The sequence below is a fragment of the Petromyzon marinus genome, unplaced genomic scaffold (genome assembly GCF_048934315.1).
Source record: "Petromyzon marinus isolate PM22_M1 ecotype Great Lakes invasive population unplaced genomic scaffold, UKy_Petmar_22M1.pri1.0 PM_G_Scaffold_14, whole genome shotgun sequence".
Lineage (NCBI taxonomy): Eukaryota > Metazoa > Chordata > Hyperoartia > Petromyzontiformes > Petromyzontidae > Petromyzon > Petromyzon marinus.
This window is the reverse complement of record NW_027422695.1, coordinates 4,444,457-4,586,258: the sequence shown is the minus strand read 5'-3', so window position 1 is coordinate 4,586,258 and position 141,802 is coordinate 4,444,457. Positions and strand designations below refer to the sequence as shown.

At 49.6% G+C, this 141,802-nt stretch overlaps 2 protein-coding genes and 2 long non-coding RNA genes across 6 annotated transcripts; all 4 read right to left on the bottom strand.

Annotated features, from left to right (window-relative positions):
- Positions 1-1,157: 1,157 nt before the first annotated feature.
- On the bottom strand, positions 1,158-13,917 carry LOC142910268 (uncharacterized). The gene is made up of 3 exons (XM_076059969.1): positions 13,838-13,917; positions 12,225-13,456; positions 1,158-1,240 (listed from the first exon to the last, which is right to left on the bottom strand). The coding sequence occupies exons 2-3, from the start codon at positions 13,444-13,446 to the stop codon at positions 1,158-1,160; spliced, it is 1,305 nt and encodes a 434-aa protein (XP_075916084.1). The 5' UTR covers positions 13,447-13,456; positions 13,838-13,917.
- Positions 13,918-37,372: 23,455 nt separating this feature from the next.
- LOC142910282 (uncharacterized) lies at positions 37,373-42,435 on the bottom strand. Its single transcript, XR_012932816.1, has 3 exons — positions 42,365-42,435; positions 41,546-41,631; positions 37,373-37,574 (listed from the first exon to the last, which is right to left on the bottom strand). It is a non-coding gene; the product is annotated as an uncharacterized LOC142910282 (long non-coding RNA).
- Positions 42,436-47,932: 5,497 nt separating this feature from the next.
- On the bottom strand, positions 47,933-111,424 carry LOC142910231 (uncharacterized). Of its 3 annotated transcripts, XM_076059935.1 has the most exons (9): positions 111,250-111,423; positions 110,024-110,222; positions 108,929-109,107; positions 60,010-60,494; positions 59,636-59,801; positions 58,323-58,682; positions 50,204-50,815; positions 49,046-49,380; positions 47,933-48,880 (listed from the first exon to the last, which is right to left on the bottom strand). In XM_076059935.1, exons 1-9 carry the CDS (start codon positions 111,344-111,346, stop codon positions 48,833-48,835), a joined length of 2,481 nt encoding a protein of 826 aa, XP_075916050.1. In that variant the 5' UTR covers positions 111,347-111,423; the 3' UTR covers positions 47,933-48,832. The 3 variants fall into 3 exon arrangements, with proteins under 3 accessions (XP_075916050.1, XP_075916051.1, XP_075916052.1); XM_076059936.1 differs by lacking the exon at positions 60,010-60,494 and having other exon boundaries at positions 109,005-109,107; positions 111,250-111,424; XM_076059937.1 differs by lacking the exon at positions 50,204-50,815 and having other exon boundaries at positions 111,250-111,421.
- Positions 111,425-124,219: 12,795 nt separating this feature from the next.
- On the bottom strand, positions 124,220-125,886 carry LOC142910230 (uncharacterized). The gene is made up of 2 exons (XR_012932807.1): positions 125,302-125,886; positions 124,220-125,122 (listed from the first exon to the last, which is right to left on the bottom strand). It is a non-coding gene; the product is annotated as an uncharacterized LOC142910230 (long non-coding RNA).
- Positions 125,887-141,802: the final 15,916 nt, after the last annotated feature.

Below are 141,802 nucleotides of genomic sequence, written 5' to 3'. Positions count from 1 at the left end.
GTTTAATTTGTCTTCATCCGGCTCGCCACTTTGTAACTTTGTTTTATTGTAAATATTCACGCATCTCTCAGAGACATGATCTAACCCACGACCTCCTGTACACCAGGCGAGGTAGTTAACATCTCTCAGGGACATGATCGAACCCACCACCTCCTGTACACCAGGCGAGGTAGTTAACATCTCCCAGCCACCACTGCGCCCACTACTGACGGTGCTCGTGTGAGTCTCAATGCGTGACGCGTGATTTACCGACGGCGATGTAAAGTGGGGGGTGGGTGGAGGCCTCCGTCCGTTGCTGCATTGAGAATGACCGCAGTGGATATCCAAACCCTTTGTTCTGACTGCTGCAACGTCCCTGCTGCGTTGTGGGAGCGGCGGTGGCGGTGCAGCGATTTGGTGGCGTGGAGCTGCAGCCTCCAGAGGGGTCCTGCTCCCCAAGGGTGAGGGCACGAGCTGGATTGGCTCTTGACCATCACCCCGCTCGTGACCTTGACCCTGATGCTCCTGACTTTGACCTTTACCCCGTGCCTGACCTTGACCCTGTCCCCCCCCCCCCCCCCCCCCCGAGGGCGGTGCCGCCGTAGGTGCTGCTGCTCGCTACTAGCACCACTTGCCCCTACAACCTGTTACAGTCTACATGGGGATGGGGGGAGATAGTTGTCTTGGCATTGACATTTTGAGTTTAAGTTTCGAGATACAAAAAAAATAATGAAAGTGAACACAGACATTGGGATGATATTTTATTTTTCTTTGCAACTAATTTTTCTTCGTGAGAATTGTAAAATGCAAAGGGGGGGTGGGGGGTGGTGGGGGGTGCAGTAACGAACAGTCACGTGACAACTCAGTGGCGGTCGATGTTGTCGGAGAGCCGCTGACGTGAAATGAACCAAACGGAAGTCAAAATCGAAATTCATTTATTTTGGGCGACTCCGTCCCCACCGCGCACGTAAACGCCGTGACCCACCTGGCGCTGAGATCATTCTGTCCTTGTCGTGCGTCGTCCAAGCACAGCAGCGAGGACGAATGCGCAGACTGAACAAAACTTTGATTAGCGCATCGTGTAAAGCTCGTCGAGAGGTATAGTTCGCCTTCAACAGATATACAATGGCGTCGCAACGCAGTTCATGCGAGAGCCGGGGGCTTACGGGACCCCGACGTCACACCATGAGGTTCGAATGTGTGAAGGTCTTACCAGATTCAGAGGGCAAGGGGTCCACCCAGTTGAAATGGACGGTGGAGTCTTCCGGACGAGAGAACGAGGCAGGGTGCCCAATGAGACGAAAGAGAGACAACCACGCTGAGAGGTGTCACAGCAACAACAACAACAGCAGAAGCAGCAACAACAATGGCAAGAACAGCGTTAGAGGCACGGTTCCACGTCCACACGGACATCGGTGCCTCGCCGACCACGAGTTTGGGCCTAGTGGGTCGCCCACGTGGAAGAGCCTGGTTCTTGCCTAGTAATGCACGGTGTTGTGTCTGCTGCTATATTAACCAACTGTTCGACCAAAACCATGAAAACACACAAACTGCAGTTATAGTGCGCATTGAATAATCCTTGGCTGAAAGTTACGTAAAGTAGCTTACCTGATAATAGCGAGTGGAGTTTGTATTATATCCTTCTGTTTTGCAAAGTGAGCGAGGGTAGAGTTTGTATGATCTCCCCCTGTTCTAGAGAGTGGAGTTTGTATGATCTCCCCCTGTTCTACAGAGTGAGTGCAGTTTGTATGATATCCCCGTTCTAGAGAGTGGAGTTTGTGTGATCTCCCCCTGTTCTACAGAGTGAGTGGAGTTTGTATGATCTCCCCCTGTTCTACAGAGTGGAGTTTGTATGATCTCCCCCTGTTCTACAGAGTGAGTGGAGTTTGTGTGATCTCCCCCTGTTCTACAGAGTGGAGTTTGTATGATCTCCCCCTCTTCTACAGAGTGAGTGGAGTTTATATGATCTCCCCCTGTTCTACAGAGTGAGTGGAGTTTGTATGATCTCCCCCTGTTGTAAGAGTGTGGAGTTTGTATGATCTCCCCCTGTTCTACAGAGTGAGTGGAGTTTGTGTGATCTCCCCCTGTTCTACAGTGAGTGGAGTTTGTGTGATCTCCCCCTGTTCTACAGAGTGAGTGGAGTTTGTGTGATCTTCCCCTGTTCTACAGAGTGAGTGGAGTTTGTATGATCTCCCCCTGTACTACAGAGTGAGTGGAGTTTGTGTGATCTCCCCCTGTTCTAGAGAGTGAGTGGAGTTTGTATGACCTCCCCCTGTTCTACAGAGTGAGAGAGTGGAATTTGTATGATCTCCCCCTGTTCTAGAGAGTGGAATTTGTATGATCTCCCCCTGTTCTACAAAGTTAAAGAGTGGAATTTGTATAATCTCTCCCTGTTCTACAGAGTGAGTGGAGTTTGTATGATCTCCCCCTGTTCTAGAGAGTGCAGTTTGTATGTTATCCCCCTCTTCTACAGTTGAGTGGAGTTTGTATGATCTCCCCCTGTTCTTCAGAGTGGAGTTTGTATGATATCCCCCTCTTCTACAGAGTGAGTGGAGTTTGTATGATCTCCCCCTGTTCTACAAAGTTAAAGAGTGGAATTTGTATAATCTCTCCCTGTTCTACAGAGTGAGTGGAGTTTGTATGATCTCCCCCTGTACTACAGAGTGAGTGAGTGGAGTTTGTATGATCTCCTGCTGTGCTACTGAGGGAGTGATTGGAGTTTGTATGATCTCCCCCTGTTCTAGAGAGTGATTAGAATTTGTATTATTTCTGCCTGTTCGAGAGAGTGAGTGAGTAGAATTTGTATGATCTCTCCCTGTTCTACAGAGTGAGCGGAGTTTGTATAATCTCACCCTGTTCTACAGAGTGAGTGAGTGGAGTTTGTATGATCTTCCCCTGTTCTACAGAGTGAGTGAGTGGAGTTTGTATGGTCTCCCCCTGTTATACAGAGTGAGTGGAGTTTGTTGAACAGGGGGAGATCATACAAACTCCACTCACTCTGTAGAACAGGGGGAGATCATGCAGAGTGAGAGTGAATGAGTGGAGTGTGTCCTGGAGTTTGCCATCAGACTCGGTTTCAGGTTATTTGCAGTTAAAACACAGGCGTGTGTATTGTTGGTAATGATGATCGCCAAGGTGTTGGAGGTGGTGACTGTGTTGAGGGTGATGGCGGTGAGAGTGGCGATGGCGGCATCGGTAATGGTGACCGTGACGAAGGTGGTGATGGTTGTGACGAAGTTGACGGTTGTGATGATGACGATGCTAATGGTTGCGACGGAGGTGATGGTTGTGATGATGACGATGGTTGTGATGATGACGATGCTGATGGTTGCGATGGAGGTGATGGTTGTAATGACGATGGTGACGGCGGTGGTGACGGTGGCGATGGTTGTGACGGTACAGGGAGGCCCAGCGGTGTCCGGAGGAGCAGCGCAACTGGAGGGCTGCGATGGAGAGCGGCGGCAGAAGGGACGGGAGAGGAGAGGAATTCGTGCAGTCGCGGAGAGACTGAGGCAGTTCATCGTCAGGGACAGACGGGATACAGCTCGACCAGCGGAAGTCCCAGAGGGAGACGAACGGGGCAGACCGGGGGGGGGGGGGTGGGTGGGGGGGCAGAGAGTCGTGGGGGGAGAGGGAGGCCGGGAGGCAGTGAGATTTTGACGCAAGGCAGAGGCGGTCGGAGGATTAGACACTTGTGGGAACTGGAGGTGGCCGCATCGATGGCACGGGGAGTGCGGTTGAACGGAGAATCCCTCGATAGGGGACGAGAGATCGCGGAGAGGATGATGGGAAAGAGAGGGGCGCGGGGGGAGGGGTGGCGGCAGGGGTGGGCAGGCAGAGAGAGAGGAGGTGGTGGGGGGGGTCAGAGCGGTGGGGTGGTGGAGAGGATAAAGAATTAAAGCTTTCGTGACTGTATAAAATTACTCATTGGTTTTTTCGGTAAAGTCACGTATGTAGAAATACAATAAAATTATATTAAAACAAAAAACAATCACGACGTTTCGATCACAATGCAAGCGATCTTCATCAGGTGTCAAGAACAAATCACGGAGGTAAATACAACAAAAAGATGAGAGACTAGAATTCAACAAACCTGAAAAAACAATATGTGAAGCACATCCAGTCAGGCCAACAACACAGTTAGACAGTTCCTGGCGGACCACGAATTTCAGAAGAGTGTTAAATTTCGTGTTCAACCTTTGGATTGCAGATACCAGCATAGATAGAATGAAAAATACGAGGTACACGGTCAGTAGAAATACATATACAAGTCCACCAAGAGGTAAGGAGGGAGGAAAGACGGACAGGGAGGCAGAGAGAGAGGGGGGGGAGGGATGAACAGAAGCTTAAATAGGAAATACGGTTGGAAGGGGGGAGGGGCCAGAGCGAGAGCGGCAGCTCAAACACGCAACATCTTACACATACAAAACTGCAGCTCAAAAAAGGACCACCTCTTGTAAATACAAAACGGCAGCTCAAAAAAGGGTACATCTTACACATAATTACAACGGTAACTTGTAATTATGTGCTGTCCTCCAGACAGTCTCGTCCCTTCACCTGATGAAGGCCGCTTGTGTTGTGGCCGAAACGTCGTGATTTTTGTTATTTTATTTTTTACCTACGTGACTTTACCCAATAGAACCAAAGAGTATGGATCCTAGCAGTCACGAAAGCTTTAAAATCTAGAATAGAAATGTAATGCAATACAACACAGAGAGTCGGCCAACATAAGAGTCAACACCCCACCTGGTTGATAACGTTCTTTCAAAGATTGCTCAATTTGAAAGAGAGACAAAACACAGACACGGAGACACATAGACAGAGAGAGATAACACAGAGACACACAGAGAAAGATACATACAGTGAGGGAAAAAAAAGTATTTGATCCCCTGCTGATTTTGTACGTTTGCCCACTGACAAAGAAATGATCAGTCTATAATTTTAATGGAAGGTTTATTTGAACAGTGAGAGACAGAATAACAACAAAAAAATCCAGATAAACGCATGTCAAAAATGTTATAAATTTACTTGCATTTTAATGAGAGAAAAAAGTATTTGACCCCTCTGCAAAACATGACTTAGTACTTGGTGGCTAAACCCTTGTTGGCAATCACAGAGGTCAGACGTTTCTTGTAGTTGGCCACCAAGTTTGCACACATCTCAGGAGGGATTTTGTCCCACTCCTCTTTGCAGATCTTCTCCAAGTCATTAAGGTTTCGAGGCTGACGTTTGGCAACTCGAACCTTCAACTTCCTCCAGATTTCCTATGGGATTAAGGTCAGGAGACTGGCTAGGCCACCCCAGGACCTAAATGTGCTTCTTCTTGAGCCACTCCTTTGTTGCCTTGGCCGTGTGTTTTGGGTCATTGTCATGCTGGAATACCCATCCACCATCCATTTTCAATGCCCTGGCTGAGGGAAGGAGGTTCTCACCCAAGATTTGACGGTACATGGCCCCGTCCATCGTCCCTTTGATGCGGTGAAGTTGTCCTGTCCCCTTAGCAGAAAAACACCCCAAAGCATGTTTCCACCTCCATGTTTGACGGTGGGGATGGTGTTCTTGGGGTCATAGGCAGCATTCCTCCTCCTCCAAACACGGCGAGTTGAGTTGATGCCAAAGAGCTCCATTTTGGTCTAATCCGACCAAAACACTTTCACCCAGTTGTCCTCTGAATCATTCAGATGTTCATTGGCAAACTTCAGACGGGCATGTATACGTGCTTTCTTGAGCAGGGAAACCTTGCAGGTGCTGCAGGATTTCAGTCCTTCACGGTGAAGTGTGTTATCAATTGTTTTCTTGGTGACTATGGTCCCAGCTGCCTTGAGATCATTGACAAGATCCTCCCGTGTAGTTCTGGGCTGATTCCTCACCATTCTCATGATCATTGCAACTCCACGAGGTGAGATTATCAAATCTTTCCAATGATAAATCATTTCAGTTCTTGATTGATTGTTCACGCTTACAGTGGCTTTCAGACAGCATACATTATAAAAAATTTCGTCTCCCCCCTCCTCTTTTCAAAAAAATAGATGGAATAGTCCTGGGCAAACTGCCAATCGCTGCGCGTGACGCCAACGTTTTTTAATAAATAAATAAATGCGCCGTTTTAAAAATACATTTATGCAAACCGACACACCTGATGATGACCGTTTGAGTTATGGTCGAAACGTCGTGAGAATTTTTTATTGTTTTATATATATTTTGTTATTTTGTTGTTTCTCTTCAACGTGACTTTACCGAAAAAACTAAGAATATGAATTACTGCAGTCACGAAAGCTTTAAATCAAAATTTAATCGCCTCTACGGGGAGGGTTTTCACATAACTTTAAGATCCTTCAACAAACTCCGGGATAAGAAAGCTCAGCTGATCGAGTCTCTCACCTTCCTGAAGAGATGCCGCGACTCTGGGGTAATACCAATCGCATTTACACTGACCTCTGCTGCTGTAACTTCTTCTAATGCGAAACGAATTCTTTTCAAAACTAGCTTAGCTCTTATCTCAGAAAAAATCAGACTTATACGCACAGAACTAGATCAGTTAGACAAGACACTCTACAAATCACACTTATCATTGACGGCAATAATGTCCACATCGGATTGGGAACATGTAGACAATATGACTGCCTCTTCAGCTGCTACTATGTCGACCAAATGTAAGGAAAACCTGATTTCCAAATTTAACCTCCTCTTCAACAAAAGACCGGACCCACACACCAAAAAGTTAGACGTTAATAAAGTCGTAATTAATCGCAGTAACAATTCTATTTCCGATGGTCTGAAATCCGTTTTAGCTAAAGGTCTAAACTTTGCAGTCACACCTAAACACATACCAGTTAATGATATAATTGCCCAAGTAGACGTTGCTCTCAGGGGCCTGGGTCACATCGCTGCAGACGTAGCAAGATCTGAAATCGCTGCAACCCTCAAAAACGCTAAGATGCCAGCTAGCAACCTCAGCAAAGATGAGCGTTTTGAATTATATAAATTTAAAAAGAGGAATGATATTGTAGTTCTCTCAGCTGACAAAGGCAATGCTACTGTCATCATGGATAAAATAGAATACAACAACAAAATTAAAGAATTACTCGACGATGGTAGTTATACAAAAATAAAAAGAGATCCCACCAACAGCCTCGTCACACAAACCAACAAAATAATTTCTGATTCAACCGCATTAATTGATCAATCTAAACAGTTTTCTTTGAAACCTTCTGCTGCCAGGCCACCAAGATTATACGGCTTACCAAAAATACATAAAGTTGATACACCTCTTCGTCCCATAGTCTCTACTATCAGCTCCCCCACCTACAAACTAGCTCGTTTTTTGTCTGAAATCCTGCGTCCTTTCACTGGAAAGACCACCTCTGCGGTACAAAATTCTACTCACCTGGTATCAACAATCAAGGGTATTTCCCTGTCCCCAGACGACCTGCTTGTCAGTTTTTATGTAGTTTCCTTATTCACCAAGGTTCCTGTAACTGACACCATTGCAATCATTGAAGACTTGGTTCATCAAGGACTAAACACTGAGGTACCCCCCCTGGTGAGACACTGTTTAACCAATACATACTTCACTTGGAATGGAACTTTCTTCAAACAAACTGAGGGCACCCCAATGGGCTCCCCCCTTTCTCCAGTTATAGCTAACATTTTCATGGAGAAATTTGAGACTGACGCCATCCAGACTGCCACTCTGCGCCCAACCTTATGGAAGAGGTACGTTGATGACACTTTTGTCATCTGGCCACATGGCCGGCCTGCTCTAGACCAATTCTTCGACCACATCAATTCCATACACCCAGCCATCAGATTTACCATGGAAGTCGAAATAGATGGCAAGATACCTTTTTTGGATGTCCTAATTAAAAAGAGACCTGATGGTTCAATGAGCCACTCTGTCTACAGGAAAGCTACCCATACGGATGCTTATCTGAAACCGGATTCCCACCACCATCCATCACAGAAGAATTCTCTCATCAAGACTCTGTATCATAGAGCCCAATGCATATCCGACCAGGAACACATAAGCAGTGAACTCAAGCACGTACACCAAGCTCTTAGGGCTAATGGTTACTCCGACTATACAATCCGCAAAGCTATCACTCAAACCATGAAGAAGAACCCTCTTGAGGAGCCTTTCAAAACCATCACTTTACCCTACATTGCTGGGATCACAAAAAAGATCTCCAAAATCTTGAATAAACACAAGATCCAGGTCCGTTTCAACACATTACATAAAATCCGTGATCTGGTTCCGTCTGTAAAAGATGTGATTCCGGACATACAATACCCTGGTGTCTACAAACTAAGTTGCCTCTGTGGTAGTAGTTACATTGGAGAAACCAAACGCCATGTCTGGGACCGCATTCGTGAACATAAAGCAGACCTTAAACACGGTAGGACCAACACCTCGGCCGTAGCAGATCATTGTTCTAATTCAGTAGGCTCACATGCCATTGACTTTTCCAAGACGGAGGTTCTTTGTAAGCCATCTGGCTTCCATGAGAGATTCGTTCATGAGGCTATCCACATATACAAGCACAGAGACAATTTCAACCGAGAAGATGGATTCTATCTTAGCAATCATTGGAAAGATTTGATAAATCATTTCAGTTCTTGATTGATTGTTCACGCTTACAGTGGCTTTCAGACAGCATACATTATAAAAAATGTCGTCTCCCCCCTCCTCTTTTCAAAAAAATAGATGGACTAGTCCTGGGCAAACTGCCAATCGCTGCGCGTGACGGCAACGTTTTTTTAAATAAATAAATGTGCCGTTTTAAAAATAAATTTATGCAAACCGACACACCTGATGATGACCGTTTGAGTTATGGTCGAAACGTCGTGAGAATTTTTTTATTGTTTTATATATATTTTGTTATTTTGTTGTTTCTCTTCAACGTGACTTTACCGAAAAAACTAAGAATATGAATAAATTATGTTAATGAGCCCGGCCCATATGTCGAGGGATGGGGCGTGGCTGCTGAACCCGACGGCAATAACGGACACATTATGTTAATGAACCGCAGTCACTGGGCGTAGCTTTGCCCAAATAAGGATTGGCACTGGATTGATATCGGCAGTGACCCAAGCGGAGGTGACGTCACGCTCAAGAGCGCTGTGGACGGGTTGGGGGGAGTGTGAATAGCTTGGTGACATGATGTCACTAGCGAAGTACACCTCCCGCTGGCACTTCATGCCGATGAGGTCATGCTGAGTGGTGACGTCACAGAGCGGGGATGCAATTTAAGTTGATTTAGATTCATTTTCCATTGCCCCCTCCCTTGGGTGTGTGAACTCAGCAACAACGTGGACATTGTTGTGTATACACTGTGTGTGTGTAGTTGGCCAGTCATCTCAGTCAGTCGACCCGTGGCATCATATCAATTAATATTTAAAAATGTATTATTTTTATTTATTTGTATTTTTTAAAATCTTTTTTTATCTTTTATTTCGTTTATTTTTTGTTTTCTATCTACGTGACTTTACCGAAAGAACCAGAATTATGGTAGCGCATTCTCTATTTGTTGCAGAGGTTCAAAGTTCAAATCCGACAGGCACACTTGGCTACCCCAGTAACATTCACCACATTATGCGCTGTTCTGCTTCACGGCGGATGTAAAACAGAGAATTGTGTCACTCACAACGCACAGGTCATTGCATGCTGGTGTCACGGTCAAAATTGTGGTAATTCCAAACATTATCCAGAAACTCTACAACGGAAACGTTTGGCTACGTACGGTTTGAAAGAAGTGTTAGTCAAACAGAATGTGTATTTGCGTGCGCGTGTTTAAGCGTATCTTTGTACGAGCGGTAGGGCAGCGGTTAGCGCTACGCTGTGCTATGAACCCGGAGACCCGGGATCGTTTCCCGCTCACGGCCAACACCGCCAGTGACGATTATCTGAACCGGTCCTGGGCCTTCCCTAGGTCGACTCAGCCTAAAAATGAGTACCCAGTGTGATGTGAGCATCGCCACTCGGGAAACAAAGGCGGCCGGGCGCGGTGCTGGCTACCCACCCCCCTCGTGTGCCGTGCCAGCCTTCATAGGTGCTCGCTAACAGCACTTGCCCCTAGAGTCTGTTAATGCTCTACCGGGGATCTTTGTTCTTGTTGTTGTGTACGAGTGGGGAGCGGTAATTTAGTGGCTATCGCACAGCACTCCGTAACCCGGTGACCCAAATTGGATTCCTGCTCATGACACACAACACTGGCAGATATTTAAACCAGTCTTGGGTTTTCCCTACATCGATGTAGCCTTGAATGACTTCCTAGTGTGGTGTGTAAATATCAGGGGAGACAAAGGCGGCCAGGTGCGGTGTTGGCCACCCTCCCCCTCGAGTGCCGTGCGTGCCGGCGTTTATAGGAGCTCACCAACAGCACTTGCCCCAGAAGTCTGTTGCAGGCTGTATGGGGGACATTTGTGTGTGTGTGTGCAATAAGATCAGGCAACATGACTGGCAGAGAAAATTGCTTGAGATTATATTAAAAGCATGGGTTTAGAAAAGTGAACAAAGCATGTCTCTATTATGTGCATTACCATTGAAGGGTGCATTGGGTTCAAAGCCATCCGCATAGCCTCAAATCTGCATTAATGCCAATTTGTCTCCGTATCTGGTAAGATCATAGTATTACAGGAGGTCCTCTCACGCGCTAACCCAGACTGATGTGAGTGCACGATCTCTGTATTAGTTTTTTTTATTGTCCTTAACTCAAATCAAGCAATATGCAGTTCAGGTCAAATAAGACATTCCTTTTTAACGCTTTCCAACCAAGGTTGAGATATTAATGTATTAGCTCTGTTCGTTCATATCTGCCCATCTGTCTGTACCATGGCATTTCGATAACACTCTTAAAAATGTATGGACTGATGCTGTACAGAAGGATGTGGAGTTGAGTGGACTTGCCGATGACCGGTACCAGCGGTGTCAAGATCGGCCTCTGTGGAGGAGGCTCGTGAAGCACGCTGCTGGGCAGTTGGAGGCAGTCGCCCTCCAGTAACAACGGAGGGCGGATGAGCGACGCTCACGACAACGAGCGGAGCGTCTACCACACCAAGTCGGTGCAGTGGTGCCTCTGTCAGTCATCTTATTGAGCACACGGCACTTGGGTCTGTCCTGTGAGCTGGCAGAGAGCCTTCGACACATCACGTGGCCTCAACACGTAAGACAAAACTATAATTCGTGTTGTAGAGAATGTACCTCCTCCTATACGTGTAGCTTTTAAGTGGTATGCCTTGTAACTGATGAATGATCCGAGTGTGCCACCTATTTCAAAGACAATGAGTTGCTCCAGATGCTTCGTGGAACACAAAAATACCGTTTGACCTGTATCACAAGAACAACGGGTCTCACCTGAGTTCTCCGTACAGGTTACTTTCAAACACACACACTTTGTCCTAACATCACTTATTCAATGTTTGACCCTTACAGATCAAATGTTACAAGTATGCACAAAACCAGACAAGTATTCATTCTAAATTATTGACAGGCATATTAACAAAATTGGATTACTGCAGTGAAATATACTGCATCACATTACATCGTATTAACAAGAAGCTTTAAAAAAAGAGTTGCACAGTCTGCTTCAGTGTATGTAAAACATACCATTGTGTCATTCAAAACGAGTAGGCCATTGCATGCTGGCGTCTGAGTGAAAATGTAGCAAATTCTAAACATTACCTACAAACTACACAACTGAGATGACACATCAATCATCGCCCCCTACAGACAGGCTCTTGTCCACATGCAGGCCGGTGCAGGGCCACCACCTTGTGCGACACAAAACTCCGAGTTGCTGAGGCGATTAAGCCAGCACCATGTAAAAGCAATTATTATAACAGTGAATGCTTAGGAGCTTATTGGCTCTTGCTCCTGGTTAGAGATCTACCCAACCCACAGGCCCACAAAGTGTTCAACTTCACATTCTTGTCATGAAAGGCCTGTGACAAAGATGCATCTATTGTAGCGACATCGTCTCTGGCTTACACATCTACCGGGTCTCCACTTGACTTTGTATTGTCTAGGAGTAAGTCCACCCACACCTCCACTTCCACAAACTGCTGGGAGTTGCCTCACTCTGCCTCACAGTCAGAATTCTCCTCCTGCTTCACGTTGTAAAGGTCCCATTTTGGAGTTGAATCTTCATCTTCACATTTTACCTTCACTTCTTCGCTCATCACTTCTTCACATTTCACCATCACCTCTTCATATTTCACCTTCACCTCTTCATATTTCACCTTTATACCTTTAAAAGTGTCCAAGCTGGGATTTTCGTCCGGTTCTTGTTTCATGAGGGATGGGCTCATTGCGGCACTTTGACTTTCACAAGCTGACTTCAGACTCCGCTCCTTGTGATGCTTTTGTGTTCTCTGGTGTACTTGAAGATTTGATGAATCTGCAAACGGCTTCCCGCACAGAGTACACTTGAAGGGTTTCTCTCCTGTGTGTGTTCTCTGGTGTTTTACAAGATCAGATGAATGTGCAAATGCCTTCACGCACACACTGCACTTGAAGGGTTTCTCTGTGTGTGTTCTCTGGTGTTTTACAAGATCAGATGAATGTGCAAACGCCTTCCCACACACACTGCACTTGAAGGGTTTCTCTCCCGTGTGTGTTCTCTGGTGTACTTTAAGATGTGGTGACTGTGCAAACGCGATCCCGCACAGAGTGCACCTGAAGGGTTTCTCTCCCGTGTGTGTTCTTTGGTGTACATTAAGATTTGATGAATGTGCAAACGCCTTCCCGCACAGAGTGCACCTGAAGGGTTTCTCTCCCGTGTGTGTTCTCTGGTGTGTTACAAGATGACATGAATCTGAAAACGCCTTCCCGCACAGAGTACACTTGAAGGGTTTCTCTCCTGTGTGTGTATTCTGGTGTTGTTTAAGAGTAGATGACCGTGAAAATGCCTTCCAACAAACACTGCACTTGAAGGGTTTCTCTCCCGTGTGTGATCTCTGGTGTGTTAAGAGATTATATGACTGTGTAAATGCCATCCCGCACATTGTGCACGTGAAGGGTTTCTCTCCCGTGTGTGTTCTTTGGTGTATTACAAGTTGACATGAATCTGAAAACGCCTTTCCGCACAGAGTACACTTGAAGGGTTTCTCTCCCGTGTGTGTTCTCTGGTGTTTTTTAAGAACAAATGAGCGTGAAAATGCCTTCCCACAAACACTGCACTTGAAGGGTTTCTCTCCCGTGTGTGTTCTCTGGTGTATTACAAGATAACATGAATCTGAAAACGCCTTGCCGCACAGAGTACACTTGAAGGGTTTCTCTCCCGTGTGTGTTCTCTGGTGGGTCTCAAGAACTGATGGCCATGCAAATGCCTTGTCACACACACTGCATTTGAAGGGTTTCTCTCCTGTGTGAGTTCTCTGGTGCTGTGTCAAGTTTCCAGTCCGGTCCGTGCTGTATGCACGCTGGTCGCATTGTTGACTTGTCGTACAGAGCTGCTGCCTTTGCTCCATGAAACCAATTCTGCAGAGGAAGCGTCAGAGGAAGCGTCAGCTGCAGACAAAATAAGAATATCCACGCCATTTACAAGTCAGTTTAGAGGCACAGAGGAATGCATATATACACAGTAACACGTGACTTACACGTCTATACTTATTACTATATTCATGATGTAGTGAAAACGTTTCCCAAATTCATCACAATGAGAGGGCAAATGTCTTAAATATGCCTGGAAGCCCTCATATCTTCAAAATGAATGTTAACCCAAAACTCCGAGCACACAATTTCGGCTGTCTGACTACAAAAAGAATATTTAGGAAAGCTAAATTCGACTGACATAGCAAAGGGTGTTGAAAATACTATTTCTGTTATGCAGAAATGCATTAACGTTCAATCGCAACTCACGTGTGAATCCAGGCTCATATGTCCTTGAATGCTGGGATGAACAGTTCCGACTTCAGCTGCATGTATGTGCTGTGTTCACCTCCTGTTTCCATTCTTACAAAGAGTTCCAGAGGAAAACAAAAATAAACTATTGTTTTGATATAACCTCCGTGTTCAACAGAATTAATAGACTTTACTTCAAACACAAACTTGACACTGTCACACACTGCCATCGGTAAACAGGTGGTGCTGTGACCAGAACCATGCCTGGCCACCTTCATCTGCTCAGCATTAATTCTTCCTCACTCCACCAAGTAATGAATCGAGGATCAATCAACATAGCCGAGGCTATCCGTGTCTCTGTCTCTCTCCCCGTGGTGAAGGTGTTCCCCTCCACACATTCAGAGTCAACAGCGGCACACGCTTAGCATCTTTGACCGATAGATACATTGACACACGTATTGTTGGTTCTTTCAGTAAAGTCACGTAGATAGAAAATAAAAATAACAGATTCAATTCAATAAGATAAAGACCACTTGTGTTGCGATCGAAACGTCGTGGGTTTTTTGCTTTATTTTCAGTTTTTTATTTTATTGTTATTTTATTTTATTTTCTATCTTCGTGACTTTACCGAAAGAACCAAGAATATTAATTCCTGCAGTCACCAAAGTTTTAAGTCAAAACATTCACACACGTTGACAAAGCCTCACCTTGTGTTGTTGTGGGCAGGTCGCTTCTGATAACAAGAGCGGTATAGCAGCTCAAGCGGGCTTGGCCTGCTAACAAAAGAAAATAAAAACTGCGTGAATATTTACAATAAAACAAAGTTACAAAGTGGAGAGCCGGGTGAAGACAAATTAAACTTAAGCGAGATAATTAAAGTGAATGCAATCAGGCGAGGGCAGGAGGCAAGGCCACGCGTGGCTAGGCCCCGCGTTGTAAAGTTCCAACCTGGACGTTGATTCCCATGCTCGCTGCTACTCAACTGACATCCCTACGAGAGAGAGAGGCTCTACCTTGGTAAACAACAACCACCACGACCACCATGAGAATTTCTCATCTCGGATTTCAGTGCAAGCGTGGATCAGTAGCCTCCTGTTACCTAGCCACGTCACAATGAGCGGCTCTGTAACTGAATAAATTATGTTAATGAGCCCAGCCCATATGTCGAGGGAAGGGGCGTGGCTGCTGAACCCGTCGCAATAAACTCTCGACAGCTTCAACGAATACATTATGTTAATGAACCGCCGGAGGTGACGTCACGCTCAAGAGCGCTGTGGACGGAGTTGGGGGAGTGTGAATACCTTGGCGACATGACGTCACTAGCGAGATACACCTCCCGCTGCCACTTCATGCCTATGAGGTCATGGGGATGGAGTTTAAGTTGATTTAGATTCATTTTCCATTGCCCCCTCCCTTGAGTGCGTGAACTCAGCAACAACAACGTGGACATTATTGTGTATACGTACACAATGTGTACACTTTGAGGCCACATGAAGCGTCAAAGGCTCGCTGGAAGGAGGAAGTCGCGTGACAGACTCAGCAGTTGCGATGGGTTAACTGACGGAAGGCTATCGATTAGAAATCACATATCCCTGAGTCTCACCGGTGAGTGGCACCGCCTCACGCTGTTGTGGATCCCCACGTGGCTCGGAGCCTCAAAAGCTCCGTGACTCCTGGGTGGTGATACAAAGACAAAGATCCCCCGTGTAGCCTTAACAGACTGTTGGGGCAAGTGCGGTTAACAAGTAGCAGCACCACCTATGAAGGCCGGCGCGGCACGCGAAGGGAGTTGGTAGGCCAGCACCGCGCCCGACCGCCTTTGTCTCCCCAGTAATGATGTTTGCACACCACACCGGGTACTCACTTGAGGCTGAGTGGACCTAGGGGAGGCCCAGAACCGGTTCAAATAATCGTCACTGGGTGTTGGCTGTGAGCGGGAATCAAACTCGGGTCGTTATGTTCGTAGAGCAGCGTACTAACCGCTGGACTACCGCCGAACACGTTACACACACACACGTTACACACACACACAGTACACACACACACAATACACACACACAGTACACACACAGTACACACACACATAGTACAGACACAGTACACACACACGGTGCACACACACACGCACAGTACACACACACACAGCACAAACACAGTACACACACACACGCACAGTACACACGCACGGTACGCACACACACACGCACAGTACACACACACGCACAGTACACACACACACGCACGACACACACACACACGGTACACACACACGCACAGTACACACACACACACAGTGTACACACACATTGTGTACACACACACATTGTGTACACACACAGTGTACACACAGTGTACACACACACAGTGTACACACACACATTGTACACACACAGTGTACACACAGTGTACACACACAGTGTACACACACACAGTGTACACACACACAGAGTACACACACAGTACACACAGTGTACACAGACAGTGTACACACACACAGTGTACGCACACACAGTGTACGCACACACAGTGTACGTACGCACAGTGTACACACACACACTGTACACACACACAGAGTACACACAGACAGTGTACACACAGTGTACACACACACACACAGTGTAAACACACACACAGTGTACACACAGTGTACACACGCATTGTACACACACAGTGTACACACACACAGTGTACACACACACACAGTGTACACACACACATTGTGTACACACACACAGTGTACACACACACAGTGTACACACAGTGTACACACACACAGTGTACACACACAGTGTACACACACACATTGTGTACATACACACAGTGTACATACACACACAGTGTATACACACAGTGTACACACACAGTATATACACAGAGTGTACACACACACAGTGTACACACACAGTGTACACACACCCACAGTGTACACACACACAGTGTACACACACACACAGTGTACACACACAGTGTATACACAGTGTACACACACACACAGTGTACACACACACAGTGTACACACACTGTCCACACACACAGTGTATGCACACAGAGTACACACACACAGTGCACACACACAGTGTACACACACACAGTGTATACACACAGTGCACACACACACAGTGTACACACACAGTACACACACACACAGTATATACACACAGTGTACACACACAGTGTACACACACACAGTGTACACACACACACAGTGTATACACAATAATGTCCACGTTGTTGTTGTAGCTGAGCCCACGCACCCAAGGGAGGGAGCAATGGAAATTAATCTAAATCAACTAAAACTCCAATCCCGCTCTGTGACGTCACCTCTCAACATTACTTCATCGGCGTGAAACGCCAGGGGGAGGTGTGACTCGCTAGTGACGTCATGTAACCAAAGTATTCCACCGCGCTCTTGAGCGCGACGTCACCTCCGCTTGGGTCACTGCTGATTGCGTTCCAGTGCCAATCCTTATTTGGGCAAAGCTACGTCCAGTGACTGGTGGCTCATTAACATAATGTATTCGTTAAAGCCGTCGCGAGTTTATTGCGACCAGTTCATTGCCCACGACACATGGGACGGGTCACATTAACATAATATATTAATTCTCTAATTTATTTAGTTACGGAGCAGCTCATTGTGGGAGGAGCGTGTCTTGTACTCCGGAAGTGACGTCACGTCACCTGCTGCCGCGTGACGTCACGAGGTAACAGGAAGCTATCGCTTCCTGCACTGAAATCCGAGGTGAGAAATTCTCATTGCGATTGTGATTGTTGTGGTGGTTGTTGTTGTTTACCAATGTAGAGCCTCTCTCTCGTAGGGATGTCAGTTGAGTAGCAGCGAGCATTGGAATCGATGTCCAGGTTGGAACTTTACAACGCGGGGCCTAGCCACGCGGGGCCTTGCCTCCTGCCCTCGCCTGATTGCGTTTACTTTAATTATCTCGCTTAAGTTTAATTTGTCTTCACCCGGCTCGCCACTTTGTAACTTTGTTTTATTGTAAATATTCACGCAGTTTTTATTTTCGTTGTTTTGTTAGCAGGCCAAGCCCGCTTGAGCTGCTATACCGCTCTTGTTATCAGAAGCGACCTGCCCACAACAACACAAGGTGAGGCTTTGTCAACGTGTGTGAATGTTTTGACTTAAAACTTTGGTGACTGCAGGAATTAATATTCTTGGTTCTTTCGGTAAAGTCACGTAGATAGAAAATAAAATAACAGATAATAATTTTTCTTTTTTACAATGAAGCAAAAAACCCCACAACGTTTCTATGGCAACATTAATGTTGAAGATGCGAGGGCTTACAGGAATATTTATGACATTTGCCCTCTCATTGCGTGCCATGACAGTGCTGTTTGCACAATCACACATAGTCACTGTAAGATGTTTTTCTTGGTCCTGTTTTTGTTTTGTTGCTTGTTGTGGTTGCACCCGATTCAAGAGCCGAATGGCTCACGGGACTATAACCAAAATAAATCAAACTGAAAATCAAAAAACTGAAACCGCGTGATGAATTTTGGGAAAGTTTTTCACTGCATCTCCAAATATATATAAAAGGCAAAGTTGTGATTGTGTGTGTTGTCTGTTCAAAATGTTTAGCGTACTTCCCGACATGCAACAAACTGGAAATTTGCCATGTGGGTACTTTCCAGACTGTACACCGTGCATACATTATACAAATACACTTTTGTTTCTAGGGGTGGGGGGGGGAGCTCAATAATGTATAGATTTTTTGCACGGCAAGTGAGCTGTAACGTCAAATTTGTCACGTGACCCTCGCATGTGGAAGCGTCACGCATTGTAGTGTAGCAGTTAGCGTTGTCTGTGTGTCTGTGTGTGTCTGTGTGTGTGTGTGTCTGTGTGTGTGTGTCTGTGTGTGTGTGTGTCTGTGTGTGTGTCTGTGTGTGTGTGTAAGCGTAACGCATTGCAGTGTAGCGGTTAGCGCTACACCGCACTACGAACCCGGCGACCCGAGTTCGATTTCCGCTCACGGCCACCACCGGCGACGATTATTTGAACCGCTTCTGGGCCTCCCCTAGGTCGACTCAGCCTCAAACGAGTAACTGTTGTGGTGTGAACATCGCCACTGGGGAGACAAAGGCGGCCGGACGTGGTGGATCCAAGTCCCGGGCGAAGCCGGGTAGTACAGCTAGTCATGAATACATGAATGAATATAGACGTGTAAGTCACGTGTGACTGTATATATTCATTCCTCCATGGCTCGATACTGACGTGTCGATGGTGTGGATATTCTTATTTTTTGTCTGCAGCTGACCCTGGTCTGATGGAGCAAATGCACTCAGCACAGCAGCTCGGTACGACAAGTCAACAATGCGACCAGCGTGCATACGGCACGGATCGGACTGGAAATTTGACACAGCACCAGAGAACTCGCACAGGAGAGAAACCCTTCAAGTGCACTGTGTGTGACAAGGCATTTTCAGATTCATCGGCTCTTAAAAAACACCAGAGAACACACACGGGAGAGAAACCCTTCAAGTGCACTGTGTGTGGGAAGGCATTTTCAGATTCATTGACTCTTAAAAAACACCAGAGAATACACACGGGAGAGAAACCCTTCAAGTGCACTGTGTGTGGGAAGGCATTTTCACAGTCATCTGCTCTTAAAATTCACCAGAGAACACACACGGGAGAGAAACCCTTCAAGTGCAGTGTGTGTGGGAAGGCATTTTCAGATTCATCTACTCTTAAAAAACACCAGAGAACACACACGGGAGAGAAACCCTTCAAGTGCAGTGTATGTGGGAAGGCATTTTCAGATTCATTTGCTCTTAAAACGCACCAGAGAACACACACGGGAGAGAAACCCTTCAAGTGCAGTGTGTGTGGGAAGGCATTTTCAGATTCATCTCATCTTCAAAGACACCAGAGAACACACACGGGAGAGAAACCCTTCAAGTGCAGTGTATGTGGGAAGGCATTTTCAGATTCATTTGCTCTTAAAACGCACCAGAGAACACACACGGGAGAGAAACCCTTCAAGTGCAGTGTGTGTGGGAAGGCATTTTCAGATTCATCTCATCTTCAAAGACACCAGAGAACACACACGGGAGAGAAACCCTTCAAGTGCAGTGTGTGTGGGAAGACATTTTCAGATTCATTTGCTCTTAAAACACACCAGAGAACACACATGGGAGAGAAATCCTTCAAGTGCAGTGTGTGTGGAAAGGCATTTTCAGATTCATCTCATCTTCAAAGACACCAGAGAACAAACACGGGAGAGAAACCCTTCAAGTGCAGTGTGTGTGGGACGGCATTTTCAGATTCATCTACTCTTAAAAAACACCAGAGAACACACACGGGAGAGAAACCCTTCAAGTGCAGTGTGTGTGGGAAGGCATTTTCACATTCATTTGCTCTTAAAACACACCAGAGAACACACACGGGAGAGAAACCCTTCAAGTGCAGTGTGTGTGGGAAGGCATTTTCAGATTCATCTCATCTTCAAAGACACCAGAGAACACACACGGGAGAGAAACCCTTCAAGTGTAGTGTGTGTGGGAAGACATTTCCAGATTCATTTGCTCTTAAAACACACCAGAGAACACACACGGGAGAGAGACCCTTCATGTGCAGTGTGTGTGGGAAGACATTTTCAGATTCATCTACTCTTAAAACACACCAGAGAACACACATGGGAGAGAAACCCTTCAAGTGCAGTTTGTGTGGAAAGGCATTTTCAGATTCATCTCATCTTCAAAGACACCAGAGAACACACACGGGAGAGAAACCTTTCAAGTGCAGTGTGTGTGGGAAGACATTTTCAGATTCATCTACTCTTAAAACACACCAGAGAACACACATGGGAGAGAAACCCTTCAAGTGCAGTGTATGTGGGAGGACATTTTCAGATTCATCTACTCTTAAAAATCACCAGAGAACACACACGGGAGAGAAACCCTTCAGGTGCAGTGTGTGTGGGAAGACATTTTCATGGTCATCTGCTCTTAAAACACACCAGAGAACACACACGGGAGAGAAATCCTTCAAGTGCAGTTTGTGTGTGAAGACATTTTCAGATTCATTTGCTCTTAAAACACACCAGAGAACACACACGGGAGAGAAACCCTTCAAGTGCAGTGTGTGTGTGAAGGCATTTTCACGGTCATCTGCTCTTAAAACACACCAGAGAACACACACGGGAGAGAAACCCTTCTTGTGCAGTGTGTGTGGGAAGACATTTTCTGATTCATCTGCTCTTAAAAAACACCAGAGAACACACACGGGAGAGAAACCCTTCTTGTGCAGTGTGTGTGGGAAGACATTTTCTGATTCATCTGCTCTTAAAAAACACCAGAGAACACACACGGGAGAGAAAACCTTCAGGTGCAGTGTGTGTGGGAAGGCATTTTCAGATTCATCTACTCTTAAAAAACACCAGAGAACACACACGGGGGAGAAACCCTTCTTGTGCAGTGTGTGTGGGAAGACATTTTCTGATTCATCTGCTCTTAAAAAACACCAGAGAACACACACGGGAGAGAAACCCTTCAGGTGCAGTGTGTGTGGGAAGACATTTTCAGATTCATCTACTCTTAAAAAACACCAGAGAACACACAGGAGAGAAACCCTTCAAGTGCAGTGTTTGTGGGAAGACATTTTCACGGTCATCTGCTCTTAAAAAACACCAGAGAACACACGGGAGAGAAACCCTTCAAGTGCAGTGTGTGCGGGAAAGCATTTGCACATTAATCAAATCTTCAAGTACACCAGAGAACACAGACAGGAGAGAAACCGTTGAGGTACACTCTGTGTGGGATAATGTTTGCACAGTCATCACATCTTAAAGTACACCAGAGAACACACGGGAGAGAAACCCTTCAGGTGCACTCTGCGGGAAGGCGTTTGCACATTCATAAAATATTCAAGTACACCAGAGAACACGGAAGCATCAGAAGATCTGCAAGGAGTGGAATCTGAAATCAGCTTGTCAAAGTCAAAGTGCCACAATAAGCCCATCCCTCATGAAACAAGAACCGGACGAAAATACCAGCTTGGACACTTTTAAAGGTTTCGAGGTGAAATATGAAGAGGTGATGGTGAAGAGGGAAGAAGTGATGGTGAAAAGCGAAGAAGTGAAGGTGAAATGTGAAGATGAAGATTCAACTCCAAAATGGGACCTTCACATCGATGGAGGCAACGTAAAGCAGGAGGAGAATTCTGAGTCAGAGTGAGGCAACTCCCAGCAGTTTGTGGAAGTGGAGGTGTGGGTGGACTTCCTCCGAGACAATCCAAAGTCAAGTGGAGACCCGGTAGATGTGTAAGCCAGAGACGATGTCGCTCCAATAGATGCACCTTTGTCAGAGGCCTTTAATGACAAGAATGTGAAGTTGAACACTCAGCTCCTAGGTTCAACTTGCAGAGTAAGAGCGGCCAGTCTTTGTGGACCTGTGGGTTGGGTCGATCTCTCACCAGGAGCGAGAACCAATAAGCTCCCAAGCATTCACGATGTTCTAATGATAATTGCTTTTACATGGTGCTTACTTAATCGCCTCGGCAACTCGGAGTTTTGTATCTCGTCTGAAACTCTCGAAGAGCATCCCCAAGTAGCAGCTGTCCCTGTGTGGCACAGGGTGGTGGCCCTGCACCGGCCTGCATGTGGACAAGAGCCTGTCAGTAGGGGGGGATGATTGATGCGTCATCTCAGTTGTGTAGTTTGTTGACAATCTTGATTCGAAGCTTTTGTGACTGCAGGAATCCACACTCTCTAGTTATTTCGGTAAAGTCACCACGTGGGTAGAAACATAACAGACCACGGCGTTTAGATCACAACACGCACAATCGTCATCAGGTGGGACAACCACAGCAAGAGAAACTGCTGAAGTAGTAGGCGCCTACTCCAGCAGTTTCCTCTTATTGCTGCTGTGCTTGTCCCACCTGATGACGATTGCTTGTGTTGCCATCGAAGCGCCGTCATCTATTATTTGTAGCGTAATGTTTTAAATTTGCTACATTTTGACCCAGACGCCAGCATGCAACGGCCTACTCGTTTTGAATGACGCAACAATAGTACGGTGTACATACACGGTTAAGTAGATGGTGCGTATTTGTAAAATAACTTCTTGTTAATACGATTTAACGTGATGCAGTCAATTTCGCTGCAGTAATTCAATGTTAATATGCCCGTCAATTATTTAGAATGAATACTTGTCTGATTGTGCGCGTAAATGTAACATTTTGTCTGAGGGTCAAACATTGAATAAGTGAAGTTAGGACAAAGTGTGTGTGTGTGTTTTGGAAGTAACCTGTACAGAGAACTCGGGTGAGACCCGTTGTTCTTGTGATACAGGTCAAAGGGTACTTTTGTGTTTCACGAAGCGTCTGCCTCTGGAGCAACTCATTGGCTTTGAAATAGGGAGCACGCTCGGATCATTCATCAGTTGCAAGGCATACCACTTGAAAGTTACACGTATAGGAGGAGGTACATTCTCTACAACACGAATTGTAGTTTTGTCTTACGTGTTGACGTAGAGTTTGTCTAACTGGGACTAGAAATGCTCCTTGCTGATTGACGGCTGGATGTTTGTACCTATCGGTTGAAGCAAACCCCACTGCTGTTGGGGTCCAACACATTGACGGCCTTCAGGCCAGGAAAGTCACAACATTTGCACACGAAGGACGCATTCACGCAAGCACCCCATGCTCCATTTTGAAGTTTTAAAATGAAGCATCTTTGAATTGTGTTGTGTTTTGAATTAGATGAGTTTATTTCTTCATTAAAAGCTTGTATCAATTTACATCTGGAAGACTTCATTGAAAAGGACATTTCGTGTGAATTTTCTCTCGTCATTAAGTAGATGGCCTTGCCGGGGGTTTGGTTCAATGCGGACACAGTGTACACACACAGAGTACACACACACACAGTGTACACACACAGTGTACACACACACAGTATACACAGTGTACACACAGTGTACACACACACAGTGTACACACAGTATACACAGTGTACGTGTGTGCGTGTGTGTGTACTTGTGTCCGTGTGTGTACGTGAGGAGCCTTTCAAAACCATCACTTTACCCTACATTGCTGGGATCACAAAAAAGATCTCCAAAATCTTGAATAAACACAAGATCCAGGTCCGTTTCAACACATTACATAAAATCCGTGATCTGGTTCCGTCTGTAAAAGATGTGATTCCGGACATACAATACCCTGGTGTCTACAAACGAAGTTGCCTCTGTGGTAGTAGTTACATTGGAGAAACCAAACGCCATATCTCGGACCGCATTCGTGAACATAAAGCAGACCTTAAACACAGTAGGACCAACACCTCGGCCGTAGCAGATCATTGTTCTAATTCAGTAGGCTCACATGCCATTGACTTTTCCAAGACGGAGGTTCTTTGTAAGCCATCTGGCTTCCATGAGAGATTCGTTCATGAGGCTATCCACATATACAAGCACAGAGACAATTTCAACCGAGAAGATGGATTCTATCTTAGCAATCATTGGAAAGATTTGATAAATCATTTCAGTTCTTGATTGATTGTTCACGCTTACAGTGGCTTTCAGACAGCATACATTATTAAAAAAAAAAAATTCGTCTCCCCCCTCCTCTTTTCAAAAAATAGATGGACTAGTCCTGGGCAAACTGCCAATCGCTGCGCGTGACGCAAGCGGTTTTTTTTAAATAAATAAATAGATATGCCGTTTAAAAAATAAATTTATGCAAACCGACACACCTGATGATGACCGTTTGAGTTATGGTCGAAACGTCGTGAGAATTTTTTATTGTTTTATATATATTTTGTTATTTTGTTGTTTCTCTTCAACGTGACTTTACCGAAAAAACTAAGAATATCTTCGCCGGTGTGAAACATTTAGGCTGGCCTGCCTACGATCCATCCTGGGTTTAACCAGGCTGGATTGTGTGAGGAGCTCACAAATCCTTGAAAGATCTGGGCAAGGCACCATCGGAGAGCTCCTCCGGCGGGCAAGGCTGCAATGGCTGGGTCATGTAGCCCGCATGCCCAGCCAACGCATGCCGAAACAGCTTTTGTTCGGCCGGATTGAGGGGGCTAAACGAGCGCGGCACGGGCTAGAGAAGAGATGGAGTGATGTGGTACAGGAGGACGTGGAGCTGAGTGGACTTGCCGATGACTGGTACCAGCGGTGTCAAGATCGGCCTCTGTGGAGGAGGCTCGTGAAGGATGCTACTGGGCAGTTGGAGGTAGTCGCCCTCCAACAACAACGGAGGGCGGAGGAGCGACGCTCAGAACAACGAGCGGAGCGCCGGGTGGCTAAAGCACAGCAGGTTGGCACAGTAGGGGGCACAGGTGGTGCATCAGCCAGTCATCTCAGTCGACCCGTGGCACCTGGGTCTGCCCCGTGACCTCCTGCCAGCGGGCGTTCGACACTTCACGTGGCCTCAGGGTGCACATAGCCTGGCACAAGCGTCGTGGTGACATCACCGCCACTTAGTGGCGAATGGCGGTTGTTGTTGTGTAGGTGTGTGTGTAGGTGTGTGTGTAGCTGTGTGTGTGTGTAGGTGTGTGTGTGTGTGTAGGTGTGTGTGTGTAGGTGTGTGTGTAGGTGTGTGTGTGTGTAGGTGTGTGTAGGTGTGTGTGTGTTTAGGTGTGTGTGTAGGTGTGTGTAGGTGTGTATAGGTGTGTGTGTAGGTGTGTGTGTAGGTGTGTGTGTGTGTGTACCGAGGGAGCGTGACACGGCCAGGAAGGGGATGTCCTCCGTGGCTGAGCTTTGCTGCCCAGGGCCGCAGTGAGCCACAAGGGGCCTCCTCCAGGCCACACGGCAAGGCCCCCCTGGCTTCCTCATCACCCTGGTGGGCAGACACACAAAGACAAAGATCCCCCGTGTAGCCTTAACAGACTGTACGGGCAAGTGCTGTTAGCGAGCACACACAAAGACAAAGATCCCCCGTGTAGCCTGTAACAGACTGTAGGGGCAAGTGCTGTTAGCGAGCACACACAAAGACAAAGATCCCCCGTGTAGCCTGTAACAGACTGTAGGGACAAGTGCTGTTAGCGAGCAGCACCTACGGTACACGAGGGGGTGGGTGCCCAGCACCACGCCCGGCCGCCTTTGTCTCCCTAGTGGCGATGTTTACACACCGTACCAGGTATTCATTTGAGGCTTAGTCGACCTAGGGGAGGCCCTGGACCGGTTCAGATAATCGTGACTGGTGTTGGCTGTGAGCGGGAATCGAACCCGGGTCATCAGGTTCGTAGCACAGCGCGCTAACCACTACACTACTCCTCCCCATACACCCATACACACACACATACACATACACCCACATATATACACACACACAACAACAACCGCCATTCGCCACTAAGTGGCGGTGACGTCACCACGACGCTTGTGCCAGGCTATGTGCACCCTGAGGCCACGTGAAGTGTCGAACGCCCGCGGGCAGGAGGTCACTGGGCAGACCCAGGTGCCACGGGTCGACTGATTGAGACGACTGGCTGATGCACCACCTGTGCCCCCTACTGTAGCAACCTGCTGTGCTTTAGCCACCCGGCGTTCCGCTCGTTGTTGTGAGCGTCGCTCCTCCGCCTCCGTTGTTGTTGGAGGGCGACTGCCTCCAACTGCCCAGAAGCGTCCTTCACAAGCCTCCTCCACAGAGGCCGATCTTGACACCGCTGGCACCAGTCATCGGCAAGTCCACTCAGCTCCACGTCCTCCTGTACCACATCACTCCATCTCTTCTCTAGCCCGTGCCGCGCTCGTTTAGCCCCCTCAATCCGGCCGAACAAAAGCTGTTTCGGCATGCGGTGGCTGGGCATGCGGGCTACATGACCCAGCCATCGCAGCCTTGCCTGCCGGAGGAGCTCACCGATGGTGCCTTGCCCAGATCTTTCAAGGATTTGTGAGCTCCTCACACAATCCAGCCTGGTTAAACCCAGGATGGATCGTAGGCAGGCCAGCCTAAATGTTTCACACCGGCGAAGATGTTCCATTAGGGGGGTCCACTTTTTGCAAGCGTAGAGAAGGGAGGGAATGACCGTGGCCGAGAAGACCTGAAGCTTACTGTGGAGCGACAGACCAGGTAGCTTCCACACAGCGTTACACAACCGATGAAAAGATATTGCCGCTCGACTGATTCCGAGTGAGACCTCTGCTGTTAAACTGGAGCCGGTCATAAGCACGCTGCCCAGGTATGGGAACCTCTCCACTCTCTCCACAATTGCCCCATCACCGATTGGGAGTTGTGGGGGTGGAGTGTCCGATGGTACAAAAAACCCAGGCAGGTGCTTAGTTTTGGTGGGGCTGATGGTAAGGCCCCACCTCTTAGTGGCACGCTCCAGTCTCAGCAGCAGCGTCTCCAACTCCTCCTCTGAATGAGCAGCTATTACCAAATCAGCAGACAAAACGTGGTTGAGCAATAGGGAGCCATCCCTTGACCGCACCCGGGCATCGATCAGCCTCCCATTATATCTGTACCATATGGAGATTCCCCCGGTACAGCTATTGAAGGCTTCACGAACTACGTGGTCAAAATAGATGTTAAATAATGTGGGAGCCAGAGGACATCCCTGTCGCACCCCAAGGTGTACAGGGAATGGCTCTGACTCCCGGCCACATAGTTTTACCCGGGCCCGCTCACCATCATGAAGGTCCTTAATGATCTTGAGCAGAGGGTCAGGTACTCCAAAAGCACGAAGAACAACCCAGAGCCCAGGCCTACTGATGGTATCATAGGCCTTGACCAGGTCAAGAAAGCAGAAAAGTAGGTCTTTTTGGAATTCCCTACACCTCTGCTGTAGCAGACGGACAGAAAATATGGCATCTGTGCAGGACTGCCCTTTCCTGAAACCGCATTGGGGCTCCGCAAGCCACTCCTCAGCGTGCCTGGCAAGGCGATGTTGAATAATCCTTGCCAGGACCTTTCCCGGAACACTGAGGAGTGAGATGCCCCTGTAGTTGTTACAGTCTGTGCTGTCCCTCTTCTTAAAAAGGGGGACCACCAGGGCATCCTTCCAATCCTGCGGAACCCGTCCAGTGGTCCAGACTGTTGTTATGATGTCATATAGGGCAGTCTGTGCGCAAACGCCACCCTCCCTCAGCATTTCGCTTGGGAGATCATCTCTGCCCGCTGCCTTTCCTGGTCTCAGACTCCGGATCGCCTTCAGTACTTCCTCAACAGATGGCACCTCAGCCAGCCACTCACAGGGGGTGACTTCTTCCAATATTTGAGGCACCGCAGCCTCAGCAGGGTCATCCTCCCTTTGTGCCACGATGTTTTCCTGGCTGAGGGATTTTCCCTCCCCCAAGACCTCACAGAAATGCTCAGCAAATCTGTAAACCTGTTCCTGGGGGTCGGAGATTGGATCACCGTTTTTTCCCCTAATGATGGTAATAGGTGTGGCGCTGCAGGTTACTTTTTTGATGGAGTTAAATAGAGATTTGTGATCACGGGCCACTGAGGCAGACTCCATCTCCTCAGCAACCCGCGACCACCACCCATCCTTGCAGCGCCTCACGGCTCTCCGAACTTCTGAGCGAAGGCTGCGGTAAGCCTCCTCATTCTCTGACGTGGGATTCTGTAGCCGATGACAGTGGGCCTGTCGCTTTTTCTCAACCATCCTGAACACCTCCTCTGTCAGCCAGGGTCTCTGGGGAGGTCTGGACCGCGTACCCAAAGCAGCCATTGCAGCTACATGAGCCACAGCCCTAAACCTCGCCCATTTACCCTCGACATCAGGAGGAGTCGGGGATGATGCCAATCCCAGCCGCAAGCGATGATGAAATTCTCGCTTGCAACTTTCATCAGATAATTGAGACCAGGCCACTTTAGGTTGGAATGGGGTCCTGGGTGTACACCCACCACCGGAGTGGAAGAATGGCAGGCGCATCTTACAGATGACTAGTCGATGGTCAGAGGGCAGATTAGCTCCATGGTAGGTCCTGGTGTCAAGGACATGGGCTCGCATCTGCTGGTCCGTCACTAGGTAGTCCAGCAGATGTTCTTGCTTGGACCCGGCATGCATCCATGATGCTGTGTGGATGCACCGATGCCGGAACAGCGTGTTGGAAATTACAAGCCCATGGGCTGCACAAAAATCTAGTAGCCTCCTACCGTTGTTATTGAGCTGATCTGGCCCATGCTCTCCAATCACTCCAGACCAGGTGCCAGTATCATGACCAACTCGGGCATTGAAGTCACCCAACATCATGACTCTATCCCGAGGGCCCACTTTAGCCAGCACCTGTGACAGGTCCTAGAAGGCATCTGACTCATCGGCTTTGCCTGCATCCCTCCACGGATGTTCATCTTCGGTGGGGGCATAAGTAACCACGACCACCATTCCTCGCCTCCGGTTGATGGGAAGGCGAGCCCAAAGTAGCCTGGGGCTTACAGCTTCTCACACCTCACCGCCACGCTCCCACGCCCCCTTCATTATTTTGTTCAAAAGAAGAGCCACACCCTGTTGTTTGGCAGTCTGCTGCCCCGAGTATAGGACTGTCCACCCCTCATGGTGGCAGGAGCCAGAGCCGGTCCACCGGATCTCCTGAATGCCACATAGATCCAGGCAGTACCGGTCCAGCTCCCGACAGAGGAGTGGCAGCCTCTCCTCCGCAGTGAGCGTTCGAACATTCCACGTGGCCACCCGTAGTGGTTTTTCGTTGTTTCTGGAGGAGCCCCGAGGGTAGATATTCAATCTCCTGGCTCCACATACACACAACAACCGCCATTCGCCACTAAGTGGCAGTGACGTCATCACGACGCTTGTGCCAGGCTATGTGCACCCTGAGGCCACGTGAAGTGTCGAACGCCCGCTGGCAGGAGGTCACGGGGCAGACCCAGGTGCCACGGGTCGACTGACTGAGATGACTGGCTGATGCACCACCTGTGCCCCCTACTGTGCCAACCTGCTGTGCTTTAGCCACCCGGCGCTCCGCTCGTTGTTCTGAGCGTCGCTCCTCCGCCCTCCGTTGTTGTTGGAGGGCGACTGCCTCCAACTGCCCAGTAGCATCCTTCACGAGCCTCCTCCACAGAGGCCGATCTTGACACCGCTGGTACCAGTCATCGGCAAGTCCACTCAGCTCCACGTCCTCCTGTACCACATCACTCCATCTCTTCTCTAGCCCGTGCCGCGCCCGCTTAGCCCCCTCAATCCGGCCGAACAAAAGCTGTTTCGGCATGCGTTGGCTGGGCATGCGGGCTACATGACCCAGCCATCGCAGCCTTGCCCGCCGGAGGAGCTCACCGATGGGACCTTGCCCAGATCTTTCAAGGATTTGTGAGCTCCTCACACAATCCAGTCTGGTTAAACCCAGGATGGATCGTAGGCAGGCCAGCCTAAATGTTTCTAACCGGCGAATATGTTTCATTAGGGGGGTCCATGTTTCGCAAGCGTAGAGAAGGGAGGGAATGACCGTGGCCGAGAAGACCTGAAGCTTAGTGTGGAGCGACAGACCAGGTAGCTTCCACACAACGTTACGCAACCGATGAAAAGATATTGCCGCTCGACTGATTCGGAGTGAGACCTCTGCTGTTAAACTGGAGCCAGTCATAAGCACACTGCACAGGTATGGGAAACTCTCCACTCTCTCCACAACTGCCCCATCACCGATTGGGAGTTGTGGGGGTGGAGTGTCTGATGGTACAAAATACCCAGACAGGTGCTTAGTTTTGGTGGGGCTGATGGTAAGGCCCCACCTCTTAGTGGCACGCTCCAGTCTCAGCAGCAGCGTCTCCAATTCCTCCTCTGAATGAGCAGCTATTACCAAATCATCAGCATACATAACGTGGTTGAGCAATAGGGAGCCATCCCTTGACCGCACCCGGGCATCGATCAGCCTCCCATTATATCTGTACCATATGGAGATTCCCCCGGTACAGCTATTGAAGGCTTCACGAACTACGCGGTCAAAATAGATGTTAAATAATGTGGGAGCCAGAGGACATCCCTGTCGCACCCCAAGGTGTACAGGGAATGGCTCTGACTCCCGGCCACGTAGTTTTACCCGGGCCCGCTCACCATCATGAAGGTCCTTAATGATCGTGAGCAGAGGGTCAGGTACTCCAAAAGCACAAAGAACGACCCAGAGCCCAGGCCTACTGATGGTATCATCAACAACAACCGCCATTCGCCACTAAGTGGCGGTGACGTCACCACGACGCTTGTGCCAGGCTATGTGCACCCTGAGGCCACGTGAAGTGTCGAACGCCCGCTGGCAGGAGGTCACGGGGCAGACCCAGGTGCCACGGGTCGACTGAGATGACTGGCTGATGGAAAAACAACCCCCTACCTCCTCGCGGTGCCGGACGGGCAACTCTGTCGTGGACAGCGCTGTGGGGGGAGATCCAATTTTGATTGGCTCCTCCCCTCATGGCATATGTGTCCACCACAGGGGCTAAACGGGGGCTCTGGACGGGTGCGAGGGGCTGGTAACCCCTCCACCTTCAATTAATTACCACGAAACCACGAATTAAACTGATGGTATCATAGGCACACACACACATACACACGAATGTCTTACCGCCCGCCCAGCCTCTCGATGCGTTCCATCTCCACTGGATCCTCCGGCTTGTGGTCGCGCGTCGACGCCACGGCAAGTAGCGGCACCACCTCGTCCACCACCTCGTCCACCACCTCCTCCTCCACCTCGTCCACCTCCTCATCCACCACCTCGTCCACCTCCTCCACCACCTCGTTCACCTCCACCACCTTGTCCACCTCCTTGTCCACCACCACCTCCTTGTCCACCTCCTCCTCTTCCATCTCGTCCACCTCCTCCTCCACCTCGTCCACCACCTCCTCCTTGTCCACCTCCTGCCGGGGCGGTGGTGGTTGTGACAGTGGTGGCCATGGTGGTGGCGGTGGTTGTGACAGTGGTGGCCGTGGTGGTGGCGGTGGTTGTAGTGGTGGTGGTGGTGGTTGTGACAGTGGTGGTGGTGGCGGTGGTGATGGTGGTTGTGACAGTGGTGGTGGTTGTGACAGTGGTGGTGGTGGTGGTTGTGACAGAGGTGGTGGCCGTGGTGGTGGTGGTGGTTGTGACAGTGGTGGTGGCCGTGGTGGTGATTGTGACAGTGGTGGTGGTGGTGGTTGTGACAGTGGTGGTGGTGGTGGTTGTGACAGTGGTGGCCGTGGTGGTGGTTGTGACAGTGGTGGTGGTTGTGACAGTGGTGGTGGTGGTTGTGACAGTGGTGGTTGTGACAGTGGTGGTGGCCGTGGTGGTGGTGGTTGTGACAGTGGTGGTGGTTGTGACAGTGGTGGTGGCCGTGGTGGTGGTGGTTGTGACAGTGGTGGTGGTGGTTGTGACAGTGGTGGCCGTGGTGGTGGTGGTGGTTGTGACAGTGGTGGTGGTTGTGACAGTGGTGGTTGTGACAGTGGTGGTGGTGGTTGTGACAGTGGTGGTGGTGGTTGTGGTGGTTGTGACAGTGGTGGTTGTGGTTGCAGTTGTGGTGGTTGTGACAGTGGCGGTGGTTGCGATGTTGCCACGGCTTGGCCGATGGCCGCTATGAAGTCCGCCACGACTTGGCCATGCGTAGGTGGGGTTCCGTCCCAGGCTAGGTGGGCCTTCACAGAAGGGGGGCCCATGTCCGAAGGGGGGTCCGCTGAATAAATGGGGCGCAAGGAAGAAGGGGGGCCCACTGAATAAATGGGTCGCAGTGAGGAAGGGGGGGCCAATGAATAGACGGGGTGCGTTGAAGGGGGGGGAGGTCCGTCTGCGGGGGTGCCCCCTCCCCGGGGGTGCCGCTGGGCGATGACGGCTCGCGAGTCTCCCACGTGGGCGACGTAGAGCTCGTCACCGCCCCTGATGAGGCAGCAGCAAGCCGTGGTGCCTGCCGTGCTGGGATGGCCCTGCGGTGTGCGTGGCCAGTTAACTGTGGGGGGGGGGGGGTTAGACAGAGGTGTGGGTGAGTGACTGAGTGGGTGGGTAGGTGGGTGATTGAGTGACTGTGTGAGTGGGTGGGTGAGTAATTGAGTGGGTGGGTGAGTGACTGAGTGGGTGAGTGACTGTGTGGGTGGGTGAGTGATTTAGTGGGTGAGTGACTGTGTGAGTGGGTGGGTGGGTGAGTGACTGAGTAGGTGAGTGAGTGACTGAGTGGGTTAGTGACTGAGTGGGTGGGTGGGTGAGTGATTGAGTGGGTGGGTGGGTGGGTGAGTGACTGTGTGAGTGGGTGGGCGGGTGAGTGATTGAGTGGGTGGGTGAGTGACTGAGTGGGTTAGTGACTGTGTGGGTGGGTGAGTGATTGAGTGGGTGGGTGGATGAGTGAGTGAGTGACTGTGTGAGTGAATGGGTGGGTGAGTGACTGAGTGGGTGAGTGACTGTGTAATTGGGTGGGTGGGTGAGTGACTGTGTGGGTGGGTGAGTGATTGAGTGGGTGAGTGACTGTGTGAGTGAGTGGGTGGGTGAGTGATTGAGTGGGTGGGTGAATTAGTGGGTGAGTGACTGTGTGAGTGGGTGGGTGGATGGGTGAGTGACTGAGTGGGTGGGTGAGTGACTGAGTGGGTTAGTGACTGTGTGGGTGGGTGGGTGAGTGATTGAGTGGGTGGGTGGGTGGGTGAGTGACTGAGTGGGTGAGTGACTGTGTGAGTGAGTGGGTGGGTGAGTGACTGAGTGGGTGAGTGACTGTGTAATTGGGTGGGTGGGTGAGTGACTGTGTGGGTGGGTGGGTGAGTGACTGAGTGGGTGAGTGACTGTGTGGGTGGGTGGGTGAGTGACTGAGTGGGTGAGTGACTGTGTGGGTGGGTGAGTGACTGAGTGGGTGAGTGACTGTGTGAGTGGGTGGGTGGGTGGGTGAGTGATTGAGTGGGTGGGTGAGTGACTGTGTGGGTGGATTAGTGACTGAGTGGGTGAGTGACTGTGTGGGTGGGTGAGTGACTGAGTGGGTGAGTGACTGTGTGAGTGGGTGGGTGAGTGACTGTGTGGGTGGGTTAGTGACTGAGTGGGTGAGTGACTGTGTGAGTGACTGAGTGGGTGAGTGACTGTGTGAGTGGGTGGGTGGGTCAGTGATTGAGTGGGTGGGTGGTGTGCCAAAAAAACCTCTGGAAGGTAAGATGGACAATTGTTGCTCGGAATTTTATGTTATTAAATTTGTTATAACAAAAATTAAATTGTAAAAGTTTTTTTTTGTATTTTGAAACGTTTTACAATTTTCAATGTTATTGAACAAAAATATATCAAATATGAAAAATGTTGCGAGAATCTCTTACACATTAGCCATGGGTGAAATAAATGTATTGTGCAACATTCACTGCCATTAATGCAGTGCTACAGTTAAATGCAGCGAAGTGTTTGATGACATTATTTCTGTCAATATTCCCTGCCATTACATTGAGACAAAATAAAATTAGACTCTGATCAATTTATTGGTAACTCTACCACTTCTCTTTGCTCTTCGTTATTTCCTTCAGACAGCATCAGCCACACTCACGTTTCTTCACTCTCCGCTATCAAGCAGCATCCATCGGAGAAGATCAAATTCATTATGAGACCTCATTTGCCAGTAACAAGATATAGTAATAGGTTTTACCCTTTTAACTGGCAGAAAAACTGACACCTTTATTCAAGGCATCATGTTTGCAATAACCACAACACAAGCAGTCAAAATGCAAACAAAAGAGACAACTCTGATAATAATATTGGCACTGTCCTTGAATTTTATTGGTCCACACCCGAGACGGCTTTTCTTAGAGCCTTCCCTGATCAACAAATTAAACCAATTTCAATGTTTATTTTGCCTCTATCAGCTACATTTGGCCCCAATCACGCGACAAAATGTTGCGCCTTTTGGCGTCATCATCACCTGGTCTAACACCGCAAGTGTGAGACGTCATCATCATCTGGTCTAACACCGCAAGTGTGAGACGTCATCATCACCTGGTCTAACACCGCAAGTGTGAGACGTCATCATCATATGGTCTAACACCGTGTGTGTGACGTCATCATCACCTGGTCTAACACCGCAAGTGTGAGACGTCATCATCACCTGGTCTAACACCGCAAGTGTGAGACGTCATCATCATCATCTGGTCTAATACCGCAAGCGTGAGACGTCATCATCACCTGGTCTAACACCGCCGGTGTGAGACGTCATCATCACCTGGTCTAACACTGCGTGTGTGAGACGTCATCATCACCTGGTATAACACCGCAAGTGTGAGACATCATCATCATCTGGTCTAACACTGCGTGTGTGAGACGTCATCATTACCTGGTCTAACACCGCAAGTGTGAGACGTCATCATCACCTGGTCTAACACCGCAAGTGTGAGACGTCATCATCATCACCTGGTCTAACACCGCAAGTGTGAGACGTCATCATCATCACCTGGTCTAACGCTGCAAGTGTGAGACGTCATCATCATCTGGTCTAACATCGGAAGTGTGAGACGTCATCATCATCATCTGGTCTAACACCGCAAGTGTGAGACGTCATCATCATCGCCTGGTCTAACACCGCAAGTGTGAGACGTCATCATCATCTGGTCTAACACCGCAAGTGTGAGACGTCATCATCATCACCTGGTCTAACACCACAAGTGTGAGACGTCATCATCACCTGGTCTAACGCCGCGTGTGTGACGTCATCATCGTCTGGTCTAACACCGCAAGTGTGAGACGTCATCATCACCTGCTCTAACACCGCAAGTCTGAGACGTCATCATCACCTGGTCTAACACCGCAAGTGTGAGACGTCATCATCATCTAGTCTAACACCGCAAGTGTGAGACGTCATCATCACCTGGTCTAACACCGCAAGTGTGAGACGTCATCATCACCTGGTCTAACACCGCAAGTGTGAGACATCATCATCATCTGGTCTAACACTGCATGTGTGAGACGTCATCATTACCTGGTCTAACACCGCAAGTGTGAGACGTCATCATCACCTGGTCTAACACCGCAAGTGTGAGACGTCATCATCATCACCTGGTCTAACGCTGCAAGTGTGAGACGTCATCATCATCTGGTCTAACATCGGAAGTGTGAGACGTCATCATCATCATCTGGTCTAACACCGCAAGTGTGAGACGTCATCATCATCGCCTGGTCTAACACCGCAAGTGTGAGACGTCATCATCATCTGGTCTAACACCGCAAGTGTGAGACGTCATCATCATCACCTGGTCTAACACCACAAGTGTGAGACGTCATCATCACCTGGTCTAACGCCGCGTGTGTGACGTCATCATCGTCTGGTCTAACACCGCAAGTGTGAGACGTCATCATCATCGCCTGGTCTAACACCGCAAGTCTGAGACGTCATCATCACCTGGTCTAACACCGCAAGTGTGAGACGTCATCATCATCTAGTCTAACACCGCAAGTGTGAGACGTCATCATCACCTGGTCTAACACCGCGTGTGAGACGAGGCTCTAAGGGAAGCTGTCTCGGGTGTGGACTTATCAATTCCACCGCCAATACATTATCAGAGCTGCCTGTTTTTTGTTTGCATTCCGACCGCAGCTATTGTGCTCAATGCACAAACAATGACTCCTTGTACACGAAAAACATTGGTGTCAGTTTTGTTGCCAGATGAAAGGGTTAAAATTTTTTTTATCATATTGTGCTACAGGCAAACGAGGTTCAAATGGTGGAACAAAACGTTAATTTAGTGTAGTGTATAGTGTAATGTAGTGTGTAGTGTAGTGTATAGTAGTGTATAGTGTAGTGTATAGTGTAGTGTATAGTAGTGTAGTGTATAGTAGTGTATAGTAGTGTAGCGTATAGTAGCGTATAGTAGTGTATAGTGTAGTGTATAGTAGTGTAGTGTATAGTAGTGTATAGTGTAGTGTATAGTAGTGTATAGTAGTGTAGTGTATAGTAATGTATAGTAGTGTAGTGTATAGTGTAGTATATAGTGTAGTGTATAGTAGTGTAGTGTATAGTGTAGTGTATAGTGTAGTGTATAGTAGTGTAGTGTATCGTAGTGTAGTGTATAGTGTAGTGTATAGTGTAGTGTATATTGTAGTGTATAGTAGTGCATAGTGTAGTGTATAGTAATGTATAGTAGTGTAGTGTATAGTGTAGTATATAGTGTAGTGCATAGTAGTGTAGTGTATAGTGTAGTGTATAGTGTAGTGTATAGTAGTGTATAGTAGTGTAGTGTATCGTAGTGTAGTGTATAGTGTAGTGTATAGTGTAGTGTATAGTAGTGTGTAGTATATAGTGTAGTGTAGTGTATAGTAGTGTATAGTGTAGTGTATAGTGTAGTGTATAGTAGTGTATAGTAGTGTATAGTGTAGTGTATAGTGTAGCGTATAGTGTAGTGTATAGTAGTGTAGTGTATAGTAGTGTAGTGTATAGTAGTGTATAGTAGTGTAGCGTATAGTAGTGTATAGTAGTGTATAGTGTGGTGTATAGTAGTGTAGTGTATAGTAGTGTATAGTGTAGTGTATAGTAGTGTATAGTAGTGTAGTGTATAGTAATGTATAGTAGTGTATAGTGTAGTGTATAGTGTAGTGTATATAGTAGTGTATAGTAGTGTAGTGTATAGTATAGTAGTGTATAGTGTAGTGTATATAGTAGTGTATAGTAGTGTATAGTGTAGTATATAGTAAAGTAGTGTATAGTGTAGTGTATAGCGCAGCGCGCGTGAGACCCACCCAGCTCCTCCCACATGGCGCGCTGGCACGCCAGGAAGCCGTCACGGATGGCGTGGCAAACTCCCGCGGGGTCGGCGGCGCCCCACAGCCCGGGCTGGGCGCGGATCGAGGGCTAGAGGCAGCGGCGGGCGAATCGAGCGGCCTGGGGGCCGCCGTGGCCGTCGAACACGGCCAGGAAGATGGCATCCCCGTCGCCCTCGGTGGAGACCTGTGGGCACGGGGCGGCGAGGGGAACGTCACGTGACGCGAGCGGTGCATTGTGGGTCGGTCCTAGGCCTCGACCGGCGACCCGGCGGACAAAGAGGAAAAAGATCCCCCGTGCAGCCTTAGCGGACCGTGGAGGCAAGTGCCGTTAGCGAGCGGCGCCCGCAATGGCCGCGAGGGCACACGAGGGGGTGGGTGGCCGGCACCACGCCCGGCCGCCTTTGTCTCCCCAGTGGCGATGTTCACGCACCGCACCAGGTACTTGTTTGAGGCCGAATCGACCTAGGGGGAGGCCCAGGACCGGTTGAGATAATCGTCACTGGGCGTTGGCCGTGAGCGGGAATCGAACCCGGGTCGCCAGGTTCATAGTGCAGCGCGCTAACCGCTACACTATCGCTCCCCACACACACAGAGACACACACAGAGACACAGAGACACACACACACAGACACACACAGAGACACACAGAGACACACACACAGAGACACAGAGACACACACAGACACAGACACACACAGAGACACACACAGACACAGACACACAAAGACACACACACAGAGACACACAGACACACACACACAGACACACACAGAGACACACAGAGACACACACACAGAGACACACAGACACACACAGACACACACAGAGACACACAGAGACACACACAGACACACACACATACACACAGACACACACAGAGACACACACACAGAAACACACACAGAGACACACACACAGACACACACACACACAGACACACACAGAGACACACACACAGACACACACACAGACACACACACAGAGACACACACAGAGACACACACACACACAGACACACACACAGACACACACACAGAGACAAACACAGAGACACACAGAGACACGCACAGACACACACACAGAGACACACACACACAGAGACAACAACAACAACCGCCATTCGCCACTACGTGGCGGTGACGTCACCACGATGCTTGTGCCAGGCTATGTGCACCGTGAGGCCACGTGAAGTGTCGAACGCCCGCTGGCAGGAGGTCACGGGGCAGACCCAGGTGCCACGGGTCGACTGACTGAGATGACTGGCTGATGCACCACCTGTGCCCCCTACTGTGCCAACCTGCTGTGCTTTAGCCACCCGGAGCTCCGCTCGTTGTTCTGAGCGTCGCTCCTCCGCCCTCCGTTGTTGTTGGAGGGCGACTGCCTCCAACTGCCCAGTAGCATCCTTCACGAGCCTCCTCCACAGAGGCCGATCTTGACACCGCTGGTACCAGTCATCGGCAAGTCCACTCAGCTCCACGTCCTCCTGTACCACATCACTCCATCTCTTCTCTAGCCCGTGGCGCGCCCGCTTAGACCCCTCAATCCGGCCGAACAAAAGCTGTTTCGGCATGCGGTGGCTGGGCATGCGGGCTACATGACCCAGCCATCGCAGCCTTGCCTGCCGGAGGAGCTCACCGATGGGATCCTGAACAGATCTTTCAAGGATTTGTGAGCTCCTCACACAATCCAGTCTGGTTAAACCCAGGATGGATCGTAGGCAGGCCAGCCTAAATGTTTCTAACCGGCGAAGATGTTCCATTAGGGGGGTCCACGTTTCGCAAGCGTAGAGAAGGGAGGGAATGACCGTGGACGAGAAGACCTGAAGCTTAGTGCGGAGCGACAGACCAGGTAGCTTCCACACAGCGTTACGCAAACGATGAAAAGATATTGCCGCTCGACTGATTCGGAGTGAGACCTCTGCTGTTAAACTGCAGCCAGTCACAAGCACACTGCCCAGGTATGGGAAACTCTCCACTCTCTCCACAACTGCCCCATCACCGATTGGGAGTTGTGGGGGTGGAGTGTCCGATGGTACGCAATACCCAGGCAGGTGCTTAGTTTTGGTGGGGCTGATGGTAAGGCCCCACCTCTTAGTGGCACGCTCCAGTCTCAGCAGCAGCAGCGTCTCCAACTCCTCTTCTGACTGAGCAGCTATTACCAAATCATCAGCATACATAACGTGGTTGAGCAATAGGGAGCCATCCCTTGACCGCACCCGGGCATCGATTAGCCTCCCATTATATCTGTACCATATGGAGATTCCCCCCGTACAGCTATTGAAGGCTTCACGAACTACGTGGTCAAAATAGATGTTAAATAATGTGGGAGCCAGAGGTCATCCCTGTCACACCCCAAGGTGTACAGGGAATGGCTCTGACTCCCGGGCACGTAGTTTTACCCGGGCCCGCTCACCATCATGAAGGTCCTTAATGATCGTGAGCAGAGGGTCAGGTACTCCAAAAGCACGAAGAACGACCCAGAGCCCAGGCCTACTGATGGTATCATAGGCCTTGACCAGGTCAATAAAGCAGAGATGTAGGTCTTGTTGGAATTCCCTACACCTCTGCTGTAGCAGACGGACAGAAAATATGGCATCTGTGCAGGACCGCCCTTTCCTGAAACCGCATTGGGGCTCCGCAAGCCTCTCCTCAGCGTGCCTGGCAAGGCGATGCTGAATAATCCTTGCTAGGACCTTTCCAGGCACACTGAGGAGTGAGATGCCCCTGTAGTTGTTACAGTCTGTGCGGTCCCCCTTCTCAAAAAGGGGGACCACCAGGGCATCCTTCCAATCCTGCGGAACCCGTCCAGTGGTCCAGACTGTTGTTATGATGTCATATAGGGCAGTCTGTGCACAAACGCCACCCTCCCTCAGCATTTCGCTTGGGAGATCATCTCTGCCCGCTGCCTTTCCTGGTCTCAGACTCCGGATCGCCTTCAATACTTCCTCAGCAGATGGCACCTCAGCCAGCCACTCACAGGGGGTGACTTCTTCCAATATTTGAGGCACCGCAGCCTCAGCAGGGTCATCCTCACTTTGTGCCACGATGTTTTCCCGGCTGAGGGATTTTCCCTCCCCCAGGACCTCACAGAAATGCTCAGCAAATCTGCAAACCTGTTCCTGGGGGTCGGAGATTGGATCACCGTTTTTTCCCCTAATGATGGTAATAGGTGTGGCGCTGCAGGTTACTTTTTTGGTATTGGTGTTGGTAATTACAAGCCCATGGGCTTTACAAAAATCTAGCAGCCTCCTACCGTTGTTATTGAGCTGATCTGGCCAATGCCCTCCAATCACTCCAGACCAGGTGCCAGTATCATGACCAACTCGGGCATTGAAGTCACCCAACATGATGACTCTATCCCGAGGGGCCACTTTAGCCAGCACCTGTGACAGGAGGTCATAGAAGGCATCTGACTCATCGGCTTTGCCTGCATCACTCCATGGATGTTCATCTTCGGTGCGGGCATAAGTAACCACAACCACCATTCCTCGCCTCCGGTTGATGGGAAGGCGAGCCCAAAGTAGCCTGGGGCTTACAGCTTCCCAGACCTCACCGCTACACTCCCACGCCCCCTTCATTCTTTTGTTCAAAAGAAGACCCACACCCTGTTGTTTGGCAGTCTGCTGCCCCGAGTAGAGGACTGTCCACCCCTCATGGTGGCAGGAGCCAGAGCCGGTCCACCGAACCTCCTGAATGCCATATAGATCCAGGCGGTACCGGTCCAGCTCCCGACAGAGGAGTGGCAGCCTCTCCTCTGCAGTGAGCGTTCGAACATTCCACGTGGCCACCCGTAGTGGCTTTTAGTTGTTTCTGGAGTAGCCCCGAGGGTAGGTATTCAATCTCCTGGCTCTGCCAATTGGGGTTTGGCCAGGAGACGTCATAGACGCCTGGCCCCCCGGGGCCTCCGGCACAAGCTTATTAGTTACATATTTCAGTTTAATTCGTGGTTTCGTGGTAATTAATTGAAGGTGGAGGGGTTACCAGCCCCTCGCACCCGTCCAGAGCCCCCGTTTAGCCCCTGTGGTGGACACATATGCCATGAGGGGAGGAGCCAATCAAAATTGGATCTCCCCCCACAGCACTGTCCACGACAGAGTTGCCTGTCCGGCACACAGAGACACACACACAGACACACACACACAGAGACTCCGCCCACCTCTGTGATGTCCTCCATGTAGCGCTGCCCCCCACGGTTGGAATCGGCGCTCACGATCAGCTTCAATGGGCTCGACATGGTGCAACCTTAACACACACACAGAGACAGACACATACAGACACACAGAGACACACACACATACACACACACAGACACACACACACAGAGACACACACACACAGACACACACACACACAGACACACACACAGACACACACACACAGACACACAGATACACAAACACAGATACACACAGACACACACACACAACAACCTGTGTCTCTATGTGTGTGTGTGTCTGTGTGTCTTTGGTGCAACCTTACCCCACACATACACACACAATAACCTGTGTGTGTGTCTGTGTGTCTCTGTGTGTCTGTGTGTGTCTGTGTGTGTGTCTCTGTGTGTGTGTCTGTGTGTGTGTCTCTGGTGCAACCTCACCCCACACACACACACAACAACCTCTATGTGTCTGTCTCTCTGTGTGTCTGTGTGTGTGGATCTGTGTGTGTGTCTGTGTGTGTGTGTCTCTGGTGCAACCTCACCCCACACACACAACCACCTCTATGTGTCTGTGTCTCTTGTGCAACCTCACCCCACACACACAACCTGTGTGTCTGTGTGTGTCTCTGTGTGTCTGTGTGTGTCTCTTGTGCAACCTCACCCCACACACACACACACAACCTGTGTGTGTGTCTCTGTGTGTGTCTGTGTGTGTGTCTCTTGTGCAACCTCACCCCACACACACACAGACACACAACCTGCGTGTCTGTGTATGTCTGTGTGTGTGTAGTCGTGCTCTCAGTGCGGGCTACTCACAACACTGATGACAAATGTCGCCGTGACTACCACGTTTTTGCCGTCGTAAAATGACAGATTAATAATAAACAGAAAAGCCTTAAAGCCCTAAGCATGTTGTGGTGGCAGCAGCAGCAGCAGTGACGAGGCACACCACGTGACGTTGCCAGGGCAAGCCAGGGCAACACACGCCTCACACCACACACACAGCCTCACACTACACACACAGCCTCACAGTACACACACAGCCTCACACTACACACACACAGCCTCTCATTTACACACCGACCCCCCTGGTTCCATCTGTGGGGGGCTAGTGCCCCCCTCCACACTCCCCATTAGGTGGGGGGGGACTGATCTCCCCCTCCCCACTCCCCACTAGGTGGGGGGGGGGCTGATCTTCCCCTCCCCCCTCCCCCGCGAGCGGGTGGGGTGACATCAGCACCCCTTCACCCCCCCCACTCGCCGCTGGCGGCTGCTCAGAGTTAATTATTTATTTATACTAAGCCGTTGTGTCAACAGCCAACGGGCGCTGGACGGCCCTCCCCCACCCACGCGACCACCCACGCGCGTGGGTGCGGGCAGCCGTAGTAGGGTAGTTTAATATGCACGCGCTGGGTAAGCAATTAATTAATTAATCTCTGCGCGCGCTCGATAAACAATTAATTAATCTCTGCACGCGCTCGGTAAGCAAATAATGAATTAATCTCTGCGCACGCTCGGTAATCACTTAATTAATCTCTGCGCGCTCGCTCGCGGTGAAAGTCAAACGTCCCTCTGTTTAATTATTTATTTACGGGTGCCTATGCTGATTAAAGCCACCCACACACACGCACAGCGTGGTACGCCGATCGCTGTCCCACCGCTCTTCCCAAAGATCCCCCGTATAGCCTTAACAGACTGTAGGGGCAAGTGCTGTTAGCGAGCAGCACCTATGAAGGCCGTAACCGCTCTTCACACACACACGCACACACGCGTCACAAAGTCAGCAGTCTGCGCTAAGATTTATTTCCCGTGTATGTCTCCCTCCAGCCAGCAGCAGCCCTTCCTCCTCTCTCACCTACCCGTCTCAGAGTGCGTCTACCGCCTAAGCCCGAGCCGACCGAACTGGCCTCCCTTGTCCGTGTCCACCGCTCACCTCTGCGGCCGCTGCTGCTGCTGCCCGACGGGGCCAAGGGAGATGTTCTCTCTCTCTCTCTCGCCTTGGAGGACTTTGTCTCGTCGATCGCTCTCAGCTCCACCCTGCGGGCGTCCCGAGCGCGGACCCTGAGGACGGCTAGCTCATCTCCCGCCACCGCCGCCGCTCCAGAAGGACTCTGCCACAAATTCTCCCTCCTGCACCACCCTTATATATGTCCCAAGCCCCTTAACCCCGCCCCCCACCCCCCCGGGTCATATGACGTCATCCTGTGCATCCAATCGAATCCCCCCCACCCCCTCCCCCGGGTCATGTGACGTCATCCTGCGCATCCAATCGAATCCTCTTTGGGGCCGTTAGGAGCGCTCTGGCCGTTGGGGATGGGGGGAGGGGGTGGTCGCGTCATCCACCCCCCTCCCCATTGTCTCTCTGTGTCTACTTATTATCGGCCCGTTGCTTTAACCCTCCCAGCCCGCTGTTTACTCCGACACTGGGTGCTGGATGAAGTTCCCACCACCCCCACGTGTTGTGTATGCTTCATCGCGGCCGGCCTGTAAAGCTCTAAGCTCTATGCCCCCCTTTTTTGTGGGGGGAGGGCACCACATAATCCTGTCTGGGGGGGCTCGGAAAATTTCCTGGTTCGGGGAAACCGTGGAACGTCCCCGCTAGCGGGGTCCTCGGGTGAAAACCCATCGTACCACGTGATCCCTGCTAGTGGGGTCCTCGGGTGAAAACCCATCGTACCACGTGATCCCTACTAGTGGAGTCCTCGGGTGAAAACCCATCGTACCACGTGATCCCTGCTAGCGGGGTCCTCGGGTGAAAACCCATCGTACCACGTGATCCCTGCTAGCGGGGTCCTCGGGTGAAAACCCATCGTACCACGTGATCCCTGCTAATGGAGTTCTCGGGTGGAAACCCATCATACCACGTGATCCCTCCTCGAGACCCTACGGGGGGCGCATGCGAGTGTTTAGTGGGGGCGTGCGTGCGTTCGTGGGGGGGGGGAGGCCGAGCTGCCCCGCTCCGGTGGCACCACACATCACGTCTTCCAATGCCAAACGAATCTTGTTCAGGGGCCTATAGCTTGGCCCCTGATCTAAGAGAGAATTAGACTGCTACGCGCTGAACTAGATCACGCGGACGAGACACTCTGGAAATCGCACTTAACAATGACGGGGGGGAAATAAAATGTCCACGTCTGATTGGGAACATGTAGATAACGTGTCAGCCCTATTTGCAACGGTCTGAAGCCGGCTTTGGCTAACGGTTAAACTTTGTAGTCACCACAAACACAAACCAGCGGATGATATCGTTGCCCAGGTCCATGTCGCTCTTAAGGGTTTGGGGGCACGTCGCTGCAGACGCGACAAGATCTGAGATCGCTGCAACCCTCAAGAGCGCTAAGATGCCAGTCAGCAATGTCAGTAAGGATGAGAGTTTTGAGTTATCTCAATTGAAAAAGAGAGATGATATCATGATCCTCTCAGCCGATAAGGGCAATGCCACGGTCATCATGGACAAAATCACATAGAACAATAACAATTCAGGAGCTACTTAATGATGGTAGCTACACAAAAAAATTAAAGAGATCCCACCAACAGCCTCGTTACAAAAACGAACAGCATCATCACTGATTCAGCTTCATTAATTGAACAGACCAAACGGTTTTCCTTAAAACCTTCTGCTGCTAGACCACCCAGATTATATGGCTTACCAAAAATCTATAAAGAAGGTACACCACTCCGTCCCATCGTCTCCACCATTGGCTCACCCACCTACGAACTGGCCCGATATCTGAGACCTTGCAGCCATTCACTGGTAAGACCACCTCTTCTGTACTTAACTCAGCTCACCTGTCAAGGCGCTTTGTTTCCTCTCACACAGCTTAAAGGTCGTGATCTGAACGTGGCTCTTTCACTCCAGCGCTGTCCTACCAGACAGTCTCGTCCCTTCACCTGATGAAGGCCGCTTGTGTTGTGGCCAAAACGTCGTGAGAATATTATTGTGTTATTTAATTTTATCAATTTATTATTTTATTCTCATTCTACGCGACTTTACCGAAAGAACCAAAGAAGATCACCTGGTATCTTCAATTAAAGACATCTCACTGTCCCCAGGTGACTTACTCGTCAGTTTTGATGTAGTTTCTTTGTTCACCAAAGTTCCTGTGCCCGATACCCATTGCAATCATTGAGGATTTGGTCCATCGAGGATTGAATGTCGATGTACCGGCCCTGGCGAGACACTGCCTCACCAATACTCACCCGGAATGGAACATTCGACAAACAAGTTGAAGGCACCCCAATGGGTTCTCCCTTATTACCGGTTGTGGCAAATATTTTCATGAAAAATTTTGGAGACGGACGCCATCCAGGCATCCACTCTACGTCCGTCCTTGTGGAAGAGCTACGTGGATGACACGTTTGTCATCTGGCCACTTGGCCGACCGGCTCAAAACTAATTCCTCAACCACATCAATTCCATAAACCCAGCCATCAAATTCACCATGGAGGTAGAAACGGATGGCATGCCACCTTTCTTGTATGCCTTAATCAAAGAGAGACCAGATGGCTCAATGAGCCATTCTGTCTACAGGAGAGTAACCCAGACTGACGCCTACCTAAGACCCGATTCCCACCACCATCCATCCCGGAAGAATTCCCTCGTCACAACGCTACACCACAGAGCTCAGTGCATCTCCGGCCACGAACACCTGACCAGTAACTCAAAACACGTACACCAGGACCTCAAGGCGAATGGATATTCTGACTAGACAATCCGCAAAGCAATCACCCCACCCGTGAGGAAGGAGCCATCTGAGGATCCAATAAAAACCATCACCCTGCCATACATAGCAGGGGTAACCAAAAGGATTTCCAAAATCATGAACAAACACAAGATCCAGGTACGATTTAACACAGTACATAAAATTCGCGATCTGATCCCATCTGTGAAAGACAAGATTCCTGACATGTAATATCCCGGCGTCTACAAACTAAGCTGTGTCTGCAGTTACATTGGGGAAACTAAGCGACGTGTCTCGGACCGTGTTCGTGAGCAGAAGGCAGATTTGAAACACGGTAGGACCAACGCTTCTACCGTGGCTGATGATTATTTTAATACTACGGCTGGCTCACACGAAGTTGATTTCTCTAAGACGATGGCCATCAACAAAGATTCGTTCATATTCTTAGCTCTTTCGGTAAAGTCACGTTGAAGGGAAACAATAAAATAATAAAATATATATAAAACATTGTTGAAGGGAAACAATAAAATAATAAAATATATAAAAATATAAAATATATATATGTTTTATTATTTTATTGTTTCCCTTCAACGTGACTTTACCGAAAGAGCTAAGAATATGAATTACTGCAGTCACGAAAGCTTTAAATCAAAAAAAGATTCGTTCACGAAGCCATCCATGTACACAGCAGACACAATATCAACCTGTGGAGGATGGTGGTTATAAACTCGGCAATCATTGGAAAGATGTAATCAAACCACTTTGGGTCGTGACTTGACTTGTGTTTTCTTATTCTTAGCTCTTTCGGTAAAGTCACGTTGAAGGGAAACAATAAAAATAATAAAATATATAAACTTTTTATTGTTTCCCTTCAACGTGACTTTACCGAAAGAGCTAAGAATATGAATTACTGCAGTCACGAAAGCTTTGAATCAAAATTTGTGTGTTTCTTGTCAATCAACCTCCACCATCAGCAGCGTGCTGTGTGGAGCAGGGTGCAGTGATATCCTGGCAATCCCTTTGCTACTGCGTCGGCATTGCTGCCGCACCCACGCTGCTGACGCGCTTGGGCTACGCCCATCTGCAAACCTTTATATAAACGGTGAGAACCGCGGAGATGGAACGCCCCAGGACTCGGAATGATTCGGTGATGGAACAAAATTGTTGACCATTTTGTTGCGTAGTGTATAGTAGTGTATAGTGTAGTATATAGTAGTGTATAGTAGTGTATAGTAGTGTAGTGTATAGTGTAGTGTATAGTAGTGTATAGTGTAGTGTATAGTAGTGTAGTGTATAGTGTAGTGTATAGTGTAGTGTATAGTATAGTGTAGTATATAGTGTAGTGTATAGTGTAGTGTATAGTGTAGTGTATCATGTAGTGTATAGTGTAGTGTATAGTGTAGTGTATAGTGTAGTGTATAGTAGTGTATAGTGTAGTGTATAGTGTAGTGTGTAGTGTACAGTGTATTGTATAGTGTAGAGTATAGTGTAGTGTATAGTGTAGTGTATAGTGTAATGTATAGTGTAGTGTATAGTGTAGTGTATAGTATAGTGTAGTATATAGTGTAGTGTATAGTAGTATATAGTGTAGTATATAGTGTAATGCATAGTGTAGTGTAGTACACTAGTACAGCACACTGGTGGGTTAGCGAGCACTCTGGATACCGTGACATTTCGCCAGCAATCACAACAACCAGCTTCGTCAGGCGACAGCCACATTTGTGCATTTATTCATTCACACAATCTAACCCGGATGATATCGGCTCGCCGAAAACCAACAGCGTCAAACTACGAAAGTGCTGCGGCATCGTGGGAGCGGCCGATGAAACTGGCCGGGTTCGGGGAGAAATAAAAAAACCGAGACGCTGACGTGGCGCACGAAGGCTCACGACGTTGTACGCGCCATCGTGACGCCGCCTGTCGCCCCGGTAAAACAATAATATAAACACGCGGAACTCCCTCTCGGTGCCGGACGTCGTGACGGACCGTGCCGATGTCGCCGCTCGTCGACCCCCGGCGAGGGCGAATTTAAATTCTCCCCCCACCCCACCCCACCCCCCTGGCTCCCTGGCACGACGCCCAGTCGCCTCCCGTCCAGCGGCACAACGCCGGGGGAAAGCGCTGGGAGGTGAGAGACCGTCGCGAAGGCCAAAATAAAATAACAAAAAACTGCGTCCGGTAACGGAGAGCTCTTTCGTAAAACAAAATTCCCACCCCCACCCCCACCCCACCCAAAAAAAAAAGTGAAAAGCCAAACTCGGGGCACCGATTGTAACCGGCACGAGGCAAATATCCCCCAACGCTGAAAAACATCGCTCAGTTGGGATCAAACAACAACAAATATTCTTGCTTCTTTCGGGGGGGGGTTCACCCGCTCGCAAAGCGACAAGCCCCGGCGTTGCCGCCGGCAACCACGGCAAGGCGGAGCACTCCAAGGTGGAGCACGGCAAGGCGGAGCACTCCAAGGTGGAGCACTCCAAGGTGGAGCACTCCAAGGTGGATCACTCCAAGGTGGAGCACTCCAAGGTGAAGCACTCCAAGGCAGAGCACTCCCAGGTGGAGCACTCTCGTTCCTCCACCCCCCCCCACCCCACCCCGCTTCTCAAAAATCTTCCTCCCTCGCCTCGTCGTCATCTTCGTCTGTGAAAACCTGCGGGGGTCGGAATAAATTAGAGAGACGGTGACCGACCCCACCCCCCCACCCACTGGGGTGGCCAGAAGCAGATCGCTCACTCAGCCTAAGCAGGAGCATCGGTGATGTGGGCGGACACTCACTCGCCGCTCACCGCTCAACTCACCACCCACCCCTCCTCACCGCATAGCCGTAGCTTCCAGCTCCGCCGTCTTGGTGCAGAGGCTGCGGCGGGAACCCGTGCAGCCCCTCATCCGCCTTGTTGCCACTCTCCAGCGCTAGCAAGCAGCCACGGTGGCCCTCCGCGTTTCTCCGCGGTGTCTTGGGGAGCGTGGGGGGACCCTCCGTGGGGCCCCAGGGCTCGTGACGACGCCGACGCTGCCGGCAGCGGCGGCGGCGTCGGCGGCGGTAGAGCAGCGGCATCAGCAGCAGCAGCGTGGCCACCAGGGCGAGGCACACGCCGAGGATTGTGGCCGGAGCGGCCCAGCTGGCCCGGCCCGCCGCCGCCGCCGCCTTCCCTGCGTGGCACAACAACGATCCCCCGCGTGGCGTCAGCGTGCCGCCGTAGCACGACGACGACAACCGTCGCGGTGATGACACGCGCCAGGCTAGGTGCGCTTTGAGGCTCGCGGCGCTCGCACCCAGGCGTTGCGGGTCGAGGGAGCGAGACGGAGGGACGGACGCCGTGAAGGCCCTGGCGGACTGTCGGGGCGGGTGCCGTTAGCGAGTGTCAGCAGCTGTGAAGGCCGTGATTGTGACAAACGAGGGGATGGGTGGGCAGAACAGGGACACACACACACACGCACAAACGCACACACACGGACACACACACACACGAACAAGCACGCACACACGCACATGCACACGTGCATGCACGCACACACGCACAGATATGCATGCACACGCACACGGACAGACACGCACCAACACACCTGCATGCACACACACACGTACAGACACGCACCAAGACACATACATGCACACACACACACGGACAGACATGCATGCACACGCACACGGACAGACATGTATGCACACGCACACAGACAGACACGCACCAACACACCTGCATGCACACACACACGTACACACACGCACCAACACACACACACATGCATGCACACGTACACACATGCACCAACACACACACACACGTACACGGACACACATGCACCAACACACAAACACACGCACACACACACGTACACGGACACACACGCACCAACACACACACACACGGACACACACACACGTACACGGACACACACACACACGTACACGGACACACACACACGTACACGGACACACACACACGTGCAACACTCAGAGATGCGAACAAACCTGTTCGTGTGTCCAGTTGCCTGTTCGGACCGAAAGTCGTGAGTTCAACCGGCGTGCAACAGACGGCGGTGGTGGCGTCTACATCGGTAGAACGTGAAGATCCAGTGGGATCTACATCTGTAGAACGTGAAGAACCAGTGGCATCTACATCTGTAGAACGTGAAGAACCAGTGGCATCTACATCTCCAGAAGGTGAAGAACCAGTGGCATCTACATCTGTAGAGCGTGAAGAACCAGTGACATCTACATCTGTAGAACGTGAAGAACCAGTGGCATCTACATTTGTAGAACGTGAAGAGCCAGTGGCGTCTACATCTGTAGAACGTGAAGAACCAGTGGCGTCTACATCGGTAGAACGTGAAGAACCAGTGGCATCTACATCTGTAGAACGTGAAGAACCAGTGGCATCTACATCTGCAGAACGTGAAGAACCAGTGGCATCTACATCTGCTGAACGTGAAGAACCAGTGGCGTCTACATCGGTAGAACGTGAAGAACCAGTGGCATCTATGTCTGTAGAACGTGAAGAACCAGTGGCATCTACATTTGTAGAACGTGAAGAACCAGTGGCATCTACATCTGTAGAACGTGAAGAGCCAGTGCCATCTACATCTGCAAAACGAGAAGAACCAGTGACATTAACATCAACAGAATACGAAAAACCAGTGACATGTACATCTGCAGAACGTAAAGAATCAGTGGCATCTACATCTACAGAAGGTGAAGAACCAGTGGCATCTACATCTGTAGAACGTGAAGAACCAGTGGCATCTACATCTGTAGAACGTGAAGAACCAGTGCCATCTACATCTGTAGAACGTGAAGAACCAGTGGCATCTACATTTGTAGAACGTGAAGAACCAGTGGCATCTACATCTCCAGAAGTTGAAGAACCAGTGGCATCTACATCTGCAAAACGAGAAGAACCAGTGACATTAACATCAACAGAATACGAAAAAACAGTGACATGTACATCTGCAGAACGTAAAGAACCAGTGGCATCTACATCTCCAGAAGGTGAAGAACCAGTGGCATCTACATCTGTAGAACGTGAAGAACCAGTGGCATCTACATCTCCAGAAGTTGAAGAACCAGTGGCATCTATATATGTAGAACGTGAAGAACCAGTGGCATCTACATCTCCAGAAGTTGAAGAACCAGTGGCATCTACATTTGTAGAACGTGAAGAACAAGTGCATTCTACATCTCCAGAACGTGAAGAACTAGTGGCATCTACATCTGCAGAACGTGAAGAACAAGTGGCATCTAAATCTGCAGAGCGTGAAGAACCAGCGGCATCTACATCTGTAGAACGTGAAGAACCAGTGGCATCTACATCTGCTGAACATGAAGAATTAGTGGCATCTACATCTGTAGAACGTGAAGAACCAGTGGCATCTACATCTGCAGAACGTGAAGAACCAGTGGCATCTACATCTGGAGAACGTGAAGAACCAGTGGCATCTACATCTGTAGAACGTGAAGAATTAGTGGCATCTACATCTGTAGAACATGAAGAACCAGTGACATCTACATTTGCAGAACGTGAAGAATTAGTGGCATCTACATCTGTAGAACGTGAAGAACCAGTGGCATCTACATCTGCTGAACGTGAAGAACCAGTGGTATCTACATCTGCAGAGCGTGAAGAACCAGTGGCATCTACATCTGCTGAACGTGAAGAACCAGTGGCATCTACATCTGCAGAACGTGAAGAACAAGTGGCATCTACATCTGCTGAACGTGAAGAACCAGTGGCATCTACATCTGCAGAAGATGAGCTTTGGGTCTCTGTGTGAGTCTATGGGTCTCTGTATGATTAGTCTATGGGTGTCTGCGTGATGAGTCTATGGGTCTCTGTGTGAGTAGTATATGGGTGTCTGTGTGAGTAGTCTATGGGTCTCTGTGTGAGAAGTCTATGGGTCTCTGTGTGAGTAGTCTATGGGTGTCTGTGTGAGTAGTCTATGGGTGTCTGTGTGAGTAGTCTATGGGTCTCTGTGTGAGTAGTCTATGGGTGTCTGTGTGAGTAGTCTATGGGTGTCTGTGTGAGTAGTCTATGGGTCTCTGTGTGAGTAGTCTATGGGTGTCTGTGTGAGTAGTCTATGGGTGTCTGTGTGAGTAGTCTATGGGTCTCTGTGTGAGAAGTCTATGGGTCTCTGTGTGAGTAGTCTATGGGTGTCTGTGTGAGTAGTCTATGGGTGTCTGTGTGAGAAGTCTATGGGTCTCTGTGTGAGTAGTCTATGGGTGTCTGTGTGAGTAGTCTATGGGTGTCTGTGTGAGTAGTCTATGGGTCTCTGTGTGAGTAGTCTATGGGTGTCTGTGTGAGTAGTCTATGGGTGTCTGTGTGAGTAGTCTATGGCTGTCTGTGTGAGTAGTCTATGGGTCTCTGTGTGAGTAGTCTATGGGTGTCTGTGTGATGAGTCTATGGGTGTCTGTGTGAGTAGTCTATGGGTCTCTGTGTAAGTAGTCTATGGGTCTCTGTGTGAGTAGTCTATGGGTGTCTGTGTGATGAGTCTATGGGTCTCTGTGTGATGAGTCTATGGGTACTCTTTGGTTCTATTGGGTAAAGTCACGTAGGTGAAAATAAAATAACAAAAAATCACGACGTTTCGGCCACAACACAAGCGGCCTTCATCAGGTGAAGGGACGAGACTGTCTGGAGGACAGCGCTGGAGTGAGAGAAGCCACGCTTAGATCACGACCTTTAAGCTGTGTGAGAAGATAAAGAAGACCAAGCGCCTTGACAAAGGAATTAGCATATAATTTAGCAATGAAATGGCTCATTGAAATAGCTAAATTAAAGTATACACATCCACAGAGGTACCCCTTGACAAAGTAATTAGCATAGAATTTAGCATTGAAATAGCTGAGTGATTAGCTTGTAACTGGTCACAGAAATAGCTATGTTAAAATCAGAGCATATACATTCACCGAGGCACCTAGTACAAATCAAACAGGAGAATTTAGCGAAACACAACCACGCTCAGACAGCGGACCTTTAAGCTGTGTGCGAGCAAACAAGGTGTTCTGACAAAGAAATTAGCATAAAAATTAGCATTTGATTGGCGGATTTTAGGAAAGAGGTGGTGTACGTGCGGGTGGACTTGCCGTTTGGCGCGGGGGGGAAGGGGGGGGAGGGGGAGTTTACCTATTGATGGTGTGAAAAGGGAATTTATAAAAGCTGCGAAAGTTTGGGGTACCACTACTTGAAAAATATACTGTACCATTGAAATTAGTTTAATGTTTAGTTCAATTTAGAACATCTTTCCAATGGTTGCTTAATTTGAAACCATCCTCTCGGTTGAAATTGTGTCTGTGTTTGTAGATCTGAATTGCTTCATGAACAAATCTCTGATAAAAGCCCGTGGGATGCAAAGAACCTTGGTATCGGAGAAAATTATATCGTGATCCCCCACAGCGTTGTAACAGTGATCAGCCACGGCAGAAGAATTCGTTTTGCCGTGTTTCAAACCTGATTTGTGCTCGCGAATTCGGTCAGAGACATGTCGCTTTGTCTCCCCGATATAGCAATCACCGCAGGTACAACTCAATTTGTAAACCCCGGGGTACTGTAAATCAGGAATGACATCCTTCACGGATGGGATCAGATCACGAATTTTGTGTACTGTATTGAACCGGACCTGGATCTTATGTTTGTTTAGAATTTTGGAAATCTTTATAGTAACGCCTGTTTGAGTAGTCTATGGGTGTCTGCGTGATGAGTCTCTGGGTCTCTGTGTGAGTAGTCTATGGGTCTCTGTGTGAGTAGTCTATGGGTGTCTGTGTGAGTAGTCTATGAGTCTCTGTGTGACTAGTCTATGGGTCTCTGCGTGATGAGTCTATGGGTCTCTATGTGATCAGTCTATGGGTCTCTGTGTGAGTAGTCTATGGGTCTCTGTGTGAGTAGTCTATGGGTCTCTGTGTGAGTAGTCTATGGGTCTCTATGTGAGTAGTCTATGGGTCTCTGCGTGAGTAGTCTATGGGTGTCTGCGTGATGAGTCTATGGGTCTCTGTGTGGTGAGTCTATGGGTCTCTGAGTGAGTAGTCTATGGGTCTCTGTGTGAGTAGTCTATGGGTGTCTGCGTGATGAGTCTATGGGTCTCTGTGTGGTGAGTCTATGGGTCTCTGAGTGAGTAGTCTATGGGTGTCTGTGTGAGTAGTCTATGGGTCTCTATGAGTAGTCTATGGGTGTCTGTGTGATGAGTCTATGGGTCTCTGCGTGATGAGTCTATGGGTCTCTGTGTGATGAGTCTATGGGTCTCTGCGTGAGTAGTCTATGGGTCTCTGCGTGATGAGTCTATGGGTCTCTATGTGATGAGTCTATGGGTCTCTGTGTGATGAGTCTATGGGTCTCTGTGTGAGTAATCTATGGGTCTCTGTGTGAGTAGTCTATGGGTCTCTGTGTGAGTAGTCTATGGGTCTCTATGTGAGTAGTCTATGGGTCTCTGCGTGAGTAGTCTATGGGTGTCTGTGTGATGAGTCTATGGGTCTCTGTGTGGTGAGTCTATGGGTCTCTGAGTGAGTAGACTATGGGTCTCTGTGTGAGTAGTCTATGGGTGTCTGCGTGATGAGTCTATGGGTCTCTGTGTGGTGAGTCTATGGGTCTCTGAGTGAGTAGTCTATGGGTGTCTGTGTGAGTAGTCTATGGGTCTCTATGAGTAGTCTATGGGTGTCTGCGTGAGTAGTCTATGGGTATCTGTGTGATGAGTCTATGGGTCTCTGCGTGATGAGTCTATGGGTCTCTGTGTGATGAGTCTATGGGTCTCTGTGTGAGTAGTCTATGGGTCTCTGTGTGAGTAGTCTATGGGTCTCTGCGTGAGTAGTCTATGGGTCTCTGCGTGAGTAGTCTATGGATCTCTGCGTTCTATGGGTCTCTGCGTGAGTAGTCTATGGGTCTCTGTGTGAGTAGTCTATGGATCTCTGCGTGATGAGTCTATGGGTCTCTGTGTGAGTAGTCTATGGGTCTCTGCGTGAGTAGTCTATGGGTCTCTGCGTGATGAGTCTATGGGTCTCTGTGTGATGAGTCTATGGGTCTCTGTGTGAGTAGTCTATGGGTGTCTGTGTGATGAGTCTATGGGTCTCTGTGTGAGTAGTCTATGGGTGTCTGTGTGAGTAGTCTATGGGTCTCTGTGTGATGAGTCTATGGGTCTCTGTGTGAGTAGTCTATGGGTGACTGTGTGATGAGTCTATGGGTCTCTGTGTGAGTAGTCTATGGGTCTCTGTGTGAGTAGTCTATGGGTCTCTGTGTGAGTAGTCTATGAGTCTCTGTGTGAGTCTATGGGTCTCTGTGTGAGTAGTCTATGGGTCTCTGTGTGAGTAGTCTATGGGTCTCTATGTGATGAGTCTATGGGTCTCTGTGTGAGTAGTCTATGGGTCTCTGTGTGAGTAGTCTATGGGTCTCTGTGTGAGTAGTCTATGGGTCTCTATGTGAGTAGTCTATGGGTCTCTGCGTGAGTAGTCTATGGGTGTCTGCGTGATGAGTCTATGGGTCTCTGTGTGGTGAGTCTATGGGTCTCTGAGTGAGTAGTCTATGGGTCTCTGTGTGAGTAGTCTATGGGTGTCTGCGTGATGAGTCTATGGGTCTCTGTGTGGTGAGTCTATGGGTCTCTGAGTGAGTAGTCTATGGGTGTCTGTGTGAGTAGTCTATGGATCTCTATGAGTAGTCTATGGGTGTCTGCGTGAGTAGTCTATGGGTGTCTGTGTGATGAGTCTATGGGTCTCTGCGTGATGAGTCTATGGGTCTCTGTGTGATGAGTCTATGGGTCTCTGTGTGAGTAGTCTATGGGTCTCTGTGTGAGTAGTCTATGGGTCTCTATGTGAGTAGTCTATGGGTCTCTGCGTGAGTAGTCTATGGGTGTCTGTGTGATGAGTCTATGGGTCTCTGTGTGGTGAGTCTATGGGTCTCTGAGTGAGTAGACTATGGGTCTCTGTGTGAGTAGTCTATGGGTGTCTGCGTGATGAGTCTATGGGTCTCTGTGTGGTGAGTCTATGGGTCTCTGAGTGAGTAGTCTATGGGTGTCTGTGTGAGTAGTCTATGGGTCTCTATGAGTAGTCTATGGGTGTCTGCGTGAGTAGTCTATGGGTATCTGTGTGATGAGTCTATGGGTCTCTGCGTGATGAGTCTATGGGTCTCTGTGTGATGAGTCTATAGGTCTCTGTGTGAGTAGTCTATGGGTCTCTGTGTGAGTAGTCTATGGGTCTCTGCGTGAGTAGTCTATGGGTCTCTGCGTGAGTAGTCTATGGATCTCTGCGTTCTATGGGTCTCTGCGTGAGTAGTCTATGGGTCTCTGTGTGAGTAGTCTATGGATCTCTGCGTGATGAGTCTATGGGTCTCTGTGTGAGTAGTCTATGGGTCTCTGCGTGAGTAGTCTATGGGTCTCTGCGTGATGAGTCTATGGGTCTCTGTGTGATGAGTCTATGGGTCTCTGTGTGAGTAGTCTATGGGTGTCTGTGTGATGAGTCTATGGGTCTCTGTGTGAGTAGTCTATGGGTGTCTGTGTGAGTAGTCTATGGGTCTCTGTGTGATGAGTCTATGGGTCTCTGTGTGAGTAGTCTATGGGTGACTGTGTGATGAGTCTATGGGTCTCTGTGTGAGTAGTCTATGGGTCTCTGTGTGAGTAGTCTATGGGTCTCTGTGTGAGTAGTCTATGAGTCTCTGTGTGAGTCTATGGGTCTCTGTGTGAGTAGTCTATGGGTCTCTGTGTGAGTAGTCTATGGGTCTCTATGTGATGAGTCTATGGGTCTCTGTGTGAGTAGTCTATGGGTCTCTGTGTGAGTAGTCTATGGGTCTCTGTGTGAGTAGTCTATGGGTCTCTATGTGAGTAGTCTATGGGTCTCTGCGTGAGTAGTCTATGGGTGTCTGCGTGATGAGTCTATGGGTCTCTGTGTGGTGAGTCTATGGGTCTCTGAGTGAGTAGTCTATGGGTCTCTGTGTGAGTAGTCTATGGGTGTCTGCGTGATGAGTCTATGGGTCTCTGTGTGGTGAGTCTATGGGTCTCTGAGTGAGTAGTCTATGGGTGTCTGTGTGAGTAGTCTATGGATCTCTATGAGTAGTCTATGGGTGTCTGCGTGAGTAGTCTATGGGTGTCTGTGTGATGAGTCTATGGGTCTCTGCGTGATGAGTCTATGGGTCTCTGTGTGATGAGTCTATGGGTCTCTGTGTGAGTAGTCTATGGGTCTCTGTGTGAGTAGTCTATGGGTCTCTGCGTGAGTAGTCTATGGGTCTCTGCGTGATGAGTCTATGGGTCTCTGTGTGATGAGTCTATGGGTCTCTGTGTGAGTAGTCTATGGGTGTCTGTGTGATGAGTCTATGGGTCTCTGTGTGATGAGTCTATGGGTCTCTGTGTGAGTAGTCTATGGGTGTCTGTGTGATGAGTCTATGGGTCTCTGTGTGAGTAGTCTATGGGTCTCTGTGTGAGTAGTCTATGAGTCTCTGTGTGAGTCTATGGGTCTCTGTGTGAGTAGTCTATGGGTCTCTGTGTGAGTAGTCTATGGGTCTCTGTGTGAGTAGTCTATGGGTCTCTGCGTGAGTAGTCTATGGGTCTCTGCGTGAGTAGTCTATGGATCTCTGCGTGATGAGTCTATGGGTCTCTGCGTGAGTAGTCTATGGGTCTCTGTATGAGTAATCTATGGATCTCTGCGTGATGAGTCTATGGGTCTCTGCGTGAGTAGTCTATGAGTCTCTGTGTGAGTAGTCTATGGATCTCTGCGTGATGAGTCTATGGGTCTCTGTGTGAGTAGTCTATGGGTGTCTGCGTGAGTAGTCTATGGGTCTCTGCGTGATGAGTCTATGGGTCTCTGTGTGATGAGTCTATGGGTCTCTGTGTGAGTAGTCTATGGGTGTCTGTGTGATGAGTCTATGGGTCTCTGTGTGAGTAGTCTATGGGTCTCTGTGTGAGTAGTCTATGGGTCTCTGTGCGAGTAGTCTATGAGTCTCTGTGTGAGTCTATGGGTCTCTGTGTGAGTAGTCTATGGGTCTCTCTGTGAGTAGTCTATGGGTGTCTGCGTGAGTAGTCTATGGGTCTCTGCGTGATGAGTCTATGGGTCTCTGCGTGATGAGTCTATGGGTCTCTGCGTGATGAGTCTATGGGTCTCTGCGTGGGGCAGTGCCAATCCTCACCGATGACAGAGAGGCTGACCCTCCCCTCGTAGTTGCCGTGGGGGAAGGTGGCCACGTGGCAGAGGAAGAGGCCCCCGTCGCCAGCCTGCACGTCCAGCAGCTCCAGCGAGACGTCGCCGGGAGGCCCCCCAACGTGGAACCTTAGTCGGCCCGCGAGGGACGAGTTGGAGTACGCCGTGCCGTGCAGCGGGCTGAGCGTGGCCAAATTGGCCCCCGCCCAGACATAGTCACGGGAGGCCTTCAGCCAGTTGGCCTGCACCACCACCACGGCCGCTCCCCACAGGACGCAGCGCAGCATCGCCACCTTCTGGCCGACGACCGCCGTGACCTGGCCGTCCGTGTCGACACCCACACGAGGGGCTGGGTGGGAAGACCACACAGAGACCCATAGACTACTCATAGAGACCCATAGACTACTCATAGAGACCCATAGACTACTCATAGAGACCCATAAACTACTCACACAGACACCCATAGACTACTCACAGAGACCCATAGACTACTCACACAGAGACCCATAGACTACTCGCACAGAGACCCATAGACTTCTCACGCAGAGACCCAAAGACTACTCATAGAGACCCATAGACCACTCACACAGAGACCCATAGACTAGTCACACAGAGACCCATAGACTATTCACACAGAGACCCATAGACTACTCACGCAGAGACCCATAGACTACTCACGCAGAGACCCATAGACTACTCACGCAGAGACCCATAGACTACTCACGCAGAGACCCATAGACTACTCATAGAGACCCATAGACTACTCACACAGAGACCCATAGACTACTCACACAGAGACCCATAGACTACTCACGCAGAGACCCATAGACTACTCACGCAGAGACCCATAGACTACTCACGCAGAGACCCATAGACTACTCACGCAGAGACCCATAGACTACTCATAGAGACCCATAGACTACTCACGCAGAGACCCATAGATTACTCACGCAGAGACCCATAGACTACTCATAGAGACCCATAGACTACTCACACAAAGACCCATAGACTACTCATAGAGACCCATAGACTACTCACACAGAGACCCATAGACTACTCACACAGAGACCCATAGACTACTCACGCAGAGACCCATAGATTACTCACGCAGAGACCCATAGACTACTCATAGAGACCCATAGACTACTCACACAGAGACCCATAGACTACTCATAGAGACCCATAGACTACTCACACAGAGACCCATAGATCACTCATAGAGACCCACAAGGCTACTCACACAGAGACCCACTTCACACGCACAAAAATACCTCTCACTCATTCACCCAGCCACCCACTCACCCACGGTGCTGTGTGGTGGAGGGACGGAGACACACGACAATGGAGACCACTCCCCTGCCTTCCACCGTGGGAAGTCGGCTACCATTCTCACGCGGACGCAGTACTCATCCTCGCGTCCCGGCAGAAGCATCATTTGGTGTTGGTACCGGCATCCGATGAAGCGCTCCTGGCAGTAAGCATCATCATCATCATCAGTAGTAGCAGCAGTAGTAGTAGCAGCAACAGCATCATCATCAGTAGTAGTAGCATCATCAGTAGTAGTGTCATTGGTAGCATCATCATCATCAGTAGCAGCATCGCCACCCACCCACTCAACCACACACATCTCCCGCCACAACCTCCCGACCCCCGTCACAACTCCGGCAACCTCTCACCATGCGTCGAACGCCGCCTCTTGTCGAGATGTCAACCTGATGGTGGAACTCCACGTCGTGGGACACCAGCGTCCTCAACCCACGCCCGACGGAGACCAACAACGACAGCCTCCACACCTCCGGCTCTCCGTCAACCACTGCCTCCAACTCCCCAGCCTCCCCAGGACCATCGTCGTCGAGGTTGTCGCCATCGACCTCGACGTCGTCGTCACGGCGGTCATCGTCACCGCCGTCACGGCCATCATCATCGTCGTCGAAGTCGTCGCCATCGACCTCAACGTTATAGTCACGGCGGTCGTCATCACCGCCGTCACGGACATCGTCATCGTCGTTGTCGTTGTAGCCATCATCGTCGTTGTCTTCATCGTCACCCACAACACCGCACTCCTCATCCTTCTCCTCCTCACCATGACCATCGCCCTCCTCCTCCTTCCCCAGCGTCAGTTTGTCGAGCCTCAGGGTGAACGACGGAGCGCTGAGCACAGCTGAGACACGGGAGAGGGGGGGTCATGGCGAGGGATGTTTGTGTGATCTCCCCCTGTCCTACAGAGTGTGTGGAGTTTGTGTGATCTCCCCCTGTCCTACAGAGTGAGTGAGTGGAGTTTGTGTGATCTCCCCCTGTTCTACAGAGTGAGTGGAGTTTGTGTGATCTCCCCGTGTTCTACAGAGTGAGTGGAGTTTGTGTGATCTCCCCCTGTCCTACAGAGTGAGTGGAGTTTGTGATCTCCCCGTGTTCTACAGAGTGTGTGGAGTTTGTGTGATCTCCCCCTGTCCTACAGAGTGAGTGGAGTTTGTGTGATCTCCCCCTGTCCTACAGAGTGTGTGAGTGGAGTTTGTGTGATCTCCCCCTGTCCTACAGTGAGTGAGTGGAGTTTGTGTGATCTCCCCCTGTCCTACAGAGTGAGTGTGTGGAGTTTGTGTGATCTCCCCCTGTTTTACAGAGTGAGTGGAGTTTGTGTGATCTCCCCCTGTCCTACAGAGTGAGTGGAGTTTGTGTGATCTCCCCCTGTCCTACAGAGTGAGTGAGTGGAGTTTGTGTGATCTCTCCCTGTCCTACAGAGTGAGTGGAGTTTGTGATCTCCCCCTGTCCTACAGAGTGAGTGGAGTTTGTGTGATCTCCCCCTGTTCTACAGAGTGAGTGTGTGGAGTTTGTGTGATCTCCCCCTGTTCTACAGTGTGAGTGGAGTTTGTGTGATCTCCCCCTGTCCTACAGAGTGAGTGAGTGGAGTTTGTGTGATCTCCCCCTGTTCTACAGAGTGAGTGAAGTTTGTGTGATCTGCCCCTGTTTTACAGAGTGAGTGGAGTTTGTGTGATCTCCCCCTGTCCTACAGAGTGAGTGAGTGGAGTTTGTGTGATCTCCCCCTGTCCAACAGAGTGAGTGAGTGGAGTTTGTGTGATCTCCCCCTGTCCTACAGAGTGAGTGGAGTTTGTGTGATCTCCCCCTGTCCTACAGAGTGAGTGGAGTTTGTGTGATCTCCCCCTGTCCTACAGAGTGAGTGAGTGGAGTTTGTGTGATCTCCCCCTGTTTTACAGAGTGAGTGGAGTTTGTGTGATCTCCCCCTGTCCTACAGAGTAAGTGAGTGGAGTTTGTGTGATCTCCCCCTGTCCTACAGAGTGAGTGAGTGGAGTTTGTGTGATCTCCCCCTGTCCTACAGAGTGAGTGGAGTTTGTGTGATCTCCCCCTGTCCTACAGAGTGTGTGGAGTTTGTGTGATCTCCCCCTGTCCTACAGAGTGAGTGGAGTTTGTGTGATCTCCCCCTGTCCTACAGAGTGTGTGAGTGGAGTTTGTGTGATCTCCCCCTGTCCTACAGTGAGTGAGTGGAGTTTGTGTGATCTCCCCCTGTCCTACAGAGTGAGTGTGTGGAGTTTGTGTGATCTCCCCCTGTTTTACAGAGTGAGTGGAGTTTGTGTGATCTCCCCCTGTCCTACAGAGTGAGTGAGTGGAGTTTGTGTGATCTCCCCCTGTCCTACAGAGTGAGTGAGTGGAGTTTGTGTGATCTCTCCCTGTCCTACAGAGTGAGTGGAGTTTGTGATCTCCCCCTGTCCTACAGAGTGAGTGGAGTTTGTGTGATCTCCCCCTGTTCTACAGAGTGAGTGTGTGGAGTTTGTGTGATCTCCCCCTGTTCTACAGTGTGAGTGGAGTTTGTGTGATCTCCCCCTGTCCTACAGAGTGAGTGAGTGGAGTTTGTGTGATCTCCCCCTGTTCTACAGAGTGAGTGAGTGAAGTTTGTGTGATCTGCCCCTGTTTTACAGAGTGAGTGGAGTTTGTGTGATCTCCCCCTGTCCTACAGAGTGAGTGAGTGGAGTTTGTGTGATCTCCCCCTGTCCAACAGAGTGAGTGAGTGGAGTTTGTGTGATCTCCCCCTGTCCTACAGAGTGAGTGGAGTTTGTGTGATCTCCCCCTGTCCTACAGAGTGAGTGGAGTTTGTGTGATCTCCCCCTGTCCTACAGAGTGAGTGAGTGGAGTTTGTGTGATCTCCCCCTGTTTTACAGAGTGAGTGGAGTTTGTGTGATCTCCCCCTGTCCTACAGAGTAAGTGAGTGGAGTTTGTGTGATCTCCCCCTGTCCTACAGAGTGAGTGAGTGGAGTTTGTGTGATCTCCCCCTGTCCTACAGAGTGAGTGGAGTTTGTGTGATCTCCCCCAGTCCTACAGAGTGAGTGGAGTTTGTGTGATCTCCCCCTGTCCTACAGAGTGAGTGGAGTTTGTGTGATCTCCCCCTGTCCTACAGAGTGAGTGGAGTTTGTGTGATCTCCCCCTGTTCTACAGTGAGTGAGTGGAGTTTGTATGATCTCCCCCTGTCCTACAGAGTGAGTAGAGTTTGTGTGATCTCCCCCTGTTCTACAGAAGGAGTGTGTGTAGTTTGTGTGATCTCCCCCTGTTTTACAGAGTGAGTGGAGTTTGTATGATCTCCCCCTGTCCTACAGAGTGAATGAGTGGAGTTTGTGTGATCTCCCCCTGTACTACAGAGTGAGTGAGTGGAGTTTGTGTGATCTCTCCCTGTCCTACAGAGTGAGTGGAGTTTGTGTGATCTCCCCCTGTCCGACAGAGTGTGTGAGTGGAGTTTGTGTGATCTCCCCCGGTCCTACAGAGTGAATGAGTGGAGCTTGTGTGATCTCCCCCTGTCCTACAGGGTGAGTGGAGTTTGTGTGATCTCCCCCTTTCCTACAGAGTGTGTGAGTGGAGTTTGTGTGATCTCCCCCTGTCCTACAGAGTGAGTGGAGTTTGTGTGATCTCCCCCTGTCCTACAGAGTGAGTGAGTGGAGTTTGTGTGATCTCCCCCTGTCCTACAGAGTGAGTGGAGTTTGTGTGATCTCCCCCTGTCCTACAGAGTGAGTGGAGTTTGTGTGATCTCCCCCTGTTCTACAGAGTGAGTGGAGTTTGTGTGATCTCCCCCTGTTCTACAGAGTGAGTGGAGTTTGTGTGATCTCCCCCTGTTCCACAGAGTGAGTGTGAGTGGAGTTTGTGTGATCTCCCCCTGTCCTACAGAGTGTGTGAGTGGAGTTTGTATGATCTCCCCCTGTCCTACAGAGTGTGTGAGTGGAGTTTGTGTGATCTCCCCCTGTTCTACAGAGTGAGTGGAGTTTGTGTGATCACCCCCTGTACTACAGAGTGAGTGGAGTTTGTATGATCTCCCCCTGGTCTACAGATTGAGTGAGTGGAGTTTGTGTGATCTCCCCCTGTTCTACAGAGTGAGTGGAGTTTGTGTGATCTCCCCCTGTTCTACAGAGTGAGTGGAGTTTGTGTGATCTCCCCCTGTCCTACAGAGTCAGTGAGTGGAGTTTGTATGATCTCCCCCTGTTCTACAGAGTGAGTGTGTGGAGTTTGTGTGATCTCCCCCTGTTCTACAGTGTGAGTGGAGTTTGTGTGATCTCCCCCTGTCCTACAGAGTGAGTGAGTGGGGTTTGTGTGATTTCCCCCTGTTCTACAGAGTGAGTGAGTGGAGTTTGTGTGATCTCTCCCTGTTCTACAGAGTGAGTGGAGTTTGTGTGATCTCCCCCTGTCCTACAGAGTGAGTGAGTAGAGTTTGTGTGATCTCCCCCTGTTCTACAGAGTGAGTGAGTGAAGTTTGTGTGATCTCCCCCTTTTTTACAGAGTGAGTGGAGTTTGTGTGATCTCCCCCTGTCCTACAGAGTGAGTGAGTGGAGTTTGTGTGATCTCCCCCTGTCCTACAGAGTGAGTGAGTGGAGTTTGTGTGATCTCCCCCTGTTCTACAGTGTGAGTGGAGTTTGTGTGATCTCCCCCTGTCCTACAGAGTGAGTGAGTAGAGTTTGTGTGATCTCCCCCTGTTCTACAGAGTGAGTGAGTGAAGTTTGTGTGATCTCCCCCTTTTTTACAGAGTGAGTGGAGTTTGTGTGATCTCCCCCTGTCCTACAGAGTCAGTGAGTGGAGTTTGTATGATCTCCCCCTGTTCTACAGAGTGAGTGTGTGGAGTTTGTGTGATCTCCCCCTGTTCTACAGTGTGAGTGGAGTTTGTGTGATCTCCCCCTGTCCTACAGAGTGAGTGAGTGGGGTTTGTGTGATTTCCCCCTGTTCTACAGAGTGAGTGAGTGGAGTTTGTGTGATCTCTCCCTGTTCTACAGAGTGAGTGGAGTTTGTGTGATCTCCCCCTGTCCTACAGAGTGAGTGAGTAGAGTTTGTGTGATCTCCCCCTGTCCTACAGAGTGAGTGGAGTTTGTGTGATCTCCCCCTGTTCTACAGAGTGAGTGGAGTTTGTGTGATCTCCCCCTGTTCTACAGAGTGAGTGGAGTTTGTGTGATCTCCCCCTGTTCCACAGAGTGAGTGTGAGTGGAGTTTGTGTGATCTCCCCCTGTCCTACAGAGTGTGTGAGTGGAGTTTGTATGATCTCCCCCTGTCCTACAGAGTGTGTGAGTTGAGTTTGTGTGATCTCCCCCTGTTCTACAGAGTGAGTGGAGTTTGTGTGATCACCCCCTGTACTACAGAGTGAGTGGAGTTTGTATGATCTCCCCCTGGTCTACAGATTGAGTGAGTGGAGTTTGTGTGATCTCCCCCTGTTCTACAGAGTGAGTGGAGTTTGTGTGATCTCCCCCTGTTCTACAGAGTGAGTGGAGTTTGTGTGATCTCCCCCTGTCCTACAGAGTCAGTGAGTGGAGTTTGTATGATCTCCCCCTGTTCTACAGAGTGAGTGTGTGGAGTTTGTGTGATCTCCCCCTGTTCTACAGTGTGAGTGGAGTTTGTGTGATCTCCCCCTGTCCTACAGAGTGAGTGAGTGGGGTTTGTGTGATTTCCCCCTGTTCTACAGAGTGAGTGAGTGGAGTTTGTGTGATCTCTCCCTGTTCTACAGAGTGAGTGGAGTTTGTGTGATCTCCCCCTGTCCTACAGAGTGAGTGAGTAGAGTTTGTGTGATCTCCCCCTGTTCTACAGAGTGAGTGAGTGAAGTTTGTGTGATCTCCCCCTTTTTTACAGAGTGAGTGGAGTTTGTGTGATCTCCCCCTGTCCTACAGAGTGAGTGAGTGGAGTTTGTGTGATCTCCCCCTGTCCTACAGAGTGAGTGAGTGGAGTTTGTGTGATCTCCCCCTGTCCTACAGAGTGAGTGGAGTTTGTGTGATCTCCCCCTGTCCTACAGAGTGAGTGGAGTTTGTGTGATCTCCCCCTGTCCTACAGAGTGAGTGAGTGGAGTTTGTGTGATCTCCCCCTGTTTTACAGAGTGAGTGGAGTTTGTGTGATCTCCCCCTGTCCTACAGAGTGAGTGAGTGGAGTTTGTGTGATCTCCCCCTGTCCTACAGAGTGAGTGAGTGGAGTTTGTGTGATCTCCCCCTGTCCTACAGAGTGTGTGGAGTTTGTGTGATCTCCCCCTGTCCTACAGAGTGAGTGGAGTTTGTGTGATCTCCCCCTGTCCTACAGAGTGAGTGGAGTTTGTGTGATCTCCCCCTGTCCTACAGAGTGTGTGAGTGGAGTTTGTGTGATCTCCCCCTGTCCTACAGTGAGTGAGTGGAGTTTGTGTGATCTCCCCCTGTCCTACAGAGTGAGTGTGTGGAGTTTGTGTGATCTCCCCCTGTTTTACAGAGTGAGTGGAGTTTGTGTGATCTCCCCCTGTCCTACAGAGTGAGTGAGTGGAGTTTGTGTGATCTCCCCCTGTCCTACAGAGTGAGTGAGTGGAGTTTGTGTGATCTCTCCCTGTCCTACAGAGTGAGTGGAGTTTGTGATCTCCCCCTGTCCTACAGAGTGAGTGGAGTTTGTGTGATCTCCCCCTGTTCTACAGAGTGAGTGTGTGGAGTTTGTGTGATCTCCCCCTGTTTTACAGAGTGAGTGGAGTTTGTATGATCTCCCCCTGTCCTACAGAGTGAATGAGTGGAGTTTGTGTGATCTCCCCCTGTACTACAGAGTGAGTGAGTGGAGTTTGTGTGATCTCTCCCTGTCCTACAGAGTGAGTGGAGTTTGTGTGATCTCCCCCTGTCCGACAGAGTGTGTGAGTGGAGTTTGTGTGATCTCCCCCAGTCCTACAGAGTGAATGAGTGGAGCTTGTGTGATCTCCCCCTGTCCTACAGGGTGAGTGGAGTTTGTGTGATCTCCCCCTTTCCTACAGAGTGTGTGAGTGGAGTTTGTTTGATCTCCCCCTGTCCTACAGAGTGAGTGGAGTTTGTGTGATCTCCCCCTGTCCTACAGAGTGAGTGAGTGGAGTTTGTGTGATCTCCCCCTGTCCTACAGAGTGAGTGGAGTTTGTGTGATCTCCCCCTGTCCTACAGAGTGAGTGGAGTTTGTGTGATCTCCCCCTGTTCTACAGAGTGAGTGGAGTTTGTGTGATCTCCCCCTGTTCTACAGAGTGAGTGGAGTTTGTGTGATCTCCCCCTGTCCTACAGAGTGAGTGTGTGGAGTTTGTGTGATCTCCCCCTGTTTTACAGAGTGAGTGGAGTTTGTGTGATCTCCCCCTGTCCTACAGAGTGAGTGAGTGGAGTTTGTGTGATCTCCCCCTGTCCTACAGAGTGAGTGAGTGGAGTTTGTGTGATCTCTCCCTGTCCTACAGAGTGAGTGGAGTTTGTGATCTCCCCCTGTCCTACAGAGTGAGTGGAGTTTGTGTGATCTCCCCCTGTTCTACAGAGTGAGTGTGTGGAGTTTGTGTGATCTCCCCCTGTTTTACAGAGTGAGTGGAGTTTGTATGATCTCCCCCTGTCCTACAGAGTGAATGAGTGGAGTTTGTGTGATCTCCCCCTGTACTACAGAGTGAGTGAGTGGAGTTTGTGTGATCTCTCCCTGTCCTACAGAGTGAGTGGAGTTTGTGTGATCTCCCCCTGTCCGACAGAGTGTGTGAGTGGAGTTTGTGTGATCTCCCCCGGTCCTACAGAGTGAATGAGTGGAGCTTGTGTGATCTCCCCCTGTCCTACAGGGTGAGTGGAGTTTGTGTGATCTCCCCCTTTCCTACAGAGTGTGTGAGTGGAGTTTGTTTGATCTCCCCCTGTCCTACAGAGTGAGTGGAGTTTGTGTGATCTCCCCCTGTCCTACAGAGTGAGTGAGTGGAGTTTGTGTGATCTCCCCCTGTCCTACAGAGTGAGTGGAGTTTGTGTGATCTCCCCCTGTCCTACAGAGTGAGTGGAGTTTGTGTGATCTCCCCCTGTTCTACAGAGTGAGTGGAGTTTGTGTGATCTCCCCCTGTTCTACAGAGTGAGTGGAGTATGTGTGATCTCCCCCTGTTCCACAGAGTGAGTGTGAGTGGAGTTTGTGTGATCTCCCCCTGTCCTACAGAGTGTGTGAGTGGAGTTTGTATGATCTCCCCCTGTCCTACAGAGTGTGTGAGTGGAGTTTGTGTGATCTCCCCCTGTTCTACAGAGTGAGTGGAGTTTGTGTGATCACCCCCTGTACTACAGAGTGAGTGGAGTTTGTATGATCTCCCCCTGGTCTACAGATTGAGTGAGTGGAGTTTGTGTGATCTCCCCCTGTTCTACAGAGTGAGTGGAGTTTGTGTGATCTCCCCCTGTTCTACAGAGTGAGTGGAGTTTGTGTGATCTCCCCCTGTTCTACAGAGTGAGTGGAGTTTGTGTGATCTCCCCCTGTTCTACAGAGTGAGTGGAGTTTGTGTGATCTCCCCCTGTTCCACAGAGTGAGTGTGAGTGGAGTTTGCGTGATCTCCCCCTGTCCTACAGAGTGTGTGAGTGGAGTTTGTGTGATCTCCCCCTGTCCTACAGAGTGAGTGAGTGGAGTTTGTGTGATCTCTCCCTGTCCTACAGAGTGAGTGGAGTTTGTGATCTCCCCCTGTCCTACAGAGTGAGTGGAGTTTGTGTGATCTCCCCCTGTTCTACAGAGTGAGTGTGTGGAGTTTGTGTGATCTCCCCCTGTTTTACAGAGTGAGTGGAGTTTGTATGATCTCCCCCTGTCCTACAGAGTGAATGAGTGGAGTTTGTGTGATCTCCCCCTGTACTACAGAGTGAGTGAGTGGAGTTTGTGTGATCTCTCCCTGTCCTACAGAGTGAGTGGAGTTTGTGTGATCTCCCCCTGTCCGACAGAGTGTGTGAGTGGAGTTTGTGTGATCTCCCCCGGTCCTACAGAGTGAATGAGTGGAGCTTGTGTGATCTCCCCCTGTCCTACAGGGTGAGTGGAGTTTGTGTGATCTCCCCCTTTCCTACAGAGTGTGTGAGTGGAGTTTGTGTGATCTCCCCCTGTCCTACAGAGTGAGTGGAGTTTGTGTGATCTCCCCCTGTCCTACAGAGTGAGTGAGTGGAGTTTGTGTGATCTCCCCCTGTCCTACAGAGTGAGTGGAGTTTGTGTGATCTCCCCCTGTCCTACAGAGTGAGTGGAGTTTGTGTGATCTCCCCCTGTTCTACAGAGTGAGTGGAGTTTGTGTGATCTCCCCCTGTTCTACAGAGTGAGTGGAGTTTGTATGATCTCCCCCTGGTCTACAGATTGAGTGAGTGGAGTTTGTGTGATCTCCCCCTGTTCTACAGAGTGAGTGGAGTTTGTGTGATCTCCCCCTGTTCTACAGAGTGAGTGGAGTTTGTGTGATCTCCCCCTGTCCTACAGAGTCAGTGAGTGGAGTTTGTATGATCTCCCCCTGTTCTACAGAGTGAGTGTGTGGAGTTTGTGTGATCTCCCCCTGTTCTACAGTGTGAGTGGAGTTTGTGTGATCTCCCCCTGTCCTACAGAGTGAGTGAGTGGGGTTTGTGTGATTTCCCCCTGTTCTACAGCGTGAGTGAGTGGAGTTTGTGTGATCTCTCCCTGTTCTACAGAGTGAGTGGAGTTTGTGTGATCTCCCCCTGTCCTACAGAGTGAGTGAGTAGAGTTTGTGTGATCTCCCCCTGTTCTACAGAGTGAGTGAGTGAAGTTTGTGTGATCTCCCCCTTTTTTACAGAGTGAGTGGAGTTTGTGTGATCTCCCCCTGTCCTACAGAGTGAGTGAGTGGAGTTTGTGTGATCTCCCCCTGTCCTACAGAGTGAGTGAGTGGAGTTTGTGTGATCTCCCCCTGTTCTACAGTGTGAGTGGAGTTTGTGTGATCTCCCCCTGTCCTACAGAGTGAGTGAGTAGAGTTTGTGTGATCTCCCCCTGTTCTACAGAGTGAGTGAGTGAAGTTTGTGTGATCTCCCCCTTTTTTACAGAGTGAGTGGAGTTTGTGTGATCTCCCCCTGTCCTACAGAGTCAGTGAGTGGAGTTTGTATGATCTCCCCCTGTTCTACAGAGTGAGTGTGTGGAGTTTGTGTGATCTCCCCCTGTTCTACAGTGTGAGTGGAGTTTGTGTGATCTCCCCCTGTCCTACAGAGTGAGTGAGTGGGGTTTGTGTGATTTCCCCCTGTTCTACAGAGTGAGTGAGTGGAGTTTGTGTGATCTCTCCCTGTTCTACAGAGTGAGTGGAGTTTGTGTGATCTCCCCCTGTCCTACAGAGTGAGTGAGTAGAGTTTGTGTGATCTCCCCCTGTCCTACAGAGTGAGTGGAGTTTGTGTGATCTCCCCCTGTTCTACAGAGTGAGTGGAGTTTGTGTGATCTCCCCCTGTTCTACAGAGTGAGTGGAGTTTGTGTGATCTCCCCCTGTTCCACAGAGTGAGTGTGAGTGGAGTTTGTGTGATCTCCCCCTGTCCTACAGAGTGTGTGAGTGGAGTTTGTATGATCTCCCCCTGTCCTACAGAGTGTGTGAGTGGAGTTTGTGTGATCTCCCCCTGTTCTACAGAGTGAGTGGAGTTTGTGTGATCACCCCCTGTACTACAGAGTGAGTGGAGTTTGTATGATCTCCCCCTGGTCTACAGATTGAGTGAGTGGAGTTTGTGTGATCTCCCCCTGTTCTACAGAGTGAGTGGAGTTTGTGTGATCTCCCCCTGTTCTACAGAGTGAGTGTGTGGAGTTTGTGTGATCTCCCCCTGTTCTACAGTGTGAGTGGAGTTTGTGTGATCTCCCCCTGTCCTACAGAGTGAGTGAGTGGGGTTTGTGTGATTTCCCCCTGTTCTACAGAGTGAGTGAGTGGAGTTTGTGTGATCTCTCCCTGTTCTACAGAGTGAGTGGAGTTTGTGTGATCTCCCCCTGTCCTACAGAGTGAGTGAGTAGAGTTTGTGTGATCTCCCCCTGTTCTACAGAGTGAGTGAGTGAAGTTTGTGTGATCTCCCCCTTTTTTACAGAGTGAGTGGAGTTTGTGTGATCTCCCCCTGTCCTACAGAGTGAGTGAGTGGAGTTTGTGTGATCTCCCCCTGTCCTACAGAGTGAGTGAGTGGAGTTTGTGTGATCTCCCCCTGTCCTACAGAGTGTGTGAGTGGAGTTTGTGTGATCTCCCCCTGTTCTACAGAGTGAGTGGAGTTTGTGTGATCACCCCCTGTACTACAGAGTGAGTGGAGTTTGTATGATCTCCCCCTGGTCTACAGATTGAGTGAGTGGAGTTTGTGTGATCTCCCCCTGTTCTACAGAGTGAGTGGAGTTTGTGTGATCACCCCCTGTACTACAGAGTGAGTGGAGTTTGTATGATCTCCCCCTGGTCTACAGATTGAGTGAGTGGAGTTTGTGTGATCTCCCCCTGTTCTACAGAGTGAGTGGAGTTTGTGTGATCTCCCCCTGTTCTACAGAGTGAGTGTGTGGAGTTTGTGTGATCTCCCCCTGTTCTACAGTGTGAGTGGAGTTTGTGTGATCTCCCCCTGTCCTACAGAGTGAGTGAGTGGGGTTTGTGTGATTTCCCCCTGTTCTACAGAGTGAGTGAGTGGAGTTTGTGTGATCTCTCCCTGTTCTACAGAGTGAGTGGAGTTTGTGTGATCTCCCCCTGTCCTACAGAGTGAGTGAGTAGAGTTTGTGTGATCTCCCCCTGTTCTACAGAGTGAGTGAGTGAAGTTTGTGTGATCTCCCCCTTTTTTACAGAGTGAGTGGAGTTTGTGTGATCTCCCCCTGTCCTACAGAGTGAGTGAGTGGAGTTTGTGTGATCTCCCCCTGTCCTACAGAGTGAGTGAGTGGAGTTTGTGTGATCTCCCCCTGTCCTACAGAGTGAGTGGAGTTTGTGTGATCTCCCCCTGTCCTACAGAGTGAGTGGAGTTTGTGTGATCTCCCCCTGTCCTACAGAGTGAGTGAGTGGAGTTTGTGTGATCTCCCCCTGTTTTACAGAGTGAGTGGAGTTTGTGTGATCTCCCCCTGTCCTACAGAGTGAGTGAGTGGAGTTTGTGTGATCTCCCCCTGTCCTACAGAGTGAGTGAGTGGAGTTTGTGTGATCTCCCCCTGTCCTACAGAGTGTGTGGAGTTTGTGTGATCTCCCCCTGTCCTACAGAGTGAGTGGAGTTTGTGTGATCTCCCCCTGTCCTACAGAGTGAGTGGAGTTTGTGTGATCTCCCCCTGTCCTACAGAGTGTGTGAGTGGAGTTTGTGTGATCTCCCCCTGTCCTACAGTGAGTGAGTGGAGTTTGTGTGATCTCCCCCTGTCCTACAGAGTGAGTGTGTGGAGTTTGTGTGATCTCCCCCTGTTTTACAGAGTGAGTGGAGTTTGTGTGATCTCCCCCTGTCCTACAGAGTGAGTGGAGTTTGTGTGATCTCCCCCTGTCCTACAGAGTGAGTGAGTGGAGTTTGTGTGATCTCCCCCTGTTTTACAGAGTGAGTGGAGTTTGTGTGATCTCCCCCTGTCCTACAGAGTGAGTGAGTGGAGTTTGTGTGATCTCCCCCTGTCCTACAGAGTGAGTGAGTGGAGTTTGTGTGATCTCCCCCTGTCCTACAGAGTGTGTGGAGTTTGTGTGATCTCCCCCTGTCCTACAGAGTGAGTGGAGTTTGTGTGATCTCCCCCTGTCCTACAGAGTGAGTGGAGTTTGTGTGATCTCCCCCTGTCCTACAGAGTGTGTGAGTGGAGTTTGTGTGATCTCCCCCTGTCCTACAGTGAGTGAGTGGAGTTTGTGTGATCTCCCCCTGTCCTACAGAGTGAGTGTGTGGAGTTTGTGTGATCTCCCCCTGTTTTACAGAGTGAGTGGAGTTTGTGTGATCTCCCCCTGTCCTACAGAGTGAGTGAGTGGAGTTTGTGTGATCTCCCCCTGTCCTACAGAGTGAGTGAGTGGAGTTTGTGTGATCTCTCCCTGTCCTACAGAGTGAGTGGAGTTTGTGATCTCCCCCTGTCCTACAGAGTGAGTGGAGTTTGTGTGATCTCCCCCTGTTCTACAGAGTGAGTGTGTGGAGTTTGTGTGATCTCCCCCTGTTTTACAGAGTGAGTGGAGTTTGTATGATCTCCCCCTGTCCTACAGAGTGAATGAGTGGAGTTTGTGTGATCTCCCCCTGTACTACAGAGTGAGTGAGTGGAGTTTGTGTGATCTCTCCCTGTCCTACAGAGTGAGTGGAGTTTGTGTGATCTCCCCCTGTCCGACAGAGTGTGTGAGTGGAGTTTGTGTGATCTCCCCCGGTCCTACAGAGTGAATGAGTGGAGCTTGTGTGATCTCCCCCTGTCCTACAGGGTGAGTGGAGTGTGTGTGATCTCCCCCTTTCCTACAGAGTGTGTGAGTGGAGTTTGTTTGATCTCCCCCTGTCCTACAGAGTGAGTGGAGTTTGTGTGATCTCCCCCTGTCCTACAGAGTGAGTGAGTGGAGTTTGTGTGATCTCCCCCTGTCCTACAGAGTGAGTGGAGTTTGTGTGATCTCCCCCTGTCCTACAGAGTGAGTGGAGTTTGTGTGATCTCCCCCTGTTCTACAGAGTGAGTGGAGTTTGTGTGATCTCCCCCTGTTCTACAGAGTGAGTGGAGTTTGTGTGATCTCCCCCTGTTCCACAGAGTGAGTGTGAGTGGAGTTTGTGTGATCTCCCCCTGTCCTACAGAGTGTGTGAGTGGAGTTTGTATGATCTCCCCCTGTCCTACAGAGTGTGTGAGTGGAGTTTGTGTGATCTCCCCCTGTTGTACAGAGTGAGTGGAGTTTGTGTGATCACCCCCTGTACTACAGAGTGAGTGGAGTTTGTATGATCTCCCCCTGGTCTACAGATTGAGTGAGTGGAGTTTGTGTGATCTCCCCCTGTTCTACAGAGTGAGTGGAGTTTGTGTGATCTCCCCCTGTTCTACAGAGTGAGTGGAGTTTGTGTGATCTCCCCCTGTTCTACAGAGTGAGTGGAGTTTGTGTGATCTCCCCCTGTTCTACAGAGTGAGTGGAGTTTGTGTGATCTCCCCCTGTTCCACAGAGTGAGTGTGAGTGGAGTTTGCGTGATCTCCCCCTGTCCTACAGAGTGTGTGAGTGGAGTTTGTGTGATCTCCCCCTGTCCTACAGAGTGAGTGAGTGGAGTTTGTGTGATCTCTCCCTGTCCTACAGAGTGAGTGGAGTTTGTGATCTCCCCCTGTCCTACAGAGTGAGTGGAGTTTGTGTGATCTCCCCCTGTTCTACAGAGTGAGTGTGTGGAGTTTGTGTGATCTCCCCCTGTTTTACAGAGTGAGTGGAGTTTGTATGATCTCCCCCTGTCCTACAGAGTGAATGAGTGGAGTTTGTGTGATCTCCCCCTGTACTACAGAGTGAGTGAGTGGAGTTTGTGTGATCTCTCCCTGTCCTACAGAGTGAGTGGAGTTTGTGTGATCTCCCCCTGTCCGACAGAGTGTGTGAGTGGAGTTTGTGTGATCTCCCCCGGTCCTACAGAGTGAATGAGTGGAGCTTGTGTGATCTCCCCCTGTCCTACAGGGTGAGTGGAGTTTGTGTGATCTCCCCCTTTCCTACAGAGTGTGTGAGTGGAGTTTGTGTGATCTCCCCCTGTCCTACAGAGTGAGTGGAGTTTGTGTGATCTCCCCCTGTCCTACAGAGTGAGTGAGTGGAGTTTGTGTGATCTCCCCCTGTCCTACAGAGTGAGTGGAGTTTGTGTGATCTCCCCCTGTCCTACAGAGTGAGTGGAGTTTGTGTGATCTCCCCCTGTTCTACAGAGTGAGTGGAGTTTGTGTGATCTCCCCCTGTTCTACAGAGTGAGTGGAGTTTGTGTGATCTCCCCCTGTTCCACAGAGTGAGTGTGAGTAGAGTTTGTGTGATCTCCCCCTGTCCTACAGAGTGTGTGAGTGGAGTTTGTATGATCTCCCCCTGTCCTACAGAGTGTGTGAGTGGAGTTTGTGTGATCTCCCCCTGTTCTACAGAGTGAGTGGAGTTTGTGTGATCACCCCCTGTACTACAGAGTGAGTGGAGTTTGTATGATCTCCCCCTGGTCTACAGATTGAGTGAGTGGAGTTTGTGTGATCTCCCCCTGTTCTACAGAGTGAGTGGAGTTTGTGTGATCTCCCCCTGTTCTACAGAGTGAGTGGAGTTTGTGTGATCTCCCCCTGTCCTACAGAGTCAGTGAGTGGAGTTTGTATGATCTCCCCCTGTTCTACAGAGTGAGTGTGTGGAGTTTGTGTGATCTCCCCCTGTTCTACAGTGTGAGTGGAGTTTGTGTGATCTCCCCCTGTCCTACAGAGTGAGTGAGTGGGGTTTGTGTGATTTCCCCCTGTTCTACAGAGTGAGTGAGTGGAGTTTGTGTGATCTCTCCCTGTTCTACAGAGTGAGTGGAGTTTGTGTGATCTCCCCCTGTCCTACAGAGTGAGTGAGTAGAGTTTGTGTGATCTCCCCCTGTTCTACAGAGTGAGTGAGTGAAGTTTGTGTGATCTCCCCCTTTTTTACAGAGTGAGTGGAGTTTGTGTGATCTCCCCCTGTCCTACAGAGTGAGTGAGTGGAGTTTGTGTGATCTCCCCCTGTCCTACAGAGTGAGTGAGTGGAGTTTGTGTGATCTCCCCCTGTCCTACAGAGTGAGTGGAGTTTGTGTGATCTCCCCCTGTCCTACAGAGTGAGTGGAGTTTGTGTGATCTCCCCCTGTCCTACAGAGTGAGTGAGTGGAGTTTGTGTGATCTCCCCCTGTTTTACAGAGTGAGTGGAGTTTGTGTGATCTCCCCCTGTCCTACAGAGTGAGTGAGTGGAGTTTGTGTGATCTCCCCCTGTCCTACAGAGTGAGTGAGTGGAGTTTGTGTGATCTCCCCCTGTCCTACAGAGTGTGTGGAGTTTGTGTGATCTCCCCCTGTCCTACAGAGTGAGTGGAGTTTGTGTGATCTCCCCCTGTCCTACAGAGTGAGTGAGTGGAGTTTGTGTGATCTCCCCCTGTCCAACAGAGTGAGTGAGTGGAGTTTGTGTGATCTCCCCCTGTCCTGCAGAGTGAGTGGAGTTTGTGTGATCTCTCCCTGTTCTACAGAGTGAGTGGAGTTTGTGTGATCTCCCCCTGTCCTACAGAGTGAGTGAGTGGAGTTTGTGTGATCTCCCCCTGTCCAACAGAGTGAGTGAGTGGAGTTTGTGTGATCTCCCCCTGTCCTACAGAGTGTGTGAGTGGAGTTTGTGTGATCTCCCCCTGTTCTACAGAGTGAGTGGAGTTTGTGTGATCTCCCCCTGTACTACAGAGTGAGTGGAGTTTGTATGATCTCCCCCTGTTCTACAGATTGAGTGAGTGGAGTTTGTGTGATCTCCCCCTGTTCTACAGAGTGAGTGGAGTTTGTGTGATCTCCCCCTGTCCTACAGAGTGAGTGAGTGGAGTTTGTGTGATCTCCCCCTGTTCTACAGAGTGAGTGAGTGAAGTTTGTGTGATCTCCCCCTGTTTTACAGAGTGAGTGGAGTTTGTGTGATCTCCCCCTGTCCTACAGAGTGAGTGAGTGGAGTTTGTGTGATCTCCCCCTGTCCTACAGAGTGAGTGAGTGGAGTTTGTGTGATCTCCCCCTGTCCTACAGAGTGAGTGGAGTTTGTGTGATCTCCCCCTGTCCTACAGAGTGAGTGGAGTTTGTGTGATCTCCCCCTGTCCTACAGAGTGAGTGAGTGGAGTTTGTGTGATCTCCCCCTGTCCTACAGAGTGTGTGAGTGGAGTTTGTGTGATCTCCCCCTGTTCTACAGTGAGTGGAGTTTGTGTGATCTCCCCCTGTCCTACAGAGTGTGTGGAGTTTGTGTGATCTCCCCCTGTCCTACAGAGTGTGTGAGTGGAGTTTGTGTGATCTCCACCTGTCCTACAGTGAGTGAGTGGAGTTTGTGTGATCTCCCCCTGTCCTACAGAGTGAGTGTGTGGAGTTTGTGTGATCTCCCCCTGTTTTACAGAGTGAGTGGAGTTTGTGTGATCTCCCCCTGTCCTACAGAGTGAGTGAGTGGAGTTTGTGTGATCTCCCCCTGTCCTACAGAGTGTGTGAGTGGAGTTTGTGTGATCTCCCCCTGTTCTACAGAGTGAGTGGAGTTTGTGTGATCTCCCCCTGTACTACAGAGTGAGTGGAGTTTGTATGATCTCCCCCTGTTCTACAGATTGAGTGGAGTTTGTGTGATCTTCCCCTGTTCTACAGAGTGAGTGGAGTTTGTGTGATCTCCCCCTGTCCTACAGAGTGAGTGAGTGGAGTTTGTGTGATCTCCTCCTGTTCTACAGAGTGAGTGAGTGAAGTTTGTGTGATCTCCCCCTGTTTTACAGAGTGAGTGGAGTTTGTGTGATCTCCCCCTGTCCTACAGAGTGAGTGAGTGGAGTTTGTGTGATCTCCCCCTGTCCTACAGAGTGAGTGAGTGGAGTTTGTGTGATCTCCCCCTGTCCTACAGAGTGAGTGGAGTTTGTGTGATCTCCCCCTGTCCTACAGAGTGAGTGGAGTTTGTGTGATCTCCCCCTGTCCTACAGAGTGAGTGAGTGGAGTTTGTGTGATCTCCCCCTCTCATAGAGTGTGTGAGTGGAGTTTGTGTGATCTCCCCCTGTTCTACAGTGAGTGGAGTTTGTGTGATCTCCCCCTGTCCTACAGAGTGTGTGGAGTTTGTGTGATCTCCCCCTGTCCTACAGAGTGAGTGGAGTTTGTGTGATCTCCCCCTGTCCTACAGAGTGTGTGAGTGGAGTTTGTGTGATCTCCACCTGTCCTACAGTGAGTGAGTGGAGTTTGTGTGATCTCCCCCTGTCCTACAGAGTGAGTGTGTGGAGTTTGTGTGATCTCCCCCTGTTTTACAGAGTGAGTGGAGTTTGTGTGATCTCCCCCTGTCCTACAGAGTGAGTGAGTGGAGTTTGTGTGATCTCCCCCTGTCCTACAGAGTGAGTGAGTGGAGTTTGTGTGATCTCTCCCTGTCCTACAGAGAGAGTGGAGTTTGTGATCTCGCCCTGTCCTACAGAGTGAGTGGAGTTTGTGTGATCTCCCCCTGTTCTACAGAGTGAGTGTGTGGAGTTTGTGTGATCTCCCCCTGTCCTACAGAGTGAGTGAGTGGAGTTTGTGTGATTTCCCCCTGTTCTACAGAGTGAGTGAGTGGAGTTTGTGTGATCTCTCCCTGTTCTACAGAGTGAGTGGACTTTGTGTGATCTCCCCCTGTCCTACAGAGTGAGTGAGTGGAGTTTGTGTGATCTCCCCCTGTCCTACAGAGTGAGTGAGTGGAGTTTGCGTGATCTTTCCCTGTCCTACAGAGAGAGTGGAGTTTGTGATCTCCCCCTGTCCTACAGAGTGAGTGGAGTTTGTGTGATCTCCCCCTGTTCTACAGTGTGAGTGGAGTTTGTGTGATCTCCCCCTGTCCTACAGAGTGAGTGAGTGGAGTTTGTGTGATTTCCCCCTGTTCTACAGAGTGAGTGAGTGGAGTTTGTGTGATCTCTCCCTGTTCTACAGAGTGAGTGGAGTTTGTGTGATCTCCCCCTGTCCTACAGAGTGAGTGAGTGGAGTTTGTGTGATCTCCCCCTGTCCAACAGAGTGAGTGAGTGGAGTTTGTGTGATCTCCCCCTGTCCTGCAGAGTGAGTGGAGTTTGTGTGATCTCCCCCTGTCCTACAGAGTGAGTGGAGTTTGTGTGATCTCCCCCTGTCCTACAGAGTGAGTGAGTGGAGTTTGTGTGATCTCCCCCTGTCCTACAGAGTGAGTGGAGTTTGTGTGATCTCCCCCAGTCCTACAGAGTGAGTGGAGTTTGTGTGATCTCCCCCTGTCCTACAGAGTGACTGGAATTTGTGTGATCTCCCCCTGTCCTACAGAGTGAGTGGAGTTTGTGTGATCTCCCCCTGTTCTACAGTGAGTGAGTGGAGTTTGTATGATCTCCCACTGTCCTACAGAGTGAGTAGAGTTTGTGTGATCTCCCCCTGTTCTACAGAAGGAGTGTGTGGAGTTTGTGTGATCTCCCCCTGTTTTACAGAGTGAGTGGAGTTTGTATGATCTCCCCCTGTCCTACAGAGTGAATGAGTGGAGTTTGTGTGATCTCCCCCTGTACTACAGAGTGAGTGAGTGGAGTTTGTGTGATCTCTCCCTGTCCTACAGAGTGAGTGGAGTTTGTGTGATCTCCCCCTGTCCGACAGAGTGTGTGAGTGGAGTTTGTGTGATCTCCCCCGGTCCTACAGAGTGAATGAGTGGAGCTTGTGTGATCTCCCCCTGTCCTACAGGGTGAGTGGAGTTTGTGTGATCTCCCCCTTTCCTACAGAGTGTGTGAGTGGAGTTTGTGTGATCTCCCCCTGTCCTACAGAGTGAGTGGAGTTTGTGTGATCTCCCACTGTCCTACAGAGTGAGTGAGTGGAGTTTGTGTGATCTCCCCCTGTCCTACAGAGTGAGTGGAGTTTGTGTGATCTCCCCCTGTCCTACAGAGTGAGTGAGTGGAGTTTGTGTGATCTCCCCCTGTCCTACAGAGTGAGTGAGTGGAGTTTGCGTGATCTCTCCCTGTCCTACAGAGAGAGTGGAGTTTGTGATCTCCCCCTGTCCTACAGAGTGAGTGGAGTTTGTGTGATCTCCCCCTGTTCTACAGTGTGAGTGGAGTTTGTGTGATCTCCCCCTGTCCTACAGAGTGAGTGAGTGGAGTTTGTGTGATCTCCCCCTGTCCTACAGAATGAGTGAGTGGAGTTTGCGTGATCTCTCCCTGTCCTACAGAGAGAGTGGAGTTTGTGATCTCCCCCTGTCCTACAGAGTGAGTGGAGTTTGTGTGATCTCCCCCTGTTCTACAGTGTGAGTGGAGTTTGTGTGATCTCCCCCTGTCCTACAGAGTGAGTGAGTGGGGTTTGTGTGATTTCCCCCTGTTCTACAGAGTGAGTGAGTGGAGTTTGTGTGATCTCTCCCTGTTCTACAGAGTGAGTGGAGTTTGTGTGATCTCCCCCTGTCCTACAGAGTGAGTGAGTAGAGTTTGTGTGATCTCCCCCTGTTCTACAGAGTGAGTGAGTGAAGTTTGTGTGATCTCCCCCTTTTTTACAGAGTGAGTGGAGTTTGTGTGATCTCCCCCTGTCCTACAGAGTGAGTGAGTGGAGTTTGTGTGATCTCCCCCTGTCCTACAGAGTGAGTGAGTGGAGTTTGTGTGATCTCCCCCTGTCCTACAGAGTGAGTGGAGTTTGTGTGATCTCCCCCTGTCCTACAGAGTGAGTGGAGTTTGTGTGATCTCCCCCTGTCCTACAGAGTGAGTGAGTGGAGTTTGCGTGATCTCTCCCTGTCCTACAGAGAGAGTGGAGTTTGTGATCTCCCCCTGTCCTACAGAGTGAGTGGAGTTTGTGTGATCTCCCCCTGTTCTACAGTGTGAGTGGAGTTTGTGTGATCTCCCCCTGTCCTACAGAGTGAGTGAGTGGGGTTTGTGTGATTTCCCCCTGTTCTACAGAGTGAGTGAGTGGAGTTTGTGTGATCTCTCCCTGTTCTACAGAGTGAGTGGAGTTTGTGTGATCTCCCCCTGTCCTACAGAGTGAGTGAGTAGAGTTTGTGTGATCTCCCCCTGTTCTACAGAGTGAGTGAGTGAAGTTTGTGTGATCTCCCCCTTTTTTACAGAGTGAGTGGAGTTTGTGTGATCTCCCCCTGTCCTACAGAGTGAGTGAGTGGAGTTTGTGTGATCTCCCCCTGTCCTACAGAGTGAGTGAGTGGAGTTTGTGTGATCTCCCCCTGTCCTACAGAGTGAGTGGAGTTTGTGTGATCTCCCCCTGTCCTACAGAGTGAGTGGAGTTTGTGTGATCTCCCCCTGTCCTACAGAGTGAGTGAGTGGAGTTTGTGTGATCTCCCCCTGTTTTACAGAGTGAGTGGAGTTTGTGTGATCTCCCCCTGTCCTACAGAGTGAGTGAGTGGAGTTTGTGTGATCTCCCCCTGTCCTACAGAGTGAGTGAGTGGAGTTTGTGTGATCTCCCCCTGTCCTACAGAGTGTGTGGAGTTTGTGTGATCTCCCCCTGTCCTACAGAGTGAGTGGAGTTTGTGTGATCTCCCCCTGTCCTACAGAGTGAGTGAGTGGAGTTTGTGTGATCTCCCCCTGTCCAACAGAGTGAGTGAGTGGAGTTTGTGTGATCTCCCCCTGTCCTGCAGAGTGAGTGGAGTTTGTGTGATCTCTCCCTGTTCTACAGAGTGAGTGGAGTTTGTGTGATCTCCCCCTGTCCTACAGAGTGAGTGAGTGGAGTTTGTGTGATCTCCCCCTGTCCAACAGAGTGAGAGAGTGGAGTTTGTGTGATCTCCCCCTGTCCTACAGAGTGTGTGAGTGGAGTTTGTGTGATCTCCCCCTGTTCTACAGAGTGAGTGGAGTTTGTGTGATCTCCCCCTGTACTACAGAGTGAGTGGAGTTTGTATGATCTCCCCCTGTTCTACAGATTGAGTGAGTGGAGTTTGTGTGATCTCCCCCTGTTCTACAGAGTGAGTGGAGTTTGTGTGATCTCCCCCTGTCCTACAGAGTGAGTGAGTGGAGTTTGTGTGATCTCCCCCTGTTCTACAGAGTGAGTGAGTGAAGTTTGTGTGATCTCCCCCTGTTTTACAGAGTGAGTGGAGTTTGTGTGATCTCCCCCTGTCCTACAGAGTGAGTGAGTGGAGTTTGTGTGATCTCCCCCTGTCCTACAGAGTGAGTGAGTGGAGTTTGTGTGATCTCCCCCTGTCCTACAGAGTGAGTGGAGTTTGTGTGATCTCCCCCTGTCCTACAGAGTGAGTGGAGTTTGTGTGATCTCCCCCTGTCCTACAGAGTGAGTGAGTGGAGTTTGTGTGATCTCCCCCTGTCCTACAGAGTGTGTGAGTGGAGTTTGTGTGATCTCCCCCTGTTCTACAGTGAGTGGAGTTTGTGTGATCTCCCCCTGTCCTACAGAGTGTGTGGAGTTTGTGTGATCTCCCCCTGTCCTACAGAGTGAGTGGAGTTTGTGTGATCTCCCCCTGTCCTACAGAGTGTGTGAGTGGAGTTTGTGTGATCTCCACCTGTCCTACAGTGAGTGAGTGGAGTTTGTGTGATCTCCCCCTGTCCTACAGAGTGAGTGTGTGGAGTTTGTGTGATCTCCCCCTGTTTTACAGAGTGAGTGGAGTTTGTGTGATCTCCCCCTGTCCTACAGAGTGAGTGAGTGGAGTTTGTGTGATCTCCCCCTGTCCTACAGAGTGTGTGAGTGGAGTTTGTGTGATCTCCCCCTGTTCTACAGAGTGAGTGGAGTTTGTGTGATCTCCCCCTGTACTACAGAGTGAGTGGAGTTTGTATGATCTCCCCCTGTTCTACAGATTGAGTGGAGTTTGTGTGATCTTCCCCTGTTCTACAGAGTGAGTGGAGTTTGTGTGATCTCCCCCTGTCCTACAGAGTGAGTGAGTGGAGTTTGTGTGATCTCCCCCTGTTCTACAGAGTGAGTGAGTGAAGTTTGTGTGATCTCCCCCTGTTTTACAGAGTGAGTGGAGTTTGTGTGATCTCCCCCTGTCCTACAGAGTGAGTGAGTGGAGTTTGTGTGATCTCCCCCTGTCCTACAGAGTGAGTGAGTGGAGTTTGTGTGATCTCCCCCTGTCCTACAGAGTGAGTGGAGTTTGTGTGATCTCCCCCTGTCCTACAGAGTGAGTGGAGTTTGTGTGATCTCCCCCTGTCCTACAGAGTGAGTGAGTGGAGTTTGTGTGATCTCCCCCTCTCATAGAGTGTGTGAGTGGAGTTTGTGTGATCTCCCCCTGTTCTACAGTGAGTGGAGTTTGTGTGATCTCCCCCTGTCCTACAGAGTGTGTGGAGTTTGTGTGATCTCCCCCTGTCCTACAGAGTGAGTGGAGTTTGTGTGATCTCCCCCTGTCCTACAGAGTGTGTGAGTGGAGTTTGTGTGATCTCCACCTGTCCTACAGTGAGTGAGTGGAGTTTGTGTGATCTCCCCCTGTCCTACAGAGTGAGTGTGTGGAGTTTGTGTGATCTCCCCCTGTTTTACAGAGTGAGTGGAGTTTGTGTGATCTCCCCCTGTCCTACAGAGTGAGTGAGTGGAGTTTGTGTGATCTCCCCCTGTCCTACAGAGTGAGTGAGTGGAGTTTGTGTGATCTCTCCCTGTCCTACAGAGAGAGTGGAGTTTGTGATCTCGCCCTGTCCTACAGAGTGAGTGGAGTTTGTGTGATCTCCCCCTGTTCTACAGAGTGAGTGTGTGGAGTTTGTGTGATCTCCCCCTGTCCTACAGAGTGAGTGAGTGGAGTTTGTGTGATTTCCCCCTGTTCTACAGAGTGAGTGAGTGGAGTTTGTGTGATCTCTCCCTGTTCTACAGAGTGAGTGGACTTTGTGTGATCTCCCCCTGTCCTACAGAGTGAGTGAGTGGAGTTTGTGTGATCTCCCCCTGTCCTACAGAGTGAGTGAGTGGAGTTTGCGTGATCTTTCCCTGTCCTACAGAGAGAGTGGAGTTTGTGATCTCCCCCTGTCCTACAGAGTGAGTGGAGTTTGTGTGATCTCCCCCTGTTCTACAGTGTGAGTGGAGTTTGTGTGATCTCCCCCTGTCCTACAGAGTGAGTGAGTGGAGTTTGTGTGATTTCCCCCTGTTCTACAGAGTGAGTGAGTGGAGTTTGTGTGATCTCTCCCTGTTCTACAGAGTGAGTGGAGTTTGTGTGATCTCCCCCTGTCCTACAGAGTGAGTGAGTGGAGTTTGTGTGATCTCCCCCTGTCCAACAGAGTGAGTGAGTGGAGTTTGTGTGATCTCCCCCTGTCCTGCAGAGTGAGTGGAGTTTGTGTGATCTCCCCCTGTCCTACAGAGTGAGTGGAGTTTGTGTGATCTCCCCCTGTCCTACAGAGTGAGTGAGTGGAGTTTGTGTGATCTCCCCCTGTCCTACAGAGTGAGTGGAGTTTGTGTGATCTCCCCCAGTCCTACAGAGTGAGTGGAGTTTGTGTGATCTCCCCCTGTCCTACAGAGTGACTGGAATTTGTGTGATCTCCCCCTGTCCTACAGAGTGAGTGGAGTTTGTGTGATCTCCCCCTGTTCTACAGTGAGTGAGTGGAGTTTGTATGATCTCCCACTGTCCTACAGAGTGAGTAGAGTTTGTGTGATCTCCCCCTGTTCTACAGAAGGAGTGTGTGGAGTTTGTGTGATCTCCCCCTGTTTTACAGAGTGAGTGGAGTTTGTATGATCTCCCCCTGTCCTACAGAGTGAATGAGTGGAGTTTGTGTGATCTCCCCCTGTACTACAGAGTGAGTGAGTGGAGTTTGTGTGATCTCTCCCTGTCCTACAGAGTGAGTGGAGTTTGTGTGATCTCCCCCTGTCCGACAGAGTGTGTGAGTGGAGTTTGTGTGATCTCCCCCGGTCCTACAGAGTGAATGAGTGGAGCTTGTGTGATCTCCCCCTGTCCTACAGGGTGAGTGGAGTTTGTGTGATCTCCCCCTTTCCTACAGAGTGTGTGAGTGGAGTTTGTGTGATCTCCCCCTGTCCTACAGAGTGAGTGGAGTTTGTGTGATCTCCCACTGTCCTACAGAGTGAGTGAGTGGAGTTTGTGTGATCTCCCCCTGTCCTACAGAGTGAGTGGAGTTTGTGTGATCTCCCCCTGTCCTACAGAGTGAGTGAGTGGAGTTTGTGTGATCTCCCCCTGTCCTACAGAGTGAGTGAGTGGAGTTTGCGTGATCTCTCCCTGTCCTACAGAGAGAGTGGAGTTTGTGATCTCCCCCTGTCCTACAGAGTGAGTGGAGTTTGTGTGATCTCCCCCTGTTCTACAGTGTGAGTGGAGTTTGTGTGATCTCCCCCTGTCCTACAGAGTGAGTGAGTGGAGTTTGTGTGATCTCCCCCTGTCCTACAGAGTGAGTGAGTGGAGTTTGCGTGATCTCTCCCTGTCCTACAGAGAGAGTGGAGTTTGTGATCTCCCCCTGTCCTACAGAGTGAGTGGAGTTTGTGTGATCTCCCCCTGTTCTACAGTGTGAGTGGAGTTTGTGTGATCTCCCCCTGTCCTACAGAGTGAGTGAGTGGAGTTTGTGTGATTTCCCCCTGTTCTACAGAGTGAGTGAGTGGAGTTTGTGTGATCTCTCCCTGTTCTACAGAGTGAGTGGAGTTTGTGTGATCTCCCCCTGTCCTACAGAGTGAGTGAGTGGAGTTTGTGTGATCTCCCCCTGTCCAACAGAGTGAGTGAGTGGAGTTTGTGTGATCTCCCCCTGTCCTGCAGAGTGAGTGGAGTTTGTGTGATCTCCCCCTGTCCTACAGAGTGAGTGGAGTTTGTGTGATCTCCCCCTGTCCTACAGAGTGAGTGAGTGGAGTTTGTGTGATCTCCCCCTGTCCTACAGAGTGAGTGGAGTTTGTGTGATCTCCCCCAGTCCTACAGAGTGAGTGGAGTTTGTGTGATCTCCCCCTGTCCTACAGAGTGACTGGAATTTGTGTGATCTCCCCCTGTCCTACAGAGTGAGTGGAGTTTGTGTGATCTCCCCCTGTTCTACAGTGAGTGAGTGGAGTTTGTATGATCTCCCACTGTCCTACAGAGTGAGTAGAGTTTGTGTGATCTCCCCCTGTTCTACAGAAGGAGTGTGTGGAGTTTGTGTGATCTCCCCCTGTTTTACAGAGTGAGTGGAGTTTGTATGATCTCCCCCTGTCCTACAGAGTGAATGAGTGGAGTTTGTGTGATCTCCCCCTGTACTACAGAGTGAGTGAGTGGAGTTTGTGTGATCTCTCCCTGTCCTACAGAGTGAGTGGAGTTTGTGTGATCTCCCCCTGTCCGACAGAGTGTGTGAGTGGAGTTTGTGTGATCTCCCCCGGTCCTACAGAGTGAATGAGTGGAGCTTGTGTGATCTCCCCCTGTCCTACAGGGTGAGTGGAGTTTGTGTGATCTCCCCCTTTCCTACAGAGTGTGTGAGTGGAGTTTGTGTGATCTCCCCCTGTCCTACAGAGTGAGTGGAGTTTGTGTGATCTCCCACTGTCCTACAGAGTGAGTGAGTGGAGTTTGTGTGATCTCCCCCTGTCCTACAGAGTGAGTGGAGTTTGTGTGATCTCCCCCTGTCCTACAGAGTGAGTGAGTGGAGTTTGTGTGATCTCCCCCTGTCCTACAGAGTGAGTGAGTGGAGTTTGCGTGATCTCTCCCTGTCCTACAGAGAGAGTGGAGTTTGTGATCTCCCCCTGTCCTACAGAGTGAGTGGAGTTTGTGTGATCTCCCCCTGTTCTACAGTGTGAGTGGAGTTTGTGTGATCTCCCCCTGTCCTACAGAGTGAGTGAGTGGAGTTTGTGTGATTTCCCCCTGTTCTACAGAGTGAGTGAGTGGAGTTTGTGTGATCTCTCCCTGTTCTACAGAGTGAGTGGAGTTTGTGTGATCTCCCCCTGTCCTACAGAGTGAGTGAGTGGAGTTTGTGTGATCTCCCCCTGTCCAACAGAGTGAGTGAGTGGAGTTTGTGTGATCTCCCCCTGTCCTGCAGAGTGAGTGGAGTTTGTGTGATCTCCCCCTGTCCTACAGAGTGAGTGGAGTTTGTGTGATCTCCCCCTGTCCTACAGAGTGAGTGAGTGGAGTTTGTGTGATCTCCCCCTGTCCTACAGAGTGAGTGGAGTTTGTGTGATCTCCCCCAGTCCTACAGAGTGAGTGGAGTTTGTGTGATCTCCCCCTGTCCTACAGAGTGAGTGGAATTTGTGTGATCTCCCCCTGTCCTACAGAGTGAGTGGAGTTTGTGTGATCTCCCCCTGTTCTACAGTGAGTGAGTGGAGTTTGTATGATCTCCCACTGTCCTACAGAGTGAGTAGAGTTTGTGTGATCTCCCCCTGTTCTACAGAAGGAGTGTGTGGAGTTTGTGTGATCTCCCCCTGTTTTACAGAGTGAGTGGAGTTTGTATGATCTCCCCCTGTCCTACAGAGTGAATGAGTGGAGTTTGTGTGATCTCCCCCTGTACTACAGAGTGAGTGAGTGGAGTTTGTGTGATCTCTCCCTGTCCTACAGAGTGAGTGGAGTTTGTGTGATCTCCCCCTGTCCGACAGAGTGTGTGAGTGGAGTTTGTGTGATCTCCCCCGGTCCTACAGAGTGAATGAGTGGAGCTTGTGTGATCTCCCCCTGTCCTACAGGGTGAGTGGAGTTTGTGTGATCTCCCCCTTTCCTACAGAGTGTGTGAGTGGAGTTTGTGTGATCTCCCCCTGTCCTACAGAGTGAGTGGAGTTTGTGTGATCTCCCACTGTCCTACAGAGTGAGTGAGTGGAGTTTGTGTGATCTCCCCCTGTCCTACAGAGTGAGTGGAGTTTGTGTGATCTCCCCCTGTCCTACAGAGTGAGTGGAGTTTGTGTGATCTCCCCCTGTTCTACAGAGTGAGTGGAGTTTGTGTGATCTCCCCCTGTTCTACAGAGTGAGTGGAGTTTGTGTGATCTCCCCCTGTTCCACAGAGTGAGTGTGAGTGGAGTTTGTGTGATCTCCCCCTGTCCTACAGAGTGTGTGAGTGGAGTTTGTATGATCTCCCCCTGTCCGACAGAGTGTGTGAGTGGAGTTTGTGTGATCACCCCCGGTCCTACAGAGTGAATGAGTGGAGCTTGTGTGATCTCCCCCTGTCCTACAGGGTGAGTGGAGTTTGTGTGATCTCCCCCTTTCCTACAGAGTGTGTGAGTGGAGTTTGTGTGATCTCCCCCTGTCCTACAGAGTGAGTGGAGTTTGTGTGATCTCCCACTGTCCTACAGAGTGAGTGAGTGGAGTTTGTGTGATCTCCCCCTGTCCTACAGAGTGAGTGGAGTTTGTGTGATCTCCCCCTGTCCTACAGAGTGAGTGGAGTTTGTGTGATCTCCCCCTGTTCTACAGAGTGAGTGGAGTTTGTGTGATCTCCCCCTGTTCTACAGAGTGAGTGGAGTTTGTGTGATCTCCCCCTGTTCCACAGAGTGAGTGTGAGTGGAGTTTGTGTGATCTCCCCCGGTCCTACAGAGTGAATGAGTGGAGCTTGTGTGATCTCCCCCTGTCCTACAGGGTGAGTGGAGTTTGTGTGATCTCCCCCTTTCCTACAGAGTGTGTGAGTGGAGTTTGTGTGATCTCCCCCTGTCCTACAGAGTGAGTGGAGTTTGTGTGATCTCCCACTGTCCTACAGAGTGAGTGAGTGGAGTTTGTGTGATCTCCCCCTGTCCTACAGAGTGAGTGGAGTTTGTGTGATCTCCCCCTGTCCTACAGAGTGAGTGGAGTTTGTGTGATCTCCCCCTGTTCTACAGAGTGAGTGGAGTTTGTGTGATCTCCCCCTGTTCTACAGAGTGAGTGGAGTTTGTGTGATCTCCCCCTGTCCTACAGAGTGAGTGAGTGGAGTTTGTGTGATCTCCCCCTGTCCAACAGAGTGAGTGAGTGGAGTTTGTGTGATCTCCCCCTGTCCTGCAGAGTGAGTGGAGTTTGTGTGATCTCTCCCTGTTCTACAGAGTGAGTGGAGTTTGTGTGATCTCCCCCTGTCCTACAGAGTGAGTGAGTGGAGTTTGTGTGATCTCCCCCTGTCCAACAGAGTGAGTGAGTGGAGTTTGTGTGATCTCCCCCTGTCCTGCAGAGTGAGTGGAGTTTGTGTGATCTCTCCCTGTTCTACAGAGTGAGTGGAGTTTGTGTGATCTCCCCCTGTCCTACAGAGTGAGTGAGTGGAGTTTGTGTGATCTACCCCTGTCCAACAGAGTGAGTGAGTGGAGTTTGTGTGATCTCCCCCTGTCCTACAGAGTGTGTGAGTGAAGTTTGTGTGATCTCCCCCTGTTCTACAGAGTGAGTGGAGTTTGTGTGATCTCCCCCTGTACTACAGAGTGAGTGGAGTTTGTATGATCTCCCCCTGTTCTACAGATTGAGTGAGTGGAGTTTGTGTGATCTCCCCCTGTTCTACAGAGTGAGTGGAGTTTGTGTGATCTCTCCCTGTCCTACAGAGTGAGTGAGTGGAGTTTGTGTGATCTCCCCCTGTTCTACAGAGTGAGTGAGTGAAGTTTGTGTGATCTCCCCCTGTTTTACAGAGTGAGTGGAGTTTGTGTGATCTCCCCCTGTCCTACAGAGTGAGTGAGTGGAGTTTGTGTGATCTCCCCCTGTCCTACAGAGTGAGTGAGTGGAGTTTGTGTGATCTCCCCCTGTCCTACAGAGTGAGTGGAGTTTGTGTGATCTCCCCCTGTCCTACAGAGTGAGTGGAGTTTGTGTGATCTCCCCCTGTCCTACAGAGTGAGTGAGTGGAGTTTGTGTGATCTCCCCCTGTCCTACAGAGTGTGTGAGTGGAGTTTGTGTGATCTCCCCCTGTTCTACAGTGAGTGGAGTTTGTGTGATCTCCCCCTGTCCTACAGAGTGTGTGGAGTTTGTGTGATCTCCCCCTGTCCTACAGAGTGAGTGGAGTTTGTGTGATCTCCCCCTGTCCTACAGAGTGTGTGAGTGGAGTTTGTGTGATCTCCACCTGTCCTACAGTGAGTGAGTGGAGTTTGTGTGATCTCCCCCTGTCCTACAGAGTGAGTGTGTGGAGTTTGTGTGATCTCCCCCTGTTTTACAGAGTGAGTGGAGTTTGTGTGATCTCCCCCTGTCCTACAGAGTGAGTGGGTGGAGTTTGTGTGATCTCCCCCTGTCCTACAGAGTGTGTGAGTGGAGTTTGTGTGATCTCCCCCTGTTCTACAGAGTGAGTGGAGTTTGTGTGATCTCCCCCTGTACTACAGAGTGAGTGGAGTTTGTATGATCTCCCCCTGTTCTACAGATTGAGTGAGTGGAGTTTGTGTGATCTCCCCCTGTTCTACAGAGTGAGTGGAGTTTGTGTGATCTCCCCCTGTCCTACAGAGTGAGTGAGTGGAGTTTGTGTGATCTCCCCCTGTTCTACAGAGTGAGTGAGTGAAGTTTGTGTGATCTCCCCCTGTTTTACAGAGTGAGTGGAGTTTGTGTGATCTCCCCCTGTCCTACAGAGTGAGTGAGTGGAGTTTGTGTGATCTCCCCCTGTCCTACAGAGTGAGTGAGTGGAGTTTGTGTGATCTCCCCCTGTCCTACAGAGTGAGTGGAGTTTGTGTGATCTCCCCCTGTCCTACAGAGTGAGTGGAGTTTGTGTGATCTCCCCCTGTCCTACAGAGTGAGTGAGTGGAGTTTGTGTGATCTCCCCCTGTCCTACAGAGTGTGTGAGTGGAGTTTGTGTGATCTCCCCCTGTTCTACAGTCAGTGGAGTTTGTGTGATCTCCCCCTGTCCTACAGAGTGTGTGGAGTTTGTGTGATCTCCCCCTGTCCTACAGAGTGAGTGGAGTTTGTGTGATCTCCCCCTGTCCTACAGAGTGTGTGAGTGGAGTTTGTGTGATCTCCACCTGTCCTACAGTGAGTGAGTGGAGTTTGTGTGATCTCCCCCTGTCCTACAGAGTGAGTGTGTGGAGTTTGTGTGATCTCCCCCTGTTTTACAGAGTGAGTGGAGTTTGTGTGATCTCCCCCTGTCCTACAGAGTGAGTGAGTGGAGTTTGTGTGATCTCCCCCTGTCCTACAGAGTGAGTGAGTGGAGTTTGTGTGATCTCTCCCTGTCCTACAGAGAGAGTGGAGTTTGTGATCTCGCCCTGTCCTACAGAGTGAGTGGAGTTTGTGTGATCTCCCCCTGTTCTACAGAGTGAGTGTGTGGAGTTTGTGTGATCTCCCCCTGTCCTACAGAGTGAGTGAGTGGAGTTTGTGTGATTTCCCCCTGTTCTACAGAGTGAGTGAGTGGAGTTTGTGTGATCTCTCCCTGTTCTACAGAGTGAGTGGAGTTTGTGTGATCTCCCCCTGTCCTACAGAGTGAGTGAGTGGAGTTTGTGTGATCTCCCCCTGTCCTACAGAGTGAGTGAGTGGAGTTTGCGTGATCTCTCCCTGTCCTACAGAGAGAGTGGAGTTTGTGATCTCCCCCTGTCCTACAGAGTGAGTGGAGTTTGTGTGATCTCCCCCTGTTCTACAGTGTGAGTGGAGTTTGTGTGATCTCCCCCTGTCCTACAGAGTGAGTGAGTGGAGTTTGTGTGATTTCCCCCTGTTCTACAGAGTGAGTGAGTGGAGTTTGTGTGATCTCTCCCTGTTCTACAGAGTGAGTGGAGTTTGTGTGATCTCCCCCTGTCCTACAGAGTGAGTGAGTGGAGTTTGTGTGATCTCCCCCTGTCCAACAGAGTGAGTGAGTGGAGTTTGTGTGATCTCCCCCTGTCCTGCAGAGTGAGTGGAGTTTGTGTGATCTCCCCCTGTCCTACAGAGTGAGTGGAGTTTGTGTGATCTCCCCCTGTCCTACAGAGTGAGTGAGTGGAGTTTGTGTGATCTCCCCCTGTCCTACAGAGTGAGTGGAGTTTGTGTGATCTCCCCCAGTCCTACAGAGTGAGTGGAGTTTGTGTGATCTCCCCCTGTCCTACAGAGTGAGTGGAATTTGTGTGATCTCCCCCTGTCCTACAGAGTGAGTGGAGTTTGTGTGATCTCCCCCTGTTCTACAGTGAGTGAGTGGAGTTTGTATGATCTCCCACTGTCCTACAGAGTGAGTAGAGTTTGTGTGATCTCCCCCTGTTCTACAGAAGGAGTGTGTGGAGTTTGTGTGATCTCCCCCTGTTTTACAGAGTGAGTGGAGTTTGTATGATCTCCCCCTGTCCTACAGAGTGAATGAGTGGAGTTTGTGTGATCTCCCCCTGTACTACAGAGTGAGTGAGTGGAGTTTGTGTGATCTCTCCCTGTCCTACAGAGTGAGTGGAGTTTGTGTGATCTCCCCCTGTCCGACAGAGTGTGTGAGTGGAGTTTGTGTGATCTCCCCCGGTCCTACAGAGTGAATGAGTGGAGCTTGTGTGATCTCCCCCTGTCCTACAGGGTGAGTGGAGTTTGTGTGATCTCCCCCTTTCCTACAGAGTGTGTGAGTGGAGTTTGTGTGATCTCCCCCTGTCCTACAGAGTGAGTGGAGTTTGTGTGATCTCCCACTGTCCTACAGAGTGAGTGAGTGGAGTTTGTGTGATCTCCCCCTGTCCTACAGAGTGAGTGGAGTTTGTGTGATCTCCCCCTGTCCTACAGAGTGAGTGGAGTTTGTGTGATCTCCCCCTGTTCTACAGAGTGAGTGGAGTTTGTGTGATCTCCCCCTGTTCTACAGAGTGAGTGGAGTTTGTGTGATCTCCCCCTGTTCCACAGAGTGAGTGTGAGTGGAGTTTGTGTGATCTCCCCCTGTCCTACAGAGTGTGTGAGTGGAGTTTGTATGATCTCCCCCTGTCCGACAGAGTGTGTGAGTGGAGTTTGTGTGATCACCCCCGGTCCTACAGAGTGAATGAGTGGAGCTTGTGTGATCTCCCCCTGTCCTACAGGGTGAGTGGAGTTTGTGTGATCTCCCCCTTTCCTACAGAGTGTGTGAGTGGAGTTTGTGTGATCTCCCCCTGTCCTACAGAGTGAGTGGAGTTTGTGTGATCTCCCACTGTCCTACAGAGTGAGTGAGTGGAGTTTGTGTGATCTCCCCCTGTCCTACAGAGTGAGTGGAGTTTGTGTGATCTCCCCCTGTCCTACAGAGTGAGTGGAGTTTGTGTGATCTCCCCCTGTTCTACAGAGTGAGTGGAGTTTGTGTGATCTCCCCCTGTTCTACAGAGTGAGTGGAGTTTGTGTGATCTCCCCCTGTTCCACAGAGTGAGTGTGAGTGGAGTTTGTGTGATCTCCCCCGGTCCTACAGAGTGAATGAGTGGAGCTTGTGTGATCTCCCCCTGTCCTACAGGGTGAGTCGAGTTTGTGTGATCTCCCCCTTTCCTACAGAGTGTGTGAGTGGAGTTTGTGTGATCTCCCCCTGTCCTACAGAGTGAGTGGAGTTTGTGTGATCTCCCACTGTCCTACAGAGTGAGTGAGTGGAGTTTGTGTGATCTCCCCCTGTCCTACAGAGTGAGTTGAGTTTGTGTGATCTCCCCCTGTCCTACAGAGTGAGTGGAGTTTGTGTGATCTCCCCCTGTTCTACAGAGTGAGTGGAGTTTGTGTGATCTCCCCCTGTTCTACAGAGTGAGTGGAGTTTGTGTGATCTCCCCCTGTCCTACAGAGTGAGTGAGTGGAGTTTGTGTGATCTCCCCCTGTCCAACAGAGTGAGTGAGTGGAGTTTGTGTGATCTCCCCCTGTCCTGCAGAGTGAGTGGAGTTTGTGTGATCTCTCCCTGTTCTACAGAGTGAGTGGAGTTTGTGTGATCTCCCCCTGTCCTACAGAGTGAGTGAGTGGAGTTTGTGTGATCTCCCCCTGTCCAACAGAGTGAGTGAGTGGAGTTTGTGTGATCTCCCCCTGTCCTGCAGAGTGAGTGGAGTTTGTGTGATCTCTCCCTGTTCTACAGAGTGAGTGGAGTTTGTGTGATCTCCCCCTGTCCTACAGAGTGAGTGAGTGGAGTTTGTGTGATCTACCCCTGTCCAACAGAGTGAGTGAGTGGAGTTTGTGTGATCTCCCCCTGTCCTACAGAGTGTGTGAGTGAAGTTTGTGTGATCTCCCCCTGTTCTACAGAGTGAGTGGAGTTTGTGTGATCTCCCCCTGTACTACAGAGTGAGTGGAGTTTGTATGATCTCCCCCTGTTCTACAGATTGAGTGAGTGGAGTTTGTGTGATCTCCCCCTGTTCTACAGAGTGAGTGGAGTTTGTGTGATCTCCCCCTGTCCTACAGAGTGAGTGAGTGGAGTTTGTGTGATCTCCCCCTGTTCTACAGAGTGAGTGAGTGAAGTTTGTGTGATCTCCCCCTGTTTTACAGAGTGAGTGGAGTTTGTGTGATCTCCCCCTGTCCTACAGAGTGAGTGAGTGGAGTTTGTGTGATCTCCCCCTGTCCTACAGAGTGAGTGAGTGGAGTTTGTGTGATCTCCCCCTGTCCTACAGAGTGAGTGGAGTTTGTGTGATCTCCCCCTGTCCTACAGAGTGAGTGGAGTTTGTGTGATCTCCCCCTGTCCTACAGAGTGAGTGAGTGGAGTTTGTGTGATCTCCCCCTGTCCTACAGAGTGTGTGAGTGGAGTTTGTGTGATCTCCCCCTGTTCTACAGTGAGTGGAGTTTGTGTGATCTCCCCCTGTCCTACAGAGTGTGTGGAGTTTGTGTGATCTCCCCCTGTCCTACAGAGTGAGTGGAGTTTGTGTGATCTCCCCCTGTCCTACAGAGTGTGTGAGTGGAGTTTGTGTGATCTCCACCTGTCCTACAGTGAGTGAGTGGAGTTTGTGTGATCTCCCCCTGTCCTACAGAGTGAGTGTGTGGAGTTTGTGTGATCTCCCCCTGTTTTACAGAGTGAGTGGAGTTTGTGTGATCTCCCCCTGTCCTACAGAGTGAGTGGGTGGAGTTTGTGTGATCTCCCCCTGTCCTACAGAGTGTGTGAGTGGAGTTTGTGTGATCTCCCCCTGTTCTACAGAGTGAGTGGAGTTTGTGTGATCTCCCCCTGTACTACAGAGTGAGTGGAGTTTGTATGATCTCCCCCTGTTCTACAGATTGAGTGAGTGGAGTTTGTGTGATCTCCCCCTGTTCTACAGAGTGAGTGGAGTTTGTGTGATCTCCCCCTGTCCTACAGAGTGAGTGAGTGGAGTTTGTGTGATCTCCCCCTGTTCTACAGAGTGAGTGAGTGAAGTTTGTGTGATCTCCCCCTGTTTTACAGAGTGAGTGGAGTTTGTGTGATCTCCCCCTGTCCTACAGAGTGAGTGAGTGGAGTTTGTGTGATCTCCCCCTGTCCTACAGAGTGAGTGAGTGGAGTTTGTGTGATCTCCCCCTGTCCTACAGAGTGAGTGGAGTTTGTGTGATCTCCCCCTGTCCTACAGAGTGAGTGGAGTTTGTGTGATCTCCCCCTGTCCTACAGAGTGAGTGAGTGGAGTTTGTGTGATCTCCCCCTGTCCTACAGAGTGTGTGAGTGGAGTTTGTGTGATCTCCCCCTGTTCTACAGTCAGTGGAGTTTGTGTGATCTCCCCCTGTCCTACAGAGTGTGTGGAGTTTGTGTGATCTCCCCCTGTCCTACAGAGTGAGTGGAGTTTGTGTGATCTCCCCCTGTCCTACAGAGTGTGTGAGTGGAGTTTGTGTGATCTCCACCTGTCCTACAGTGAGTGAGTGGAGTTTGTGTGATCTCCCCCTGTCCTACAGAGTGAGTGTGTGGAGTTTGTGTGATCTCCCCCTGTTTTACAGAGTGAGTGGAGTTTGTGTGATCTCCCCCTGTCCTACAGAGTGAGTGAGTGGAGTTTGTGTGATCTCCCCCTGTCCTACAGAGTGAGTGAGTGGAGTTTGTGTGATCTCTCCCTGTCCTACAGAGAGAGTGGAGTTTGTGATCTCGCCCTGTCCTACAGAGTGAGTGGAGTTTGTGTGATCTCCCCCTGTTCAACAGAGTGAGTGTGTGGAGTTTGTGTGATCTCCCCCTGTCCTACAGAGTGAGTGAGTGGAGTTTGTGTGATTTCCCCCTGTTCTACAGAGTGAGTGAGTGGAGTTTGTGTGATCTCTCCCTGTTCTACAGAGTGAGTGGAGTTTGTGTGATCTCCCCCTGTCCTACAGAGTGAGTGAGTGGAGTTTGTGTGATCTCCCCCTGTCCTACAGAGTGAGTGAGTGGAGTTTGCGTGATCTCTCCCTGTCCTACAGAGAGAGTGGAGTTTGTGATCTCCCCCTGTCCTACAGAGTGAGTGGAGTTTGTGTGATCTCCCCCTGTTCTACAGTGTGAGTGGAGTTTGTGTGATCTCCCCCTGTCCTACAGAGTGAGTGAGTGGAGTTTGTGTGATTTCCCCCTGTTCTACAGAGTGAGTGAGTGGAGTTTGTGTGATCTCTCCCTGTTCTACAGAGTGAGTGGAGTTTGTGTGATCTCCCCCTGTCCTACAGAGTGAGTGAGTGGAGTTTGTGTGATCTCCCCCTGTCCAACAGAGTGAGTGAGTGGAGTTTGTGTGATCTCCCCCTGTCCTGCAGAGTGAGTGGAGTTTGTGTGATCTCCCCCTGTCCTACAGAGTGAGTGGAGTTTGTGTGATCTCCCCCTGTCCTACAGAGTGAGTGAGTGGAGTTTGTGTGATCTCCCCCTGTCCTACAGAGTGAGTGGAGTTTGTGTGATCTCCCCCAGTCCTACAGAGTGAGTGGAGTTTGTGTGATCTCCCCCTGTCCTACAGAGTGAGTGGAATTTGTGTGATCTCCCCCTGTCCTACAGAGTGAGTGGAGTTTGTGTGATCTCCCCCTGTTCTACAGTGAGTGAGTGGAGTTTGTATGATCTCCCACTGTCCTACAGAGTGAGTAGAGTTTGTGTGATCTCCCCCTGTTCTACAGAAGGAGTGTGTGGAGTTTGTGTGATCTCCCCCTGTTTTACAGAGTGAGTGGAGTTTGTATGATCTCCCCCTGTCCTACAGAGTGAATGAGTGGAGTTTGTGTGATCTCCCCCTGTACTACAGAGTGAGTGAGTGGAGTTTGTGTGATCTCTCCCTGTCCTACAGAGTGAGTGGAGTTTGTGTGATCTCCCCCTGTCCGACAGAGTGTGTGAGTGGAGTTTGTGTGATCTCCCCCGGTCCTACAGAGTGAATGAGTGGAGCTTGTGTGATCTCCCCCTGTCCTACAGGGTGAGTGGAGTTTGTGTGATCTCCCCCTTTCCTACAGAGTGTGTGAGTGGAGTTTGTGTGATCTCCCCCTGTCCTACAGAGTGAGTGGAGTTTGTGTGATCTCCCACTGTCCTACAGAGTGAGTGAGTGGAGTTTGTGTGATCTCCCCCTGTCCTACAGAGTGAGTGGAGTTTGTGTGATCTCCCCCTGTCCTACAGAGTGAGTGGAGTTTGTGTGATCTCCCCCTGTTCTACAGAGTGAGTGGAGTTTGTGTGATCTCCCCCTGTTCTACAGAGTGAGTGGAGTTTGTGTGATCTCCCCCTGTTCCACAGAGTGAGTGTGAGTGGAGTTTGTGTGATCTCCCCCTGTCCTACAGAGTGTGTGAGTGGAGTTTGTATGATCTCCCCCTGTCCGACAGAGTGTGTGAGTGGAGTTTGTGTGATCACCCCCGGTCCTACAGAGTGAATGAGTGGAGCTTGTGTGATCTCCCCCTGTCCTACAGGGTGAGTGGAGTTTGTGTGATCTCCCCCTTTCCTACAGAGTGTGTGAGTGGAGTTTGTGTGATCTCCCCCTGTCCTACAGAGTGAGTGGAGTTTGTGTGATCTCCCACTGTCCTACAGAGTGAGTGAGTGGAGTTTGTGTGATCTCCCCCTGTCCTACAGAGTGAGTGGAGTTTGTGTGATCTCCCCCTGTCCTACAGAGTGAGTGGAGTTTGTGTGATCTCCCCCTGTTCCACAGAGTGAGTGTGAGTGGAGTTTGTGTGATCTCCCCCTGTCCTACTGAGTGTGTGAGTGGAGTTTGTATGATCTCCCCCTGTCCTACAGAGTGAGTGAGTGGAGTTTGTGTGATCTCCCCCTGTCCTACAGAGTGAGTGGAGTTTGTGTGATCTCCCCCTGTCCTACAGAGTGAGTGGAGTTTGTGTGATCTCCCCCTGTTCTACAGAGTGAGTGGAGTTTGTGTGATCTCCCCCTGTTCTACAGAGTGAGTGGAGTTTGTGTGATCTCCCCCTGTTCCACAGAGTGAGTGTGAGTGGAGTTTGTGTGATCTCCCCCTGTCCTACAGAGTGTGTGAGTGAAGTTTGTGTGATCTCCCCCGGTCCTACAGAGTGAATGAGTGGAGCTTGTGTGATCTCCCCCTGTCCTACAGGGTGAGTGGAGTTTGTGTGATCTCCCCCTTTCCTACAGAGTGTGTGAGTGGAGTTTGTGTGATCTCCCCCTGTCCTACAGAGTGAGTGGAGTTTGTGTGATCTCCCACTGTCCTACAGAGTGAGTGAGTGGAGTTTGTGTGATCTCCCCCTGTCCTACAGAGTGAGTGGAGTTTGTGTGATCTCCCCCTGTCCTACAGAGTGAGTGGAGTTTGTGTGATCTCCCCCTGTTCTACAGAGTGAGTGGAGTTTGTGTGATCTCCCCCTGTTCTACAGAGTGAGTGGAGTTTGTGTGATCTCCCCCTGTTCCACAGAGTGAGTGTGAGTGGAGTTTGTGTGATCTCCCCCTGTCCTACAGAGTGTGTTAGTGGAGTTTGTATGATCTCCCCCTGTCCTACAGAGTGTGTGAGTGGAGTTTGTGTGATCTCCCCCTGTTCTACAGAGTGAGTGGAGTTTGTGTGATCTCCCCCTGTTCTACAGAGTGAGTGGAGTTTGTGTGATCTCCCCCTGTCCTACAGAGTGAGTGAGTGGAGTTTGTGTGATCTCCCCCTGTTCCACAGAGTGAGTGGAGTTTGTGTGATCTCCCCCTGTCCTACAGAGTGTGTGAGTGGAGTTTGTATGATCTCCCCCTGTCCTACAGAGTGTGTGAGTGGAGTTTGTGTGATCTCCCCCTGTTCTACAGAAGGAGTGTGTGGAGTTTGTGTGATCTCCCCCTGTTTTACAGAGTGAGTGGAGTTTGTATGATCTCCCCCTGTCCTACAGAGTGAATGAGTGGAGTTTGTGTGATCTCCCCCTGTACTACAGAGTGAGTGAGTGGAGTTTGTGTGATCTCTCCCTGTCCTACAGAGTGAGTGGAGTTTGTGTGATCTCCCCCTGTCCGACAGAGTGTGTGAGTGGAGTTTGTGTGATCTCCCCCGGTCCTACAGAGTGAATGAGTGGAGCTTGTGTGATCTCCCCCTGTCCTACAGGGTGAGTGGAGTTTGTGTGATCTCCCCCTTTCCTACAGAGTGTGTGAGTGGAGTTTGTGTGATCTCCCCCTGTCCTACAGAGTGAGTGGAGTTTGTGTGATCTCCCACTGTCCTACAGAGTGAGTGAGTGGAGTTTGTGTGATCTCCCCCTGTCCTACAGAGTGAGTGGAGTTTGTGTGATCTCCCCCTGTCCTACAGAGTGAGTGGAGTTTGTGTGATCTCCCCCTGTTCTACAGAGTGAGTGGAGTTTGTGTGATCTCCCCCTGTTCTACAGAGTGAGTGGAGTTTGTGTGATCTCCCCCTGTTCCACATAGTGAGTGTGAGTGGAGTTTGTGTGATCTCCCCCTGTCCTACAGAGTGTGTGAGTGGAGTTTGTATGATCTCCCCCTGTCCGACAGAGTGTGTGAGTGGAGTTTGTGTGATCTCCCCCGGTCCAACAGAGTGAATGAGTGGAGCTTGTGTGATCTCCCCCTGTCCTACAGGGTGAGTGGAGTTTGTGTGATCTCCCCCTGTCCTACAGAGTGAGTGAGTGGGGTTTGTGTGATCTCCCCCTGTTCTACAGAGTGAGTGAGTGGAGTTTGTGTGATCTCCCCCTGGTCTATAGAGTGAGTGTGTGGAGTTTGTGTGATCTCCCCCTGTTCTACAGTGTGAGTGGAGTTTGTGTGATCCCCCCCTGTCCTACACAGCAAGTGAGTTGAGTTTGTGTGATCTCCCCCTGTCCTACAGAGTGAGTGAGTGGAGTTTGTGTGATCTCCCCCTGTCCTACAGAGTGAGTGAGTGAGTTGAGTTTGTATGATCTCCCCCTGTTCTACAGAGTGAGTGAGTGGAGTTTGTGTGATCTCCCCCTGTTCTACAGAGTGAGTGGAGTTTGTGTGATCTCCCCCTGTTCCACAGAGTGAGTGTGAGTGGAGTTTGTGTGATCTCCCCCTGTCCTACAGAGTGTGTGAGTGGAGTTTGTATGATCTCCCCCTGTCCGACAGAGTGTGTGAGTGGAGTTTGTGTGATCACCCCCGGTCCTACAGAGTGAATGAGTGGAGCTTGTGTGATCTCCCCCTGTCCTACAGGGTGAGTGGAGTTTGTGTGATCTCCCCCTTTCCTACAGAGTGTGTGAGTGGAGTTTGTGTGATCTCCCCCTGTCCTACAGAGTGAGTGGAGTTTGTGTGATCTCCCACTGTCCTACAGAGTGAGTGAGTGGAGTTTGTGTGATCTCCCCCTGTCCTACAGAGTGAGTGGAGTTTGTGTGATCTCCCCCTGTCCTACAGAGTGAGTGGAGTTTGTGTGATCTCCCCCTGTTCCACAGAGTGAGTGTGAGTGGAGTTTGTGTGATCTCCCCCTGTCCTACAGAGTGTGTGAGTGGAGTTTGTATGATCTCCCCCTGTCCTACAGAGTGAGTGAGTGGAGTTTGTGTGATCTCCCCCTGTCCTACAGAGTGAGTGGAGTTTGTGTGATCTCCCCCTGTCCTACAGAGTGAGTGGAGTTTGTGTGATCTCCCCCTGTTCTACAGAGTGAGTGGAGTTTGTGTGATCTCCCCCTGTTCTACAGAGTGAGTGGAGTTTGTGTGATCTCCCCCTGTTCCACAGAGTGAGTGTGAGTGGAGTTTGTGTGATCTCCCCCTGTCCTACAGAGTGTGTGAGTGAAGTTTGTGTGATCTCCCCCGGTCCTACAGAGTGAATGAGTGGAGCTTGTGTGATCTCCCCCTGTCCTACAGGGTGAGTGGAGTTTGTGTGATCTCCCCCTTTCCTACAGAGTGTGTGAGTGGAGTTTGTGTGATCTCCCCCTGTCCTACAGAGTGAGTGGAGTTTGTGTGATCTCCCACTGTCCTACAGAGTGAGTGAGTGGAGTTTGTGTGATCTCCCCCTGTCCTACAGAGTGAGTGGAGTTTGTGTGATCTCCCCCTGTCCTACAGAGTGAGTGGAGTTTGTGTGATCTCCCCCTGTTCTACAGAGTGAGTGGAGTTTGTGTGATCTCCCCCTGTTCTACAGAGTGAGTGGAGTTTGTGTGATCTCCCCCTGTTCCACAGAGTGAGTGTGAGTGGAGTTTGTGTGATCTCCCCCTGTCCTACAGAGTGTGTTAGTGGAGTTTGTATGATCTCCCCCTGTCCTACAGAGTGTGTGAGTGGAGTTTGTGTGATCTCCCCCTGTTCTACAGAGTGAGTGGAGTTTGTGTGATCTCCCCCTGTTCTACAGAGTGAGTGGAGTTTGTGTGATCTCCCCCTGTCCTACAGAGTTAGTGAGTGGAGTTTGTGTGATCTCCCCCTGTTCCACAGAGTGAGTGGAGTTTGTGTGATCTCCCCCTGTCCTACAGAGTGTGTGAGTGGAGTTTGTATGATCTCCCCCTGTCCTACAGAGTGTGTGAGTGGAGTTTGTGTGATCTCCCCCTGTTCTACAGAAGGAGTGTGTGGAGTTTGTGTGATCTCCCCCTGTTTTACAGAGTGAGTGGAGTTTGTATGATCTCCCCCTGTCCTACAGAGTGAATGAGTGGAGTTTGTGTGATCTCCCCCTGTACTACAGAGTGAGTGAGTGGAGTTTGTGTGATCTCTCCCTGTCCTACAGAGTGAGTGGAGTTTGTGTGATCTCCCCCTGTCCGACAGAGTGTGTGAGTGGAGTTTGTGTGATCTCCCCCGGTCCTACAGAGTGAATGAGTGGAGCTTGTGTGATCTCCCCCTGTCCTACAGGGTGAGTGGAGTTTGTGTGATCTCCCCCTTTCCTACAGAGTGTGTGAGTGGAGTTTGTGTGATCTCCCCCTGTCCTACAGAGTGAGTGGAGTTTGTGTGATCTCCCACTGTCCTACAGAGTGAGTGAGTGGAGTTTGTGTGATCTCCCCCTGTCCTACAGAGTGAGTGGAGTTTGTGTGATCTCCCCCTGTCCTACAGAGTGAGTGGAGTTTGTGTGATCTCCCCCTGTTCTACAGAGTGAGTGGAGTTTGTGTGATCTCCCCCTGTTCTACAGAGTGAGTGGAGTTTGTGTGATCTCCCCCTGTTCCACATAGTGAGTGTGAGTGGAGTTTGTGTGATCTCCCCCTGTCCTACAGAGTGTGTGAGTGGAGTTTGTATGATCTCCCCCTGTCCGACAGAGTGTGTGAGTGGAGTTTGTGTGATCTCCCCCGGTCCAACAGAGTGAATGAGTGGAGCTTGTGTGATCTCCCCCTGTCCTACAGGGTGAGTGGAGTTTGTGTGATCTCCCCCTGTCCTACAGAGTGAGTGAGTGGGGTTTGTGTGATCTCCCCCTGTTCTACAGAGTGAGTGAGTGGAGTTTGTGTGATCTCCCCCTGGTCTATAGAGTGAGTGTGTGGAGTTTGTGTGATCTCCCCCTGTTCTACAGTGTGATTGGAGTTTGTGTGATCCCCCCCTGTCCTACACAGCAAGTGAGTTGAGTTTGTGTGATCTCCCCCTGTCCTACAGAGTGAGTGAGTGGAGTTTGTGTGATCTCCCCCTGTCCTACAGAGTGAGTGAGTGAGTTGAGTTTGTATGATCTCCCCCTGTTCTACAGAGTGAGTGAGTGGAGTTTGTGTGATCTCCCCCTGTTCTACAGAGTGAGTGGAGTTTGTGTGATCTCCCCCTGTTCCACAGAGTGAGTGTGAGTGGAGTTTGTGTGATCTCCCCCTGTCCTACAGAGTGTGTGAGTGGAGTTTGTATGATCTCCCCCTGTCCGACAGAGTGTGTGAGTGGAGTTTGTGTGATCACCCCCGGTCCTACAGAGTGAATGAGTGGAGCTTGTGTGATCTCCCCCTGTCCTACAGGGTGAGTGGAGTTTGTGTGATCTCCCCCTTTCCTACAGAGTGTGTGAGTGGAGTTTGTGTGATCTCCCCCTGTCCTACAGAGTGAGTGGAGTTTGTGTGATCTCCCACTGTCCTACAGAGTGAGTGAGTGGAGTTTGTGTGATCTCCCCCTGTCCTACAGAGTGAGTGGAGTTTGTGTGATCTCCCCCTGTCCTACAGAGTGAGTGGAGTTTGTGTGATCTCCCCCTGTTCCACAGAGTGAGTGTGAGTGGAGTTTGTGTGATCTCCCCCTGTCCTACAGAGTGTGTGAGTGGAGTTTGTATGATCTCCCCCTGTCCTACAGAGTGAGTGAGTGGAGTTTGTGTGATCTCCCCCTGTCCTACAGAGTGAGTGGAGTTTGTGTGATCTCCCCCTGTCCTACAGAGTGAGTGGAGTTTGTGTGATCTCCCCCTGTTCTACAGAGTGAGTGGAGTTTGTGTGATCTCCCCCTGTTCTACAGAGTGAGTGGAGTTTGTGTGATCTCCCCCTGTTCCACAGAGTGAGTGTGAGTGGAGTTTGTGTGATCTCCCCCTGTCCTACAGAGTGTGTGAGTGAAGTTTGTGTGATCTCCCCCGGTCCTACAGAGTGAATGAGTGGAGCTTGTGTGATCTCCCCCTGTCCTACAGGGTGAGTGGAGTTTGTGTGATCTCCCCCTTTCCTACAGAGTGTGTGAGTGGAGTTTGTGTGATCTCCCCCTGTCCTACAGAGTGAGTGGAGTTTGTGTGATCTCCCACTGTCCTACAGAGTGAGTGAGTGGAGTTTGTGTGATCTCCCCCTGTCCTACAGAGTGAGTGGAGTTTGTGTGATCTCCCCCTGTCCTACAGAGTGAGTGGAGTTTGTGTGATCTCCCCCTGTTCTACAGAGTGAGTGGAGTTTGTGTGATCTCCCCCTGTTCTACAGAGTGAGTGGAGTTTGTGTGATCTCCCCCTGTTCCACAGAGTGAGTGTGAGTGGAGTTTGTGTGATCTCCCCCTGTCCTACAGAGTGTGTTAGTGGAGTTTGTATGATCTCCCCCTGTCCTACAGAGTGTGTGAGTGGAGTTTGTGTGATCTCCCCCTGTTCTACAGAGTGAGTGGAGTTTGTGTGATCTCCCCCTGTTCTACAGAGTGAGTGGAGTTTGTGTGATCTCCCCCTGTCCTACAGAGTTAGTGAGTGGAGTTTGTGTGATCTCCCCCTGTTCCACAGAGTGAGTGGAGTTTGTGTGATCTCCCCCTGTCCTACAGAGTGTGTGAGTGGAGTTTGTATGATCTCCCCCTGTCCTACAGAGTGTGTGAGTGGAGTTTGTGTGATCTCCCCCTGTTCTACAGAAGGAGTGTGTGGAGTTTGTGTGATCTCCCCCTGTTTTACAGAGTGAGTGGAGTTTGTATGATCTCCCCCTGTCCTACAGAGTGAATGAGTGGAGTTTGTGTGATCTCCCCCTGTACTACAGAGTGAGTGAGTGGAGTTTGTGTGATCTCTCCCTGTCCTACAGAGTGAGTGGAGTTTGTGTGATCTCCCCCTGTCCGACAGAGTGTGTGAGTGGAGTTTGTGTGATCTCCCCCGGTCCTACAGAGTGAATGAGTGGAGCTTGTGTGATCTCCCCCTGTCCTACAGGGTGAGTGGAGTTTGTGTGATCTCCCCCTTTCCTACAGAGTGTGTGAGTGGAGTTTGTGTGATCTCCCCCTGTCCTACAGAGTGAGTGGAGTTTGTGTGATCTCCCACTGTCCTACAGAGTGAGTGAGTGGAGTTTGTGTGATCTCCCCCTGTCCTACAGAGTGAGTGGAGTTTGTGTGATCTCCCCCTGTCCTACAGAGTGAGTGGAGTTTGTGTGATCTCCCCCTGTTCTACAGAGTGAGTGGAGTTTGTGTGATCTCCCCCTGTTCTACAGAGTGAGTGGAGTTTGTGTGATCTCCCCCTGTTCCACATAGTGAGTGTGAGTGGAGTTTGTGTGATCTCCCCCTGTCCTACAGAGTGTGTGAGTGGAGTTTGTATGATCTCCCCCTGTCCGACAGAGTGTGTGAGTGGAGTTTGTGTGATCTCCCCCGGTCCAACAGAGTGAATGAGTGGAGCTTGTGTGATCTCCCCCTGTCCTACAGTGTGAGTGGAGTTTGTGTGATCTCCCCCTGTCCTACAGAGTGAGTGAGTGGGGTTTGTGTGATCTCCCCCTGTTCTACAGAGTGAGTGAGTGGAGTTTGTGTGATCTCCCCCTGGTCTATAGAGTGAGTGTGTGGAGTTTGTGTGATCTCCCCCTGTTCTACAGTGTGAGTGGAGTTTGTGTGATCCCCCCCTGTCCTACACAGCAAGTGAGTTGAGTTTGTGTGATCTCCCCCTGTCCTACAGAGTGAGTGAGTGGAGTTTGTGTGATCTCCCCCTGTCCTACAGAGTGAGTGAGTGAGTTGAGTTTGTATGATCTCCCCCTGTTCTACAGAGTGAGTGAGTGGAGTTTGTGTGATCTCCCCCTGGTCTATAGAGTGAGTGTGTGGAGTTTGTGTGATCTCCCCCTGTTCTACAGTGTGAGTGGAGTTTGTGTGATCCCCCCCTGTCCTACACAGCAAGTGAGTTGAGTTTGTGTGATCTCCCCCTGTCCTACAGAGTGAGTGAGTGGAGTTTGTGTGATCTCCCCCTGTCCTACACAGCGAGTGAGTGGAGTTTGTGTGATCTCCCCCTGTCCTACAGAGTGAGTGAGTGGAGTTTGTGTGATCTCGCCCTGTCCTACAGAGTGAGTGGAGTTTGTGTGGTCTCCCCCTGTCCTACAGAGTCAGTGAGTGGAGTTTGTGTGATCTCCCCCTGTCCTACAGAGTGAGTGGAGTTTGTGTGATCTCCCCCTGTTCTACAGTGAGTGAGTGGAGTTTGTATGATCTCCCCCTGTCCTACAGAGTGAGTAGAGTTTGTGTGATCTCCCCCTGTTCTACAGTGAGTGAGTGGAGTTTGTATGATCTCCCCCTGTCCTACAGAGTGAGTAGAGTTTGTGTGATCTCCCCCTGTTCTATAGAAGGAGTGTGTGGAGTTTGTGTGATCTCCCCCTGTTTTACAGAGTGAGTGGAGTTTGTATGATCTCCCCCTGTCCTACAGAGTGAATGAGTGGAGTTTGTGTGATCTCCCCCTGTACTACAGAGTGAGTGAGTGGAGTTTGTGTGATCTCTCCCTGTCCTACAGAGTGAGTGGAGTTTGTGTGATCTCCCCCTGTCCGACAGAGTGTGTGAGTGGAGTTTTTGTGATCTCCCCCTGTCCTACAGAGTGAATGAGTGGAGCTTGTGTGATCTCCCCCTGTCCTACAGAGTGTGTGAGTGGAGTTTGTGTGATCTCCCCCTGTCCTATAGAGTGAGTGGAGTTTGTGTGATCTCCCCCTGTTCTACAGTGTGAGTGGAGTTTGCGTGATCTTCCCTTGTCCTACAGAGCAAGTGAGTGGAGTTTGTGTGATCTCCCCCTGTCCTACAGAGTGTGTGAGTGGAGTTTGTGTGATCTCCCCCTGTTCTACAGTGAGTGAGTGGAGTTTGTATGATCTCCCCCTGTCCTACAGAGTGAGTGGAGTTTGTGTGATCTCCCCCTGTTCTACAGTGAGTGAGTGGAGTTTGTATGATCTCCCCCTGTCCTACAGAGTGAGTAGAGTTTGTGTGATCTCCCCCTGTTCTATAGAAGGAGTGTGTGGAGTTTGTGTGATCTCCCCCTGTTTTACAGAGTGAGTGGAGTTTGTATGATCTCCCCCTGTCCTACAGAGTGAATGAGTGGAGTTTGTGTGATCTCCCCCTGTACTACAGAGTGAGTGAGTGGAGTTTGTGTGATCTCTCCCTGTCCTACAGAGTGAGTGGAGTTTGTGTGATCTCCCCCTGTCCGACAGAGTGTGTGAGTGGAGTTTTTGTGATCTCCCCCTGTCCTACAGAGTGAATGAGTGGAGCTTGTGTGATCTCCCCCTGTCCTACAGAGTGTGTGAGTGGAGTTTGTGTGATCTCCCCCTGTCCTATAGAGTGAGTGGAGTTTGTGTGATCTCCCCCTGTTCTACAGTGTGAGTGGAGTTTGTGTGATCTTCCCCTGTCCTACAGAGCAAGTGAGTGGAGTTTGTGTGATCTCCCCCTGTCCTACAGAGTGTGTGAGTGGAGTTTGTGTGATCTCCCCCTGTTCTACAGTGAGTGAGTGGAGTTTGTATGATCTCCCCCTGTCCTACAGAGTGAGTGGAGTTTGTGTGATCCCCCCCTGTTCTACAGTGAGTGAGTGGAGTTTGTATGATTTCCCCCTGTCCTACAGAGTGAGTAGAGTTTGTGTGATCTCCCCCTGTTCTATAGAAGGAGTGTGTGGAGTTTGTGTGATCTCCCCCTGTTTTACAGAGTGAGTGGAGTTTGTATGATCTCCCCCTGTCCTACAGAGTGAATGAGTGGAGTTTGTGTGATCTCCCCCTGTACTACAGAGTGAGTGAGTGGAGTTTGTGTGATCTCTCCCTGTCCTACAGAGTGAGTGGAGTTTGTGTGATCTCCCCCTGTCCGACAGAGTGTGTGAGTGGAGTTTTTGTGATCTCCCCCTGTCCTACAGAGTGAATGAGTGGAGCTTGTGTGATCTCCCCCTGTCCTACAGAGTGTGTGAGTGGAGTTTGTGTGATCTCCCCCTGTCCTATAGAGTGAGTGGAGTTTGTGTGATCTCCCCCTGTTCTACAGTGTGAGTGGAGTTTGTGTGATCTTCCCCTGTCCTACAGAGCAAGTGAGTGGAGTTTGTGTGATCTCCCCCTGTCCTACAGAGTGTGTGAGTGGAGTTTGTGTGATCTCCCCCTGTCCTACACAGCGAGTGAGTGGAGTTTGTGTGATCTCCCCCTGTTCTACAGTGTGAGTGGAGTTTGTGTGATCTTCCCCTGTCCTACAGAGCAAGTGAGTGGAGTTTGTATGATCTCCCCCTGTCCTACAGAGTGAGTAGAGTTTGTGTGATCTCCCCCTGTTCTACAGTGAGTGAGTGGAGTTTGTATGATCTCCCCCTGTCCTACAGAGTGAGTAGAGTTTGTGTGATCTCCCCCTGTTCTATAGAAGGAGTGTGTGGAGTTTGTGTGATCTCCCCCTGTTTTACAGAGTGAGTGGAGTTTGTATGATCTCCCCCTGTCCTACAGAGTGAATGAGTGGAGTTTGTGTGATCTCCCCCTGTACTACAGAGTGAGTGAGTGGAGTTTGTGTGATCTCTCCCTGTCCTACAGAGTGAGTGGAGTTTGTGTGATCTCCCCCTGTCCGACAGAGTGTGTGAGTGGAGTTTTTGTGATCTCCCCCTGTCCTACAGAGTGAATGAGTGGAGCTTGTGTGATCTCCCCCTGTCCTACAGAGTGTGTGAGTGGAGTTTGTGTGATCTCCCCCTGTCCTATAGAGTGAGTGGAGTTTGTGTGATCTCCCCCTGTTCTACAGTGTGAGTGGAGTTTGCGTGATCTTCCCTTGTCCTACAGAGCAAGTGAGTGGAGTTTGTGTGATCTCCCCCTGTCCTACAGAGTGTGTGAGTGGAGTTTGTGTGATCTCCCCCTGTTCTACAGTGAGTGAGTGGAGTTTGTATGATCTCCCCCTGTCCTACAGAGTGAGTGGAGTTTGTGTGATCTCCCCCTGTTCTACAGTGAGTGAGTGGAGTTTGTATGATCTCCCCCTGTCCTACAGAGTGAGTAGAGTTTGTGTGATCTCCCCCTGTTCTATAGAAGGAGTGTGTGGAGTTTGTGTGATCTCCCCCTGTTTTACAGAGTGAGTGGAGTTTGTATGATCTCCCCCTGTCCTACAGAGTGAATGAGTGGAGTTTGTGTGATCTCCCCCTGTACTACAGAGTGAGTGAGTGGAGTTTGTGTGATCTCTCCCTGTCCTACAGAGTGAGTGGAGTTTGTGTGATCTCCCCCTGTCCGACAGAGTGTGTGAGTGGAGTTTTTGTGATCTCCCCCTGTCCTACAGAGTGAATGAGTGGAGCTTGTGTGATCTCCCCCTGTCCTACAGAGTGTGTGAGTGGAGTTTGTGTGATCTCCCCCTGTCCTATAGAGTGAGTGGAGTTTGTGTGATCTCCCCCTGTTCTACAGTGTGAGTGGAGTTTGTGTGATCTTCCCCTGTCCTACAGAGCAAGTGAGTGGAGTTTGTGTGATCTCCCCCTGTCCTACAGAGTGTGTGAGTGGAGTTTGTGTGATCTCCCCCTGTTCTACAGTGAGTGAGTGGAGTTTGTATGATCTCCCCCTGTCCTACAGAGTGAGTGGAGTTTGTGTGATCCCCCCCTGTTCTACAGTGAGTGAGTGGAGTTTGTATGATTTCCCCCTGTCCTACAGAGTGAGTAGAGTTTGTGTGATCTCCCCCTGTTCTATAGAAGGAGTGTGTGGAGTTTGTGTGATCTCCCCCTGTTTTACAGAGTGAGTGGAGTTTGTATGATCTCCCCCTGTCCTACAGAGTGAATGAGTGGAGTTTGTGTGATCTCCCCCTGTACTACAGAGTGAGTGAGTGGAGTTTGTGTGATCTCTCCCTGTCCTACAGAGTGAGTGGAGTTTGTGTGATCTCCCCCTGTCCGACAGAGTGTGTGAGTGGAGTTTTTGTGATCTCCCCCTGTCCTACAGAGTGAATGAGTGGAGCTTGTGTGATCTCCCCCTGTCCTACAGAGTGTGTGAGTGGAGTTTGTGTGATCTCCCCCTGTCCTATAGAGTGAGTGGAGTTTGTGTGATCTCCCCCTGTTCTACAGTGTGAGTGGAGTTTGTGTGATCTTCCCCTGTCCTACAGAGCAAGTGAGTGGAGTTTGTGTGATCTCCCCCTGTCCTACAGAGTGTGTGAGTGGAGTTTGTGTGATCTCCCCCTGTCCTACACAGCGAGTGAGTGGAGTTTGTGTGATCTCCCCCTGTTCTACAGTGTGAGTGGAGTTTGTGTGATCTTCCCCTGTCCTACAGAGCAAGTGAGTGGAGTTTGTGTGATCTCCCCCTGTTCTACAGTGTGAGTGGAGTTTGTGTGATCTTCCCCTGTCCTACACAGCGAGTGAGTGGAGTTTGTGTGATCTCCCCATGTGAGCCGAAGACACACACACAGGCAGAAAAAGTCACAGACATACACAGAGACACAAACACACAGAGAGACACACACAGACAAAGATGACAAAGATCCTCCGTGTAGCCTGAAAAACACCGTTGGGGCAAGTGCTGTTAGTGAGCACCAGACAGGCACGGACAAAGAGAGACACAGAGAGAGAGACACAGAGAGAGACACACACACACAGACACAGAGAGAGACACACACACAGAGACACAGAGAGAGAGACACACACAAAGACACAGGCATATGTACAATCTCGTGCCACTCACTTTCCCTCAAGGGCACGACCACAACCGCTACCCAGGGTGAGGATCGCGATGGCGAGGATGAGAAGGAGAATCTCACACGGAGGAGGTAGCGGCCACCGGGATCGTCCAGCGCCGAGGAGACGTCGCACCGCGTCTCCGTTGTGGCAGCGCAGACGGTCTGCCAGCGGGCTCGTCTGAAGCTGCGCAGACAGAGACACAGGGAGGAGTGGTGAGGGTGGTGAGGAGCCAGTGGGTGAGAGAGACGTGTGTGTGTGTGTGAGTGGGTTGGTGGGTGAGTGGGTTGGTGAGTGAGTGGGTGAATGGGTGTGTGTGTGAGTGAGTGGGTTGGTGGGTGAGTGGGTTGGTGAGTGAGTGGGTGAGTGGGTTGGTGAGTGGGTGAATGGGTTTGTGAGTGAGTGGGTGAATGGGTGATTGAGTGGGTGAGTGAGTGGGTGATTGAGTGGGTTGGTAAGTGAGTGGGTGAGGGGGTTGGTGAGTGGGTTGGTGAGTGAGTGGGTGAGTGAGTGGGTTGGTCAGTGAGTGGGTTGGTGAGTGGGTTGGTGAGTGAGTGGGTGAGTGGGTGGGTGAGTGGGTTGGTGAGTGAGTGGGTAAGTTGGTTGGTGAGTGGATGAGTGAGTGGGTTGGTGAGTGAGTGGGTGAGTGAGTGGGCTGGTGAGTGAGTGGGTTGGTGAGTGGGTTGGTGAGTGAGTGGGTGGGTGAGTGGGGTGGTGAGTGAGTGGGTAAGTTGGTTGGTGAGTGGGTGAGTGAGTGGGTTGGTGAGTGAGTGGGTGAGTGAGTGGGTTGGTGAGTGAGTGGGTTGGTGAGTGGGTTGGTGAGTGAGTGGGTGGGTGAGTGGGTTGGTGAGTGAGTGGGTAATTGGTTGGTGAGTGGGTGAGTGAGTGGGTTGGTGAGTGAGTGGGTGAGTGAGTAGGTTGGTGAGTGAGTGAGTGGGTAAGTGAGTGGGTGAGTGAGTGGGTGAGTGGGTTGGTGAGTGGGTTGGTGAGTGAGTGGGTGAGTGAGTGGGTTGGTGAGTGAGTGGCTGAGTGAGTGGGTGAGTGAATGGGTTGGTGAGTGGGTTGGTGAGTGAGTGGCTGAGTGAGTGAGTGAGCATCTCACAGTTTGCTCTGAACTGTGTATGTAACATTCAGGAACGTTGAGTTGGTCGTGGTCGTGGTGGTCGAGTTGATGGTGAAAGGATCAACAAGTGGGGGTCTATCCCCTCCATCCCCACTGGGAGCCGCTTCAACGGGGTCCCAGTAAAGGGTCGCCAGGAGGTCTCGAGACTCCAAACGAACATTCAGTGGGAACAGCGGAGCTGGGCAGATGGGGAAAAACACTCAAGAGTGCGCTAACCACTGCACCACCACTCCTCACACACACAGTGCGTTAACCACTGCACCACCACTCCTCACACACACACACACAGTGCGCTAACCACTGCACCACCACTCCCCACACACACACACAGTGCGCTAACCACTGCACCACCACTCCCCACTCACACTTACACACACAGTGTGCTAACCACTGCACCACCACTCCACACACACACAGTGCGTTAACCACTGCACCACCACTCCCCACTCACACCCACACAGTGCGCTAACCACTGCACCACCACTCCCCACTCACACACACAGTGCGCTAACCACTGCACCACCACTCCCCACTCACATACACACAGTGCGTTAACCACTGCCCCACCACTCCACACACACACACACACAATGCGCTAACCACTGCACCACCACTCCCCACTCACACACACAGTGCGCTAACCACTGCACCACCACTCCCCACTCACACACAGTGCGCTAACCACTGCACCACCACTCCCCACACACTCACACACAGTGCGCTAACCACTGCACCACCACTCCCCACACACTCACACACAGTGCGCTAACCACTGCACCACCACTCCTCACTCACACACACGGTGCGCTAACCACTGCACCACCACTCCTCACACACACAGTGCGCTAACCACTGCACCACCACTCCCCACTCACACACACAGTGACCTAACCACTGCACCACCACTCCCCACACTCACACAGTGTGCTAACCACTGCACCACCACTCCCCACACTCACACAGTGCGCTAACCACTGCACCACCACTCCCCACACACACACAGTGCTCTAACCACTGCACCACCACTCCCCACACTCACACAGTGCGCTAACCACTGCACCACCACTCCCCACACTCACACAGTGCGTTAACCACTGCACCACCACTCCCCACTCACACACAGTGCGCTAACCACTGCACCACCACTCCCCACACAATCACACAACCTGGCACCCGATTTATCGACCACCTCGGGCTCTGCTCACCGTGGCTGCTGCACGTGACGGGGTGGTGGTGGAGGAGGAGGAGAGGCAGGATGAAGGGGAAGAGTAGGCCAAGTTTGTAGAGTTTCGACATCGCCATTAACCCCACACGCAGCCACGCGCCCGCCTCACCCAAGTCACGTGCTGAGGAAATCGATTCAAGGTTAAATTAAAAACTCGGATCGATTCCTGTGGGGATAACAAATGCGAATCGATAGTGGTCAAAAATGTAGCCGATGGCATCGATCCACATTGGGACTGCATTGGAATTGACGTTGGTCGTGAGTGTAAAATGGAATCGAATACATTTTCGATAACATGGGAATTGATTATGGCGATTTGTTCTAATAACTTCATAATAAAGGTTTTTGGGTTAGATCGCGTTTATTTATAAATGTGTCGCAACCCTCCACCACCCGACACGGCCAATCAGCAAAAAAAGTGTCACGTTGACAAAAGACAAATAATTCACTACTTCAGCCCACCGGTGTGTTGAAGAGTTAATCCACATTTACAGTTTGAGTACGACGTTTCGCTGGTAAATACTTCCAGCATCATCGGGCAATTCGCCAGAATGGTAAAGCCCTCGCTTGCTCCCGGTTTTATATAGAGCAGCAGGGTGACGTCATCACTTAACTCATCAGGTGCAGTGATTAGAGGCGGAGGGGGGGTAATGTAATTATATAATCGATTAGTAATCAGTCATTGGTTATGATTAGTAATGAGTTGTAGATTAGTAATTCTTTAAATCAAAATGTAATGTGTATTATTTAATAATACGCTTCCAGGCCGCACTAAGCCGGTAGCTGTCAGAACGATTAAAGTTATTCTTGTTCCTCTCAATTTCAATGGATTCTCTAATTAGTCTTTGCCAGTAATAATTAGTTTTACACACCACTGCAACATTGTCAAAATCAATTGAGTGTCCTTGTTGACAAGCATGTTCTGCCACTGCCGACAGTTGTGTTTGAGATAATTTAATATTTCTCTGATGTTCTTTTAGTCTTACGCTGATGTTACGTCCCGTCTGCCCAATGTAGCAGCTGCCACATGAACAATTAATCCGATATACACCTTCTGTTGATAGTTTAGGTAATGCGTCTTTAGTGCAAGATACTAGTTTTTGAATTTTGTGTACTGTACCAAATCTTACTGTAATGTTTTGCTTTTGCAAAACGCGGGCTAATTTGTCAGTTACTCCTGAGATATATGGAATTTTTATTGTTTTAACAATCTGGTCGCTTTCAGTAGTATTGCTTTGCGATCGTGATTTGGCATTCAGTGCTCTGTTAATTTGAGCATTATTGTAGCCATTCTGTCGCAGTGCGTCTTTAACGTGTTTAATCTCTCTCACTAGACTCTCACCATCTGACACCGTTTTCGCCCGATGTACGAGCGTCTTGATAAGAGAGGATTTTTGAGCTGGATGATGATGTGATTCTGCATTCAGATAGGCATCAGTGTGCGTTTGCTTTCTGTAAACGCTGTGTGTTATTTTACCGTTTAGGCCATGTCCAAGCAAAATATCTAGGAATGGGAGTGTGTTATTCACCTCCATTTCCATGGTGAACTGGATGGCCGGGTTTTGTGCATTGAGATGATTTAGAAAATCATTAAGTGTATCTTTACCATGTGGCCAGACAACCAAAGTGTCATCCACATACCTAAACCAAAAGGATGGTTTTAATGTGCTCGAGGCAAGTGCTCTTATTTCAAAGTTTTCCATGAACAAATTTGCTATTGCAGGGGGTAAAGGAGAACCTTTATCTCTTCAACACACCGGTGGGCTGAAGTAGTGAATTATTTGTCTTTTGTCAACGTGACACTTTTTTTGCTGATTGGCCGTGTCGGGTGGTGGAGGGTTGCGACACATTTATAAATAAACGCGATCTAACCCAAAAACCTTTATTATGAATAATATTGGTCGCGAAAGCCTACGTGTTGTTCTAATAACATAGGAATCGATCTAGCTAGGGATTTAAAGCGCATAAAATCGAATCCCATTGGGATACCTACCATGAGAATCGATTGTGTTAGAAAAGGAGAGCGTTTAGAATCGATTCCTATTGAGAATGAATCAGAATCAGAAAGGGTTTTATTCGCCATGAAAGTTCACACCGACACGGAATTTACTTTGGCAGGATGGTGCATACATTCAACATATAGGAATCTAAAATAAGTTTTAAACAAGTCTTACTATAATAATAAGGGTTAAAAGTCTAACTAACGCCAAGGGGCTGAATTATATAAAATTGAATAAATATCGAATATAAAATAGCTTTAAGATATAATTTTAAAATAAAAAATAGAAATAGGTTAACATAGTTAATATCGGCAAGGTGTCATTATGTAGATAAAATGTTAAAATCAGTGTAAGCCCTTGGCCTTGTTTAACAGGCCAGCAGCAGATGGGAAGAAACTGTTTTTGTGGCGTGAGGTTTTGGTCCTGATGGACCGAAGCCTTCTGCCGGAGGGGAGTAGCTGAAACAGAGAGTGTCCAGGGTGGGAGAAATCGGCCACAATCTTCCTCGCTCGCCTCATGGTCCTTGTCGTGTGCAGGTCCTCGAGGGTTGGTAGATTGCAGGCAATTACCTTCTCAGCAGTGTGGATGATACGCTGCAGTCTGCTCTTGTCCTTGGCAGTGGCAGCAGCGTACCAGACGGTTATGGAGGTGAGGATGGATTCAATGATCGCTTTATAGAATTGCACCATCATTGTCTTTGGCAGGTTGAATTTCTTCAGCTGCCGTAGAAAGTACATCCTCTGTGCAGTCTGCTTAACAGCGGATGTCAAACAAGCCACTGTGTCACTCACAATGCACATTGCATGTTGGTGTCACGGTCAAAATTGTGGCAATTCCAGTAACACTATCCAGAAACTCCACAGGGAGATGACGCGTCAATGATCGCCCCCTACCGACAGACTCATGCCACGTGCAGGCCGGTGCAGGGCCACCTTGTGCCGCACAGGGGCAGCTGCCACTAGGGGGCGCCCTTCGATTGTTTGAGATGAGGTTCGATACGAAACACCGAGTTGCTGAGGCAATTAGGCAAGCGACTTATGAGTGCAAATATGTTTATAACGTAGTGAATGCTTGGGAGCTTAATTGTCTCTCGCTCCTGCTCACAGATTTACACAGCCCACAGGTCCACAGATACCAGCCGCTCCTCCTGGGCAGGTTCGGTTACGTACGGTGCGAAATAAGTTCCAGATACACACACACTCACACAGAGACCCATCGATTATCACGGTTGGCTACGTACAGTGCGAAATAAGTTCCAGATACACACACAGAGACTCACACAGATACACACACAGAGACTCACACAGAGACTCACACAGATACACACACAGACTCACACAGATACACACACAGAGACTCACACAGAGACCCATAGATTAACACGGTTGGCTACGTACGGTGCGAAAGTTACAGATAAACAAGTTTGAGTCGCGAGCCGTGCAAGTTGACCGGGCGCGTGTTGCTACTGACAGTCGTTGAATACGGTTGGATAGACGCTGATAGAGAGACACACACACAGACAAGACAGGCGGACAAACAGACAAGAGGAACACAAAGACCACAGAGAGACACAGGCAGAAAGAAACACAGAGGCAAACAGATGACACAGACGGACAGAGAGATGTTGAATCGAACACACTTAACTCGCTCCATTGAAAGAGATTCCTCGATCTTCGCAATGCCCGGAAGTCGTTCTTATTTTTATTGATTTAATTGCGTGTGGTGTGTACGTACAAGAAATGTGGGATATCGATGTACACAGATATGAACAAGATCAGCAGACAAGACGTCTTTAATTTAATCGGTCTCTCCACGAAACAAAGGAATGTTGAACACGAAATATAAATCCCACGGCCTTCGTGCGAGTCCATAATTGCTGCAGCATTGATTCAGTGCAAGCCAACTGTGGACCGGTTTTGGTGGACAATGTCTCAACAGCAGTGAGGTGTGGCTTCAAGCCATGGTTGTGAACATCCAGACGTGAATCAGCAAGGAGCATTTCTAGTCCGAGTTCGACAAAATCTACGTCAACACGTAAGACAAAATTATAATTCGTGTTTTAGAGAATGTATCTCCTCTGCGTGTAACTTTAAGGTGGTATGCCTTGTAACTGATGAATGATCCGAGTGTGCTTCCTATGTCAAAGACAATGAGTTGCTCCAGATGCTTCCTGAAACACAAAAATACCCTTTGACCTGTATCACAAGAACATCGGGTCTCACCTGAGTTATCTGTACAGGTTGCTTCCAAAACACACACACACTTTGTCCTAACATCACTTATTCAATGTTTGACCCTTATAAAAAATAAAGTGATGCATGTACACACAAAATCAGACAAGTGTTCATTCTAAATTTCGATTTAAAGCTTTCGTGACTGCAAGGATTCATCTTAAGTCACGTAGACTGAGAATAAAATAATAAATTAATAAAATAACACAATAAAGCAATTTCTATGACCAGTCTATTTCTATGACCAGTCACAAGCTAATCACTCAGCTATTTCAATGCTAAATTCTCCTGTTTTATATGTAAACCCCTTTGTCAAGGTTGCTCACCTCTCTAAACCAGCTTAAAAGACGCTACGAATCTTAACAGCGTTCATTGAAGCTCTGTCGTCCCGACAGGTCTGTTCCTTTCACCTGAAAGCCACTTGTGTTGTGGCCGAAACGTCGTGAGAATTTTATTGTGTTATTTGATTTTATTATTATAATCCCATTCTACGTGACTTTACCGAAAGAACCAAAGAAAATGTTCATTCTAAATTATTGACTGGAGTTTTAACAAAATTTAATTACTGCAGTAAAATCTACTGCATCAGATAACATCTGATTAAAAAGCTATTTGAAAAAATATGCACCGTCTGCTTAAAAGTGGATGTAAAACATACTATTGTGTCATTCAAAACGAGTAGGCCATTGCATGCTGGCGAATTCTAAACATTAGCGACAAATTACAAAACTGAGATGAAACATCAATCATCGCCCCCTACTGACAGCCTCTTGTTCACATACTCTTTGGTTCTTTCAGTAACGTCACGTAGGTAGACAAAATAATAATAGATCACGACGTTTCGATTGCAACACGAGCGGTCGTCCTCAGGCGGAAAACAAAATAAATGCAGGCCGGTGCAGGGCCACCACCCTGTGCCACACAGGGGCAGCTGCTACTTGGGGATGCTCTTCGAGTGTTTCAGACGAGATACAAAACTCCTAGTTGCCGAGACGATTAAGCAAGCACCGAGTAAATGCAATTATTATAACATAGTGAATGCTTGGGGGCTTATTGTCTCTCGCTCCTGGTTAAAGATCTACCCAACCCACGGGCCCACAAAGACTGGCCGCTCTTACTCTGCAGGTTGAACCTAGAAACTGAGTGTCCAACTTCACGTTCTTGTCATTAAAGGCCTGTGACAAAGGTCTATTGTAGCGACATCGTCTCTGGCTTACACATCTACCGGGTCTCCACTTGACTTTGTATTGCCTCGGAGGAAGTCCACCCACAACTCCACTTCCACAAACTGCTGGGAGTTGCCTCGCTCTGCCTCACAGTCAGAATTCTCCTCCTGCTTCACGTTGCCTCCATCAATGTGAAGGTCCCATTTTGGAGTTGAATCATCTTCACTTTTCACCTTCACTTCTTCCCTCTTCACCATCACTTCTTCCCTCTTCACCATCACCTCTTCATATTTCACCTCGATACCTTTAAAAGTGTCCAAGCTGGAATTTTCTTCCGGTTCGTGTTTCATGAGGGATGGGCTTATTGTGGCACTTTGACTTTCACAAGCTGATTTCAGATTCCACTCCTTGTGGATCTTCTGATGCTTCTGTGTTCTCTGGTGTACTTGAAGATTTTATGAATGTGCAAACGCCTTCTTGCAGAGTGCACCTGAAGGGTTTCTTTCCTGTGTGTGTTCTCTGGTGTACTTGAAGATTTGATGAATGTGCAAACATCATCCCGCACAAAATGCACCTGAAGGGTTTCTCTCCCGTGTGTGTTCTCTGGTGTACTTTAAGATGTGTTGACTGTGAAAACGCCTTCCCGCACAGAGTGCACTTGAAGGGTTTCTCTCCCGTGTGTGTTCTCTCGTGTACTTTAAGATTTGATGAATGTGCAAACATCATCCCGCACAAAATGCACCTGAAGGGTTTCTCTCCTGTGTGTGTTCTCTGGTGTTTTTTAACAACAGATGACCGTGAAAATGCCTTCCCACACACAGTGCACTTGAATGGTTTCTCTCCTGTGTGTGTTCTCTGGTGTTTTTTAAGAACAGATGAGAGTGAAAATGCCTTCCCACACACACTGCACTTGAAGGGTTTCTCTCCCGTGTGTGTTCTCTGGTGTTCTACAAGAGTAGATGAATGTGCAAATGCCTTCCCACACATCGTGCACCTGAAGGGTTTCACTCCCGTATATGTTCTCTGGTGTGTTACAAGAGCAGATGAATGTGCAAACGCCTTCCCACACACACTGCACTTGAAGGGTTTCTCTCCCGTGTGTGTTCTCTGGTGTATTACAAGAGCAGATGAACGTGCAAACGCCTTCCCACACACACTGCACTCGAAGGGTTTCTCTCCCGTGTGTGTTCTCTGGTGTTCTACAAGAGTAGATGAATGTGCAAACGCCTTCCCACACACACTGCACCTGAAGGGTTTCTCTCCCGTGTGTGTTCTCTGGTGTATTACAAGAGTAGATGAACGTGCAAACGCCTTCCCACACACAGTGCACTTGAAGGGTTTCTCTCCCGTGGGAATTCTCTGGTGGGTCTGAAGAACTGATGGCCATGCAAATGCCTTCTCAGACACAGTGCACTTAAAGGGTTTCTCTCCCGTGTGTGTTCTCTCGTGTACTACAAGAGTAGATGAATGTGCAAACGCCTTCCCACACATCGTGCACCTGAAGGGTTTCTCTCCTGTGTGAGTTCTCTGGTTTGTTACAAGAGCAGATGAACGTGCAAACGCCTTCCCACACACACTGCACTTGAAGGGTTTCTCTCCTGTGTGTGTTCTCTGGTGTTCTTTAAGAACAGATGACTGTGAAAATGCCTTCCCACACACAGTGCACTTGAAGGGTTTCTCTCCCGTGTGTGTTCTCTGGTGTATTTTAAGAGCAAATGACCGTGTAAATGCCTTGTTACACACATTGCACTTGAAGGGTTTCTCTCCCGTGTGTGTTCTCTGGTGTCTTTGCAGCTGTGATGAATGTGCAAATGCCTTCCCGCACATCGTGCACTTGAAGGGTTTCTCTCCTGTGTGAGTTCTCTGGTGCCGTGTCAAATTTCCAGTCCGATCCGTGCTGTATGCACGCTGGTCGCATTGTTGACTTGTCATACCGAGCTGCGCTGAGTGCATTTGCTCTATCAGACCAATTCTGCGGAGGAAGCGTCAGAGGAAGCGTCAGCTGCAGACAGAAAAAAATAATATCCACACCATCTACACGTCAGTATCGAGGCACAGAGGAATGCATATATAGTCACATGTGACTTACACGTCTACATTCATATATTCATGATGTAGTAAAAACGTTTCCCAAATTCATCACACGGGCTGTTATGGCACACAATGAGAGGGCAAATGGTCATAAATATGCCTGGAAGCCCTCGTATCTTCAAAATGAATGTTCACCCAAAACTCCGAGGACACAATTTCAGCTGTCTGGCTACAAAAGCAATATTTATCAGAGCTAAATTCAGCTCACATAGCAAAAGGTGTTGAAAACAATACTATTTGTGTTATGCAGAAATTCATAAATTAACGTTCAATCGCAACTTAGAGGTGTGAATCCAGGCTCAGATGTCCTTGAATGCTGGGATGAACAGTTCCGATTTCAGCTGCATGTGCGTGCTGTGTTAACTTCCTGTTTCCATTCGTATAAAGAGTTCCAGAGGAAAACAAAAGTAAACTATTGTTATGAGATAACCTCCGTGTTCAACAGATTTAATAGACGTTACTGCAAACACAAACTGTACACTGTCACTGGGTAAACAGGCGGTGGCGTGTCTAGAATCACGCCTGGCCACCTTCATCTGCTTGGCATGAATGCTTCCTCACTGCACCAAGTAATTAATTGAGGATCAACGAACACAGCCGAGGCTAACTGGAGTTTGCGTGTCTCTCTCCGTGGTGAGATGTTAACTACCTCACCTGGTATACAGGAAGTCGTGGGTTCGATCCCGACCCTGACGCCTGCTGTATATTTGGAGTTTGTGTCACTCCGTTTAGCGTCTTTGACCGATAGACATTGACACACGTATTCTTGTTTCTTTCAGTAAAGTTACGTAGATAGAAAATAACAATAACAGATAATACAATTACATTAAATAAAGACCACTTGTGTTGCGATCAAAACGACGTGAGTTTTTTTGCTTTATTTACATTTTTTTGTTATTTTCATTTTATTTTCTATCTACGTGACTTTACCGAAAGAACCAAGAATATTAATTCCTGCAGTCACCAAAGTTTTAAGTCAAAACATTCACACACGTTGACAAAGCCTCACCTTGTGTTGTTGTGGGCAGGTCGCTTCTGATAACAAGAGCGGTATAGCAGCTCAAGCGGGCTTGGCCTGGTGAAAAAAATAAAAAAAAACTGCGTGAATATTTACAATAAAACAAAGTTACAAAGTGGCGAGCCGGGTGAAGACAAATTAAACTTAAGCGAGATAATTAAAGTAAATGCAATCAGGCGAGGGCAGGAGGCAAGGCCCCGCGTGGCTAGGCCCCGCGTTATAAAGTTCCAACCTGGACATCGATTCCCATGCTCGCTGCTACTCAACTGACATCCCTACGAGAGAGAGCGAGGCTCTACCTTGGTAAACAACAACAACCACCACCACCACCATGAGAATTTCTCACCTCGGATTTCAGTGCAAGCGCGGATCGGCAGCCTCCTGTTACCTCGCGACATCACGCGGGTCAGCAGGTAACATGACGTCACTTCCGGGGTAAGAGACACGCCCCTCCCATAATGAGCGGCTCTGTTACTGAATAAATTATATTTTGATTTAAAGCTTTCGTGACTGCAGTAATTCATATTCTTAGTTTTTTCGGTAAAGTCACGTTGAAGAGAAACAACAAAATAACAAAATATATATAAAACAATAAAAAATTCTCACGACGTTTCGACCATAACTCAAACGGTCATCATCAGGTGTGTCGGTTTGCATAAATTTATTTTGAAAACGGCATATTTATTTATATATATAAAAAACAATGATCTGCTACGGCCGAGGTGTTGGTCCTACCGTGTTTAAGGTCATTGTTCTAATTCAGTAGGCTCACATGCCATTGACTTTTCCAAGACGGAGGTTCTTTGTAAGCCATCTGGCTTCCATGAGAGATTCGTTCATGAGGCTATCCACATATACAAGCACAGAGACAATTTCAACCGAGAAGATGGATTCTATCTTAGCAATCATTGGAAAGATTTGATAAATCATTTCAGTTCTTGATTGATTGTTCACGCTTACAGTGGCTTTCAGACAGCATACATAAAAACAAATTTCGTCTCCCCCCTCTTTTCAAAAAATAGATGGACTAGTCCTGGGCAAACTGCCAATCGCTGCGCGTGACGCAAACGTTATATTTTTTATATAAATAAATAAATAAATGTGCCTTTTCAAAATAAATTTATGCAAACCGACACACCTGATGATGACCGTTTGAGTTATGGTCGAAACGTCGTGAGAATTTTTTATTGTTTTATATATATTTTGTTATTTTGTTGTTTCTCTTCAACGTGACTTTACCGAAAAAACTAAGAATATGAATTACTGCAGTCACGAAAGCTTTAAATCAAAATTTCGGATACATTATGTTAATGATTCGCCAGTCACTGGGCGTAGCTTTGCCCAAATAAGGATTGCCACTGGAACGATATCGGCAGTGATCTGAGCGGAGGTGACGTCACGCTCAAGAGCGCCGTGGACGGGGGTTGGGGGAGTGTGGATGCCTTGGTGACATGACGTCACTAGCGAGGTATACCTCCCGCTGGCACTTCATGCCGATGAGGTCTGCTGAGTGGTGACGTCACAGAGCGGGGATGGAGTTTAAGTTGATTTAGATTCATTTTCCATTGCCCCCTCCCTTGGGTGCGTGAACTCAGCAACAACAACGTTGACATTATTGTGTGTACAGTGTGTGTGTGTACACACTGTGTGTGTGTACGTACACACTGTGTGTGTACACACTGTGTACGTACACACTGTCTGTGTGTATACACACAGTGTGTATGTGTGTGTGTACGTACACAGTGTGATTTGGCCTATGAGGGTCGACTGACTGAGATGACTGGCCAATGCACCGCCTTTGCCCCCCACTACACACACACACAGTGTGTACGTACACACACACGCACACACTGTGTGTGTGTAGTGGGGAGCAAAGGCGGTGCATTGGCCAGTCATCTCAGTCAGTCGACCCTCATAGGCCAAATCGCTTCTGTAAAATGAGTGAATAGCACCTCAGTGGGCTTTGCCTGGTAGGACGGGGATGGTTTAGTTGCGTGCGTGTGTTTGGGCGATTTATTTACCATTGTTGTACTTTGCACTACCATCACGTGTTCTACTTTGTGTTGTTTTAACGTTCTTACCCCGTGCGCCTACTGGACATCTGTGAAAAAGAGCTTCATAGCTCATCGGATTTCTCCAGTACAAATAAACATTCTGCTTCCGAGGTGCTCGCTAACGGGCACTTGCCCCAACAGTCTGTTAAAGGTTACCACGGGGGGGGATCTGCGTCTTTTGTTGGCCGGGCTAACGCTACGTTCATTCACGATGCTTCAGAGACATTGCACACGAGGTTTCTTTGCTAGTGGGAGTCATCAAGTGAGTACCTCTCAGTCAAGCGTCTCAGCCGTGCCGCTGCAAACTGCAAGGGAGGTCCCCCCCCCCCCACAAGACTTGTCGGTCAAATCATTGCGGTGTGTCACGATATTTGTTGCAATATTTCAGATTTGTTCATGCGTGTTTGATTTTCGCGAATGTGTATTGTGTGCACATTTGGAATACGGTTCGTTTTTCGAGAGAGAGGAAAATATAAAATGACGTATTTAATTTGTTGTTGATAGCTGAGGATATATTTGACGCGGTTTGTTGGCGGAAAATAAAAACTATAACTGATGTAGCACAGCAACACTGAGTGTACGGCGTCTCGCTGCACGTGGTCTGTGCCCGCCAGACCAGAGACACGTGACTAGTGTAGCTAGCCAGGTGGTGACCACCAGGCTAGCTACACTAGTTACCACGTGACTAGTGTAGCTAGCCAGGTGGTGACCATGTGACTAGTGTACCTAGCCAGGTGGTGACCACCAGGCTAGCTACACTAGTTATCACGTGACTAGTGTAGCTAGCCAGGTGGTGACCACCAGGCTAGCTACACTAGTTACCACGTGACTAGTGTAGCTAGCCAGGTGGTGACCATGTGACTAGTGTACCTAGCCAGTTGGTGACCACCAGGCTAGCTACACTAGTTATCACGTGACTAGTGTAGCTAGCCAGGTGGTGACCAACAGGCTAGCTACACTAGTTATCACGTGACTAGTGTATCTAGCCAGGTGATGACCACCAGGCTAGCTACACTAGGTACCACGTGACTAGTGTAGCTAGCCAGGTGGTGACCACCAGGCTAGCTACACTAGTTACCACGTGACTAGTGTAGCTAGCTAGGTGGTGACCACCAGGCTAGCTACACTAGTTACCACGTGACTAGTGTATCTAGCCAGGTGATGACCACCAGGCTAGCTACACTAGTTACCACGTGACTGGTGTAGCTAGCCAGGTCGTGATCACCAGGCTAGCTACACTAGTTATCACGTGACTAGTGTAGCTAGCCAGGTGGTGACCACTGAGTGTACGGCGTTTCGCTGCACGTGGTCTATGCCCGCCAGACCAGAGACATCAATCGCACGCCCGACCCGACCCACGATTAGACAGGCTAAAAAGCTGCGTGCGTTATATCGTTGTTGATTCAATTGTCACAAGCAGTAAACAATTGAAACGGCGCATATGTTTGATAGTTCAACATGTTTATAACATTTCATGTTAATGTTATTTGAGGATATTGCCACGAATTTAACCTACCATATATAAAATCAAACGTAGCAACGCAACGTTTTGATTGGCCATCGAACAAAGACGGCCACCGCATCGCACGCTTTCAGATGCACTGCCGCGGCCGTCTGGAACGCTCTTCCTTCCGATATTAGGAAGCCACTGGAGCTATGCGCTTTTAAATCATCTGGATTTAAAATTTATTTCTTTAGAACTAAACTTGGTTCGAAGCTTTTGTGACTGCAGGAATTAATCTTTGTTTTTTTCGGTAAAGTCACGTATACATAAGAAATAATAAAATAACATAATAGCGTACGACGTTTCGGTTGCAACACAAGCAGCCATCATCAGGTACAGAAGAGCTAAATTTACGAGAGAGGGGAAACACATAACCCCAGATGTATACACAGACACCCAAGTAGGGGGAACTAACACCGACACAATAGGGGACACAGCGAGAGTACCGTGTGCAAAATGTGGAATTGATTGGACGGCGGGAAGTGGACAAAATTTATATCACAACATTTGACCACGACAAACAGAGGAATCAAGTTAAGTAAAACCATTTTGAACGCGAATGAGAAATCCCCCCCCACCATCCACCGATGACGCGCGAGCATTGCTAGGGGCAACCCCCGGGCAGCTTTAGCGGAGCAAGGAAATACTTAAATACTGCGAAATAGCAATAAATTGTTAATTTAACAATTTTAAAGTTTACGGATGGGAAAACGGAATGGTGCTGGCTCACCACGGGGCTTGCGGCGTGGTACCCGGCTACTTTTTTTAAACGTAAACTCCACGGTTCACGAGCAAGTGTGCGTCCACATAGAGACAGACGGACAGACACACAGAAAAAAAATGCCTTTTATAGGTAAGAAAAGAAAAACGATGATGAGACTCAATGTGTGAAGAACACAGGATTTATTCGGCTCACAAGTCAACGGATATAACTTCAAAACACTTTTATCGGTCATCTCTTTCTCGAGACAGCGTTCCCGTGGGATTATTTCCAAGTCGATAGACGACACCTTTTTTTACTTATCCTGGCAGACACACAGACACGCCTGTCTATATGTGTCTGTGTCTCTGTGTGTGTGTCTATGTGTCTGTATGTCTGTTTGTGTGTGTCTGTGTGTGTCTGTGTCTCTGCGTGTGTCTGTGTGTCTCTGCATGTGCCTGTGTCTCTGTGTGTGTCTGTCTCTGCGTGTGTCTGTGTCTTGTGTGTGTCTGTGTCTATGTATCTCTGCGTGTGTCTGTGTCTTTGTGTGTGTGTGTCTATGTGTCTCTGCGTGTGTGTCTGTGTGTCTCTGCATGTGCCTGTGTCTCTGTGTGTCTGTGTCTCTGCGTGTGTCTATGTGTCTTGTGTGTGTCTGTGTCTATGTATCTCTGCGTGTGTCTGTGTCTTTGTGTGTGTCTATGTGTCTCTGCGTGTGTGTCTGTGTCTCTGCGTGTGCCTATGTGTCTCTGTGTGTCTGTGTCTCTGCGTGTGTCTATGTGTCTTGTGTGTGTCTGTGTCTATATATCTCTGCGTGTGTCTGTCTTTGTGTGTTTGTCTATGTCTGTGTCTATGTGTCTCTGTGCGTGTCTATGTGTCTGCGTGTGTCTGTGTCTGTGTGTGTCTACAGTGACGCGCGGTGGTGGTAGTGATGGCGGTAGTGGTGGCGGCCGTGTGGTGCGTGTCGAACTTCTTTCACGCCGTACGTATCGTGAACATCGCCACTGGGGAGATTAAGGTGGCTGCGGGTGCTGGCGATGATTACTGGGCGCCCCCCCTGCCCGCCTTCGCCGCTAAACGTCGCTCGCCAGTCTGTTCCAAGCCATAGGGTAGGGGGAGCGAGATAGAGAGGGGGGGGGGGGTGGTGGTGGTGGACCTTTGTCTTGCGGCGTGTAAATATTGTTGCGTGCGTGCGGGGTTTGTCCATGTGGTGGCGGTAATGGTGAGTCGAGCAAAAGTGGTGAAAGTTTGTGGGGTCGCTCCGAGCTCACCCTGTCACCCATCGCTCTCGAGCTCCCTCCTAGGGGAAGATGATGAGGTTGACGAGGTTGATGATCCTCATCGTTTGTGGTTGTGAATGCAGAAATAAACATCAGAATCTGGTGGTTTCATTCTGACCTCCGATCCTGGTCAGCAATTGAACGTCGGGAAACCCTCGCACCGAGGGGCCCCACCAGTGGGCGTGGCCGTGCCCCACCAGTGGGCGTGGCCGTGCCCCCATCACGTTGCGTGTGTAGTGACGGCAGCTACGCTCGGAGTGGCTGGATAATAAAGCTTGAAACGCACAGCAAACCACGTGGCCTCGGTGACACGCGATGCGAGGAGGACAGGCAGCCTATACAAAGACAAAGGCACCCCCAGTAGCCTCAGCACACTTTTGGGGCAAGTTCTATTGGGAGTAGCAATTAAGGGCAGCACTGTAGGGCACTCCGGGGTGGGGAGATAGGGGGGTGGACAGCACCACAGGCCATCAGCCAGCTGCAGAAACATTCCCCTCCTCCACTCACCCCACTCACCCAGTCACCCCTCCACTCACCCCTCCACTCACCCCACCACTCATCTCACTCACCCCTCCATTCATCTCACTCACCCAGTCACCCCATTCACCCCCCCACTCACCCCTCCACTCACCCCTCCACTCATCTCACTCACCCCTCCACTCACCCCTCCACTCATCTCACTCACCCCTCCACTCACCCCTCCACTCACTCCTCCACTCATCTCACTCACCCATCCACTCACCTCTCCACTCACCCCTCCACTCACCCCTCCGCTCACCCCTCCACTCATCTCACTCACCCAGTTACCCACTCACCCCTCCACTCACCCCTCCGCTCACCCCTCCGCTCACCCCTCCACTCATCTCACTCACCCCTCCACTCACCACTCCGCTCACCCCTCTGCTCACCCATCCACTCACCCCACTCACCCCTCCACTCATCTCACTCACCCAGTCACCCACTCACCCCTCCACTCACCCCTCCGCTCACCCTCCGCTCACCCCTCCGCTCACCCCTCCACTCATCTCACTCACCCCTCCACTCACCCCTCCGCTCACCCCTCCACTCATCTCACTCACCCCTCCACTCACCCCTCCACTCATCTCACTCACCCCTCCACTCACCTCTCCACTCACCCCTCCGCTCACCCCTCCGCTCACCCCTCCACTCATCTCACTCACCCCTCCACTTACCCCACTCACCCCTCCGCTCATCTCACTCACCCCTCCACTCACCCCACTCACCCCTCCACTCATCTCACTCACCCAGTCACCCACTCACCCCTCCACTTATCCCACTCACCCCTCCACTCACCCCACTCACCCCTCCACTCATCTCACTCACCCACTCACCCCTCCACTCACCCCACCACTCACCCCTCCACTCATCTCACTCACTCACCCCTCCACTCACCCCACTCACCCCTCCATTCATCTCACTCACCCAGTCACCCACTCACCCCTCCACTCACCCCACTCACCCCTCCACTCATCTCACTCACCCACTCACCCCTCCGCTCACCCCTCCGCTCACCCCTCCACTCATCTCACTCACCCCTCCGCTCACCCCTCCGCTCACCCCTCCACTCACCCCTCCGCTCACCCCACCACTCATCTCACTCCGCTCACCGCCCAGCCCCCCAGTAGCCCGAGCTGCTGCTGCTGCTGGGGGGCGTTGTCCCCCAGCGCCACGTTGGCCCTCAGCAGGAACCTCGTGCGGTGACGCCGCCTCTCCCCCCACCCTCCCTCCCCTGCCAGCAGTGCCCTCCTGCACCACCACCTCGTCCGCCTCCTCCGCGTAGGCCGCTGCCAGCAGCAGCTCCGCAATGCCTCCCACCGTGTCGCCGTCCCTCAGGGCCCTCCCCGGGGTGGTCGCTCCCCTCCCCACCGCCCCCCCCGCCGCGTGGATCCGCGCCGAGCGGCGCACCGGCGTCACGAGCCGCGGCCGCGAGGGGGGGGCCGCCGGCGCTGCGGTGGAAGGGGGGGCCGTGATGTTAGGGGGGGCAGCCAGGGTGGTGGTGGTGGTGCAGGAGATGTGGGCGGCTGGGGTGGTGGTGGTGGTGCAGGAGATGTGGGCGACTGGGGTGGTGGTGGTGCAGGTGTGGGCGGCTGGGGTGGTGGTGGTGGTGCAGGAGGTGTGGGCGGCTGGGGTGGTGGTGGTGCAGGAGATGTGGGCGGCTGGGGTGGTGGTGGTGGTGCGGGAGGTTTGGGCGGCTGGGGTGGTGGTGGTGGTGCAGGAGATGTGGGCGGCTGGGGTGGTGGTGCAGGAGGTGTGGGCGGCTGGGGTGGTGGTGGTGGTGGTGCAGGAGATGTGGGCGGCTGGGGTGGTGGTGGTGGTGCAGGAGGTGTGGGCAGCTGGGGTGGTGGTGGTGCAGGTGTGGGCGGCTGGGGTGGTGGTACAGGAGATGTGGGCGGCTGGGGTGGTGGTGGTGGTGCAGGTGTGGGCAGCTGGGGTGGTGGTGCAGGAGATGTGGGCGGCTGGGGTGGTGGTGGTGGTGCAGGAGATGTGGGCGGCTGGGGTGGTGGTGGTGGTGCAGGAGGTGTGGGCGGCTGGGGTGGTAGTGGTGGTGGTGCAGGAGATGTGGGCGGCTGGGGTGGTGGTGGTGCAGGAGGTGTGGGGGCTGAGGTGGTGGTGGTGCAGGAGGTGTGGGCGTCTGCAGTCACGAAAGCTTTAAATAAAAAATGTTCGACTTTAAATTAAAAAAAAAATTCGACTAAATTAAATTAAAAACTTAAAACATTTTTCGACTTAATTTAATTAAAACAAATAAAAAAAATTCGACTGAATTAAATTAAAAACTTAAAACATTTTTCGACTTAAATAAATTAAAACAAATTTAAAAAAAATTTCGCCCTCAAAGGGACTCGAACCTTGGGCATCTGAGGCGCGCGAGTTCTCTTTGTCCATCGTAGACATCGCCGGAGAAGTTGTTGTTGTGCTGTTGTTCAGTCGTCGTCGTTGTATAGCTGTTGTATAGTCGTTGTTGTGCTGTTGTTTAGTCGTTGTTGTATAGCTGTTGTATAGTCGTTGTTGTGCTGTTGTTTAGTCGTCGTTGTATAGCTGTTGTATAGTCGTTGTTGTGCTGTTGTTTAGTTGTCGTTGTATAGCTGTTGTATAGTCGTTGTTGTGCTGTTGTTTAGTCGTCGTTGTATAGCTGTTGTATAGTCGTTGTTGTGCTGTTGTTTAGTCGTCGTTGTATAGCTGTTGTATAGTCGTTGTTGTGCTGTTGTTTAGTCGTCGTTGTATAGCTGTTGTATAGTCGTTGTATAGCTGTTGTATAGTCGTCGTTGTATAGCTGTTGTATAGTCGTTGTTGTATAGCTGTTGTATAGTCGTTGTTGTGCTGTTGTATAGTCGTCGTTGTATAGCTGTAGTATAGTCGTTGTTGTGCTGTTGTTTAGTCGTCGTTGTATAGCTGTTGTATAGTCGTTGTTGTATAGCTGTTGTATAGTCGTCGTTGTATAGCTGTTGTATAGTCGTTGTATAGCTGTTGTATAGTCGTCGTTGTATAGCTGTTGTATAGTCGTTGTTGTGCTGTTGTTTAGTCGTAGTTGTATAGCTGTTGTATAGTCGTTGTTGTGCTGTTGTTTAGTCGTTGTTGTGCTGTTGTATAGTCGTTGTTGTGCTGTTGTTTAGTCGTCGTTGTATAGCTGTTGTATAGTCGTTGTTGTGCTGTTGTTTAGTCGTTGTCGTGCTGTTGTTTAGTCGTCGTTGTATAGCTGTTGTATAGTCGTTGTTGTGCTGTTGTTTAGTCGTCGTTGTATAGCTGTTGTATAGTCGTTGTTGTGCTGTTGTTTAGTCGTCGTTGTATAGCTGTTGTTTAGTCGTCGTTGTATAGCTGTTGTATAGTCGTTGTTGTGCTGTTGTTTAGTCGTCGTTGTATAGCTGTTGTATAGTCGTTGTTTATTTGTAGTTTAATGTTTAAAGTCGTACAGTTAAATGGTTAAAGTCGCAGCCTAAGTGGAGGCCTTCGAGGCGGCCATCGACAAATTCTGAAATTTCGCGACCTTTGCCCCCTGAACTCGCCTCCGATTGGCTGCGGAAGGGGTGATACTCGCCTCTGATTGGCTGTAGGCCGAGGGAGGTGAGGGGAGGGGTGATGATGCTCGCCTTTGATTGGCTGTGGGCCGAGGGGGAGGGGAAGGGGGGATGCTCGCCTCTAATTGGTTGTGGGCCGAGAGGGGTGGTCAGGGGTGATGCTCGCATCTGATTGGCTGTGGGCTGAAGAGGGAGGGGAGTATTCTTATCTCTGATTGGCTGCCTCTAAGTGACACAAAACTCGCCGCTGATTGGGTCTCGGGGCAGTTCGTGTTCCTGCGTTTTATTTAAACTTTCATGGACGATTCGATTCTTAGTCACGAATAAACGTTTTTCGATTCCAACACCCACCCCGCCTGCACATTGCCTCTGAATCGATTCGATTCCAACATTCACCCTCCTATACATTGCCTCTGAATCGATTCGATTCAAACACCCACCCGCCGACACGTTGCCTCTGAATCGATACGATTCCAATACCCACTTGGCACATTGCCTTTGAATCGATTCGATTCCAACAACAGACCCAGCAGGTGCCATGGGTTGACTGCTGTGCCAGGCTAGGTACAGGTCACGGGACAGACCCAGCAAGTGCAATGGGTTAACTGCTGTGCCAGGCTAGGTACAGGTCACGGGACAGACCCAGCTAGTGCCATGGGTTGACTGCTGTACCAGGCTAGGTACAGGTCACGGGACAGACCCAGCAGGTGCCATGGGTTGACTGCTGTGCCAGGCTAGGTACAGGTCACGGGACAGACCCAGCAGGTGCCATGGGTTGACTGCTGTGCCAGGCTAGGTACAGGTCACGGGACAGACCCAGCAGGTGCCATGGGTTGACTGCTGTGCCAGGCTAGGTACAGGTCACGGGACAGACCCAGTAGGTGCCATGGGTTGACTGCTGTACCAGGCTAGGTACAGGTCATGGGACAGACCCACAAAGTGCCATGGGTTGACTGCTGTGCCAGGCTAGGTACAGGTCACGGGACAGACCCACAAAGTGCCATGGGTTGACTGCTGTGCCAGGCTAGGTACAGAGGCAGCGCGCCAAGAAATAGTGCGGTCTGCTTCTTGCTGTGCGGCCGAGTTGAATGCATTGGTACATATTTGTTGTCTAAAGCACAAATATTGGAATACGTACCTGTAAGATGGTGCAAATCTTTGATCGATGTATCTGTCTCGTCTTGTTAACAACACGCTTGCGTAATGGATTAATATTCTGTTGGGGTTTTTTTTGTCCTCCCTCCTTTACCAGCCCAGCCAACTCACTCTTTCTCTCTTCCCTGATGTGGCAACTTCTCATTTATACAATTATACTTCCAAATGTGCATATATTGTCTCCCGCTTTTTATTTTCATGTGTTCCAAATAAAGACCAATTACAGTTGAAAAAAAGGAGCGAATGAAGGTGGTGAGGGAATGATGAGCAGAATGAAGAGTCTTGTGATGAGTAGTGGTGGTGGTGGTAGTGTGAGTAGTGGTGGTGGTAGTGTGAGTAGCAGTGGTGGTGTGATTAGTAGTAGTGGTAGTGTGAGTAGTGGTGTGATTAGTAGTTGTGGTAGTGTGAGTAGTAGTGGTGGTGGTAGTGTGAGTAGTGGTGGTGGTGTGAGTAGTGGTGGTGGTGTGAGTAGCAGTGGTAGTGTGAGTAGTGGTGGTGGTAGTGTGATGAGTAGTAGTGGTGGTGGTAGTGTGATTAGTGGTGGTGGTAGTGTGAGTAGTGGTGGTGGTAGTGTGATTAGTAGTGGTGGTGGTAGTGTGATTAGTGGTGGTAGTGTGAGTAGTAGTAGTGTGAGTAGTAGTAGTATTAGTAGTGTGAGTAGTGGTAGTGTGATTAATAGTGGTGGTGGTGGTGGTGTGAGTAGCAGTGGTGGTGTGAGTAGTAGTAGTGGTAGTGTGAGTAGTGGTGGTGGTGGTAGTGTGATTAGTAGTGGTGGTGGTGTGAGTAGTAGTGGTGGTGTGATTAGTAGTAGTGGAAGTGTGAGTAGTGGTGGTGTGATTAGTAGTAATGGTGGTGGTGTGAGTAGTAGTAGTGGTGGTAGTGTGATTAGTAGTGGTGGTGGTGTGAGTAGTAGTGGTGGTAGTGTGAGTAGTAGTGGTGGTGGTGTGATTAGTAGTAGTGATGGTGGTGGTAGTGTGAGTAGTGGTAGTGGTGGTAGTGTGAGTAGCAGTGGTGGTGGTAGTGTGAGTAGTAGTAGTGGTGGTAGTAGTGTGAGTAGTAGTAGTGGTGGTAGTAGTGGTGGTACAAGTGGTAGTAGTAGTGGTGGTAGTAGTAGTGGTACTAGTGGTAGTAGTGGTGGTGGTAGTAGTGGTGGTACTAGTGGTAGTAGTGGTGGTACTAGTAGTAGTAGTGGTACTAGTGGTAGTAGTGGTGGTGGTAGTGGTGTGAGTAGTGGTGTGAGGCGGTCTGCGGTGATAGTCCACGGACTGAGAGATGGACCTGGCAACTACCAGACCCTGGCACGGAGGGTGAGGGAGGTGAGTGGTGGTGGTGAGTGTGGTGAGTGTGGGGTGAGGGTGGTGAGTGTGTGGTGAGTGGTATGTGTGCTGTGTTTGGTGAGTGTGTGGTGTGTGCTGGGTTTATGGGTCTCTGTGTGATGAGTCTATGGGTCTCTGTGTGATGAGTCTATGGGTCTCTGTGTGATGAGTCTATGGGTCTTCGTGTGACGATTCTATGGGTCTCTGTGTGGTTATTCTATGGATCTTTGTGTGATGAATCTATGGCCTCTCAAGCTAATTAACATTGGGACTCACCCCTTACCAAGATGGCCTCTCCAAGCTAATTAACATTGGGACTCACCACTTACCAAGATGGCCTCTACAAACTCATTACATTGGGACTCACCCCTTACTAAGATGTCCTCTCCAAGCTAATTAACATTGGGACTCACTCAAATACCAAGATGGCCTCTACAAGCTAATTAACATTGGGAATCACCCCTTACCAAGATGGTCTCTACAAGCTAATTAACATTGGGACTCACCCCTTACTAAGATGGCCTCTCCAAGATAATTAACATTGTGATTCACCAGGATGGCCTCTGCAAGGTAATTAACATTGGGACTCACCACTTACCAAGATGGCCTCTACAACTCATTAACATGGGGACTCACCCCTTACCAAGATGGCCTCTCCAAACTAATTAACATTGTGATTCACCAGGATGGCCTCTGCAAGGTAAATAACATTGGGACTCACCACTTACCAAGATGGCCTCTACTAACTCATTAACATTGGGACTCACCCCTTACCAAGATGGCCTCTCCAAGCTAATTAACATTGTGATTCACCAGGATGGCCTCTGCAAGGTAATTAACATTGAGACTCACCACTTACCAAGATGGCCTCTACAAACTCATTAACATTGGGACTCACCCCTTACCAAGATGGCCTCTCCAAACTAATTAACATTGTGATTCACCAGGATGGCCTCTGCAGGGTAAATAACATGGGGACTCACCACTTACCAAAATGGCCTCTACAAACTAATTAACATTGGGACTCACCCCTTACCAAGATGGCCTCTCCAAGCTAATTCACATTGTTATTCACCAGGATGGCCTCTGCAAGGTAATTAACATTGGGACTCACTCCTTACCAAGATGGCTTCGTGACGTTATACAGCCAGCAGCGGCACCTCCCCTACTACCTAGAATGACGTCACGGCCGTCCACACATTGAGTCGGGCTTAATGACGTCACGACTCTCCGAGCATTGACACCTCCTCTACTAAACATGACGTCATGACCCCTGTCAATAAAGATTGAGACTCCCTCTACTAAAGATGACGTCATGACGTTCGTACATAAACATTGACCCCAACCCTTCCGAGCGTGGATTATTGACGTCATACAATTACTATCGACACCCCGCCCCTGCTCGAGTGTTAATGACGCCATACAATGAACATCGACAGCCCCGCCCCCGCTCGAGTGTTAATGACGTCATACAATGGCCATCGACAGCCCCGCCCCACCTGGAGTCGACTTCCGCGGTTTGTTCTTTGACAGCGGCTGCCTCGCTCCGCGTGGATAATTTATCTTTCATTCTTAGCGAGTCGACGGGGGAACGAAAGCAGGAGGGAAGGAGGGAGAGGGGAAGGAGGGAGGGAGGGAACGAAAGAAGGAGGAACGAGGGAACGGAGGGGGAAGGAGGGAGGGAATGAAAGAAGAAGGAACGAGGGAACGGAGGGGGAAGGAAGGAGGGAGGGAACGAAAGCTGGAGGGAAGGAGGCAGAGGGGAAGGAGGGAGGGAGGGAACGAGGGAAGGAGGGAACGAGGGAACGAAGGAGGGAGAAGGAAGGAGGGAGGGGGAAGGAAACAAGGAGGAACGAGGTAAGGAATGAAATAGAGAACGTCAGGGGCCAGAGTGGTGGTGGTGGCTGTGTTGTTGTTGTTGCTTCCGTTCGTTCCTTCGCTCGCAGCGGTGGCGAGGGAAGGAGCGAATGAAGGAGGTGGTGAGGGAATGATGAGTAGAATGAAGAGTCTTGTGATGAGTAGTGGTGGTGGTGGTGGTAGTGGTGGTGTGAGTAGTAGTAGTGGTGGTGTGAGTGGTGGTAGTAGTGGTGGTAGTGGTGGTAGTAGTAGTGGTAGTACTAGTGGTAGTAGTGGTGGTACTAGTAGTGGTAGTAGTGGTGGTAGTAGTGGTGGTAGTAGTAGTAGTAGTGGTGGTACTAGTAGTAGTAGTGGTGGTAGTAGTGGTGGTAGTTGTGTGAGTAGTGGTAGTAGTAGTGGTGGTACTAGTGGTAGTAGTGGTGGTAGTGGTGGTGATACTAGTGGTAGTAGTAGTGGTGGTAGTAGTGGTGTGAGTAGTGGTGTGAGGCGGCCTGTGGTGATAGTCCACGGACTGAGAGATGGACCTGGCAACTACCAGACCCTGGCACGGAGGGTGAGGGAGGTGAGTGGTGGTGGTGAGTGTGTGGTGTGTGTGGTGTGTGTGGTGACTGTGGTGAGTGAGTGAGTGGTGTGTTTGTGCTGGGTTTATGGGTCTCTGTGATGAGTCTATGGGTCTCTGCGTGATGAGTCTATGGGTCTCTGTGTGATGAGTCTATGGGTCTCTGTGTGATGAGTCTATGGGTCTCTGTGTGATGAGTCTATGGGTCTCTGTATTGAGTCTATGGGTCTCTGTCTGATGAGTCCATGGGTCTCTGTGTGATGAGTCTGTGGGTCTCTGTGTGATGAGTCTGTGGGTCTCTGTGTGGTGAGTCTATAGGTCTCTGTGTGATAAGTCTATGGGTCTCTGTGTGATGAGTCTGTGGGTTTCCGTGTGATGAGTCTATGGGTCTCTGTGTGGTGAGTCTATGGGTCTCTGTGTGATGAGTCTGTGGGTTTCTGTGTGATGAGTCTATGGGTCTCTGTGTGGTGAGTCTATGGGTCTCTGTGTGATGAGTCTGTGGGTCTCTGTGTGATGAGTCTATGGGTCTCTGTGTGATGAGTCTATGGGTCTTCATGTGATGAGTCTATGGGTCTCTGTGTGATGAGTCTGTGGGTCTCTGTGTGATGAGTCTGTGGGTCTCGGTGTGGTGAGTCTATGGGTCTCTGTGTGACGAGTCTATGGGTCTCTGTGTGACGAGTCTATGGGTGTCTGTGTGGTGAGTCTATGGGTCTCTGTGTGGTGAGTCTGTGTTTCTCTGTGTGATGAGTCTATGGGTCTCTGTGTGATGAGTCTATGGGTCTCTCTGTGATGAGTCTATGGGTCACTGTGTGGTGAGTCTATGGGTCTCTGTGTGGTGAGTCTATGGGTCTCTGTGTGGCGAGTCTGTGGGTCTCTGTGTGGTGAGTCTGTGGGTCTCTGTGTGGTGAGTCTGTGGGTCTCTCTGTGATGAGTCTATGGGTCACTGTGTGGTGAGTCTATGGGTCTCTGTGTGGTGAGTCTATGGGTCTCTGTGTGATGAGTCTATGGGTCTCTGTGTGGCGAGTCTGTGGGTCTCTGTGTGACGAGTCTATGGGTCTCTGTGTGGTGAGTCTATGGGTCTCTGTGTGGTCAGGCTATGGGTCTCTGTGTCATGAGTCTGTGGGTCTCTGTGTGGTGAGTCTGTGGGTTTCTGTGAGGTGAGTCTATGGGTCTCTGTGTGACGAGTCTATGGGTCTCTGTGTGATGAGTCTCTGTGTGACGAGTCTGTGGTAGCAGCATCATCATCAGTCATAGTAGCATCCACACTCTTTGCTTCTTTCGGTCAAGTCATCACGTGGTAGGTATAAACATAACAGATCACGTGACTTTTCGATCGCAACACAAACAATCGTCATCAGGTGGGACAACCACAGCGAGACACAACAGCCGAGGGCTCCTACTCTAGAACTTGGTCCCACAGCAGATCTCTCGCCCACTACTTCAGCACTTTGTTTCTCGCTGTCGTTGTACCACCTGATGACGATTGCTTGTTGTGTTGCGATCGAAACGTCACGTGATCTGTTATGTTTCTACCTACCACGTGACTGCTTTACCGACAGAACCAAAGAGTGTGGATTCCTGCAGTCACGAAAGCTTCAAATTAAAATAGTAGCATCATCAGTAGTAGTATCATCATCATTATCAGTAGTATCATCATTAGTAGTAGTATCATCACTATCATTAGTAGCATAATCAGTAGTAGTATCATCATCATTATCAGTAGTATCATCATCAGTAGTAGTATCATTATCAGTAGTAGCATAATCAGTAGTAGTATCATCATCATTATCAGTAGTATCATCATTAGTAGTAGTATCATCATCATTATCAGTAGTATTATCATTAGTAGTAGTATCATCATTATCAGTAGTATCATCATTAGTAGTAGTATCATCATTATCAGTAGTAGCGTCATCAGTAGTAGTATCATCATCATTATCAGTAGTATCATCATTAGTAGTAGTAGTATCATCATTATCAGTAGTAGCATGATCAGTAGTAGTATCATCATAATTATCAGTAGTATCATCAGTAGTAGTATCATCAGTAGTAGCATAATCAGTAGTAGTATCATCATCATTATCAGTAGTATCATCATTAGTAGTAGTATCATCATTATCAGTAGTATCATCATTAGTAGTACTATCATCATTATCAGTAGTATCATCATTAGTAGTAGTATCATTATCAGTAGGAGCATCAGCAGTAGTAGTATCATTATCAGTAGTATCATCATTAGTAGTAGTATCATCATTATCAGTAGTAGCATAATCATTAGTAGTATCATCATTATCAGTAGTATCATCATCAGTAGTAGTATCATTATCAGTAGTAGCATAATCAGTAGTAGTATCATCATCATTATCAGTATCATCATTAGTAGTAATATCATCATTATCAGTAGCATAATCAGTAGTAGTATTATCATCATTATCAGTAGTATCATCATTAGTAGTAGTATCATCATTATCAGTAGTAGCATAATCAGTAGTAGTATCATCATTATCAGTAGTATCATCATTAGTAGTAGTATCATTATCAGTAGTAGCATCATCAGTAGTAGTATCATCATTATCAGTAGTATCATCATTAGTAGTAGTATCATTATCAGTAGTAGCATCATCAGTAGTAGTATCATCATTATCAGTAGTATCATTAGTAGTAGTATCATCATTATCAGTAGTAGCATAATCAGTAGTAGTATCATCATTATCAGTAGTATCATCATTAGTAGTAGTATCATCATTATCAGTAGTAGCATAATCAGTAGTAGTATCATCATTATCAGTCGTATCATCATTAGTAGTAGTATCATAATTATCAGTATTAGCATAATCAGTAGTAGTATCATCATTATCAGTAGCTGTCGGGTTCAGCAGCCACGCCCCATCCCTCGACATATGGCCCTGACTCATTAACATAATTTATTCAGTTACAGAGCCGCTCGTGGGAGGGGCGTGTCTCTTACCCTGGAATGACGTCATGTTACATGCTTACCCGCGTGACGTCGCGAGGTAACAGGAGGCTGCCGATCCACGCTTGCACTGAAATCTGAGGTGAGAAATTCTCATGGTGGTAGTGGTGGTGGTTGTTGTTTACCAAGGTAGAGCCTCTCTCTCTCGTAGGGATGTCAGTTGAGTAGCAGCGAGCATGGGAATCGATGTCCAGGTTGGAACTTTACAACGCGGGGCCTAGCCACGTGGGGCCTTGCCTCCTGCCCTCGCCTGATTGCATTCACTTTAATTATCTCGCTTAAGTTAAATTTGTCTTCACCCGGCTCGCCACTTTGTAACTTTGTTTTATTGTAAATATTCACGCAGTTTTCATTTTTTTCACCAGGCCAAGCCCGCTTGAGCTGCTATACCGCTCTTGTTATCAGAAGCGACCAGCCCACAACAACACAAGGTGAGGCTTTGTCAACGTGTGTGAATGTTTTGACTTAAAACTTTGGTGACTGCAGGAATTAATATTCTTGGTTCTTTCGGTAAAGTCACGTAGATAGAAAATAAAATTAAAATAACAATAAAAAATAGTAAATAAAGCAAAAAAAACCCACGTTTTGATTGCAACACAAGTAGTCTTTATTTAATTTAATTGTATTATCTGTTATTGTTATTATCTGTTATTGTTATTTCCTATCTACGTAACTTTACTGAAGGAACCAAGAATACGTGTGTCAATGTTTATCGGTCAAAGACGCGCAAACTCCAGATATACAGCAGGCGTCATTGTCGGGATCGAACCCACGACTTCCTGTATACCAGGTGAGGTAGTTAACATCTCACCACGGAGAGAGACACGCAAACTCCAGTTAGCCTCGGCTATGTTAATTGATCCTCGATTAATTACTTGGTGGAGTGAGGAAGCATTCATGCCAAGCAGATTAAGATGGCCAGGCGTGATTCTAGACACGCCACCGCCTGTTTACCCAGTGACAGTGTACAGTTTGTGTTTTTTAGTAACGTCTATTAACTCTGTTGAACACGGAGGTTATAGCATAACAGTAGTTTACTTTTGTTTTCCTCTGGAACTCTTTATAAGAATGGAAACAGGAGGTGAACACAGCACACATATGCAGCTGAAATCGGAACTGTTCATCCCAGCATTCAAGGACATCTGAGCCTGGATTCACACCTCTAAGTTGCGATTGAACATTAATTTATGAATTTCGGCATAACACAAATAGTATTGTTTTCAACACCCTTTGCTATGTCAGCTGAATTTAGCTCTCATAAATATTCCTTTTGTAGCCAGACAGCCGAAATTGTGTACTCGGAGTTTTGGGTGAACATTCATTTTGAAGATACGAGGGCTTCCAGGCATGTTTATGACCATTTGCCCTCTCATTGTGTGCCATACCAGCCCGTGTGATGAATTTGGGAAACGTTTTTACTACATCATGAATATATGAATATAGACGTGTAAGTCACATGTGACTATATATGCATTCCTCTGTGCCTCGATACTGACGTGTAGATGGTGTGGATATTATTTTTTTCTGTCTGCAGCTGACGCTTCCTCTCACGCTTCCTCCGCAGAATTGGTCTGATGGAGCAAATGCAGTCAGCGCAGCTCGGTATGACAAGTCAACAATGCGACCAGCGTGCATACAGCACGGATCGGACTGGAAATTTGACACGGCACCAGAGAACTCACACAGGAGAGAAACCCTTCAAGTGCACTGTGTGTGGGAAGGCATTTTCACAGTCATCAAATCTGCAAATACACCAGAGAACACACACGGGAGAGAAACCCTTCAAGTGCAGTGTGTGTGGGAAGGCATTTGCACAGTCATCAAATCTGCAAAGACACCAGAGAACACACACGGGAGTGAAACCCTTCAGGTGCACCTTGTGCGGGAAGGCGTTTGCACGTTCATTAGTTGTTCAGACCCACCAGAGAACACACACAGGAGAGAAACCCTTCAAGTGCAGTGTGTGTGGGAAGGCATTTTCACAGTCATCTGGTCTTAAAAAACACCAGAGAACACACACAGGAGATAAACCCTTCAAGTGCACTGTGTGTGGGATGGCGTTTGCACAGTCACCACATCTTAAAGTACACCAGAGAACACACACAGGAGAGAAACCCTTCAGGTGCATTCTGTGCAGGATGGCATTTGTACATGTGTCACATCTTCAAAGACACGAGAGAACACACACGGGAGAGAAACCCTTCAGGCGCACTCTGTGCGGGATGGCGTTTGCAGATTCATCAAATCGTCAAAGACACCAGAGAACACACACGGGAGAGAAACCCTTCATGTGCAGTGTGTGTGGAAAGTCATTTTCACAGTCATCTGTTCTTCAAATACACCAGAGAACACACACAGGAGAGAAACCCTTCAGGTGCAGTGTGTGCGGGATGGCGTTTGCACAGTCATCATATCTTAGAGAACACCAGAGAACATACACAGGAGAGAAACCCTTCAGGTGCATTCTGTGCAGGATGGCGTTTGTACATGTGTCACATCTTCAAAGACACGACAGAACACACACGGGAGAGAAACCCTTCAGGTGCACTCTGTGCGGGATGGCGTTTGCAGATTCATCAAATCGTCAAAGACACCAGAGAACACACACGGGAGAGAAACCCTTCAAGTGCAGTGTGTGTGGAAAGGCATTTTCACAGTCATCTGTTCTTCAAAAACACCAGAGAACACACACAGGAGAGAAACCCTTCAGGTGCACTCTGCTGGAAGGCGTTTGCAGATTCATCAAATCTTCAAGTACACCAGAGAATGCACAAGCATCAGAAGATCCACAAGGAGTTTAGTCTGAAGTCAGCTTGTGAAAGTCAAAGTGCCGCAATGAGCCCATCCCTCATGAAACAAGAACCGGAGGAAAATCCCAGCTTTGACACTTAAAGGTATCGAGGTGAAATGTGAAGAGGTGATGGTGAAGAGGGAAGAAGTGATGAGCGAAGAGGTGATGGTGAAGAGGGAAGAAGTGATGGTGAAGAGCAAAGAAGTGCAGGTTAAATGTGAAGATGAAAATTCAACTTCAAAATCCGACCTTCACATCGATGGAGGCAACGTGAAGCAGGAGGAGAATTCTGACTGTGAGGCAGAGCGAGGCAACTCCCAGCAGTTTGTGGAAGTGGAGGTGTGGGTGGACTTCCTCCGAGACAATCCAAAGTCAAGTGGAGACCCGGTAGATGTGTAAGCCAGAGACGATGTCGCTCCAATAGATGCACCTTTGTCACAGGCCTTTAATGACAAGAATGTGAAGTTGAACACTCAATTCCTAGGTTCAACCTGCAGAGTAAGAGCGGCCAGTCTTTGTGGACCTGTGGGTTGGGTTAATCTCTCACTAGGAGCGGGAGCCATAAAGCTCCCAAACATTCATGATGTTATCATAATTGTTTTTGCGTGGTGCTTGCTTAACCGCCTCAGCAACTCGGAGTTTTGTGTAGTACCTCGTCTGAAACGCTCGAAGAGCATCCCCAAGTAGCAGCTACCCCTGTGTGACACAAGGTGGTGGCCCTGCACCAGCCTCCATGTGACCAAGAGCCTGTCAGTAGGGGGCGATGATTGATGCGTCATCTCAGTTGTGTAGTTTGTAGGTAATCTTGATTCGAAGCTTTCGTGACTGCAGGAATCCACACTCTTGAGTTCTTTCGGTAAAGTCACCACGTGGGTAGAAACATAACAGATCACGGCGTTTAGATCACAACACAAGCAATCGTCATCAAGTGGGACAACCACAGCAAGAGAAACTGCTGAAGTAGTAGGCCCCTACTCCAGCAGTTTCCTCTTATTGCTGCTGTGCTTGTCCCACCTGATGACGATTGCTTGTGTTGCCATCGAAACTCCGTGATCTATTATTTGTAGCGTAATGTTTAGAGTTTGATACATTTTGACCCAGACGCCAGCATGCAACGGCCTACTCGTTTTGAATGACGCAACAATAGTATGTTGTACATACACTGTTAAGCAGACGGTGCGTATTTGTAAAATAACTTCTTGTTAATACGATGTAACGTGATGCAGTCAATTTCGCTGCAGTAATTCAATGCTGCTAATATGCCCGTCAATGATTTAGAATGAATACTCGTCTGATTGTGCGCGTACATGTAATATTTTGTCTGAGATTCACACATTGAATAAGTGATGTTAGGACAAAGTGTGTGTGTGTTTTGGAAGTAACCTGTACAGATAACTCTTGTGTTTCACGAAGTGTCTGCCTCTGGAGCAACTCATCGTCTTTGAAATAGGGAGCACGCTCGGATCATTCATCAGTTACAAGGCATACCACTTGAAAGTTACACGTATAGGAGGAGGTACATTCTCTACAACACGAATTGTAGTTTTGTCTTACGTGTTGACGTAGATTTTGTCTAACTAGGACTAGAAATGCTCCTTGCTGATTCACGTCTGGATGTTCGTTACCTATCGGTTGAAGCAAACCCCACTGCTGTTGTTGAGACGCTGTGCACCAATAAGGGTCCAACACATTGACGGCCTTCAGGCCAGGAAAGTCACAGCTTTTGCACACGAAGGACGCATTCACGCAAGCACCCCATGCTCCGTTTTGAAGTTTTAAAATGAAACATCTTTGAATTGTGTT

Coding starts and splice junctions, on each gene's coding strand:
- LOC142910231 (XM_076059935.1), bottom strand. CDS start 111,346: ATGGCGATGTCGAAACTCTACAAACTTGGCCTACTCTTCCCCTTCATC. Junction 109,108..110,023: donor TACACAGTTCAGAGCAAACT/GTGAGATGCTCA, acceptor CTGTCTGCGCAG/CTTCAGACGAGCCCGCTGGC. Junction 50,816..58,322: donor GGTCAGCCTCTCTGTCATCG/GTGAGGATTGGC, acceptor CTCGTTTTGCAG/ATGTAGATGGCACTGGCTCT.
- LOC142910268 (XM_076059969.1), bottom strand. CDS start 13,446: ATGGAGCAAAGGCAGCAGCTCTGTACGACAAGTCAACAATGCGACCAG. Junction 1,241..12,224: donor CAGCTTGGACACTTTTAAAG/GTATAAAGGTGA, acceptor CTCGTCCGGAAG/ACTCCACCGTCCATTTCAAC.